Source organism: Lepisma saccharinum, chromosome 29 (genome assembly GCF_977018435.1).
Source record: "Lepisma saccharinum chromosome 29, izLepSacc3.1, whole genome shotgun sequence".
Lineage (NCBI taxonomy): Eukaryota > Metazoa > Arthropoda > Insecta > Zygentoma > Lepismatidae > Lepisma > Lepisma saccharinum.
In genome coordinates this window covers 49,995,682-50,109,837 of record NC_139257.1, presented here as the reverse complement: position 1 = coordinate 50,109,837, position 114,156 = coordinate 49,995,682, and the positions used below count along the sequence as shown (strand labels likewise).

Below are 114,156 nucleotides of genomic sequence, written 5' to 3'. Positions count from 1 at the left end.
TGATGATCTTAAGTTAAGAGATTATCTTGTAAAAAGATTTAAGGGATGGAAATCAGAGAACCGTGGAATTTATGAAAAACACAAACAAACAGAACAGCCTGTAATTGATGCTATTAATAATTTAGGTAAGAATATCAAAACTGTTACAGAGCAGAATCAAAATTTGATCACAGAGCTTGTACCTGTAGCTGCTAGGAACATATTAGATTATCCATTCACCCCACTTTCCAGTATTCATACACCTAGTCCTGTTGCTCCTAGAAGAATTGAAGCTACTCAGGATCCTATTGAATTGGGTCTTCTTGCACAAAAATATTTAACCACACCTAAAGACAATAAAGATGAGGTGTTTGGCTTATATGCTGACACAGAGCTTGATGGCAGCATCATACACAGAATTGGCAATTTCAGAGTAACTTTTATGGGGGATGATCTGATTGTTTATTCAGAATCTCGTCTCGGAGAAAGAGGTGCTTTTGTTAAGTACCCCGGAACACCTGGATTGTGGGAACTGATGACTAGGAAGAGGCCTGGCAGCTATACAGATCAAGATTATGAATATTACAAAGAAATATTAATAAAATCAGATGCTCTGTACCAGAACAATGATCCCACACAAAAAAGAGTCAAGTCTAGCAGTGGAGCAAAATACAATAATTTAATCAAGCCCATATGGTCACAGATCAAGACTGGCAGTGGAATCAAACAATACAACACCCTGCCTAAAGAATTTGTGTGGGTTGATGATGTCAGGAAACTTGTAGATAGGTTGCTGGTGATAGCCGGGGAGGAAAATGCTGGGAACCACAATTTTTACAATGAAAAGGTTGGAATTATGGACATGATAAGCACGAAATTGTCTAATTTTATAGTGAATGACACTAAGGGGATTGGATATCTTATAAAAATTATTAATACTCTACCACCTAAATTTTGGAATATTTCTGAGGGCCGGGGGTTGGTTAATGACATTATAAACAAGCTGCCATTTGAACTACACATTCCAGGCTATCAGTATTGTGGTCCAGGCACCAAATTGGAGCATAGATTAAACAGAGGTGATCCTGGTATAAATCCCCTAGATGCTGCTTGTAGAGACCATGACATAGCATACAACACAGATTCTGATCTTGACAAGAGACATGTTGCAGACAAGAAATTAGAAGAGGCTGCATTTAGCAGATTTGTAAGCAAAGATGCTTCTTTGAGTGAAAAAATAGCAGCATTGGGAACCACCATAGCTATGAACACCAAGCAAAAACTGGGGTGGGGGCTGTGAATATGTATATAATAAACCTACAATGAAGGCCAAGGGTGTTATGTATCAAATACCTTATGCAGGTCTTAAATCTCTTGGGCCTATTGATAGTCTTTTAACCAAAAAGCAGCGCAAGAAAAAAAGCTCTTGTATTGCCAAGGGTCATGGTATGAAATTGTTGCTTAGTACCCCCCAATTAAAAAAATTACAACAATCCAGGAAAAAATCACATGTGGGGGGTTTCATATTTACCATCCCTGCCATCTTAGCAGCACTCGGGGCTGTTGGGAGCTTGGCTGGGGGATCAGCTGCCATAGCAAAAACAGTAATAGATGCCAAGAAGAATAGGGCAGAATTAGATGAGCAGAAGCGCCATAATCTAGCTATGGAGAAACAAGGCAAAGGTGTTAAGAGAGCCATGAATAAGTTTAAAAAAAACAAGAGCCGCTTACAAACCAAGATATTGAAGCTTTAATCAAGCCACTGGGCATCAAACATTTTAGAGGTGTGTACATGTCTGATTCTTTACCGGAACAACCACTCAACAAAGAGTGTGGCATTGTTAATTTGGATAAGTACAAAAATCAGGGCACTCACTGGATTTGTTATCTTAAATATTTAAACAATGAGGCATTTGTGTTTGATTCATTTGGAGGTGTTCCACCTGAAAATTTAATAAAATATCTAAAATCAGCTAATCTTTATTACAATAATGCCCGTGTTCAAAACTTCAAAGATGTTAATTGTGGACATTTGTGTTTATCTGTTCTCAGATATATGTCTCAAATAAATAAACCATCAATTGAAAATTTTCAAAAAGCCTTGTGGTATTTGAAACATCATGGGGGTATTCCATCTCACCAGCCAAAATTCAATATTGAAACTCAAATTACATGATGATATAGTGTATCCCAAAACAATAGCTCTCAGAGCATTTTACGGCATGTACTTGATACCTAATATTACGCACCACAACAATACAATTGCAGTAGGGGATCAAAAAATTGTCATCACTCCAGGGCAGTATAATCTGTCCACTCTAAATGCTCAGTTACCCAGAGGTGTAGTATTAAGTCAAAATTCTGTCACTCACAGAGTAGAGATTGTATCTGCTACGGAGACAGTGCATCTGGGTACTATAGGAGAGCTGCTAGGCTTTGAGAACAACACAAAACTTGAACCGGCCATCAAACACACTGCTATCAATATACCTAAATTCTTAGCCATAGAGACTCTGAATATTCACTGTAATGTGGCCGAGGGTATGATCACCAAATCAAATGGCATAGGCACTCACAAACAAACCGGCATCATTGCAACATTCAAACCTAATTCATGGAGCCCATCATCTACAATCCATCCCCAACATTATATTTTCCTGTGTGTCATAATAGAATAGATAACATTGAATTGATGGTCACTAATGAAAAAGAAGAATTAGTTGATTTTGCTGGAGCCACAACAACTGCTATCATAGAGATTAACATTTAAATAAAAATACATACAATGGAAAATATTGAGAGTTATGAGCTACAATCATTCCCCCCAAACAGGAGGACATTTGCAAATTTAAATCAACCCAACACAGAGATCGAGGTTGATCTTGATGTAGGGGACGGCTTTATACACCCCCACAGAGCAGATCTATACATCAAATTTGATGTTGTAAAGCTCGATGGAACAGATTATCCGGCAAATTCAAATATAAGATTGGTAGACAATTTTGTGCCGCATCTCTTCTCTGAAATTGAGATCAGAAAGCATGGCGTTGTTATAAACAGAGTGGATTATCCCGGCATTACCTCCACAGCTTTGGCCACATTAAAATTATCCAAAACCGAGGCTTCTTACTACAGAATCGGTGGATTTGAAGCTGGTAAGAAAATATTATCTAAGAACCACACAGTGCTGTTCCCTATGTGCCTATTGCCAGGATTCTTCTCAGATTACAAAGAAATTATGTGGAAGGGTGGGTTAAGAATTACATTTAGAAGAGCTGCCAATGATAACAATGCTTTGATGAGGTACAGTACAATAAACTCTACCGGGGAAGCTTTGCCTAATACCCTACCTGATGAGGGCAAGTGCATTATTCAGACTATGGAGCTAAGAATCCCGGTTGTTGAATATGAGGCCAGCTATGCTCTTAAATACAAAGCAGATATAGTAAAAAATCCACAGATTCCTCTGCAATTTTATACATATCAATGTGTACAGAAGCCCGCATCTGGTACCTATTATGAGTTTGATGCCACAAATTCATTCTCCAGTATACAATATGACATGCCGGATTTTGTGGTGGTACTGTTTCAGACTGGAAGACACAACAATCAGGAAAAAAATTCAAGCAAATTTGATAACTGCAACATCAAGAACATATATCTTAAAAATGGCAGAAATGAGGTATTTCCTAGAGAAAATTACAATTTAGACATGTCCAAGGGTGATTTCCTCAAATTATATGAAGCATTTTCGGCTTTCAAAAGGGTCACTACTGGCAATACTGACATGTATTACACACCAGATGAATTCAAAACACAGAGACCCATGTTTGTAATCAACACTTCGAAAAGGAAACAAGTTGTGGTGAATGACAGGACAAACATTAAAATTATCTGTGAATTCCATGAGGCTTTACCCGATGACACCATTTGTAGTGTTATTCTCATAGGTGAAAAATCATATGTTTATGATGTAAGAAATGAGAGGGTCACAGAGCAATTCTAGAATAATTACATTATTTTAATATTAGATATATAAGTTGAGCCTGGTACCCAATTGAACTCAAACCGGAAGTAGACCGGAAGTGGACCGGAAGTAGACCGGAAGTGGACCGGAAGTGGACCGGAAGTAAATATGTGTGGGTGGGTGTGGGTGGGTGTAGGTGGGTATGTATGGGTATGGGTATCTGAGGGGGTTCATACTTTCTGAGGGGGGGTCATACTTTCTCATGGATTCCATGAGAGCTTTTTTACAAAAATCTTGGATTAGACGGGGTTCCACACTTGAGCAAAAAGCTCATATGCTCATGTTGAGCAAGTTTTAAGTGTAGCAAAACTGCTTGAAGGGGGTTCATACTTTCTGAGGGGGGGGTCATACTTTCTCATGGATTCCATGAGAGCTTTTTTACAAAAATCTTGGATTAGACGGGGTTCCACACTTGAGCAAAAAGCTCATATGCTCATGTTGAGCAAGTTTTAAGTGTAGCAAAACTGCTTGAGGGGGGTTCATACTTTCCGGCACTGTCTATAGCATAAATACCACTACTGACGTGTTAGTAGCTAAATGTACCCCGCACCAAACTTACTGCACATAGCAACGAGCACCGTCAAACCCGATCCTCCCAGATGACGTAATGCATACGTACTTCACATAGCAACGAGCACCCCCTGGTCTTACGGACGGGTTTTTCGTTTCATAGTTCTCTCTCAAGATTCATCTTAGATTCGCTGTTTCATAGACGTGTCTTGGCAACGTAAGAGCGATATTTGGTCTCTTAAGATCCTGTATTCGCCAAGAGAACGAAACAGGTCTCTGGAGATACAGAAAGTTCTCTTGAGAAAATAAAAATGGACATTGTAGCTAGAAACTATGATGAACAGGACGGAGATTTTGAAGATTTTCTCATTGCAACAGCTGTTTTGTCAAGTTTTTATGCCTCGGTTTTGCATCAGGTATGTAAATTGATCTACTCTCTACGTAATTATCTTAGTTCGAGGAAACAGAAAGCTTGTTAAATTTTTGTGCTGCCTTTCTTCCTTCTGTTTATTGATTCATAAAGAAAAGTATAGTCCTGTATTATAATAATATTGCTTCTGCATGAACATTATTTGATTCTGAAGTAGTGCATCGATTTGTCACTCACTTGTGTAGCAAAATAATGGAATAAAATAGGATTTCGGGGCCGTTAACCCACCGTACTCCTCGAGAATTGGGTTTTGTTTTATTTTTAATCGACAGATTTCGATGTTTACGTAATATTAAATTGGTTCCAACTCGCGGAAGACACAAATAACGGATATATTTCATCCCAAAGTATGGCCGGCGTAAGTAAAAACCTTCCATCCATGGGTACTTTTGCTGCCTTTTATTAGTAAAAAAAAAAAACGTTTATGTGCACACTAAAATAGCGAAAGAACACGTCAACTCCAAACCTAACACAGCTATCGAAAATTTTTAGCTGATGTTGTGGAATGTCGTGCTGGGTGCTATATTCAATTTCGATATTCTCATAATACATATACATGCATTTACGTTAATCAAATTCTACATATGCCTATAAGCAAATACTGAACAGGTTGTCTGATGACAATTTTACCATCCTACTCATGTGAGTAGGTTAGGCAGGTAAGGATAGGTGCTATGAACATCAACTAATTGTACGTATATTTTTAAGTATGTGGCAATTGTGGGTTAATTTGTGGTTAGACATTATTTTATGTGGCATGAATTTTCTTTAAAACTTTCCATGTTCTTGTTTTAAAATTGTGAGATCAGTCTTATATTTCACACCTCATGTTCATAGTCTTAAGGATATTTTGTTGTTATTTTTTCAGGTACTGGCAGGTTCCCGAAAGGAGTTCTTGACTTAGTGGCTACATGGGCAGGAGGTATTTATGATAATTTGATATTCCAAAAGACTAGATGCACTTCTTCATGGCAAGGGATATGCAGCTCAACCATACATCCCATTCCAAGACCGAACAACTGATCCTGACAGAGGTACAACTATGTCCATGCTCAGCAGAGGAATGTTGTGGAGAGGACCTTTGGGATATGAAAGTGGCATTTTTCATGTTTGGCCAGAAGATTTGGAAACAGTTCAAGACATTACTATTGCATGTGCAGTTCTCCATGAACTGCAGATAGATGAATGTGCATGGTAACAATGCTGAGCTAGCAAGGGAGCTTCTGTGAATGGACTGTTCATGTGGACAACGTGTACTTTGATCAAAGACTATTCACTCAGTTTTCAATGTTTTCCTTTTCCTCACCCTCACAATTTTCTGTGTCAGTGTGTGGAGAGAAAGTGAGTTCTAGTTGTAGGAATCATAGTTTTATGAGACGTCACCTGGGTATCTCTTCTACAGTATTGTGATTTTCAATGTGAACGTTGTTTTAGCAGTTTCCATAACATGAAGTTCCTATTCAACCATATTCATAGAATACGAAACGTTATCCTGGAAAACTGTATTTAAAACCATACATTCCATTACATGGTTTTTAGTGTCACCGAAAACATGTGTATCTTGTATACGTGAACGACAAATTAACTTGGTTAATTAAGAAATGTGATCAGTCAATGAGATTATTCTCAAAATATATTAGTGCTTTTACCTGTAAATTATTTTTGCTTTTTATTTATTATACAGTTTAGTGTTTTCCAAAGTGATGTAGTGTCGTCGCCCAGTTCAATACCCAGTGGAGGCACGCAGTGGTTCGGATCCCACTTTAAACTGTAGGCCAAGTCCCAATTAGCCTTACTGTGCATAAAGTGGACTTAAAACACCAAATCAATCAACAATCTCAAATTGATGTTCACGTCTAGGAATATTATACACCTTTGGTTCTTTTATGAATTTATAATGTGTGTGGTAATTCTTGAAGCCATGTGCATAAATGTGCACACATATGCACAAACAATCAATAAAAAATGTCAATGAATAAATTAAAGTAAAAGTCTGTGGTATCTTACACCAAAAATTATTCTCAACAGGAATAGCATGCTTTTCAACTATTCAGTATAACTTGGCATATTTAAGAGTTGACGTAAGTGCGTTCATCAAATTCACTTGATATCATTCATTAATTGGGAAAAGCCTAACAAGGGGGTATAAAAAAACTGAATACAACTCCAACTGGCGGTTGACCTTGATGGCTGTTTCTTGCACGTCCTCTCCCCCCAACCATTTTCGGGGGGTGTGGTCCGATGGGTATCAACAAACTCTGTTGCGAAGTAAAAGCTGAAGGGATCACATCGCTCTCCAGAAGCAACGTTGCCAAGCATACTTCTGAACCTGCTGATTTCTGGTGTTGACCGAGGAAACTCTCTCTCTCTCCCTTTACAGTATGTTTGGCAACATGTGGTGAACGCAGCGCTCATTTGTTTCGTCCCACGAACAACGTTCGGTACCTTGAGACTCGAAAATGTCCGATCTTAGTCAAAGAAAATTTAACTGATCGCTGTTTCCCAGCCGCCAGTTGGAGTTGCATTTAGTATAGTATTATTTTGCAGGAGGGCCAAAATTTGCAGATCCAGCACTGCAAGTGCCCCTCCTCCCAAAACAAGGTGTTCTGGAGGTGACATTGAAAAGAAACCATGTCTCCTAACCACAATAGCACTTCTTTTGGCCTCCAACGTGGCGCAGTGGTTCGAACAGTGCTATGACAGCAGGAGTCCCAGGTTCTAATCTCGCCCCGAGCATGGGCATTCTTTACGAGTGTTCCTTCAATTTCATCACATTGACAGTCATCCCCATCACCGCGATTAGCCAAAATTGTGGCACTTTGTTACGGAATGAATATTTATCTTGTGTTTAAAATACTGCAAATGGAGTGTCTGTTTTCTTTCCTTCTGAAAGAGTTACTGCTACAAGCCAGGGTTTCGGAGCGGAGCGGATCAACGCTCCGACTGTTGCCAACGCTCCGGAGCGAGGAGCGAGATTCTAAGAAATGGTTCGCTCCGCTCCGGAGCGGAGCGATGTCTTATCCCGCTCCGCTCCGGAGCGGAGCACCGGGAATCGGAAAATTTCTCGCTCCGCTCCGGAGCGAGGAGCGAAATTTTAGAAAATGGTTCACTCCGCTCCGGAGCGGAGCGCTACCATGACACGCTCCGCTCCGGATCGGAGCAGAGGAAGTTGGAAAATTTCTCGCTCCGCTCCGGAGCGAGGAGCGAAATTTTAGGAAACGGTTCACTCCGCTCCGGAGCGGAGCGATACCTTGTGACGCTCCGCTCCGGAGCGAGGAGCGATATTCTAAGAACTTGCCCACTCCGCTCCGGAGCGACTCCGGAGCGCTCCGAGGTTGGATAATACGAGTGTATACAGAAAACTAACGATCACAGGTTCCGAGTACATTAGTAATTTTGTTTGTGAAATTTGTACCGCATTTGAAAATCGCCCGTTATTGTTGTTATAAAACTGATTATTACTAAAGCTAACGCCACGGAAACAGTCCAGAAAAGATTACGTCACTCACCTACAGTGTTGCCAATAAGCAAGGAATAATCCTTACACAATACACCAAGGAAGGCACAATCAACCGCATACGTACTGTCCGTGACTGTACAACGCTCAATGTGTCAACTGTGAAGCGTAGAAGAAGTGTGGCAAACCTGGAGGGCCAGGGGTGTGGAGGAGGCAAGGGAAGCTTCGATCTTCACTGGACTGTTTTCGTGAAGAGAGCGATATTTTTTATTATTATTATTACATTTTCATTATCACTTTTACTACTCTACTACTACTTCTGGGGACAATATATTTCAATAGCAGGTGTGCCACCTGTGGTTTTATAAGTTGAGAGAATGGAACCACTCTCATTTCCTGCCACCAGGGATCGCGACTGAAACTCATTTCGGTTCAACTTCTGGTTCGGGCTAAGCACTTCGGCATATCGGCCCGACGTTACAGTCCACGCCGCGGGAGAAGTGAGTTATTCCGGAATATTGGTTCGAGTAACACTGGCGAAATTACTGCAGAGAATCCATTCGACCTTCTAAAAGGCCAGAGGAAAGGCGAAGCAACTTGTACGGAGGAAGATAAAGGCAGACAGGTGTTCATGCAAAACACTCGCTGGTGCATGATTGCCATATCTTACTTTCTTTTACCCTGGTTATGTATGATACTTTGAATGTAGCGAAAGGGAAAAGTTTAAAGTAATTGGAAATTCAGTTTGCTAATTTTAACTTTTCGATTGAAAATCGGAATCATGCTTATTAAGGTTACCGTCGGCCAATAAGGAAACGTTTTAATTTGAAATACAGAGTTTTCATATCTAACTTTTTAAAAATTCTGACACTAGAAAGTTGAAAACCGGCTTAACCAAAAATGTAAGTTGCCACATTTGGTTTACTTTTATGAAGGTATAAAGTCGAAAATCGGAATGCTGTTTGTATACAGCAGAACAGGGGAATTTAAATAGTATGAAATACAGGGTTGTCATATCGATTATTTTTCCCAAATTTAAAGGCAGGAAGTTGAAATAGGTATTTAATGGTTACATAAGTATACTACTGCAAAAATTACAAAATGTCTGGTTGCCATATCTAACATTTCAAGTTTGTAAGCAGTAACCTGGAAATAGGCATGGTGGTTATAAGAAAATAGCAAACATTTTGGAAGAACGACGAATGGAATGTTGCTATATTTAACTTTCTGAGTCTAGAAAGCCAGAAAACGTATACGTATAAGATTAATATTTTTTTGTAATAAGTACGTTGTACACAGCAAACCGAAAGGAAGTTTTTAGTAATGAACAATGTGTAGTCAGCAGATAAGTCGAAACAAGATGTATAAACCTTAATAACCGTGATAAACACAAAATGTAATATTATCTACTTGGATAGGGTCATGTCCTGAATTTTATGGTTTCATTTTGAAAACAGGGCTGCGAGCAATACGTGCCTTCCTCACTGATGGCATTTGATTTGATTTTTGTAACTTAGCTTTGAATTTTAGCTAATCGCGACGATGATAATGAGAGAATTGATAAATGTGTACTGAAAAAGAAAGTAGCGCCCTGTACCCCGATAACATAGTGGTAACAACGTCTCCTTGTAATGAAGGGGCACTGGGATCGATACCCGGTGGAGGGACATAGTGGCTCGAATCCCACTTTAGGTAGGATTTAAACTGTAGGTCTATTCTCGATAGCGTATTGTTGAGTCTTAAATCCACCAAAAGTCCATAACAAAAGGCATTGTTTCAACGTATGTTGAATGTATAATTGCAATGTATATTGTGATAAATTAATCCTTAAGCAAATATACATTTGTAATTCTGTTTAACAATAAGAGATGTCACTTTCCTTTAAATCTATTCACAAAATCATAAAAATACAACTTGGAAATTCATTTCCAAATGAACAACCTCTTATGCATATCTTTTACGTATGTGTGTGTGTGTGTGTGTTTTTTTTCTGAAATCTGGCAAAGTTCTAATAATGTATTCACTTCATAAATGTCTATTACATAACAGAAAGCATCATTGGGTATTCAATATCAGACGAATAATGAATTCCACGGGAATATTTCAGCGAGTTCGTAGATTTGAGTTCAGCTCTCAACGACAAATGGTGTTGGTTTGACCCGCGTTAATGTCATTGGTGTTTCCTTTGTGTTTGTTTCTCTATCACAGTATAATTCTTTTCCATAGTTTCGGGGTCCTATTTTTTTACCGATTTATCTAGGATTTGTTTAAAATTACGGATCATGAGAAATGTACGATTAAAGGCAAGGTAAAGTCCGGAAAAAACAAATTGAAACTTATACTTAGTTGAAAGGACAATTGGTTATTGTTGATTACAATTATAGAAATAACTTTATCGAAATACTTGGTTTTCTTTTACATACATATTTCTAATTCGTTTAGTGCACCATTCCATTCCTACTTGAATATGTAGACTATAAATAAAAACTCTGCATGGTTTCCTTCAATTCATTATTACAGTATAGATCTTCCATGATTCTCTTGGCTTATGATGCATAGAATTAACAATTACGGATTTTTTTCGTTCTTTTTTGTTCTTTTATATTGATTTAACAAATCTAGTCACCTTATTATTCTATTAAACGATACTGGTTGGAATGATTTCTCCATTCGCATGGACGTCCGGAAATGGAGGGGGCCACGCCACCCGGAAATTAAAGGTAATCAAGAAGTACATATTTCACGCATATAATTTCATTTCAGTCACAGTAATATATGTTAATTATTGCAAGGGCGTTGCAGGAACATGATAACTTCAAACTGTAGAATATTTTTAATGGGAATAATACTATTTTGGGGAAATTCTGCCTCATTCTGCCCCCCTCCCTTGGACAAATATCTTGCTTGTCCCTCCCTGGAAAAAATCCTGAAGACGTCCAAGTATCAGCGGAGTTAAAAATTTCATTAAATGTCCATACATCACCGTTGACAAGCACACATAATATGCATGTAATGATACAAGAGAACACAGCCTTTAAAGGCTTCTTTTTATGACAGTGAAGAGAAGAATAACACGCGCAAGTAATACTTTTAAAAGAGAACAATCTAGCCAGAATTGGTGTAGCATAATTCTAATACAACTGGCAACACTTGATCTGTCTGGCAAAGGCGATGTCTCTACCATGTACGGATAAGTCGAACGCAACGTACAGCGCAGCGAACGAAGTTCTCAACCCCGAAAGCACACACAAACAAGCTATGTACCAGTTTCACCCTCCTCCCCTCTTGAAACGGGCACAAGACCAATGAGCTAGCCGATTGCACTGAGTCACCTGCAAGGAACACGGAATACGGCACAAAACGAAGCTGTCTGTTGTATGGGGGAGGTGGGTCGGAAAAATCCGTAAAGCAGAAAAAATTGATTGCTCGAAATTATTCGTAACCCATTCAACACATAACATTCAAACTCTTATATCTAAGAGTCACAATCCAAAATTTGAAATACCCCACGGATCCCTGACGTCAGAGCGACCACAAACAAAAAAGCTTCGGTCAAAAGTCCCCGTGCACCTCCTCCTTCACCCGTTCGACTAGGGCCATAAGGAAGCATGATTCACTCTGTCCCTCCCCTCCAAGAGGGGGCGATCATACAGACAAACAATTAGAGTACGTGGAAACAGGACTGCAGGCTCTTTTTCATGTGGTCCCATTATAACCACTCCGTCACGGAAGTCGGCTTTAACGCGCCCATTCCATTATTCATAGTTGCATTACAGCATTCGTGTAAAAAAAACTCCTAAACGGATCGGAGCGTGCTGTCAAAAGCACCACGCTCCGGAGCGGAGTGCTGTTGCCTCACGCTCCGCTCCGGATCGGAGCGTGCGTCTAAAAAATCTGAACCACTCCGCTCCGGAGCGGAGTACTGCTGTATCACGCTCCGCTCCGGATCGGAGCGTACGTCTCAAAAAGCTGAACCACTCCGCTCCGGAGCGGAGTGCTGTTATATCACGCTCCGCTCCGGATCGGAGCGTGCGACTCAAAAAGTCGAACCACTCCGCTCCGGAGCGGAGCGTGTCTCTCAAGAAGTCGAACCACTCCGCTCCGGATCGGAGTGCTGTTGTATCACGCTCCGCTCCGGATCGGAGCGTGCGATTCAAAAAGTCGAACCACTCCGCTCCGGAGCGGAGCGTGTCTCTCAAGAAGTCGAACCACTCCGCTCCGGATCGGAGTGCTGTCGTACCACGCTCCGCTCCGGAGCGAGGAGCGGAGTAGAAATGACGCTTCGAAGTCGCTCCGGAGCGCTCCTTTAGTACGCTCCGCACTCCGCTCCGAAACCCTGCTACAAGCCTGTCTGGTTTAGATGTGGATTTCCTATTTGTTCGCACTAAGTGGGTTCGTTCACTGTGTTCTATTTTGGTCGTCGGAAGAGAAACTATATTTTTTTCTTTGGATGGATCCGAGTCACCGAAGGAGAGTTCCTCATTATGCTGCGAATTGTTGATCTCTGGATTGGCTAGCTGCCATCGCACCTTCGGTTCATGCTTAAGAAAGGGCAATAAACAGTGTTGCCAACCATTGGAATAAAAAAATCAAGTTTTGTTAAGGTTTAATATTAAGTACGAAGGCCTTCTTTCGCCATGTTTAATTTTAATTGATGGATTGAATTAAAATTGGGTGCGTCAGCACATTAGGCCATTTTACACCCTTCATTGTATAAGGGAAATATCCCCTTAGGGTGTAAGAAGCTCCTTGAAAAGGTTAGGTTGTAAAGGGACCTGTACAAGCCAAACATTAAAAAAAAACACAGTGGAAGAGACCAGTTCTTCATAAAAAACCTATACTACTTCATACACTGAAAGTTTTCACCTTCTCAACGTCTCTCCATTTTTTTCTGTCCTGGATACACTTCCACCATTTGTTGTTCATATCTTTCAGATCCTTAATAACATCATCAATCAATCTGTTTTTTGGTCTGCCTTTTGCTCTTGTCCCATCTGTATATCCCTATAACTAGCCTTTCCTGTGGCATTCTATGAACATGTCCAAGCAATCTTAGTCTTCGAGATTTAATAAAGTTTCTTATGGTGTGATTTTGAATTATTCAGTTTATTTCATTATTATTTCGGATGTTTCACATGCATACGTAACTGTAGGTCTTATGGTATAATAAAGCATGTTTGGCACACTATTTGTTTACTTTAAATACCTCCAAATTGGCATAAAAAGCTGTTTCCGGATGCAATTCTCTTTGATTTCTTCTTGTATTATTGTGTTATCTCCATTCACTATTGATCCATTCCACCTTTACCTCTCGCACATCTTAGGCATTTTGTTTTTTGTGCACAAAACCTCTCCACATTTGTTAAAACGGCCACTATCTTCCAAGAGGGATGACAAACAGTTGGGAAGAGTCTTCAAGCCAAGAAAAATATGCCGAACACTTGAAAATACAGCAAGTGACCATGGGTGAGACTGCTGTGTCCAATACGCAGTCGATTTAGAACTTCTCGACGGGAGGGATGAGGATTCTTTTGCAATTCGTGTCAGGAGCACTTTCAGTTTTTCTTTTTTAGGGGCCATAAGGAGTGTAAAGTTCTCTAGACAGATAGATGCAGAAAAGGATGACATTCATGGCAACAATTGCCTAGTATTGTGTGATGGATAAGAAAGTTGCAAACTTGTTGAACATCCCTGTCCGATGAACCATAGTCCGTGTCAGTGGCATAGTGCTGTTTCTGTGCACCCACCACCACCAGTGGGGCAACCACAAGGTGGGACAGGGAGGGGCATTGCCTCCACAACCATTTCTCGTTGAATACAACTTCTGGGGTTATGGAAACAGTAATGTTTATCGAGGAAACCCCACAGCCTCCAGGAACTTCGAAAACAAGAAACTCTTGCAGATGTGTCTGGATATTGATGGGAACCATTTCCAACAACTCCTGTTAAGTCGATGTTATGTATTATTGTGCTAGTGCATGACAGTTGTATACTTACTTTTCAAATGCACTGTAGGATAGAACACTTACACCCCATTATTATTTTCAACAACTTTTAATGATTACAATCCTCATTCATCAGGATCAGTGAGAGTATTGGTATCTGTTGAAAACTGTATTGACTCTACTACTTTTTATATTCTCTTAGTTTTAATTTACACATCTCTTAGTTAATATTTCATACATAAGATCGTTCTTGCATGCACTACATGATTGCATATTATGCTAACACTTACCTTAGTTTTGAATTCTGCTGGCAAATTCTTGATTTTCTATTTATTACAGTTTCTCCCCTTTAACCCCACATTGTGTGTCATGTCCTTTTTATTTGTAATAAAACATTTTTTAGTTAAGTTCCAACGATTGTACATTCCGAGTTGGTGTGCATTTGGTTAACATATGAATATGTGTGCATTATTTTAAAGTCAAAATTGTTTAATGTTATTTCATGCCATCACAGATCGATGTACGGACGTTGGGAGGGGGAGAAACTGGTCCACCGATCTCCTGCCCAGAAATTTTGCAGCCTTCATTTCAAGTTACAAAAAGGCAGAAAGCTTGTTACTTTTGTTAATAAAAATAAAATTCAATTAGACTGTTTCCGAACAGAATAAGTAAAAAATGTGTTAAATCAAAAAAAATTGAGTAAAGTACAGGAACCAGTTTATATTTTCATAATCTACCATTTTAAACAAGAGTTTCAAAATTCCAAAAATTAGTGTGCTGGTGCTGTTGCAAAAGAACTGGTTGACCATTGTGTTTAATTTTTGGAACCTTACCTTACCAACTGAACATATATTTCATTGATTGATTTGGTGTTTTAGGTCCACTTTATGCACAGTAATGCTAATCGGGACTGAACCTATAGTTTAAAGTGGGATCTGAACCAGTATGTGCCTCCACCGGACTATTATATTTGAGGATGACCAATCTCTCAGCACATTATGATAACGAATAGGTCACATAAACCACTTCAGTAATCCTTGATCCTGATGTACAGTCGGAGAAAGAATTACCTGGGCCACGGGACCTAGAATTTCGTAACGTCTTAAAGCCTGTTGTTTATGCAACCCAAATAACAAATTATTCGCTTAAGTTTGTCTGGTGGATCGTGAGTTCTCGGGAAGGATTGAGCATTGATAGCATGAGTCACATGACTCATGCCCCAGCAAGAACAAACAACAGCTGGGTGCTACGTGGCCTCAAGAAGAACATTTTAGCAACTGTTTTCTTAACAAGATCTGCCACACGCTAATTGTTTCTCTATCTGGTATTGAATTCGGAAGCCTTTGATTGCATGTCGAAGACGTTACCACTACGCCATCGGAGAGGTAATGGAACGCCTTGAGAAAGACACGAGTGAAACCATATTTAGCGTAAATTTTAAAAATAAGACAATATTTTGTGGTCACAGTTTCGAACCGTGGGAGAGGCATAGATTTTTTTGTCCCATCGTCCATTTCACGAGTTTACTCACAGACACATTTAACACGAGTGGTAGAAGAAAAGCGAAGTAAAATAACTGAAACAGAAATAAAAGAAAAAAGCGAAACAAATTTTATCCACAATATTCTGCAGTCACTTCAGTCGTATTCACGGAATGCTACCTTTAAAGAGAGGCGTGGTCTCTAACTTGTCTTTTCCCCTTCCTTTGTGCTCTCGATTCCCTCTGTCACGATTGGTCTAAAACTAATCAATGCGACGTTAATTAAACAATCGAAACAATGCACAATCAACTGATCAACATTCCAGTTTTTTTCGAATCGGAAAACAATTGAGATGCTGTAAAATGAAGCAAGATGCAGTAATAAACTGGGAATTTGGTACGGTATAGAATAAATCGGTGAAGATGTTCAATCTGATTGGATTTTTGTTATTTAGTGTTGCTATTCTTTCACTTTTTGCAAATAGCGACGATGAAGATGAGTAATGAGTGATGATATGATGACATTGACTAACGGACACTCACCAAGAACACCCATGGCAAAGCCGAGATTCGAACCAGGGACCCATGCTGTCGTAGCGCGCTGTGCTAACCACTCCGCCACGGAGGTTGGTTAGGAGTGGACATTATACCATATTTTGTGTGCGTAATTGGGATCAATCAATGGAATGACTAGACATATTATATTATTAATATATTCATATCATAATATCACGTCATATTATTCGACACGAAGTAACATCAGAGACATTCCATCTTCCATTATTGCCTTTCAACTATTTCTTCGACTTCAGGTTAATAACATCAATAAGATAAATTATGAAACAAATGATAATGAATGTGGGATATTGACAGTTATTTCGAATTACCTGACACAAGCAACATTAAGCAGACTCGGTGGGCAAGCTCATTAAGTGGTCAACCTTCGATCTCGTCACCAAAGTACCCGGATTTGAGTACCGTCCTTGTCACAGGTGTTTGAGTATTTCGTCATTAATTTCATGTAATGGTCACTCGTCCGCGACTAGGAAGAAAAGTGATGGTACGTAACAAAACTAATAAAAATAAACATGATCGAAGAGTACTTATTTCATCTCTCACGAAATCTCCTATAAAACCGGGATATATGAAATATATGTATCTTCACATACTTTTTTCGATTTCTATATTTAACTAGCCGAGACCGAGAACGGGAGACCAATTTTCAATTCGAGAAACCGAGAGACGGAGACACTGTAAAGTCTTGTTTCTTTCTTGACATCTGCCTAATTGAGTGCCAGTGGCGTATGCAAGGGGGGGTTACGGGGTTTAAACCCCCCTTGAGCTTTTGAAATAATATGAAAAATGCTGTGGAAAAAATAAAAATGACCAATTTATCACTGTCAAGGACCTGCGGCAGTACTACTACTACTAATAATAATAATATAATAATAATTTGAATTATTATTCCCATGCGGCACGGAGAAAAGCACAGCATTCCAAACACGCGTCTTTAAGAGTGAATGCCTTGAAAATAAACACGAATTCTTGAAAATAATATATAAGGGCAACTATGATTTTAAAGAGCAAAAAAGTTGTTTTGTATCTCGGCTGCAACAATGTTCAATGATCATGTATTTTTGTGTGTGAACAATGAGCATTAACTAAAGAAAGTTCTTGGTTCGTTGAACTTGGCTAATGTATAGACAATGGCTAGGCCGACAAGAATAACTCAGTCACCAGTCCGCCTTCCCGCGGCACGTTTCAATTTCTGAATTCGAACGACAATAAGCTTAACTATTGTAAAATGTTATGTTGGTAACAACAGTGAGACAATCCAAATTTGAATTATCGGGGATATTTATGCGGCGACAAAGCCGGAAAAATTCCAACCAATTCCGGGAATCGAATCCGGATCTCCCGCATGGTTGTCAGATGCCCTACTGACCAGACCCCCCGCAGCTTCTTGGATGAGTTCCGTACTTTGATTATTTCAATTTATTTTAATATATTTTCTTGTTTTTATGGATTTTCTTCACACTTAAAATGTCTCATCTCGTTGAGTAGACAATTATTTCGTAAGAAAGAAAAAATGCTCTAGAATTTGTTAAAAATCGAATTACTAGAAATTAATTTCGTTTTATTGCTTTCATAAATACTATATTTATGTAGATCTCTACTACTTAATAGTAGTAGTGGTATTAGTAGTATTATTAGTAGTAATTCAATTAATTAATTATAAGTATTATTATTTAATTATGAGAATTATTATTTAATTAAAGTATCATAAAACAATGGTAATGTGAATTTCGAACAAGTTTTATATATAACACCCCCTTGATGAAATCCTGCGTACGCTACTGTGTTGTTCTGTTCGTTATTGGCTTTGTATTGGCAATTGTCATTATTCTTCCCCTGTAGGTAAACCATAACGACGATTTATGATGAAATAAAGCAGATAAAACGGCAAGAACAAGAAAGTCATGTCTGCCCGGGACTTCAACCCAGAACCTTACGTAACGAGATTTGAAATTCTGGAGAAGACATCTGTGTTTCACTTGACTTTCTCTTTCCTCAACTTCTGTTATTTTATCATGCACGTATAATTAAAATGGATCTTAGAAAATACGTTGCGATCCATAATTGTGTTGGCTATAAATGTGAACTCCAACATGGAATAAATTATTCCCTTTTGTATGTGGTTGAACATTAAATTTTCTTACACTGTGACAATTTCTTTTTTATTTTTTCTGCACAGATAAGCTAATCTGGACTGGACCTTCAGTTTAAAATGGCATACGAACTACTACGTGCATCCACCGTGTATCGAACCCGGGATCCCTTGATTATAAGGTGACGACGTTATCATTACGCCATCGAGGAGGCCCGTGAGAAAATATTATTCACTCGATCTATACAATAATTTATTTAAACATTTACATTTTCGTTCTCTTCTTTTTTTTTGTTAACTACTCTTCTACGACTTTTTTTTTGTCTTTGAATTTCTTCTTGTTTCAGGAAAAAATAATACATGCAGGCTGTATACCCCCCCCCCCCCCCCCGTGCAAATAGATAGAAAGCTCACTCTCGAGAACTAATTTATAAATAACGTAACAATTAGGAAACAATTCGAACGTTAACTGATAATAACTGAAGATGAAACAATACTTACAGACGCTAACGAAATATCTATTCTTGTATAAGCTCACAGGCAACAGGTATCTGGTGAGTCATTCACTCTTGCTAACTACGAGCGAAGGTCACTGAACCAAAGGGTGGCAAACAGGCGTCTGCTCTACGAAACTAGGGTGAGCAGGCGAGGCCCGTGTTCCTGTTATCAATGACGTACGAAATAAGGAGGAACACAGCTTTCATATCAAACTAGACCTGTGTTTCGGTTCCGCCATTGCATGTAAAACGCTTTCTCGTCGTGGCCCTGAAGGCCTACGTTAAGCCTTCTCTGAAAGAAAGATATCTTACCATTGAGGGGAGGAAAAGTGTGTGTGTATATCGAGGTCCTTCAACTTTCGTATTCTTCTTCATTTCAGAACGCGTGCTGTATCGTCGATTTAATCCAATCTAGCCGTTCTAGGTTTTAGGTTCTGTTTCTGTTCGGTAATTTCACATTGTCTTCCTGTTTATGTTATTCGCGACGAAGCTTCTTATTTCAATAATCTGGACAATAACGGGATTGTGTTGGTTGGTTGATATGGTGTCTAAGTCCACTTTATGCACAGTAAGACTAATCGCGAATGCACCTACAGTTTGCCTACCTGCTGCTAGATATTTGCGTGCTAAGATGTAGGAAGTGATACATTTTCAGTGTGTGGAATTAAGATTTATTTCTGATACGAAGAATCTGAGAATGGAGTAGTGAGAAAAGTATCACCTCACATGTTTGAATTTTAGCGCCCCCCCTCCACACACACACACACACACACACACACACACACAGGATATCGGCCGTGGTTTTTATAATGAAATATAACATGGATGAATTGTGTCAAGAAAAACTGGAGCCTATTCACATCCCTACGGAACTTGGAAGAATGTCCACGTAGAAATTAGAAAGTTCTGTTCCGATAAAATCGGGACGTATAGTAAATGAAAAAGCAAAGTGCTACCTTGTGCTTTGAACCAAGCCATGAAGGCGTGTAGGGGGTGCGGAGTTAGGGTCCCACACTTTCTTGTTACGGCCGAAGGTGGTAATAATGTGATCAGCACCACGCCCCTGGCCGCCTTTACCTCCTCCCCCCCCCCCAAGCTTCCTACAGGTACCCATTTTATACGACGCTGGGTGGGCGCCGGAGCCACTTGAACAGGTGGACAAAATTCCAATTCTCCCCAGTCGGGGATCGAACTCAGATCTCTCGCATGGTAATCAAACTCCCTAACGACCGAGCTACTGCGGCACATATAGTATAGTAGCCTTATAAAATTAAGGCAAGAATTATTTTAGCGTTTCGTTCGACGGTTTTAGGGGAATGATTTTCGGACATAGGCTATAACTCTTGTCGGTTCTGCGACCTGGCTTGAGAAAAGGCGATTTTATGACGAACAACATTCCACCTGACAAGTCACGTGACTTTTCTACATTTCCTGTGTCTGTTGGCTATTGCATGAAAGACGAGTTGCTCCTTGAGACAGACTGAATCACCCGATCACCTAAAGGTGCAATGTGTGTTGCCTACCTTTCCGGCATTATTTACTGCCATTAAAGTCTTATGGGGAAGAACTTTTTTCCACCACTGTACATGTGAACTTTATATAGAGTCAAACAAAAGTTTTTTTTTTTAACCTTTTAAATAGGACTGACTCAGTTTGAACCAATACGATACTCTTTACCGATTTCCACTGATACTTGAAAATTGCAATAATTAATTTTTTTAAGATATTGATAATACTATTCCCAAATTATATGCATCATTTACTTAGGAATTTGCTTTCGAATATCAAGAATTACATCAGAATATTAAAATTGATGTTATGCAATTACAACAGAGTTTTATGCAAAATTGGTGCATAATTTCCAGGATACACAAAGTGTCATGTGGCTTTTTTGTGGACCCTGTGAAAAGACCAATATACCGAAAAAGTATCGGTAGATGAATGCCAACCGGTACTTTCCGATACAGTTACATCGGCATCGGTTCAGCCCTACTTTTAAATCATTGTGCAGTTTATTTAAAAATTATATCCAACAAAATTTTATTCAAAACACATTAAAATATGATTCTTCAGTAACACTGATATACCAATTAGAAGCCGCAAGTTCCTTCAATGGTTAAATTAAATAAGTACACACACACTATGCTTTCATAAATATATTTCAAAGTCAACAGAGAGCAGTGGCAAGCTCCGTGTATATCAAACAAACAAAAAAAAAAAAGTGGTCTGGAATTACAATGATCACACTTATAAAGGTCGTACAAAAGGAATTCATTACTTAAATTACTTTTCAAATTTATAGATACTGTAGAAAATTAATTGAAAACACATTTGCTAAAACCTTGAATACCTCTGACAAGATCTTCTAAAAAGTCCAAATAAATCACTGGAATGATAACAGAGGGGGGAAGTAACCTTCCACACATATGGTTATTGCCTTGTGTGTTCTTAAATCGATCAATGGTAGACTTCTTGAAACCTGATCCATAGACGAAATGAAATAAGATTGCCTGCTATACTGTTTCCATGGCTTAATCTTCGTAGATCCAATTTGAGGTTGCTGGCTGCCACGCTATCAACTCCTTAGAATCGAACCACAAGCCTATTTCTTTGTTCGCAGACTCCACTGAATCAGACCCGTGGATTACGTTCCTGCAAGATAAATATTTGTTAGCTTCTTCCACAGGTTAGAGGGATCAAACATTACAGTTTATGTGGTTATTTCAGGAACATAAGGCTTGCCTGAACCTTCGGCCGCCACCAGGGGAGATTTTTCCAAATTTTCCTCTCCTTTAAAAAATGGTAAATGTCTGTTATATCAGACACACATTTCTATCTGATATTTTCAGTTTCAAATGGTTCGTACTTACCAATTGTGTATTGCGGTATATAGTTGAAGGTGCCATTATGCTTTTTACACGCAAATAACGATTTTTCACATTACGAGTAATTCTTTTGGGTCCTTTCTTCCGTTGCGGAACATACAATATGGCATGCACAGCTGTGGATCATTGCACGTCGTGCTTGTGTTTTGTCGATTTGGAGTGGGTACGCAGTGTTTCAACCTTCTTAACCGAAAAATATCTACTTTCGTGTTCATTATGTCATCACAAACCATTGACTGATAGCCCCACTGACCATTTCCGGCATAGTTAGGTAAATTCATGTAAAAAAGGCATGTTTGGAAACACTGGCGAGACCGTGTGACTTTCGACACTCGCACCATCTGTAGGTACATAATGGAAACAATGGCATAATGTTGTCGCTTTGCACAAAATGCAAGTTTATTATATCAAAAGTGCTTATTTCTTGTTGTGCAGCATTCTACGGTGAGAAAATACCTCCATGAACTTTCAAAATGCTACAGAAACTCATTTCCGTAAGTAGTTTCTTCTGTAAAAATGAAGAAATGTGTCTCCAATATAACAGACACATACCCAAAAAACTGCTGTGATATTCCAAAATGTAAAAACTTACATCAGCTTTCTACAGCACTGCCATTAATTTTCTTGTGGTTTGCTTTCGCTGTTATCTAGATATTTTCAATAGTTTTGCGATTATGAATTATTGATAATATCTAGACCATAGCAAAAGCATGGTGTTCTAGAAGGAATTCTAAGGTGGTGTGATTTTTCAGATTTTTGAAAATCTCAGCAGTGTCTCAAAAGTAGAGGATCATTTTTAAAAATGTGCCCTTGTGGCAGCCAAGCTTTAATGTCAGAAGGCAGTTATTCTAACAATGAGAAAGTACAGTTCAAGGGTTTACTATAATTTTTCTCCCAAAAAACTTGAGCGAGAAAATCGGATTTGAGAAGATATGTCACGGAAAAAACTGACTTCTGTACAGATCCAACCCACAGAAGAACTAAGCCATGAAATTATGTAAAATGCAAAATAAACTTTGAGAGACAAAACTTAGTTTATTTAGGGCGGGTGTTTCAATGCAATTAAAGTAACTAGAGGTTATGGAAATTTTGAGTCTTTCCGTGTGTGGTTCTCTCCTCAACTTGAGGCTGAGTGGCAGTTAACTCGATCAATGCTTTTTCTGGAGGCCAGAAAAGTTGCAGGCACTTGCAAACAAACATGGCTGCCTCATTGAAAGATTCATCTGCAACAGACAATTTCTCAGTCACATTGAACAAGAAATAATTCAATAGGCCGAACGGGAAAGTCTGACAGAACCAGGTCTGGACTGTATGCTGGATGCTTGAGAATTTCCCAATGCCATGAATTTACTTTTTGCGTCACTGATGCAGCCACATGGGGACGAGCATTCTCATGGAGAATGACGACCTCCAGATGGATGTTTACGGCACAGAGCAGCTCGTAGACGATCCAATGTGACACAATATGTAGAAGCATTTACAGTTGCTCCCCAGCATAGCTGCCATTTTGAAACTACTGCCTCTTGGCGTGCAAGAGGTGCACACACCTGCCATCCTGTTGAAAGGTGCTGAAATACATGTACTTCCAAATGTATATTTCAGTTTGGCTGTAAAAAAATTACTCAATTACTTTTTGATATCCCCTCGTAGAATGGACAATTTTATTTTGTATATAGTTTTTTAAAAAATAGAATTTCATTCATTATTTTAATAGGAAATTCCATTTTATAGACCACTTTTTATCCCAAAATCAGCTTCGTTTTTACACTGAAATTTTGACCTTATTTACCAGAAATATGTAGGATAGAGATCTGGTATTTTACTAAATTTACCTTCACATGACAAAATTAATATAACCATTGTACTGTGTGTTCAGATGCATCTAACAACATTGTTCCACCACATCAGTAGGTTCTGCCATTGCTGGCGCTGATGAGAAATGGAACTTCAGAACGACCTGATTATCATCATAACAACATGCAATGTACATTTTTAAAAACTGCCACTGTCAATCTTGAAAAGAATAAAATCAAGTTCCTGTTCAAGTAGGAGTGGCTCATTCAGAGAGAATAGAGTACTGGCATTTTACTAAATTTACCTTCATGTGCCAAAAATTATCTATCCATTGTACTGTGTGTTCAGGTGCATCTAACAACATTGTTCCACCACATCAGTAGGTTCTGCCATTGCTGGCGCTGATGCGAGATGGAACTTCAGACAAAGCTGATATCATCACAACATGGTACAATGAACACTCAAAAACTGCCATTGTTCATCTTTTTTATCAATAAAATCAAGACCAAGCTCCTTCTGGTTTAAGAGGGAGTGGGAACAACTTCAGTAGCTTCCCAATTGTTCTCACGATGCTGGGTCAATGCCGAATCAAACCTGGGACCACGTGAGCGCTAACCACTTGGGTAAATGGAAATTTATTACTATTTGCCAAATAAATCCCCAATTATTTTACCACTCTTTGGCCAAATCAATTTTCTTTAGGGATGAGCCGATACCTAGAGGCATGCAAATTTAGTTTTTGACGAAAAAACGAAATAACATGCTGTAATGTTCATTTTTCATGTTTCTGAAAGGTCTGAGGTCATGAAATAATGCGAAATGAACTGCAAAATTGACTCAAACACGAAATTTACAGTTTATATACCGACGTGACACTTTCTGAAGTATCCTGCGAGTTATGAAATTCACGGAAAATGATTAATTCTGCTGTAAATATTTGAGAAGCAAAAATGGACCCCTTTATACAGGAATAATCTTAATATTCTGGAAATGATTTAATGTGCTATTAGAAGGGATATATTTATTTTGTGTAATAGTGCACATTTTAAATCAAATTTGGGATTATATTCACATTTTTAAAACCAAAATGTCATTTTATATAGCACTTTTGATGTGATTATTCACCGCTATAACACCAAAATTTTATTTTATTTACTGCTTTTGAACCCAAAATCAACTGTTTTTGTACTGAAATGTGCCTCTACCGATACCATTGGACATGTAACTGTATAAACACCAGAGATATCTGAAACAAAGTATTGTTCGAATTTATTTACAGATACCGGCCAACACTATTACGGAATATTGGTGCTTCACGGCTCTGCACAATGTCACGTGACACTTTTATGGAGTTAATTATCCTGAAAATTACTATTTTTATCTAGCACGAACTGAAAACCAATTTTTTATAACGTAAAATGAACTTCTAGAATACCTTAAAGGGAAAATCTTGACACATTGATGCAATACTTACACTAATTTCTTAACATTTTTTTATTATTATTATTACAATTTTCAAGCATCGGCTCAAAGTACATAGTCTAAGCTCTATACTGTGTTGTGTTCAGGTGCATCTAACAACATTGTTCCACCACGTCAGTAGGTTCTACCATTCCTGGTGCTGATGTGGGTTGGAACTTCAGACAAAGTTGATATCACAAGACTGTAAACTTTTTTTTTTTTTTATGAAAACTACTTTTGCTCATGTTGCAAACAAAATCCAAGTTCCTTCTAGTTCAAATAACTCGTGAACAAGTTGTTGAATTGAACGCTTAAAAGGAAATTGTCAGAGATCACATCCTTTTTCTCATAGTATGCAAAATTAGGTCCAAGAATTTCTATTTAGGAACGGTTCTAAATAACGCCATGCAAGCCTGACTGTCTACCAATCAGAGGGCATGTTTGTGAAAAAGGAAAGGGGCGGTGCAACATTCTCGTCTGCTTATTTAATCAACTATCCAACAAAGAATGATGTATATATTTTCAGCAGTGAGTAATGTGATAAACAAAAACCTTATTTACTCGTGTATAATGTGCACTTTTTTCAAAACTTTTGCCCCCAAAACTGGTGTCTATTATGCACGGAATAATTCGGACAAACACATGAAACCGTACAGGGTCATTCCATGATTTTGTGATACTTTTATTCATTTTTCATGTTTACGGAACCCTATCATGTAATATATCGTTGTAAAGCTTAAATTATGCAGTTTCTGAATATGGTAACAATATTCCATTTAAGATGGTGACTAATGTGCAATGCAGTTGAAATAAGCTAATCACAAAAAGAAGGAAAAGTGAAGGAATTAGCAAATCCACGTATAAACGTTTACAGGCAATTTCCCAATTTTCACTTTGTAATGTAATGTTTTGCAACACCAAGAAAAGCAGTGCTGTTGTGACTGAATTCGAGCATGCACCTCCCGTCACATGGTATGCATATCAGTGGTATTTGTTGGTCAAGAAATAATAGAAATAACTTCCTGAGCACTGCAAATCCATATAGGCATTTTCATCTTGCTTTCTACTAAAACAGAATAAATAAGATTGTTACAGAAGTTAAAGCTTTGGGATGCTAACACAGTGGATGGAGAGGGGGAGGTGCCATGGGTTGGTGACATTGTTTACACAAGAGTATATTCTCCTCTTGGTCTACATAGCAACAGCTTTACAAAGCCATTTCTTGAATCTGGATTGTACTGTGCATTATATAAGAGATAAAATTTTTACTTTTCCCATCAAAAACCAACGTACGCATTATACACTTGTAAATATGGTATATTCAATCAACAACCAACTGTAGAAGAAAACATTCAATGAAAAACAACCATCTGTGGAAATGAGATTTTCATAAAATTATTTCGTTGCGTTCATATTGTTTTTCTGGTGTGTCAGATTACATTTAGACTATTAATACCAACAAAATATATCAACATTACAATTCTTTGAGTTTCTAATATACCCTACATTAACCTTTGGAAAGAAAATTATCTTTGTTACAGCTAATACCTAGTCTGCCGTACAGACTGCCACATTTTGATAAAATATGAACTTGTCCATTTATTTTCATCATGTACATCTGCAATTTCAGACCATTTAAGATTTCCAATAGGAATGCTGTCCAACGACTTTCAATTCAATGACTTGTTCTCGTGTTTCATTTGTGTACAAACAGCTGTAAAGTAGGAATGGGAACAATTTCTTGGTTCGGCATTTTACAAAATTTATCATTTAAGCCAAATTAGTATGTCCATTGTACTGTGTGTTCAGGTGCATCTAACAACATTGTTCCACTACATCAGTAGGTTCTGCCATTGCTGGCGCTGATGAGAGATGGAACTTCAGACAAAGCTGGTATCATCACAACATTGTACAATGAACACTTTCAAAAACTGCCATTGTTCATCTTTTAAACAATAAAATCAAGACCAAGTGTCTTCTGGTTGAAGTAAGAGTCAGAAAACTGATTTTCTCAAATAGAGAGGATGGAGTACTGGCATATTCAGAAATTTATCATTATTTGCGAAAATAAATTCACAATTATTTTACCACTCTTTGGCCAAATGAATTTATAATACCGATGCTGTATCCATTGATATTTATTTATGATACCGGCTGATATTCTTCTGGGATTTTGAATGAGACACTAGACACACTATTATGGAGCCTAATTATCCTGAAAATTTTTATTTTCATCTTGCATGAACTTTGGGTGAGAAAACAAATTTTTGATAACGTGATATTTGATTTCATATTCTGATGTAATCTTCAAATTTTTTTAAAGGAAAAAATCTTTGTAAATTGATGCATATGTAGTGGAATAATTAGATGCCAATATTTTGAAAAACTTTATCGGTAGAGGCACATATTTTTGGTAAATAATATAAAATATCGGTGTTACAGCGGTGAAAAAATGGATGAAAAGTGGTATATAAAAAGACATTGGTTTTAAAATTGTGAATATAATCCTAAATTTGATTTAAAAACTACATTTATTCCACATAATTAACATTTCACTTCTAATAGCACATTTATGTAGTTATCAGAGTATGAAGTTTATTTCTGTGTAAAGGAGTCCATTTTTGCTTCTCCAATATTAACAGCAGAATTAATCACTTTTCCGGGAATTGTATAACTCTCAGGACAAATCAGACCTCAGAAGGTGTCGCATCTGTGAATAAACCCTGAATTTTGTGTTTAAGAGTTAATTTCGCATTATTTCGTGACAAAATATGGTCACAAAATGCATCTCACACCTTTCAAAAACAAAAAATTAACACCACAATGTGTTTTTTCAAATTTAGTTTTTTCGTCAAAAACTAAATATGCATGCCCCTATTTATCGGTAATGGCTCAAAGTAACATAGGCCGTATCTACTCCGACTACTCTCACAATTTGGTTGGGTGATATGTGGTGAAACTTCTGTCATGTTGGATGAAGAGTTGAGAAGCAGCATATTAGTCTGCCGTAGAGGCTGAAATGAGTAAATATCGCATTGTGCAGAAAGCATGGATAAGCACTTACGTGAGGGTTCTGTTCCTTCATCAATTTCATCTAATCGTCATTCATTCTATTCATCACAATTAACCCTCCGACTATTCAAAAGCATAGTATGACCTTGCCATGCTAAGTGCACAAATATGACACTATCATAAATGCAAAAAAGGCGATGAAATACAGGACAGTTATGAGAGAGGTGCTTTTTCTTCCCACTTTCAGTGACTGCAACGAGCGAATCTCGAGTCAAGCCTAAAGATATAATTTCAGAAAGATTTATTTGCTAATCAACTTGGCTCATAGCAGAGTACTTCTTCCAACAGATAAAGGAACTACAAACAGAAGACCTTTCGGCCTGAAACTTTCCCATTCGCATACTTTCCCCTCCGACACTGCGAAGTCTACCCATCCTCCCCCCCCCCCCTCTTGCATGGAGCACAATGTACACTTACTTTGTGCAGTGCCACCATATTGAAACGACAAAGTTGAGGATAAGTAGTAAAAAAAAAAGTAACGTGCTCCCTTGTGCTTTGCACCATGCCATGAAGGCATATAGGGGGTATGGAGTTAAGGCCCCACACTTTCTTGACCTCTGCTGAAGATGGGGGTGATATGATCAGCATCATGCCCCTGGCCACCTTTACCACCCGGAGTTTCAGGTAGCAACTTTGTAGGATGCTGGGTGGGTACCGAAGCTGCTCGAACAGGTGGGGAAAAAAAATCCTGGCTCTCCCCCCACTGGGATTAAACTGGGTCTCTTGCTGATGGTCCGACTGACCTACCATGGCTGAGGAAAATAAGTGTAGGGAAAAATGAGTTTGGAGAGATGAGTCGCAAGAGTTGGTCGCAAGAGTTGTTCCAAGTAGATACGGCCAAAATCTCAGCCTCAATTTTCATGTGTTGTGTTCAGATGCACCTAACAACATTGTTCCACCACGTCAGTAGGTTCCGCCATTGCTGGCGCTGATGTGCATTGGAACTTCAGATCAAGCTTATATCATCACAACAACGTACAATGAAAATTCTTATAAAACTTCCTATCGCTCATACTGCAAACAATAAAATCAAGTTTCTTCTGGTTAAAGTAGGAATGGGAACAATTTCTTTGTTAATTCAGAGAGGATAGAGTACTTAGGGTAGCTACGATTTTTTATTTATGAAATTCCCTCACATTTCAAGGTTTTCCAGCTTAAAAATGAATTTTTCCCAGACATGTTTATCATCGTGATTTTTACTTTTGAACCTTGTGTTTTTCAATTAAATATATAATCCGTTAATTATTATGAACATTCACAACTTTTTTTCAGCAAATTTCATTTTACATGCACAAAAACACCTGAAAATTCAAAGAATAAAATTTAAAATTACAATCAGCATCAAATATATTGGGTGCTACAATCACTTGCATCTAGACTTCATGCTAAGGTAACAGAGGTACATTATTTCACCATTCACAGATCTCCACAATATAAAAACAGAAAATATTCATAAACTATACACAATTTCATTTTCTAGCAAATTTATAGTGTAGGAAATGCTGTTTTTTTGCTTATGTTTGTAAGTACACAGGATCCAGAGAAATCTTTGCTGCATATAGGAATTCTATAGGAAATGCCAACAAGACTAAGATTTATAAAATGTGCTGTTGCAGTCTATGATTAATTATTCACGTACTGTTATTAAATGACAATTCGCGAAGGCGAAGCCAAACCCCTGTGGGTTGATTACATATTTAAATTACCTGAATATTAGCATAATTGAAACTCTGCAAATAACTTTCTGATAGAAAACTTTTATCACAAATTCACAAATGTTGCATCAAATTCTTGACTTATCTCTGTTACCACAGCAACAACAATGTTGCCAAACACATTAACGTAATACAACTTATCATAAAGAGAAAAATAAACTTTATAAAATCAGATATCTGGGCTGAAAGTTTCACTTTGATATGCATTAAAAAAGTGCAAATTTATTACACGATACGATAATTTTGCACAAGACTGAGAAGCATAAGAAAGACAAGTTTCTGAACTGAATATTTTTTTGGGGGTGGAATCACAAGAACAGAATCCAGAAGTGGAAGTGAACTGCTTGTTCATTTTGCAACTTTTTCTCTGCAACTCCAAAATGCATGTAAATTCCACGATCTGTAGAAGCATGCATATTTAGTTTTTGACAAAAACATGAAATTTGAAATAACACATTCTAATGTTAATATCTCTCGTTTCTGAAAGGTGTGAGCTGCATGTTCCTAACCTGTATTGTCACAAAATGATGCGAAATGAACTGCAAAATATGAAATAGACTCTTAAACACGAAATTTACCATTTATATACCAACCCAACACTTTCTGAAGTATCCTGTGAGTTATGGAATTTACGGAAAATTGATTAATTCTGCTGCAAACATTTGAGAAGCAAAAATGGACCCCTTTACACAGGAATAAACTTAATATTCTGGTAATTATTTAATGTGTTATTAGAAGGGATATGCTTATTTTGTGTAATAGTGCATTTTTAAAATCAAATCTGAGATTATATTCACATTTTTAAAACCAAAATGTCACTTTATATGCTCCTTTTTCATCGATATAACAGCAAAATTTAATTTTATTTACCACTTTTGAACCCGAAATTGGCTGTTTTTGTATCGAAATTTTGATTTTTTTTATACCAAAAATATGTGCCTCTAACGTTCTGCAAAATCCCCTGACATTTCCCTGCTTACCAGCAACCCTGGTACTGGCACATTAAAATTAAATGACTACTTCCCAATATGAATCTACAAATCTTTAATACAGCACTGGCATTTTACTAAATTTATCTTAATATGACAAAATTCAATATGTCCATTGTACTGTGTTCAGGTGCATCTAACAACATTGTTCCACCACATCAGTAGGTTCTGCCATTGCTGGCGCTGATGAGAGATGGAACTTCAGACAAAACTAATATCATCACAACGTACAATGTACATTTTCAAAAATAAAATCAACACCAAGTTCCTTATGGTTCAAGGAGTGGGAACAATTGACTGGTTCATTCTAAGAGAATGACATTAGGAAATTTATCAGTTTGCCAAAATAAATACACAATTACTTTACCAGTTTTTGGCCAAATCAATTTTCATATTGTGCTGTGTTCAGGTGCCAACTACATTGTTCCACATCAGTCGGTTCTGCCATTCTGGCACCGATTTGAGCTGGAACTTCAAACAAAACTGAATTCATGTAACTTGTAATAATTAGAGGCATGCATATTCAGTTTTTGACGAAAACACGAAATATGAAATAACACATTCTAAATGTTAATTTTTCATGTTTCTGAAAGGTGTGAGGGGCATTTTTCTACCGTTTTGTCAATAAATGATGCGAAATGAACTGCAAGATAGACTCTTAAACACGAAATTTACCGATAATATACAGACGCGACACTTTCTGAAGACAAGTATCCTGTGAGTTATGCAATTCACGGAAAATTGATTAATTCTGCTGTAAATATTTGAGAAGCTAAAATGGACTCCTTTATACAGGAATAAACTTAATGATTTAATGTGCTATTAGAAGGGATATGTATATTTTGTGCAATAGTGCAGTTTTTTAAATCAAATTTGGGATTATATTCACATTTTTTAAAACCAAAATGTCATTTTATATGGTGCTTTTCCACCGCTATAACAGCGAAATTTCATTTTATTTACTGCTTTTGAACCTGAAATTTACTTTTCTACCAAAATTTTGATTTTATATTTACCAAAAATGTGTGCCTCTAGTAATAATTTTATTTTTAGAAAAGTGCAAGTTGACGTTGCAAAAAATAAAGCCAAGAAAACTAAGTTCTTTTTAGTAGGAGTGGGAACATCAGAGTATACAGCATGGACATTTTAGAAAATTTAGTTATATTTGCAAATTTTGGTCATTCTTTCTAAATGAAGTTGACTGACCTCTGTGGCACAGAGGTTAGCAGTGTGCGCTAAGATTCTAGGTGTCTCAGGTTCAAAGCCCAGCCTAAAAATCTGTTATTCATGAGTATCGGTCATCATCATCATCCCCACTCATCGCTATGATTAGCCAAAAGTGGCAGAAAGTGATGCCAAATAACTAAAATCAAATGAAATAAAATCTAACATTTCACGGAGTTTCTCAAGAAGCCTAGTGTTAAAAATTCAAATAAAGGAAAACAATTTCAGGAAGAATACCAATATTTTGTCTATCTTAAAACCAGAATGTGGGATAAATGTTCTGCAACAGTTCAAACTTTTCCCCATGGAATACAGAGGATAACTTTACCTTTAAAAATAAAAAGTGGAGTGACCATTGGCTAAGAATTTGACGAGAGATGCTGAATAACGACACGAAGAAGTCTAGTTGGCTGGCAGTTGTAACTTAATTCTGGAATGGAGCAGAACCTCCAAGAACATAAGATGAATTTAAATAAAATTTAAAAATAGTTTTGAACATTATGGTAAAAAGAAACAAAAAGTTACAATATTTTAAAGAATTGTTTTATATGAATTATGGGGCAAGATAAACTGGATAAAATTTAGCCTTATGGAATTATTCCAGACATGGAACATTTACTGACCTGGCTAATTACTACTTCCTGTGAACACTACATCAAAAGCATTCATTTTAATTAGGGCTGAGCCAATACCGATGTATCGGTATCAGCTGATACCAGTAGCATCGGTATCGGAAAGTATCAGTTGGAATTATTTTGCAGATACTTTTCCATCATTTTTATCTTTCACGGATTCCTCAGAAATGCCATGTGACATTGTGACAATTTCACGGAGTGTAATTATCCTGGTAATCATGTAAAATTCCAGTTTCTTTTAAGTCTGTACCAGTTGTGTAAAAAAACTTAAAATATCATGTAATTTAATATTATGTAATCCTCAAATATTTTATAGCAAAAATCTTGTGAAATTGATGCATGTAATTATAATTAGAGTGGATGTACTAAGATTAAAATAGCTATATTTTGAACAACTTAATTTTTACTTTTCAAGCATTGATATCTGTATCTATGGGAATCGGTGAGAGCATCGGTACCACGTGAAAGTGGTATCTCCTCAGCCCTAACTTTAATTATTGTAAAATTTCAGACAGATTCGGGTGACAAAATACAAGTCTTCTTTACTGATGAAAGAAACCATGCATTGTACTGTGTTCAGGTTCAACATCTACACTGATTCCAACACATCAGCTAATGCTAACGTGAGGCAGATCTTCGGACAGAGCTGATATCATCACAACACAGTTCATCAAATTGCATGCTATTATCTTGCATACCATAATTAGGTTCTCACATGAAATCTAGTACAGAATGATTTCAACAATATGGAACAATACCTCAAGAAAAATTTACTTTGTGCTTCAGAAAAGTATACTTTTCGTATCATATCTCAAACTAAAGAAATTAATTTGCACATTAATGGTGTTCATAGCTGAAATCAGGGTGGTCTGCTGTAATTACTTAATTTATTCTGCCTTTAAAAACTATTGCTTTGTTTTCCATTTCATAAACATAACCCTCTGTTCATATACGTGCGAGCGTGGGATATAATTGTAATTTTCTCAGGACAAACTAATGATATCACCAGGGCTCGAAAAATCCCGGTCGCCAGGTGGACTAAAAATTTCAGCTTTGCGACTGATCTTTTGCTGTAATATTGCCATTTTTTAAGTTTCAGTGTACGAAACTTTGAAGATTCTAAGTTCAAATTGCAGTACAGTGTAAGATAGCAAATGATTTTTTTATCAAAGTTGTGAACATTCTATAGAATCAGTAACAATTTTACTCTTTGTCCCCCCCCCCCCATTTCCCACTTTCTCACATAGTTTAGCGATGTTTTGAATACGGTGATGTTCAGCTTATAGACTGATTTGCTTCATTTTACTTTGCTTTTTGTGCAACTTTTGGCTAATTCCCAAAGATGGTGATGAATGATATGATGAAATTTATGAATGGACACTCACAAACATTTAAGCCCAGTGCAGGATTCGAAACCGGGACCCCTGGCGTCGTAGTGCAATGTGCTAACCACTCTGCCACAGAGGCTGGCTCAGCTTCTTATAGTATTTTTCAAGCACTGGATATCACTAATGATATGGTCTTGTGTAGCCGTAATTTGGAATGTGTATGGCCAGATGAGATGATACCACTTATATGTTGAGACAGTACTCTCAGTTTTTGCGGACATGCCATGTTTATGACAGTCCATGAGCGCCCAATTGCTTGTATACCAACCACGTAACTATCTTCTGCAACATTTTTTTTTTCTGTGCTTACTCAACTCTGTCACAGTTTTCATTCTTCGGCAATTATTACTTTGACTCAATCACTTCTTTTTCTGGCCAAATTAACTTTGGAATATTCGTAACGAATGAAGAACAGCAGTTCCGAGCATATTATCATAACAGGCAATCAGTAACATTGAAATACAAGAATACAATTTTATTATTATAGAATAAATAAGAAAAAATTTAAGTGATACATATTAGTAGAGGCACATATTTTTGGTAAATAAAAGCAAAATTTCGGAACAAAAAAAAACTTAATTGTGTGTTCAAAAGCTGTAAAAATAAAATTTTGGTGTTATAGCAGTGAAAAAACTGACATTTTGCTTTTAAAGTTGTGAATATAATCCAAAATTTGATTTAAATACTGCACAAATTACAAAATAAAACATAACCCTTCTAATAGCACATTTATGTAGTTACCAGAGTATTAAGTTTATCCTGTGTAAAGGGGTCCATTCTTGCTTCTCAAATATTTACAGCAGAATTAATCATTTTCCCGCGAATTATATAACTCACAGGAAAATTCAAACTTCAGAAAGTGTCTCGTCGGTAAATAAACTATAAATTTGAAATACATCTACAAACACAAGTCACACATGTTACAGGATATACTAACCTACGAAAAATTGTTAATTGCATAATCAATTCAAGATATCTTGCAATAATCTTCAGTGTGGTAGGTGGTTTGTTCTGCAAAGGACACTAACGAAGTAAACTAAACAAGACAGATAATTTTGTTTTATTTTCCATTGCTTTGTTTTCATTCTCACAGCTATACTGTGAAAACCTTTCCTCAGGGCACCAATAAATATGTTTAAATTCAATGGGATTTAGATTAAAAATTGCAACTTAACCTCTAATTTCATAATTGGGAAAAGAGAGACGCGGTAGTATATAAATACGGAGAAACTAGTACTCACTTTTATCCGCGAAGCTGTTTTTTCTTCTTTTTCGATTAATTTCAGTGCCCACTCAACCTTCTAGTAAACAAGCTAAATAGCATCCACCCCAGGCTCAACTTCACCGTAGAACAAGAAAAACTTTGTAAAATCAACTTCCTGGACATCATCAGCCGTGCACTTAACAAATTCACAACCACCGTCTACAGAAAACCGGATGAAGGCAACCAGTACATACATGCTCTCTCTAGCCATCCCCCTAAGCAAAAAGCCAATGTGTGGCTCAACTTTTATCGAAGAGCCTTCTCCTACTGTGGCAAGGAAGGATCTACGAGAGGAGATAGCCACCATCACTGAAATAGCCCTGAAACATGGCTACACTGAATCACAACTTTCTACTTGGTGCAGTAAAGCGAAATACAGGTCAGACACCCTAACCTACCACAATCAACCCAGCCGCAATCAACCCCCAGCGACCAATTTAAATGGTTTGCCTTCCCCTACCATCCCACCACTTCCAACTGCATAGCCAAAGCCCTTCTCCTATTTGGCATCAAAGTAGTGCACAAACCCAATTCCAAAATAGCTGATAAACTGAACAAACACAAATGGTACGTCCTCTCCCCGCTTGATAACCCAGGTGTATATGATGCAGAGTGTGAATGCAAGGCTCATTACATCGGCAGGTCCATCAGATCTGTCAATGAAAGAATCCAACAACACCTAACAGATGCAAAAAAAGCCCAACGCACTACTAGTCTTGCTAAACATATCAAATACAATAGCCATAAAATTCAAAAGGTTCCAGTCAAACACACTGCCCACACGCTCGTAGACACCAAAATCAAGGAAACGAACGCCATAATGCACTTCCCGCATGAACTAAACATCGATAGCGGGCAAGCGCACCACACTTGGATTCCCCTACTACAGCAGTTATCGCCTGGAAATAGCAGACGACACACCAAGACGCACAGTGCACCTAGCGGCAGCCAGAGAACTACGAACAAAAGACACACGCCAAGCAACAGTGGAGCAAGTTCCAACGAGGATGGTGGCAGTGGCCACTGAAATTAATCGAAAAAGAAGAAAAATCAGCTTCGCGGATAAAAGTGAGTACTAGTTTCTCCGTATTTAACCTCTAACGAGAAAAATTCATACAGAATTCCCTGGACCAATTCATTATAAAGATTGGTGACATGCTAACAAAGCAAACATCGCAATTCACGATTGAAATTACCACCTGAGCTTTCCAATATGGCCACTCTAAGTAGGAAAAATCTTTGTTTACATTCAGCAGTAGTACAAAATAGCAGCATGTTGTCATGACTGGTATGGTAGAAAACGTTTAAATTACGCATTATTTTTAAATATTGCGAATGCGATGTGAATTCCAGGTATTCTAACAAACGTGAAGCTGTACTGAAAACGAAGCATTTAATTATGATAGGCAAAAATAACACTGAAAATGCAGACAAAACTATGTATACGCACTGCTTGTCCAAAGCAGTGCTGTATCATCTGCACGTCATGTTGTAACTGGGGTTCTCGGAAATTATTTGAAAATAAAGGAATTGAAATTGACCTGTACTTGAAAAGCTGGGACAGGAGAAAATTGCGAACATATCGTTGCAGTTCTTTCTCGAAAGAGAAAGGCTGGATTCATAATAATATTCACGATTTCATGACCAGGCTATACTCACTGAAAAAGGACATCGTACTGAATGGAACAGTAACATTAGCATGTCCACTTTTTTTTCTGGTTACATTTGACATTAATTCATTCTCAAACTATTTTCATCTTCTCTCACCTGTTCCAAATTTCACACATACGTGATGCCAGTAATACATGGATGCATTGGGTAAGATGCTTCATGATTGGTAATATGTATGTATTTATCTCTCGAAAAACTAAAGCAAGCAGATTTGTGCATTCTTTGTAATTTCCTTGCTGAATTACAGTGTTATATCCCCCATACCAATTTTCTGTCAATTACGTTTTCCCTGATTTATTAACAAGTTCATTCCACGGGGTGGAAACACATGAAAACTTTTAATTTGTTCTGACCCATAAAACGACTTAGAGCAAAAACAACCTGGACAGTAGACCTTACTCTCTCGCATATTCCCCATGCTTTAAACGACTTCAACACAACATATCCTACTTAGAGTACTTCCTGAAAATCCCACCAGATGGCATATCTGTTAATTTTAATCGCGAATAGGAAGCAGAAGAAAATCTCTAGATCACCATAACTTTTCAGCAATTTTGCAAAGCCAAAGTCAAGGAACATTTCCACAACTCGGCAATGCTGTCAGTACAACAATGATATCACTGCATTGGGAAATGTAAAAAGAATGCCCTAACCATGATTGAAGATGCCCATTAAAATAAATTAAGTGTTTCTATAGTGGAACCACGAGCAAAACAACTTGCGCAGACCCGCGAGTCCTGTGCACCGTACCCCCACGAGTAGGGGAGGGGGAGAGTTGACCATGCTTCCTTATGGCCCGAGGTGGAGGGAAGAAGGGAAAGCTGCACGGGGACTTGTCCCTCCCAAGGTTTTTTTTCCTTGTGGTCGATCTATATCACTACTTGGCATTACTTACCTTCCAATTTGAATGCAGAGGTCCCCTCTAATTGTTCCTGGGTTGGAGTCCTTGGGGTCAGTTGCACCTAACATTTGTCGTCCCGTCTTCACAACATTCAAGCCTTCCCAAACCTAAAAAAGTGTACAAGGCATTGTTCAAATGAACCATGTAGGAATCTGATGTCAAAAAGTACACATGTGTTTCATATCAACATAATAGTACAGTTATTTCCCTGTAGCTTACGGTAAACTGCAGGAAAATAATTATACAATGCAAGCAATGCGTACATACAAGAAAAACTATAATAGTACAGGGTGTATGGAAAGTCTCTTTACACTTTAATAATATAAAGCTACATTATCCTGTTGTATATCATCTTATCGGACAATGAGCAACATTTACCGAGCTATGCCTGGCACCACTGACTACATTGTTGCCTCCTGGTGGCAGAAAAAACCCGCAAACATTCTGAACGAGTAGTGATAGCAGACAAGTGCTTTCACCGTGCAAGTGTTTCGTGGCTTGCGAGTGGGTGTATGAACATGGAATCACCAGGAAAACACTGAAGGATATAATGAACACCTGAGGTTCCTATCGCAAACCATTACAGTCATGGCTGACATTACTGGGATGGGAGAAGACATCATTTGCTATGGGAAGTGTTCTTGATGCTCCTCAGAGTGAGAGACCAAACACTGAGGCAAAAACTTGTGCCGCTGTGGAGGCATCGATTGAACGATCACCAATGAAATCAACATGCAAAATTCGAGATCATAAGAAAAAGGACTTAAAAGTGAAATAATCACAATTTTATAGCCTGTGTAAATGAACTTTCCGCCCACCCTGTACGAGGGTAGTTTTCACAAGTAAGGGCTAACTGGTAAATGCATGCATATTTAGTTTTTGATGAAACGTGTTAATTTTTCATGTTTCTGAAAGGTGTGAACGCAACATTACCCTGCAAGTTATGCAATTCACGGAAAATTGATTAATTCTGATGTAAACAGCTGATAAGCAAAAATTAACCTCTTTATACAGGAATAAACTTATTTCCATATTTAATCAAACAATGACGAAGGCAACTTTTATTGCATAAAAAATACACTATAAACGTAATGTTTTTACCTTCTAACAGGGCTAGACGCTACCTGCTGTTAACATATTCGTCTGCTAGTGGCAAGATTATGGACAGACACCACGAGGAGAATAGTTTCAAGGGTATAATGCACAAAGAGATGGCTTCTGATGAAGGTCTTCAATGTTTTCATAATTGTAATATGTAAAATTGTTCTTATTTTCGACATAAATGAATGCAAATAGACATTTTGTTATATTTACTGGATCCTCAGTAAAGTTTAACATGTAGTGTGAAAAGCATAGATTGGAAGATAATTGTTATCAGCTGTTGCTCCCTACTACTCAACTCTGTATCCAGAAAATATAAAATGAACCCAACCTAGAAACTGTCCTTTGCTCCAGAGTTTAGCTTTCCTGGAGGGGGACAATTTAACAACCAACGGCAATTTTTCATTTCATTCCCTTTTGTTAAATATTGCCATTCATGAAAACTAAGCAACAATTAGATAAGACACCATGAGACAATTGTTACACTGATGAATAAAAATAATGAAGGCCTAACTCAAGGAATTGAAGTTGTTATACTGCATTTTGTATATCCTGTCATGTTTCCCGCGCTTGGCAATCATCATTTCTAGCACCGAGTGAACTCAGCATTGGGGGAAGCTGAGGTGAGGTTGTGCATAAGACATCACCATGCTTATAAAACAAGCTTCTTGCAGGCAAAAGCAAAACACATGGGAGCTAGACCGCAACGTGGCTACAGCATGTCTTCTCGCATCCATTCGCTCCTCGCTGGCCAGCAAACTTTTTTCTAAATATTCATTGGCACCGAAAATGCTGAGGGATTGCTACTATGGGAAACTTGACAGGTTTAACAAACATGGTATAACTGTGGACATCTATTTCCATAACCTTTCACCACATCATGTGGCTTCCTCAGAGATTGACATGACCAGTCAAGGTTTAAAACATGGCGAAGGGTAAGTTAAGAGATAAAATAGGATAAAGACAATGCAGTGTCCTGTCACTCCTTCCACTCCACATCTGACTGCCACCCTTCCAAATGTTTTAAACCTTAAGTTGTCTTATTCATCCCCTGAGGAAGTAACATGATGTGCTGAAAGCTTGAGAGCAAAGTACATGTCAAAAGCTAATCTTTATTACTTCGATCTATTTTCCTGTCTTACACTTTTCTACAAATGGGAATTACATTATTATTATTATTGTTATCTTTTTGGTAGTCTACGGTTGCAAGAAGCATAAAAACAGTTTTTTTTATTTTCTTGTGACCTTCAGGAGAACACACACTCCCTTCATAATTTATTTTTAGTTTCATTAAAGATACAATTATAACAATGTTACAATGATTGGTTACAAATCTTTAAAAGATTAAAAAGGACTGTATGCTTGTCACAACAGTAGACTACCAAAATAACTTGCACAATCTTTCACTGTTTTACTTTCAATGGAGTATTTGAGGTTTGTGTTCGGTCAAGGTCCCAAAAGCATTAGTGGGTTCTGCCAACATCAGAACTGCCATCATGACATTATAAAAAAAAGTTGTTTCAGGATACACAGCCACTAAAAAATTATTTTAATACTTTTTATTGCACTCCATACATGCATCAAGTCTTCCCACAACACGATATCAAAAGTAAAAATGTTTAAGAATAGCACCCACTTCCCACAAAAACACCTGAGCGAATTTACAATATAGATATATTCTCCAATTTTGTTAATATTTCGCATACTCACTAATTTAGGCCCTGCAACCACGAATCAACTAAAAATTTGGGGCTCACGTCTAGAAATCTGATCTCAACCAAAAATGTAGAATTGCTCATTATTTATCGCAAGATCTATCGTTTCACAACGAAATACACACATTCCGGATATACTACAACCACAAATTTTAACTATGTTTGCCTAACCCAACTGCAACTAACCTAACCTTCCTGTGAATGGTGCGTGACCTATGCATGCATGGTTCTACACTTTCGTAGAATGTAACTGGTGAAGATACGTTTTTTAAATCAAAAGAACTGAATCAGTTTTCAAACTTACCTCTAATTAAAATCCGCATTCCACATGCTCTTATCAATACATGCATGGTCTCTGTACAATTTTAAAGCGTGACCGCATGGACACATGTAACTACCCTCCTTCAGCAGAACACCAAATTCCATCAATTTGTTAACCAAACCACGAACATCCTCTTCTACATTCCACTTATACAGGGTGTCATTTTAATGGCACCCATGGACCACAGATTTGTATAAAGGACATCAAAACAAACAACTTTTCTCAGTAACATTTTTCTCGTTGGTGCGTCGATTCGACGCTATAGCCGTTCAAAAAAGACCGTTTTGCCGCCTGGATGCTGGCAACCCAACACAACATTTGATCGTATCTGTGACGTCATTTCCTGCGGCGAGTATGCGATAGGGTTGCAAGGAACACACAAATTATCTTAAAAATGACAAACTACCAACCACATTATTAGCTGTAAAACGAAACTAGAAACGCCTCCAGTAGACTGAACATTATAGCCTACCAGCCAGAAGATCAGCAGTTATCTCAGTGGAAGGGGGAAGTGAACCAATGATATGAGAAATTGTCAAGAACTTATTCAAAATGAAGTGTCAATATCGGATCTTGTCTCAGCCTACACGTCAAATATCAACAACAATAAATTTTATTGGACTTACAGCTTACATGTGGCTGTTTACGCCCAGCTACATGTCAAATATTTGAAAATCTCTTTGCAAGATTGATATCTACAGGTTTGTGTCCAGATGCCTTGTGGTACTTTTGTGCTGATAACGGAAGTATCCAAGGTTCACGTTGTTACATTACGGCTAAAACACGTACCACCACAGTAACAGTCTAATGATCAATGAGTAGCGAATATACTGCCCTGTTCACAGTTGCAAACTATCACATGTGTATCCGGTGCATAGATAAACACAGTCCTCTGAGAGCTTGCTTTACTACTACGTACTTATATCCCTGTATTTTCAAACATTTTTGTCACTTGCCTCATAATGCCCTGAATATACATTATATTATGTGTTGCTTACCTTTCGAATTTTGAGTTCATTTCTATTTTGTCATCTGTTCAGTGTGTCACAGACAACTAGTATCAGAAGGACGAAGTGGATAGACTAAATTGTAGATGCCAACTTGGTAACTACATTTGCAAATATTTGACTTGCAAGCTGAGACAAAATTCGATATGACCACTTACACTTGAATTCTACTTTCTTTCTACCATTTTTCGTATCGTTTGCTTACTTCCTGTTAGGTTACAGAACTTGTTTTCTCGTTTTGTTTTACGGTACATAATGTGGCTGATTTAAGCTATGTCATTTTTCACAGAATATGTGTGTTCCTGGCAACCCTGGAACGCATCACTTCACCACGGGATATGAAGTTACAAATGCAATCAAATGTTGTGTGTAGTTGCCAGCATCCAGGTGGCAAAACGGGCTTTTTGAACGACTATAGCACCGAAACGATGCACCAACAAGAAAAATGTTACTGAGAATAGTTGTTTGTTTTGATGTCCTCTATACGTTTCTGTGGTTCATGGGCGCCATTAAAATGACACCATGCATAACTGTAGAACATTAACAATATTTTAATTCCTCCCCGCCATTCTTCCAAGACCAATGCTGTGAACCAAAGAGAATCGCTCTGAACAGCGTCTAGACAGTGGCATGGACGTTGATCGTCATTTCTTCAGATCAAACATGGTTCCTACGTTTCTTTATGGGGAATCATAGCGATAATTAACAACGTTGTTTTACAAGTTCTACAACTCAATGTGCAATTTAAACATGTTACCCCCAAATATTATGTGCATATACGTAAGTACGACTGCATATTTAGTGAGTATAACAACTAGTAAACTAATTACACCATATCTTTATATTGTAAATTCTTACCAAAACACCTTGGATTACCATTGAGATCTTCATCATTTAGAACAAAAAGGAATGTACTCTTACCATTGGTACAACTGGTCCTGAAGCCATGTATTTAACCAAGCCTGGGAAGAACGGCAGTGCAGACAGATCAGCATAATGCTTCTTTAGAAGAGCTTCATCTGCCTACAATTACAATGTAAAGAAAAATGTATAGTATTGGATATAAATCACACATTATTACAAGCTACAAATCTCAAACATTCTAAGCATAAAAGTTAAAAAAAAAACATGGTCCAGTTTTTCAGAAAAACTTTGGAAAATTCAAGACTATAGACGAAAGAATTTCCTTAACATTTTTGCTAGCATAAATGCTACAAAAATGCTTCCAAACATCATATAGCAGATAGCACTTTACACGAAAGCATTTCATGGAACATTTCGGTTACATTGTATGATACATACAGCACGATAGGAACATAAGAGTTACACCATATATGGCGATTTCACGGTGTTTACAATTGAAAAACTAAAATAGTCTTCCATACATGTACACTAAACATTGTACAGTATATATTTAATCAAGTGCCATGCTTCTCTACTTAAAACCATTTAATACAAAGAATAATTCCTCTCTGTTGAAAAATTATAGTTTTAAAAATGTGAACTGATATGTTGTTTACATCTCACGCGGCCGCCATTACAATTGCGCTTGTGATCTAGAGGTCGCTTCTAATTGGTTATGCTATGAAAAATGCTACGGCATCCGAAATGCAGTAAGATTTCTCGCTTTACACGGTAACATTTTGGTCATGGCTTAAATGTTAAGAAAAATGCTTTCGTCTAAAGCGGGCTTCACCTAACCACTTCCTTCACATGTAAAATGATACATTAATCTTACACTGATTTAAATGTAAACTGACGAGTCTCATTAACCACATTCCCAGATTATAAAAGACCGAACTAGACCTATTGTGCACATGAATGAACTCTGCTATCAATTTTAGCTAATTAAGAAAATTACGTGTTTAGTCACGTCGGCCTAAACCATCACTCGATCCATTGATTGGGATATTTTCAAATTTTCCTGAACTTCCTTATCAAATGTATTTTTCGCTTTTTTTACCTGAATGTCCATCCATGTGGCAACACTGGACTTCGAAAATCGAACCTGTAAAGTGCATCTCAAAGATACCGGTAACCACGAGGCAAATCATCGAAACAACACTAAATATCATTCCCCTATGGGCAGGAACAATCCAATTTTATTACGATCGTAAAAAAATTCTTGGGGGGTAGCATTTCTCACATTTTACTTCCCTGGAGCGGCACTTTCAGTCAGCTACCCACATTGTTTCTGCAAAATGTAATGGTTGAATTAAAGCTGAAAAAAATGGTAAAATTAATTATTTCGCACCGAAGCACAAAATAAAAGTGAAGATGATGAGAAAGCGTGTGCACCTGTACAATATACCAAGCACCACGTTGGCTTTTTCACGCATGGCACTTAAGACTAAACTTACCCACATGAATTTCATTGCTACCAACTTGAAACCCTTCTGCTCGAAGCGCTTGATAATTTTGCCAAGTAGACCACGTTGAACGCCATCGGGTTTCACCATGAGGAAAGTACGTTCTCTAGCTTGAGCCATGGCTTTCGAAAACAACGAAAATACAGCTAAAATAGTACAAACAACCATACGCTTCAACGTAAACCGGAAAGGACGTAAAGAGATTCCACGCGCTTGATATACCCACGTACTCTCGTGACCATAATCTTCCGGGTTCATTTTTAGTAGTTCTCAAGAAAAGAAAAATGAAAAATTGTTACTTTAAATTGAATTTTATGTATAAAACATTAATTTTAATAGTTTGAATACAACATATGTTATTAATTACTATAACATTAGAATTTTGACAGTTCCAATTACCATTTGAAATACATTGGGGATGAGACTTTTACATATGGCAACCATCGTGTGAAGTGTATAGAATATTTTTTTGTGTTACAATACAGTGTAATATATGTTAATTAGGTCCATCATATTAATTTAGATAGAAAGATCAATTTCTGATAAGATTTTAGAGGTGAGTGAAGGGCTTTACATAATCATAATTTTAGTAATAGGTATGGCAATAAAGTATCACAAAATTTCATCTGATTGCAGAGTTACATTTTCTTCCCCTTTTCATTCATGTATTAATATTCACTATAAATGTGTGCCAATAATGCAGGCAAATAGAAGTTATTTTTAAGATACATGTTCTCGTTTATAAATCTGTATTAATCTTTTTTGTTCTTGGAAGTAAACCAATGAATAACAACTTACATATAGACACACAGGGCATTCAATGTTAATTATTTATTGAAAAATATTTTAAAGTAAACAATCCAGTTTTGTTTGTTATTTTCCTATCCTAGAGGTCACTTGTGAGTTACAGTATTCAGGAAGTTTGTAGGAGTAGAATTCATAGTATCAGGTTGCAATTGCATTTTTGGCAGCATAGGTTCCATGCTGAAAATTGCAAAAAAAACAAGACAACAACAACATAAAGGGTGAGGCCGGTGACGCTAAAAAAACACAAGGAATAGGCTTACATTTTTTTAAAACAAATTGAAGCAAGTGAATCATTATTATAGTGAAAATTCTCACCAGGCCCGTAAGGTAAACAGATGCGAAGTGACTGGCAAGTGCTATTAATGAGGTCATTTATTTATTCGGAGTGACTATTTTCACCAGGTGGTGAAGCTAGCTTTTGAGCTATTTTCACCAGATTTCAAACTGCATGTGCATGATCTACAACATGGCCTGGCCTGGCCTGTTACACTGATGTGTGTATGCTTTAGGTGTTGACGCGTGAAGTTTACATCGCTGTGCATTTATTTTGTGAAGGAGACAAGTACTTTTTTCCTGCATGCCATGGAGTTGGAAAAATACTACAACGTGTTCTGATATGGACTAGTGGTGCTAGCATGTGACATTACATAAGTAAGAAGGCATATTACATTGCTAAATGCTTTCGTTGTTAGTTTAGGCAGGTCAGGTTTAGGACTATTAGTATTAAAATTACTTCTGTAGATACTCCTAAACACATGAACACGTAATTTCTGGTCTTCAGCATTTTATACTCTTCTCATTACGTGGTGACAGTAGTAGTCAAACCATTTTTAATTGAAAATAACTTCTTAACAGTAAGTTCAGCAACATTGCCAATGAGTATAATAATATACGTATGTTATGATTCAGGTAATTACTTTTCCTGGTGAAAAAAGCCACATATGCTGTTCCTAGCAGCTGGTGAAAATAGGCCCTACATGCTATTCTCACCACCTGGTGAAAATAGCCCTGTATACTATTATCAACACCTGGGGAAAATTGTCGCAGCCTTATTTATTAGTGTGAATTGCTTCTGATAGAAACTTGACTCCTAAGTACATTTTTTTTTCCACGTTTCCCTGGCACAGCCATATTTTTAGATGAAATTTTGCAGTCAACTAATTACATACGTTGATTAAGGAAGTAAGTGAACTATTCAAATTCTTCATCAAACATTTGCAACTTTATATTGGTATTATCCATATCACCAAAAATTTCATAACATTCCATTCCTACTAAATAACAAAAGATGAAGTGAAACATAGTACAAAAAAAACATGCACAAAGACACTTTTAAAATGTATTCATATCAAGCAAAAATTAACCAATACTTACATAACATAATTGAAAAAGTATAGGCTATTAAAGAACTAAATAATTCAGATTGACGAATCAGTTCTAAACGAAGATCATCTGTCCATTCATCAGATAGTTCAAAACCTATCATTTGAGACAAATTCGCATTGAATCAAGAATTTTTTAATGTGTACTTCAAGGTTGTTTGATTTATATCAGAGTGATTTAAAGAAAACGATTTGTCACTTTAAAATAAAGAAATAATTTATAAAATGACATATATAAGCAATTTGAAAATGTCAGAATCGTTTTGGTGAAAGTACTCTTTTGACTTTGTCAAGTTTGTTGGTTCAGTTATCAGCTGTAATTTATCTTCAACATCATGTGAAGAGGTTGTGTTTGGCTATTTAAGACACAACTGATTTTGTTTCAAACGGCCAGTGCTTGGAGACAAGTCAGTTCAAAGTAATCAGCATGGTAGGATGCTCTTGTGCAGTGTTTGCCATCTGATATTCCTGTTAACAATTACGCTGGGCGTGACAAATAACGTAAACCTATCTTCATATTTGAGTCGTGAGTTTTTGTTTTGATTACAAGGTGATGACATCATCGATATTTTTATTTTGTCAACAAGCCTAGACGTAATAGAACTAGTTATTATATTTGGTACTTGTTTACTATCCGTCGGACAGATTTCTTCATTTCTACAGAAGAAACTACTTACCGTGATAAGTTCCTGTAGTATTGTCTAACATCGGGAAGGTGTTTTGTGTGAAATTCAGGTAATTTTTCCATATCCTGGAAATGGATTTCTTCAAATTTAAAAGTTTGGGTGCAGGTTACTTCGGCCAATTTCTAACATGCCTTTAACAGCGAGTCCATACAAAAAGCAGGGAAGCGGAGCAGAGGCGGGGCCGCGTTGGGGGCGGTAGGTCAATTACCTCGGGGGCGGAGCCTGGAATCTGTGGGAAATGTTCTGCGAAGCAGATAGGTAAGTATGAATGTCAAAAATTGACGAAACTCATTAGTTTTAGGTGTCCGACAGATAGTAAACTTTTACCTTATATTTTATGATATTCCAGAATTTATTTATCAATATTTTATTTCTAGGGGTTTTAATTTTAAGTACTACAAAGGTATTTACAAGGAAAATTCTTGAGATCCAGGCAACCTTCAGATTACAATGCTAAAATGATACCACTGTGCTAATTTGTCAGAATAACACGTACCAATAATGTGCTTTTTGTCGTGTTTAGGTTTGAACTAGGAATGAAAATATACCAACTTAAACTTACTTTTTAGTTGTGAAACTTCCCTTCTTCGATGTTTTTGTTTAATGCAAGGCACTAATTGTATAAAATAGTTTTGCAAACATCAAATCTGTATATCTATAATGCTAAAGCATGGTCTCTCATTGCACATAAGAAAACTTGAATTTATTTCTGAAAATCAGCAATTTTAAATATCTTGAAGCAAAAAAAGCTGTAAAGAAATTTAGTAATTACTACCCATGAATAAACACATTTCATGATGTAAACATTTGTGTGCTCGATATCAAGTTTTCACCTTGTGTTCTTTTTTGATTTAGGAGGAATACTGAGCCAAAGGATGGGATATCGCTTGAATATCGATATCGAGTATAGAAAATACAACAATAACGATATCTACAATACCAATACATCTAAATCCTTCAATTTGAAGTTTTAATTGAATTTTGATGTTATCTAGGACAATTATAGAATAGTGTTGTTCTTGGTGGTCCTATAATGTGATGGATTCTGTACAGATTGTAAGGTGATGGGGAGACCAAGCCGGGGCGAATGTGAATTCTGTACTGTTTGCCGTTTGTGCTGTGTGCTGTTGCTAAGGTTTTTACTGGAAGAAAAGCTACTTAAATATGTACTGCGGTACCTCAGTCGTTAGAGCATCTGACTACCATGTGAGAGACCCAGGTTCGAACCTGGCAGGATTTTGTCCACCTGTTCAAACGGCTCCGGCGCCCACCCAGCATTGTATAAAGTGGATACCTGGAGGAAACTCCGGGGAGTAAAGGTGGCCATGGTGTGGTGCCGATCACATCATCCCCACCTTCGGCCGTGATCAAGAAAGTGTGGGCCCTAACTCTACATACCCCTATACGCCTTAATGGTGTGGTGCAAAAGCACAGGGGAGCCCTTTATTTTTTTTCTTTACCATGCCAAAAGACATTCACACAATTAAAAAAAAAAGGTAAAGTGCTCCCCTGTACTTAGCACCACACCATGAAGGCGTATAGGGGGTGTGGGGGTAACGCCCCACACTTTCTTGATCCGTTTGTGAGTGGGGGTGATGTGATCAGCATCATGTCCCTGACCGCCTTTACACCCAGGGTTTCCCCCAGGTACCCATGTTATTCTACGCTGGGTGGACACCGGGGCCGCTTCCAATGTTACAAAAGTTCCCGGATTTGAACCGGCCGGAGATCGAACCCTGGACTTTTAGCATGGTACTCAGATGCATTACCGACTGAGCCACTGCGGCCAATTTAATGAGCTAATTTGTAGTGACGTTCTTACGCACATGTTTAAATACATGAATTGTCCTAAACTTTGTCTAAAATTGGTTTGGTCTGGAAAACCTGTAAAGTTAGGGAATTTTGTTTTAAAGAATTGTAAACACCCTGTTGTGTATAGTTCCATTTTTTTTTTAAGACAGGATGACAAAAAAAGTGGCCAAGTTCATTGCTGGCATCATTATTTTCTGTTTTCTTCCTTTAGGTGTAAAAATGCTTCGCAGCAAGAGCAGCAAATTCAAATCGTGCAAGAGGAAGCATGAGGATAATAATGTTGGTCACAAACGCCAGAAGAAATCTTTGAAGCACCCAGAGGAAATTTCTACAAAATCCAAACCCTATGTATTAGGACTAAATGCCCGAGATGAGGAAGAAAGGTAACAATTAAAAATCGTTAGTTTTTAATATTCCTAAGGGTAGTGTTGCTGTTGAGTTATTTCATTAGAACAAGTCATGGCACGTGAAAGCTGCGGCTAGTAATCATAATCGTCCTCAGTGGCTGTACACTGTGGGAAGTCTAAATTCTGAAGACAGAAGAATAGTAGATAAATTGTCATTTGTCCAAAATTGAGAGTGATATGTAGGGCTAGGAAGCTGATCGAAAAATCATTTTTTTTTCTGAGCCTTGAAAACACTGAAAAACCTAATCAGTCCATATCCCTTCAGTTAAAACTAGAAGACATTATTTTTATTGGAACGACTTGAGATGACCGGACCCCTCTCCGATTTTCTTCATATTTGGCATACTCACTAATTGAGGCCTCCTAATCACGAATCTGAAGTTAAAATTTGTCGGAAACTTCTAGAAATTGCAAAATAAGTGAAAATAAGGTGTTAGTTTTCGGAATGGAAACTGTCGATTTTCGCAATTTTTTTTTTTGTTTCGCTACCAAATATATATATATTCCTGATACTACCACGACACCAAATTTTAACTATGTTTGCCAAACCTAACCTAACCTTGCCGTGAATGGTTTGTTGCGCTATCTGTGCATTTTTTCTAATTTTAAGAAACTATTTTAACTGTTTGCCTAACCTAACAGAACCTAACCTAACCTTGCCGTGAATGGTTCGTGGGGCTATCGGTGCATTTTTTCTAATTTTAAGAAACTATTCTAACTATGTTTGCCTAACCTAACACAACCTAACCTTGCCGTGAATGGTTTGTTGCGCTATCTGTGCATTTTTTCTAATTTTAAGAAACTATTTTAACTGTTTGCCTAACCTAACAGAACCTAACCTAACCTTGCCGTGAATGGTTCGTGGGGCTATCGGTGCATTTTTTCTAATTTTAAGAAACTATTTTAACTGTTTGCCTAACCTAACCTTGCCGTTAATGGTTCTTGGGGCTATCTGTCAATTGTCTAATTTTAAGAAACTATTTTAACTATGTTTGCCTAACCTAACCTTGCCGTGCTTGGTTCGTGGCGCTATTTATGAATGGTTCGTAGGGTATCTGTCCATTTTTCTAATTTTAAAAAAACAAATTTAACTATGTTTGCGAAACCTAACCTAACCTTGCCGTGAATGGTTCGTGGGGCTATCTGTGCATTTTTATAATTTTAAGAAACAATTTTAACTGTTTGCCTAACCTAGCCATGCACCAATGGTTCGTGGGGCTAGCGCCAATGGTTTGTGAGGCTAGCGTCAATGGTTCGCAATTTCTAGATGTGACCGACAAATTTTAACTTCAGATTCGTGATTAGGAGGCCTCAATTAGTGAGTATGCCAAATATGAAGAAAATTGGAGAGGGGTCCAGTCTAGGGATGGCCAAACGGATCCGGATCCGAAAAATCCGGATCCGTTTGGATCCGGATCCGGATCCGAAAATCCCGGATCCGGATCCGAGAAATTCGGATCCGAAAATTCCGGATCTGGATCCTGATCCGAAAGTTCCGGATCTGGATCCGTATCCGAGAGTTCCGGATCCACGGATCCGGATCCGAAATTTCCGGATCTGGATCCGGATCCGAGAGCTCCGGATCCAGATCCGGGTCTGAAAGTTTCGGATCTGGATCCGGATCCGAAAATCCGGATCCGGATCCAAGAGTTTCGTATCTCAATCCCATTATAATATTACCACACCTTAGTCCTACAAGAATTTTTTTCAAGTGTTGTTCCTAAAATACTTTGCTACGCATCGGCTAACACACTCGTACACAAATGTCCGAAGTGATTTTGTAAATGCCATTGAAACGAATATGTATTCATTCGAATGTATTGGAAATGAAAACACACATAAATGTGAGACATTCCATTCCAGGATGAAACCTTTAACACATATAACAAGATAGAAATGTTATAGAAAAATTATACAATTGTTCTACAGTTACAGTTTTACAAATTAAAATAAAACATTATAATATATGTAGTGTTAAATAATTACAAAGTGTAAGACTAACAAGGGAGGTTATCTAAAGGTCCCCCTCCGATTTCCATGAAACTTGGCAGTATAGTGGGGCCCAAAGGAAGAATTACGTGTTTTTTTGTTTCAGCTAAAAAACGGTTTTAGGGGGCAAAACCCCCTCAAATGTCAAGATGAGGACAAATTGAAGTGAGGATCTGACCCCTGTGTCTTTCCGATTTCCATGAAACTTGGCAGGTGTATACTGTATAGTGGGGCCCAATGGAAGAAATACGTGTTTTTTTGTTTCAGATAAAAAACGGTTTTAGGGGCAAAACCCCCTCAAATGTCAAGATGAGGACAAATTGAAGTGAGGATCTGACCCCTGTGTCCCTCCCATTTCCATGAAACTTGGCAGGTGTATAGTGGGGCCCAATGGAAGAAATACGTGTTTTTTTGTTTCAGATAAAAAAACGGTTTTAGGGGGCAAAACCCCCTCAAATGTCAAGATGAGGAAAAATTGAAGTGAGGATCTGACCCTGTGTCCCCCTCCGATTTCCATGATACTTGGCAGGTGTGTGTATAAACGGGCCCAAATGAAGAAATACGTGTTTTTTTTTGTTTCAGCTAAAAAACGGTTTTAGGGGGCAAAACCCCCTCAAATGTCAAGATGAGGACAAATTGAAGTGAGGATCTGACCCCTGTGTCTTTCCGATTTCCATGAAACTTGGCAGGTGTATACTGTATAGTGGGGCCCAATGGAAGAAATACGTGTTTTTTTGTTTCAGATAAAAAACGGTTTTAGGGGGCAAAACCCCCTCAAATGTCAAGATGAGGACAAATTGAAGTGAGGATCTGACCCCTGTGTCCCTCCCATTTCCATAAAACTTGGCAGGTGTATAGTGGGGCCCAATGGAAGAAATAAGTGCTTTTTTTGTTTCAGCTAAAAAACGGTTTTAGGGGGCACAACCCCCTCAAATGTCAAGATGAGGACAAATTGAAGTGAGGATCGGACCCCTGTGTCCCCCTCCGATTTCCATGATACTTGGTAGGTGTGTGTATAAACGGGCCCAAATGAAGAAATACGTGTTTTTTTTGTTTCGGTTAAAAAACGATTTTAGGGGGCAACCCCCCTCAAATGTCAATATGAGGACAAATTTAAGTGGGCATTTGATTTGTGTGTCCCCCTCCGATTTCCATGAAACTTGGCAGGTGTATAGTGGGGCCCAAAGGAAGAAATACATGTTTTTTTTTTTGTTTCAGCTAAAAAACGGTTTTACAGGGCGAAACCCACTGAATTGTCAAGATGAGGACAAATTGAAGTGGGGATCTGACCCCTGTGTCCCCCTCAGATTTCCATGAAACTTGGCAGAAGAAATACGTGTTTTTTTGTTTCGGAAAAAAATTTGTTCTAGAGGGCAACCTCCTCTCAAATGTCAAGATGAGGACAAATTGAAGTGGGGATCTGACCCCTGAGTTCCCCTCCGATTTCCATGAAACGTGGCAGGTGTATAGAGGGGCCCGAAGGAAGAATTACGTGTTTTTTTGTTTGAGCTAAAAACTGTTTCAGGGGGCAAAATCCCCTCAAATGTCAAGATGAGGACAAATTGAAGTAAGGATCTGACCCCTGTGTTCCCCTCCGATTTTCATGAAACTTCGCAGGTGTATAGAGGGGCCCAAAGGAAGAAATACGTGTTTTTTTGTTTCGGCTAAAATACTGTTTTAGGGGGCAAAACCCGCCTCAAATGTCAAGATTAGGACAAATTGCCGTGGGAATCATCTGACCCCTGTGTCCCCCTCCGATTCCCATGAAATTTGACAGGTGTATAGAGAGGCCGTATGCCCCCTGTTTCTTCCTATGCCATATTTACGTGGTTTCGGTTTCGGGGACTTCAATTTCTCCTCATCTTGACATTTGAGGGGGGGGCTCTATACACCTGCCAAGTTTCATGGAAATCGGAGGGGGAGACTTAGACCTCCCTAGTAAGTAAGTGTATTAATTAATTACAAACCGCGCACGCGAGCACACACACTATATATATATATATGTGTGTGTATGTATATTATATATATATGTATATTAGCAGGTAACAATATGTTATAAGTACATTCTTACTTTCCAAAGAAGCGCATGTGGGATGGCAAAACGGATCCGGATCCGAAAATTCCGGATCCGGATCCAAAAGTACCGGATCCGGATCCGAAAGTACCTGATCCGGATCTGAAAGTACCGGATCCGAAAGTTTTGGATCCGGATCCGAAAATTCTGGATCCGGATCCGAAAGTTCTGAATCCGGATCCGGATCCGGATCTGAATCTGAAAATTCCGGATCCGAAAAATTTTAGGATCCGGATCCTAAGGATCCGGATTTCGGATCCGCCAGGATCCGGATCTGGCCACCCCTACTCAAGTCATACCTTTTTATTTTGAATTTTTTTTACATTTTCGCCCTCTTTGGCTTTTATGTCATTTTTCAGTATTTTTTTTACATTTTCTTAATTTTTGCATTTGGTAGTATAACTTACACATTTAAATTTCCTGACATTGTGATTTCAGCAAGTTCGCCATTTAATTGAAAGCACCGTCAATGGAAAACCAAAATATTATTTTCAGCTGAAATATTTCTGTTCTTTAAGTAATTATTTGTTATTTTTAAGTAATGTTTTACCATTTGAGGTCATTTTTTAGGTCATCAAGTTTTCCAAGTCCCTAGTGCTGTGTATTACATTCCCACAATCCCACTTTCCATCTCTGTGCCAATACTTTTTTAAAAAAATAAAATTAAAAAATGGCATGTAAGATTGAATTTTTTCTCCTTGAAATCTAACTCCCTGATTAAGAAGGAAAGTATTTGGCTTTGATTGTACCAAATGTAGAATTAGAAAAAAGCTGAAAATATATGAATATGGAAACATGAATGCAATTTCCCTATACATACATGTTGGAGATTTATCTCTAAAAAAACTAACCACAATATATCTTTTTTGTATATATTTTTATAGTTGCTCATTCTGCTATTCATTTGTTTTTGTATAACTTCAATTATTTATTTTGTGTATATCTAATGCTTTAAGCTTTAAGAAACCTGCACTCCCATTGGTCAGTTCATATTGAGTGCGGTGCCTAAATTAGTTGCCGCCATCTGTGCGCGGTAGCTTACTTCCGCCAGTGTTCGTGGAGAAGTCACTCCGGCAGCAGCCGAAAGTCACCGCGTGGCGGACATTCATCAAAAAATGTAAGCCTTGTGGCTACGTTTCATTCATGGTATATCAGTGAAGTGCAGTGATATGTAGTTCAGTATCACAGGAACATTACAGTGCTGATATCATTCAGTCAAGAATTAGTAATGTGTTATTGTAACATCCATCGGCTTTCAACTTCATTTAAACAGTTTATCTAGGGAGGAGTGCAGGAGAGTGAAATTACGTGTTGTGTGTACATATTATATTATAATATAATGCTATAGTTATTAGTAACTGCCTGTATTTTCTTTACACCTCAAGAAGATCGCTGTGAATTCAGCTCTATGGTGATACAATCCATTCCAGAGAGATAATCAAGGTGCTACCGGGCAGCATCGTGTTCATTTTTGTCTTCTACGGTCAGAATATGCAATCAATACAGTTGAACCTAAGTTACAAGGTGTGGCTAGAAAAAACCGGACTGTTGCTACAAAATCTTTTATTGGTTATTTTGTACAATATGAACATTATCCCCTTCAAAGTACTCCCCTGCACTATCGATACACCGCTCCATACGAGTCCTCCATTGCTGGAAACAGTGCTGGAAATCATTTTCCGAAACCAAGTTCATGACCTCCATCACTTTTGTTTTCACACGTTCTACGGTCTTAAATCTGCTTCCTTTCAGTGCTGATTTGGCCTTTGGGAATAAAAAAAGTTGCATGGATCGAGACCCGCGAATAGGGTGGATGTTCTAACACTGGGATCCCATAATTGGCCAATAAAGCCTTGACTGACAATGCCGTGTTACAGAAAAATTGTCCTGATGAAGAATCCATGACTTGCTTTTCCACAAATCAGGTCATCGTCTTCTTACTCGCCCACGAAGGGTCGTCAGCATCGTAATGAAATATTGTTGGTTGACAGTTTGACCTTCGGGTACACAATTCGAATCAATTCACCGACATTTGCAATGTTCGATTCTGTTTTTGACGTGCAAGACCGTCCAGGATGCTTGTTGTTCGCAATCACTTCTCGTCCCTCTCTAAACCTTTGAAACCACTCAAATACTTGAGTGCGTGATAAACACACATCTCCTTCTACAAACCATAAGTTTCTGTGGCGGATTTTCCGAATTTGATAAGAAACTTCAGATTGATACACTGTTCCACTTTCACACTTAATTTCTTTTCCAACGGAGCACAGATGTACGGTTCACTTCGTCCACAAACTACAGAAGAACTGAGCGCCTCGCACCCTGGGCAATCACACAGCCGGTAGGCAAGATATCGCGTTATACACCCATGCACCGCTTATCCTTGATGTGCTTGCCGTTTGTCGACAGCAACATCAAGCCACACCTCGTATACTAATGTCAAGGTGGGAGAGAAAATAATATGTATAACTGATAACTACTTACAAATCAGATTTTGATATCATCTCATATCATTATTAAAATAGTAATTGTATCTATTTTGAGGAACAAGATATATGTAATACTGTATTACTAATACAGGTTATTTCTGTCAGAAAGGGTAAGTTAACGAATCTAAAAGTGTTGATTCTGAAATAAATTGCATTAGCATCCACTCCCCGTATAAATTTGTGTATAAGTGGAATTATGTGCTTTTTAAAATGGCAAGTGTTTCATGTTGCATTTCAGACGATTGGAGGAGCTTGTTTTTGGAGATCCATCAGCCATGCTGAGGAATTTACAGAGCTGTTCTACCCACCGAGATACAACAGCGGGAGATTCAGGTGTCGAAGACGATGGAAGTGGACACTCAAACGAAGACGATGATGACAATGATAATCTGCCCACTCCTGACTCGGCTATGTCACCAGACCATGACAAGAATGACGAGGATCACCAGCCTGCGTGGGTTGACGATGATGATGTCAATGTGATGTAAGATCTTTTTATAATTATTGGTGGCACACATCATACATACATGTCGGCCCCTGTGGTGGACTGATTAGCACATTGTGCTATGTGCTATGATGCCATTTGACCCGGGATAATAATCCTGGCTTGGGCATGAATGTTTGTGAGTGTCCATTCATCAGTTTCATCACTCATCCCCATCTACGCAAATTAGTCAAAAGTGGCACAAGAAGCGAGGTAAAATAAAGCAAATCAATCAATCAGCCTTGTGTAGCTCCATTCTGATACTCTGTTATAGAATTGGTACACTTTGTCCAGCTTTCGAGGTGATCAAGTGTATTTGTACACCCGAAGTAAATGTTTGGAAAATGAAACTCCATGCAGTGTTGCTTACTAGCAATTTTTTTGACTGTGTGCAGGGAATCATTAAGAGGGGAACAAATGAGTATTTTAGAATAAAATCCTTAGGAAAATATTTGAACCTAAAAAGGATAAGGAGACAGGTGAGTGGAGAAGGTTACAAAATTTGGAACTGTATAATTTGTATTCATGTCCAGATATTATTAGAATAATTAAATCAAGAAGACTTAGGTGGGCAGGCCATGTGGCACTAATGGGAGAGGAAAGAGGAGTTTACAGGATTCTTGTTGGGAAACCTGATGGTAAGAGATCTGGAGGAAGGCCAAGACGAAGATGGAGGGATAATGTTGAGACGGACCTAAAGAAAATAGGTAAGGATGTAAAAGATTGGATTGATCCAGGATAGGGACAGATGGAAGTCTTGTGTTGCTGCAGCCATTAACCTTCAGGTTTAAGAAGGCTAGAGAGTTAGTTTGGGGATCACATGCAGTTCTTCAGCCAAAGTAGAGATTGTTCATGGTAAATCTCATGCACTGTAGAAGTCAAAGCAGCAAATGTTCCATGCGAGTTAATATAAGGTGTAGAATGTTCTTGAACAATAAAACTTCCTGTGCAATATTTGAGATAAGAAAAGAAACTTTTAATTAATACACTTGGTTCAATACTACCGTATTTACTCATGTATAATGTGCACTTTTTTCCAAAATTTTTGCCCCCAAAAACCGTGGCATGTATTATGCACGGAATAATTCAGACAGCCAACATGAAACTATACAGGGTCGTTCCATGATTTTGGGACACTTGCACTGATTTCTCATGTTTACGGAACCCTATCGTGTTATACCGTGCGTCCATTTCGAGAGATTCAGCCGAGAGATTGGGAGAAGCGTGGCGGGCGGCGCTGACGGAGATGCCGACATTTGCGGCCTGTAATGCCCGCTTATTTTTATGGACATATGCAGACATTTATATAAATATTGCAAAACGAGCACTAACCTGTGTTATAAGAGTTATACAAAATTATATCCACCAAGTGCCAAGTGTGTAGACTTTCGGGGAGAATACGTTGAATAGCCTGAAACTTTCGTGCCTGTAGCTAAAGTCCTTCTGGGTCGAGCCGAGAACTTATCAGCCCCCCTCGTAACGTGAACCTTGCTGCTGGCATTCCAATCCTCTCACTGACACAACACACATACACACTGCAATAACACAAACAAGTAACGGCAAGTAACCAATAATAACACTCTTGCGCACAGTACGAAATTAACACGCTCTTGGTTTACATCTGCTCGCCACTATATTCACAGCTCTTGTCGCGAAGGAACAAAAAACTCGAGCTCAGAGATTTCGGATTGCAAGGAAGCTCACGAACACCATTGACTTTTAACGGTTTCGTCTACAGCGAAATCTTGATACAGTGTTGCACATTCGAAACCTCCAAACGATCCCCATCGACACAAAACTCTTTCAAGGATATAAACTTAAGCAGGACGTTACTGGTCAAAACTATGATTAAAATGTTTTATTATCTGTGGCTCTTTACATTGTTTTTTTAAAGCTATTTTTTTGTGTATATAAGGGCAGAACTTGGATGAATTACAGATGATAAATTATAACACAGGTTAGTGCTCGTTTTGCAATATTTATATAAATGTCTGCATATGTCCATAAAAATAAGCGGGCATTACAGGCCGCAAATGTTGGCATCTCCGCCAGCGCTGCCCGCCACGCTTCTCCCGATCTCTCGGCTGAAGATCGAAATGGACGCACTGTATATCGTTGTAAAGCTTGAATCCTGCAGTTTCTGAATATAGAAGCAGTATTCCATACAAGATAACGACACTAATATGAAATGTGGGTGAAATAAGTTCATCAAAACCTGAAGAAACGTTCTGATTTTTATGGTACTTTGGATACATAAGGAAATAGATGATAAAAATGAAAATGTATTACTGGCCAAAAAATATGACATACATGGAGTGTGTAAATTCCTTAATGGAAGAAATCTTGTGCTGCTAAGCGCTATTTGGAAGGTCCTGAATGTGCCTCGTATAAATGTTACATTAGTCATGGAAAGAAAAAGTATATATTTTGAAAAAGAAGGAATGAGCAATTGAATAGGTATGAAGTCATTCACTCTTGATCAGTGTAGCAACTGCTTTACGACCTACAACTAAGAAAGCCATTTCTTGAAGTTCTGCACATTATGTATGAGATATAATTTTTTGTCACTTTTACCCATCAAAAACCATGGTGCACATTATACACGCACGCGCACTATACATGCATAAATACGATATTAAGATAATGTCATACCAGTCCATCAGTGTAGCATTATTTCTGTTTATTTTTGCATTCACGTAAAAAGCTTCCAACACCATGTTCTATCTTACCTGTCAGTATCCAGGAACTAGGCCTCCCCAGTGGCATAGAGGTAACGTCGTCACCTTGAAAGCAAGGAGTACCAGGTTTGATTCTCAGTGTGAGCACATTGGACAGTAGTTTGGGTCCCACTTTAAACTGAAAGTCCAGTCCCAGTTACCCTCTATAAACATGTAGTGGACTTAACGCAAACTTTGATTAACAAAAACCACAGCATACATATAAGTAAAACTTAAAAATCTGACATTTTGCCAAGATTTAAAAACAGATGAGGGAAATAGCTGGAACAGGAGAAGGTTGGCAAGGTATTTTACTCGACGGTTTTACGTAAATTACGTGTAATGTACTTCATGTACGAAACTATTTTTTTACGTCAATGTAAAAAACTAATCATCTTACATATTTCAGTACAAATTCATTATTTTGTGAAGATTTTTTACCCAGCCACCTCATGCTCTCACCCTCACAAACAGATTTTTGAAATTGTGGTTGCAAGTGGCTAGAAGCACTGTACCCTTATAAGCTGCTAAAATTTTCCACCATATTGTTAATTTAAACTCATCCAGGTCACTTGAGTAATACAGGGTGTCTACCAGTCAAGGAAAAGTCGAGAATTTTTGCCTATTTTTACACTACATTGAATCTACATTGTTATGTACCTGTACTGGTATTTGATAAAATTGAATATTTGAAAATCTAAGATTGTATGGAGTTGTGGTTAAGGTTTGTTCCTTAAGAATACGTTCTTGTATGTGTGAAGTTTTGTAAAAATATTTAATAAAGTAAAGTGGCCATTCCCCATCCAGGATGAAGTATGAAGCATCAATTTTTACATACATTATTAATTAAAACAAGTCTAAAGCTTCTTGTTAAAAAATACAGCTTCGGTTTTCATCTTAACTGACCTTGGGGTGTGGGTTTTTTATTGATATCTATTTTCTAAATTTCCAACTAGACCTCAGTAGGGGCGCTTAAAAATATGTTAGGAGATAGGAGGGAAAAGGCCAGGGAAAAGTCAAGAATTTTGGAATTATTTTGGTACAAGGTAACCAAAAAAGTTCTTGCCGTTCTAGAGCAGTGATAAACAAAGAGCAATACAGTGGATGGTACGTACCTTTAGGTATCGAAGTAATCTCCATCAGCATCCAACACCTCTTGCCAACGTTCCTGCAGCTGCACAATACCCCGGTGATAATTCTCTGCGGGCTTGGATGCAAAGAAGTCCATGAGTGCGTTCCTCAGGTGTCCCTCATTTGCAAAGGATCTTCCACGGAGATGGTTGTCGAGGGAATGAAACAGGTATAGATCGACCACAAGGAAAAAAACCTTGGGACGAGAAGTCCCCGCGCAACTTTCCCTTCTTCCCTCCACCTCGGCCCATAAGGAAGCATGGTCAACTCTCCCCCTCCCCTACTCGTGGGGGTACGGTGCACATGACTCGCGGGTCTGCGCAGGTTGTTTTGCTCGTGGTTCCACTATAATCTGTTTGTGCAAGGTCCGGTGAATATGGTGGATGGCACATTGTCTCCCAGCCAAGTTGCTGAAGGGTCTCCCGGGTTCTCTTTGCCACATGTGCTTTGGCATTGTCGTGCAGGAACAGCACACCCTTGCGATTCACCAATGCCGGCTCCTTATGCCGCAATGCTTGGTGCACCCTTTGCAACTGCTGAGAGTAGAGGTCAGCAGTGATGGTCTGACTAGGTGGAAGGAGCTCGTAATGCACCACTTGCCGACAATTCCACCATACAGAGAGCATAACCTTTCGTGGGTGCAGAGGTGGTCTTGAGGTGTGAGGAACAGGGTCACGTGGCGACAACCAATGTCTGGTATGCTTCGGGAGTGTCATAGAGGACCCACTTTTCGTCAACAGTGAGCAAGTGATCAAATATGGGTGTGTTCAGGTGCCGAGTGAGCAAGGACAAACAGTCTGTCACTCGCAGTTCCTTGTTGCCTGCCGACAATGTGTGGGGGTACACACTTGCTTAACTTGTATGACTTCCCTATCCCATGCAGGTGCAGTCTGACTGTTTCAGTGGAAACATGGAACCTTTCTGCAAGTTCATCACACGTTAGACCACTGTCCTCCTCGATGGCTGCTTTCAGGGCCTCGTCATCCAACACATGTGGTCGTCATACAACAAACACACGCGAGCAAGCTGCTTTAATACCTCCATTTCTCTTCGACACTGGACAAGCTATGACTGCTATGTGTGCGCAACGTGCCTGTATTCATAACAGTCGATGGTCAGACTAACTCCCGATCGCTTGGCAGGTACGTGCGTGATTTCGTTTCCTCTCTGTGAGCACATGATTAATGGGACATCAAAAACGGCAAGAACTTTTTTGGTTACCTTGTACACACCCAGTAAAAGCACTAATGTTAGAACTTGGCATAGACCAAATATTGCCATTCAGTTTCTTTGGAAGACAATTTCACGTAACCACAATTTTGTTGCTCCTTCTTTTGGGATGGATGTAATACGTGAGTGTACATATTGCAGCATCAAACCTCGTCGGGCCAGGGGACCTGCGCCAAGCACTTCAAACGAAGACTATTCAAAATCTCTCAAGAAAAAATTTGAAGCTATAATGGGAACTCCAAAATGGGCAGAAATTGGATCCAAAAGCAAAGCTGATTCAGATGATGATGATGATGAGTCAGATAGTGAATTATTACAGGTAATATTTAATTTTACGTGAGTATTACATTATAAAAAATAGTAAAAGGTGTAGAGTTGTGACGTATTGGAGTTTTGAAGAATCCTTTATTGTATTTTGTAGGGCTAAGCTTTTATTTCCATCTCACCAGGGAAGTGAATAAACAAAATATTTGATTTTGGCCTACCGAGAACCCACATATGTTTCATTCGAGACATGGTGTCATTGATCTTCTTCTTCTTTTTTGGGGGATATGTCACATCTGAAAATTACCTGCAAGCTCTCAATACCTTTTTCATAGCAGAACTGCAGTGCTAACATATTCCAATACGAAGACAGTGGTTTCAACATGATGGAGCCATATCATACAAGACTGAACAATCATTTCCAACACCGTGTCATTTCGAATCAATATCCTTAAATATTCCACTGTGGCATGTTGTGGCCTCCCACAAGTCCAGACTTAAATCCATGCGAATTTTACTTGTGGGGATACCTAAAACAAGATATTCTTTATAATCTGTCCCGTGGACTGTGCATGAACTGCAATATGAAGTCAGAAGGATAACCGCAATCATTTCGATTGAAACGTTGAAATGTGTGTTGAACAGAATGTGTGTTTGCCTTTGTCGTGTCACCGAACTGTATGGTGGCCATAAACTTTGAACCTTCCTCTTTTCAACGGTACCGTCTGTAAGTTTGTATCTATCGTAGTACTTTTTTTAATTGGAGATTTAAATCCGGGCAAATCAGCTGAAACACCCTGTAGGATTTAAAGTTGTTTAGAAATCAATCCTATTTAGCTGACTAAAATATAATCTGAAATATGAGTTTGTGTGGATGGCGTATATATACGCCCTCCGCATTGTGCTGCTGTAATGCGGAAGGCATATATATATGCTTTATGTTTGTTTCAACTATATTCAATTTATTTTCCTGTAGTTTACGGTTATTACAAGCATAAGAAAACAGTTTTTTCTTTGTGACGTTTCAGGAGAACACACGCTCCTTTCATCAGACATTTATTTTCATTTTGACTAAAGATACAGTTATAACAATGGTTAGTAATTTTTAAACAAAAAGAATCTGTTATATAATGGATGTTGTCAATGGTACATTGTTGTAATATAGCAACTTAACTGTGAAAAAAGCAGTCTAATTTTTTTTTTTTTTTTTTTTTTTTTTTTTTTTTTTTTTTTTTAAATTATGAATGCCAAATATCATCAGGTAATTCAAATTCATCATTGTTTTCACAAAGTCTCTTGATGTTTTCTGTTACATTAAATTTTAAAGATGGTGGCTTACTCCATTTGTGAAAAAGAAAACTCCACACTGGATCTATGTTACCATTTTCATTATTTAATTTATTCCAGTGTTCTTCTGCAATGAACGAGGCTTCCCAGACATTCAACTCTGTGTTTCCCGTTAATCTTTTTAAAACCCTTCTCTTTTTAATCAAATGCTTCTCTTCGATGATATGAGTTGACAAACCTGTTCTTGGGTTTAGATTTATAATGTCCAAATCATGTTCGTGCCATCAAGTTGCTATATTACAACAATGTACCATTGACAACATCCATTATATAACAGATTCTTTTTGTTTAAAAATTACTAACCATTGTTATAACTGTATCTTTAGTCAAAATGAAAATAAATGTCTGATGAAAGGAGCGTGTGTTCTCCTGAAACGTCACAAAGAAAAAACTGTTTTCTTATGCTTGTAATAACCGTAAACTACAGGAAAATAATTGTATCATGCAAGCAATGCGTACATACAAGAAAAACTATATTCAATTTACTGTGGCGTATCTAGTCACACAGATGTTTGGTGAGAGAGTTCTAGCTGTAGTAGAAACAAAAAATAGTAGCAAGAGATGAAAATGCCAAAAAGAAGAAGACGAGAAAATTTAGTTAGGTGCCAGTAAAGTGGTCTGCTCTCGTGTGGTGTAGTTCGTGATTCAATATTGCTAGTTTCAGATGTCAACAACAATTCCAACTCAATGTCCTTGTCACGCAAACTTCATTTTTTGCCATTTCGGCTTACAATTAGTCACGAACTACACGAGAGCAGAAAACTTTACTGGCACCTAACTAAATTTTCTCGTCGTCTTTTTGGCTTTTTCTTCTCTTGCTACTATTTTTTGTTTCTACTACAGCTAGAACTCTCTCACCAAACATCTGTGTGACTATATACGCCACAGTAAATCGAATATAGTTGAAACAAACATAAAGCGTAAATATACGCCATCCACACTTAAAAAAACGTACATTTTCCAGTAGTGACTTGTTAGACAAATTCCACACTTAAGGGGTTAAGCTTTCCCGGTGACAAAACAGAACAAAAGGAGTAGCAGCTATGAACTAGTTTTATTTTAATACACTTATCTTTCACTATGTATGCATAAAACCTGTTTTCTTTCAAGCACTGTGGAGGTTTCCTGGTGAAAGGATCATCTACATTGACCAAAGGAACCCTGGCATATAAGAAACTAAGAGACATTAATCAGGAAACCTACTCAGAGGGAGCTATTATCAAAGCAGCAGAGTTTCATAGTAAATCATCCGTAGGTTTAGTGGCAGGAATGTCAGGTGTTGCTTCTATATTCCAGGTGAGTAAAGTGAATTTTTTTTAGTACATGGCAATGGGTAACAAATTTAGTATATTTTTAGTTCGCAATAAAAACAAAGATTAATTATTTTTACATTTGTGAATTAAATTTCAGAAAGTACGAAGGAGAATCAAATGAAAACCCCACTATTTTAATGCAGGGATAATGTTTGATTGTACATTATTTTTCTATATAGTCCCCTCCCAGTTCAATGCACTTACGCCATCAGATAGGTTGTGCTTTGATACCGCGTGAGAAAAATTCTTTCGGTTGACTGTGTAGCCACTCTTGTGCCGCCGATTGAACGTGTTCATCAGACTTGAACCTCTGCCCACCAAGGTGCTCCTTTAATGGACCAAAGATGTGTAAATCAGATGGTGCCAAATCTGGTGAGTATGGCGGATGTGGTAGGCACTTGAAGCGTAGGTCATCGATGGTTTTCATGGTTGCATGAGCAGAATGAGGACAGGCATTATCGTGTTGAAGCAAAACACCTGCACCCAGCAATCCCCTTTGCTTTGTTCGTATCGCTGGCCTCAAGTGGTTCTTGAGAAGGTTGGTGTAGGTGCCACTAGTCACTGTCGTACGTGTGGGCATGTAGTGTTCCAAAATAGGACCTTTGTTATCCCAGAATAAAGTCAACATGACTTTCCCTGCAGAGGACTGGCTGCGAAACTTCTTTGGTTTCGGCGAAGACGAATGTTGCCATTGTTTGCTTGCATGTTTCGTCTCCGGTTGAAAATGGTGCACCCAACTTTCATCCCCGGTGACAATGTGAGCTAGAAAATCCTCACCCTCCTCTTTATAACGCCTCAGCAGCTCTTGACATGCGTCAACCCGACGGACTTTCAGTTCCTGCATCAGCTGTCGAGGAACCCTCCTGGCGGACACTTTCCTGTAGCGGAGTTCGTCATGCACTATGTGTTGTACTGAACCGAAGCTCATATTCAGCAAGGAAGCCATTTCAGCCAGGGTGACACGCCGGTTTTCCTGAATAAGCTGATCTGCTGCGGCTATGGACTCCTCTGTCACAACTCGCTGAGCCTGACCCGGACGGGGAGCATCAGTCAATAAAATCGTACCTTCTGCGAATTTCTTGCACCAATCGTAGACTTGCAGCTGTGACAGACAGGCGTCCCCATACTTCGTCTGCATTCTCCGATGAATATCAACCGGTTTCACACCTTCACTCCATAAAAATCGAATAACTCCACGCTGTTCCTGCTTGGTGCAACTGCGTAGTGGTGCTGCCATCTTGAATCAGCTGTTACTCACATCCAACCCTATCTACCAGCACTGCTTCGTACTACCAGCTCGGAAAGACGTCAAGGACTGTGTCTGCAAATTTCCAAACACCTAGAAATAAAAAAAGATTTTTAATGGCATTTTTGCGGTTTTCATTTGATTGTCCCTCGTATTAATTGGTTGTTCAGTAATGCAAGAAATAGAAAAGAAAATATGCACATTAAGAGCAGACCTGACCATATGCATGTAATGAATTAATACCAGAAAGTGCTTTGTGGTAACCAGATTTTTAATGTTCAATTAAGGTATTTTTCTTTGTATTATATCAGTATGAAACATTTGGGAATTTTTCTACAGCCTTTCAGATTTTTCCATCACTTGCATGCTGATATATATTTCTCAAGAGAACCACTTTTGATGCTGAAAATAACTATGTTGCTAATAAAATCAGACCATTTTTATATCACCAAAATCACATTACATGTAGGCATGATGGTGGAAAAATAAGTTAAAGTATGAAAATTTTGCCTCATGTATGAGTTTTATAATGTGTAGATTTAATAGTGTAGAATGCTAAACCTGTTCAGTGTGGCATTAAGAAATCCTTAGCAATACTTAATTACCTTTGAAAGTGTTACCCTTATCCCTATTGAAATTCCTTAACATTATCGCAAGTTACCTTTTTTCATTCAGAGTCCCGTGACAGCATTGTATTCCAATAGTGGACCGAATGATGACTGAGAAACTGGACTCACGGTGCTTGCTTGTGTGCCAAGCAACAACGTAAAATGTTCCAACGAGGAAGGTGGCAGTGGCCACCAAAATTAATAGCAAAATGAAACAGCTTCGCGGAAACCATGAGTACCAAGTTTTTCTGTCATTATTAACTGCCGCATCTCTCATTCTCATAATATGAAGGGACTGAAGTTCAAAAAATCTGATATGCGACTCAAACACATGTACATCTATAACTTCCTTGCCGTGAAAGATAATGTAGTGCAACTGCCATTTTGTAATATTTTTTATGGGTGTAAACATGGCCTACTTTTTATTATTCAAAGACCATTTGGATCTTATATAATATTTTAGGGATGGGACCGATAAATCGGTACTCTATCAGTATCGGCCAATATAGGCATATTGGTTTATCTGTAAAATTACAATATCGATAAATATCTGATAAAAGTCTGCCATTTCGTTGTAATTTTTATGGATAATCTCCATCCGCTACTTTCTAAAAAAGTAAATGTCTAAATATGCAATTTATTTTGCACTGCAGTTACCATGAAACACATTTATTAAGGAGGTCAATGAACCTTTCAGGTTCTTCAAGGACCATTTCTAATTTTATATCGGATCGGTAGAATATCGGTAAATTTTATATTGGTACTTTATCGGTATCGGCCAAAATTGCATATCGGCCCATCCCTAATTGGTACTTTATCAGTATTTGCCAAAATTTCATACCGGCCCAACGTTAATATACAGGATGTGAAAATGTCCCAATATGTTTGAGGATCGAACAAGATACCAGACTCCATTAAAGTATCATGTGATATCATTGAATAAATCTAAATTGATCATTTTCATTCCTGATTCATCATAATCAGTACAGATTTTTTTTTTAAATAATGGTAAATATCATCATCCTTCGCCTTTTCCTGCCTCTGGCTGGGTGGGCATAGAAGTCAAGCCTCTCCATTTTTTTCCTGGTCTTCCACCACTCCTTTCTTTCCACGTGTTCCAAACTTGTCCTCTTCTCCTAACACTCTCCACTATCTGATCTTTCCACAGACATATTGGTCTCCCCCTTTCGCCTTACTCCCACTCATTGTGCGTTGTAAGCTCTTACTGGAAGTCTTTCTGCATCCATCCTCTTCATGTGTCGGAACCATCTCATCTGTGCCTGATCTATTCTGTCCTGAAGATTCGCCACACCCACTGTCTGTCGGATCTCCTCATTCCTTATTCTATCCCTTCTAGTCTTCCCCAATACACTCCTTAAAAATGTCATCTCCACTGCCTGCATCTTTCTTCTGTCTCTTTGTCATTGTCCAAGTCTCTGCTCCATACATAATTATTGGCACATAGTATGTGTTATATATTACCTTCTCGCATTTCATAGGTACAGCTCTGTTCCATATTAATTTTCGAACGCTTTGATATAGTCCACCACCCATTTGTAATAATATTGTTGTAAAATATTAACCTTGCCTTTTTTATTTCAGGTCGATGGTAAGGATAATACAAAACTACATTCAGTACAGTTCGAAAGGTTTCCTATTACATGTGCCCACTTCACGCGAGATGGTGAGCAGTTCATTGTTGGCTCTCAACACCATAAGCACTTTTTCTCGTACGATATGATAGCAGGGAAAACTGTTCGAATACCACCGCTTGATATCTACGAGCAACCTAAATTTAAGGTGAGTTGCTTAAATATTGGAACGTGCAAAAGAGGTTTGTATTAGAGCAGAACTCCCACACGTGTAATAATTAGACATGCATTATTTGTGGTAAATAGAAAAAGCAAAATTTTGGTACAAGAGCTCACCACAGTTTGGGTAAATAAAACACCATGTTGATAAAATGCTTTTAGGAATTTTAAAAATGTTACATTTATTTCTTAAATTCCATATTTACTCATGTAACAATACACATTTTTTTTTAATAGAAATATGATAGAAATTGAAGGTCTGTGGCTTATGCAGGTGTACAGCTTTGTGTAGGAATGCATCCAGCTGTACTCATGTCCAAAGAACTTGCATGGGAATGGAATGAAATGTGACACCCATTTAAAGTCCCAGCTGTAACAATATTGGTACTCTATCGGTATCGGCCAATATAGGCATATCGGTGTATAGGTATATTAGGGATGGGCCGATATGCAATTTTGGCCGATACCGATAAAGTACAGATATAAAATTTACTGATACCGATAACCGATATTCTACCAATCCGATATAAAATATTTATTCATGATTGGGAAAAGAGAGATGCGGTAGTATATAAATACGGAGAAACTAGTACTCACTTTTATCCGCGAAGCTGTTTTTTCTTCTTTTTCGATTAATTTCGGTGCAGCAAGTTCCAACGAGGATGGTGGCAATGGCCACTGAAATTAATCGAAAAAGAAGAAAAAACAGCTTCGCGGATAAAAGTGAGTACAGTCAACTCTCGATTCTACGACCCCCTCGAAGTAACGACCCTTTTCCCGGGAACCGTGAAAAATTTCGAAAAAAGTTGAAAAATTTCGAAAAAAAAGTTGAAAAATTGAAGGAAATCGGCCGAAAAATGCGTTTTTTTCCCCCAATCATTCCCTTCACCAGCGCTCTACCGCTCACAATTGGGTCTGAACTAAAAATATGTACCACCACACCATGCTTGAGTGATATCCAATAGCACTTGACCTCTGCCCCCCCCCCCCCTCCCTCAAGTGCACCAATGTTACCCCGCAACCGACAGCCGCTACCCAACGCGCCAGGCTTGTTTTGCCACGCTTTCTCTTGGATACGCGAGAAGAGAAGATCGAATGTGCTTGGATGTTATTTTAAATCGACCTTGACTTGTTTCCTTGTCCTAAGAGCTGCTGAAAACTCGCAGGTGAGGGGGGAAGGGGCAGCCCGAAATGACTGCTGGACTTGCAGTCTTTGGCAATGTGTATGGTAGGTCAAGCTCTTTCATCGATAAATACACCACCTTGAGAGATAAGATCGCAGGAATGTTCCAAAATACAGATGCCTGGCACCTGGTAGTCTGGCCCATCTGTCCAGCTCTGACCTAGATTTCAGTAGGTTCCCGTGAGTGAGCAACTCTCGACCTTGTAGCCGACAACTTCCGGTAACCGCTTTCATTCAAAACGTGTTCTTTGTTCCCTGCAACACTTCATAAAAAAGCGAAACTGTTAGAGATAATCAAAGCCCCTTTTCCCAGCTTATTCTCCGCCACTGGTGTGCACGGCAATGTTGATAACTGCAGAATTCAGGTCTTTTTTTATGCTGTTGTCTGCATAGGAAATATTACCCGTATTATTGTCTGTTGCATGGTAAAACGTAAAGCAAGGGACATTTCCTTCTTCACACACTCCTGTTAAAAGTTCCGTCTTCGACAGTTGGGTTATCTTTAAAATGCTGGGACTTTTCTCTTCCGCCACCTGTTGCTCGAACTTCCAGCCGGTCTCCTTTGTTTTTACGATGCAGCTGGCGCCAGTGTTTTGTCTAGCGTCTTCAAAGCTCTTGCTTGCCGATAACAGCAATGACTCATCCAGCGCGAAGGAAAAAGTTATTGTTTTGAATCTCGCAAAGCTGTTTTCATTTGACGATAACGAAATTCGATCTCCAGAAAGGAAAACAAGAGTTAAAACAAACTTCATGTTCTGCGCCTTCTGATAAGCAAAACTGTAAATTTAATTCACATCCGATTTTCTTCAGAACCATTCATGTGAAGAAAAAAAAAGTGCTCAATGTAGGAATGGTCGCTGAGATCGATTAATAAGACATTATTCAAGGGGAAAACTTTTGGAGGAGTGGGTGTTTGACATCGGGAATACTCCTAAATCCAACATTAAATCATCGATTAACGTGAGAGTAAATAACGATCTACCATTTTGATATGTCGAAGTGCGCAGTTTCATAAAGCTTGTTCATTTTATGCTGATGGGCTAATGGGGACTAAATATACAGTTTAAAGTGAAATTCAATTCCAAACCTAAATGACTTTCGACTGGGACGCTGTTTAATGACGTGTCCTAGAATACGCATTGGGTGAAGACAGATTGCAAGTTGCACGTTTCCTTTTTCACACTGGATTACAATGCAAGTCAAGGAAGGAGTTTGGACTGCTCCCTTCAATGGGGAAGGGGGGAGGGTGAATGAAGTTGGTTGAAGCAAAGAAAACGTGTTTTTTTTTTGTGATGTATTTTACACAGCCGAAACAGAACGAAAATTACAGCCCCGCTTTTTTTTTTTTTCTGGTGCCTATGAAGGCTGTGTTGTTTCTCCCGAGAGATCTAATCTTACCAGTTAATCTTGTAACAGACAATGCTCCACTAGACACGTATAAAATCCAACATTCATTCTGCCCCATTATCTCCCGACTTTTGCTGGCGCCAGTGTAACTGGTGTCAAGATTCTTCGAGTTTCGCTTGCAATAAGCGAGAGATTGTTTTCCTTTCCATAGGTCTCTGTGCAAACGGCTTTCTCATGAACTATAATTGTAAGAATTTCCTGGAAAAGCAACGACTGTGCACAATTGAAAGAAAGTAACATTATTTTTTTGTGAAAACGTTTTCATGTTCTATTTTCCTTCTCGCAACACGCGTCCTGTGCATAACAGGTTGTATAACTACCAGGATAAATGGTGTTACCATCTCCTATGCATCTTTGTGTCCGTTTGATCTCCATTTAAGCAGAAAATTGGGGCAAATTCCAATAACGACCCTTTTCCCGGGAACTGTGAAAGGTCGTTGAATCGAGAGTTGACTGTACTAGTTTCTCCGTATTTATAAAATATTTATTGATATATCGGATCGGTAAAATAATCGGTAATTTTACCAATACACCGATAGGCCTATATCGGCCGATATCGATAGAGTACCGATTAATTGGTCCCATCCCTAAGGTATATCGATAAATCTGATATTGTAGTGCAAAATTCTGCCATTTTGTTGTAATTTTTATGGATAATCTCCATGCCCTAATTTCTAAGAAAGTAAATCTCTAAAGATGCAACTTCTCTTTCACTGCAATCACCTTGAAACATACATTTATTAAGGAGGTGAATGAACCTTTCAGGTTCTTCAAGGGCCATTTCTAATTTTATATCGGATCGGTAGAATATCGGTTATCAGTATCGGTAAGTTTTATGTCGTTACTTTATTGGTATCAGCCCATCCCTAATAGTTACTAAGCTTGTGGAGTAATTCTATGTTATAGATATACAACTCTTTATTTCACACCAATTTTAATGAAAAAATGTTCAAAGATAAGAGATAAAAAATTGTGTATGCAATTTGTGATTAACATGGTGTCCTTTGCATGCTGTATGTCTTAATGGTACATTTTAATTCTAGTTTTTGGACTCTTAACCACTGTTATTTTTTAAAGAGAATTAATTACCTACATTTCGGAGGCTGAATCTGCCTCCGTCTTCAGGGTAGCGTGTAGTCTGTTAGGTCACATAAATGGTTGCCTAGGAGGATTATTCTTGGTGGCCTAGGCTCCACGGCGTCTGTTGGTCACAAGTACCTCTATATACAAAAAATTGCCAGGTAAGATAATCCTCCTAGGCAACCATTTATGTGACCTAACGACTACACGCTACCCTGAAGACGGAGGCAGATTCAGCCTCCGAAACGTATATAAATCTCTCTAAAAAATAACAGTTGTTAAAAGTCGAAAAAACTAGAATGAATATATCACCACTGATTACCTACAAAGAAGTTACTTGTTAAATACTGAGTAGTAGTATACGCGGTAGTATATAAATACAGAGGAACTAGTACTCAATTTATCCACGAAACTGTTTTTTCTTCTTCGTTTTATTAATTTCAGTGGTCGCTGCCACCATCCTTGTTGGAACTTGCTGTTCTCTCTTAGAGAGAGAGGGGGTGAGAGAGTCTTTTTTCTTTCTTTCTTTGTGAGTACAGCAAGTTCCAACGAGGATGGTGGCAGTGGCCACTGAAATTAATAGAACGAAGAAGAAAAAACAGTTTCGTGGATAAAGTGAGTACTAGTTTCTCTGTATTTATATACTACCGCGTCTCTCTTCCCAATTATGAAAGGTACTTTTTATTTATGAAGTAAATGAAAGAAAAATAAACTAAGTATGGTAATTCATAATACCACGAAAAGGAAAAAGCAATCAACAATACAGTAGAATGGGGATGCAAATAAACTTTATCCCCCAGATCCCATGGCATCGGAATGTCCAAATTTTAATTTTATGAGGCAGGGATACAGATTAATCGGTACTCTATCGGTATCGGTCGATATAGACATATCGGTTTATCAGTAAAATGTCCAATTATTTTACCGATCCATTATATCTATAAGTAGAGGCACATATTTTTGGTAAAAGAAATATAAAAATTTTGGGTTCAAAAGCAGTAAATAAAATAAAATTTCAGTGTTAAAGTGGTGAAAAATTGGTTAAAATTGTGAATATTAAATTTCATTTAAAACTGCACTTATTACATAAAATAAACATATCCTTTCTAATAGCACATGTATGTGCTTACAAGAGTGTTAAGTTTGTTCCTGTATAAAGGAGTCAATTTTTGCTTCTCAGGCATTTACTGCAGAATTAATCAATTTTCTGTGAATTGCATAACACTGAGGATAATTCAAACTTCAGATACTGTCGCATCGGTAAGGAAACTCTAAATTTCGTGTTTAAGTCTATCGCATTATTTAGTCACAAATCAAGGTAGGAAAATGCACCTCACACCTTTCAGAAACTTGAAAAAATTAACATTACAATTTCACATTTCGTGTTTTCATATCGAACGAAATATGCATGCCTCCACTTATAATTTAGTGCAAAATTCTGCCATTTTGTTATAATTTTTATGCATAATCTTAATGCCATACTTTTTTGAAAAGTCATTGTCTAAATATGCAACTTTATTATTAAGGACGACATTGAACTAGTCAGATTCTTCAAGCACTGTTTGGAATTTTATACCGGATCGGTAGAGGCACATATTTTTGGTAAATAAAAAACCAAAATTTCGGTACAAAAACGGAGTCAATTTCGGGTTCAAAAGCGGTAAATAAAATGAAATATCGGTGTTATAGCGGTGAAAAATTGGATGAAAAGTGGTATATAAAGACATTTTGGTTTTAAAATTGTGAATATAATCCTAAACTTGATTTAAAAACTACACTTATTCCACAGAATTAACATTTCACTTCTAATAGCACATTTATGTAGTTATAAGAGTATTAAGTTTATTTCTGTGTAAAGGAGTCCATTTTTGCTTCTCCAATATTAACAGCAGAATTAATCAATTTTCCGGGAATTGCATAACTCACAGGGTACTTCAGACTTCAGAAAGTGTCGCGTCGGTATATAAATGGTAAATTTCGTGTTTAAGAGTTAATTTCGCTTTTTGCAGTTCATTTCGCATTATTTCGTGACAAAACATGGTCACAAAATGCATCTCACACCTTTCAAAAACATGAAAAATTAACACTACAATGTGTTTTTTCAAATTTCGTTTTTTCGTCAAAAACGAAATATGCATGCCCCTACGGATCGGTAGAATATCAGGTATCGGTAACTGTAAATTTTATATCGGTACTTTATCAGTATCGGACAAAATTTCATATCTGCCCATCCCTGCTATTTTTGTTTAGAGTAATAGTACGTATGGCAACAGTATTTCAAGCTACAGTGAGCGACCATATGCTTTTGAGGAATCTTGTGTGGTTGATTGGATTACAAATACTTCCGAAATCAAGACCAGTGTATTAATTTGTTGTCAGTAGCATGGACTGCATGTAATTCAGCAGACTAATAATAAAGTATTAGTAAAGTTAGATTTTTCTCGTTGCAATAATTTGAAATCAGATGCCCAAAAGCTATGGGTAACTCAACCCAACTTCTTAAAGAGAGAAATCAAAAGTGTCTCGTTAGCAGGGGCACTACCAGAGTCATTTGCGTGGACAAAATGCCATTAGTATGAAGCATGAAATTTTCAATAATTGAATAAAACATTATATAGTGGAAATTCAGTTCTACTGCCTATGTAGCATCAAAATATTACACATCTAGAATCAGCAAGAAACATTTCATAGCTTTTTGATCTTCAGAACAAAATTTTTAAAAAAAATAAGAAAAAAATTGGCCCCTAACCATGTACAATTGAACCCCTGAATCAATATTTCCCACTCTTGGAAGTTTTTTAACTCGTTCCCTCAACGGAGCTATATATAGACTCTAAAATTGGAGCGTCTATATACAGTATGCCCCAAAATATACAGTACTGAAATGAAAAGATGAACAAAAGTACATCTCAAAGCTGCTTATTATGAATTATACGTTACTGAGGATAACATTAGCGTGTTTTTTTACCACGGTATGCATAATTTAAGTGTTCAAAGTGTGAACCGCCTTGCTGTAGACAGTGTTCATATCGTTCACGCAGATTCTCAAACATATCCTGAAACAAAGGTTGCTCACGTAATGCAGGCACAGTTTTTGGTGGATCTTCACAGTTGAACACACTCTCCTTTAACATTCCCCACAAGTAGGCATCAGGGTGGTGTGAGATTGGGGGAATGGGACGGTTATGGGAAGTCAGTACCACGTGAAATGATTTGTCCTGGATAGTTTTCCTGCAGCATGGCTAGCAGGAAACAATAGACAGCATAACTGTGTTACTTGGTGCCGTCTTATTAAACTCCTCTCGGAATTGTTCTGCCACCTTTTTCAAACTCGGTCCACCTGCACGACTGCTTCCTTATGAGCGGAAATAATGCTCAACTATGAATACTATTTCCTCCGTCAGGGCCTCCCCCATGGTGCAGTGGTAGTGTCATTGCCTTGTAATCAAGGGGTCCCGGGTTCGATACCCGGTGGAGGCACAAGTGGTTCGGATTCCACTTTAAACTGTAGGTCCAGTCCCGATTAGCCTTACTGCGCATAAAGTGGACTTAAAACATCAAACCAAACTGTATTTCCTCCGTCGAGAGACCCATTTCCAACAACAACTGCACAACACAACTTCCTTTTCACTACTGCGAACACGTGCAGGTGGAGCTATGCCCTGTCGACAAACACAACCATGTGTTCGAGATGCGCGAGTTTCAGTACTGTATATTTTGGCACGTACCGTATATAGACTGTATTTCAAAATTAACGGTTCTTGTATTGCGGCAAATCATTTTTATAGACACCACTTTTTCGTGCTATTATTAGTCTATGTGGGCTATTGGCAATCAAATAATCCATTGTTGATGCTTTCTCAGTTCCTGAAAAATATTTTTTGCAAAATGGAATTAGAGCTGCAGAGGTCTAGGTGGTTGGGTGTCTGACTGCCGTGTGGGAGACAGACCCAGGTTCGATTCCTGGGGTGGATGTTCTGAGGTCGGAATTTTACCGGCCTAGTCCCTGCATAAAATGTGTCTGGGGTTCACCCAGCCTCAAATCAATGTGTATGTGGGGGCAACCCTGGAGCATAAAGGTGGCTGAAGTGTGGTGCTGATCACATCACCTCCAAAATGGCCGAGATAGAGAATATGTGGTGGGGGTGTGTGGTGCTACCCCGACATCCCCTAAATGTGCCTTCATGGCATGATGCTGTTTGCAAGGGGGACTTTACCTTTGAGCTTACCTAATATGGAATGTTTCTTTGCGGCAAGTCTTTTTATAGTTAGTTACTTGAATTATTTATGACGAAACAAATTTGCGGTTACATCTATATATAAATTATTTTCTTTTTGGCTGCACTTCTCTTCAAGGTCATCGCAGGGAAAGGGGTTAATCTTGGTTTCCTGAAAACTGTGGGTGTAAAACACACCCATGCACATGCAGCTATACCTTCATACATACATTAATACCTTTTCATGCCAATGTAATGGATTTTTAAAAGCAGTTCTGTAGGATGAGTACCTGGTTAAGGAGAGAAAGGTGATTGGAGCATGCTAGTGCTTACATCACCACAGATATTATATGTAATTCATGTTTATTTCATTGTAGGTATTCGAAATGTCACCAGATGGACATTTGATAGCTGTAATTGGAAAGTTCGGCAATATTCATCTACTAACTAATAGAAGCAAGGAATGTATAGGAACAATGAAGGCTAATGGAGAAGTGAAGGCCGTAGCATTTAACCCTGATGGAAGCAGGTTATTGTCGCATGGAGGTATGCCTAATTTGGGATTTTATTACAGGCACATATTTTTGGTAAATGAAGAGGCCAAATTTCTGTGCAAAAACTGTCAATTTCGGGATGAAAAGTGATATATAAAATAACATTTTTGTTTTAAAATTCTGAACATAATCATAAATTTGATTTAAAAACTGCACTTATTACACAAAATAAGCATATCCCTTCTAATAGCACATTTGTGTTTGTACCAGAGTATTAAGTTTATTCCTGTTAAAAGATGTCCATTTTTGCTTCTCAAATATTTACTTCAGAAAGTGTCACATCGGTAAATAAACTCTAAATGTTGTGTTTAGGAGACTATTTTGCAGTTCATTTCGCATCATTTTGTGACAAAACAGGGTAGGAAGATGCACATCACACCTTTCAAAAACATAAGAAATTTACATTACAATGTGTTATTTCACATTTCATGTTTTCGTCAAAAATCGAAACATGCATGCCTCTAGATATTATTGACAAAACAATTCCTGTTATGCTGTGTGTTTGTTGCTTATGTGTGTGTGGTAGAAAAATACAGGGTGTCCGGTCGTCATTGCACCTGAAAAGTTTCACCTGGCACATGAATCTTCAATTCCAGTTCTAAAAGGATTTGTTTTCGACAATTCATGTTCACTTATGGAAATTTCCGTTACCTTTTTTTAAAAAAATAAAATAAATTATACAGTATATATTTTTTGTTTTCTGTATCACGGTGGCTCAGTCGGTAACGCGTCTGACTACCATGCTAAAGGTCCCGGGTTCGATCCCCGTCCGGTTCAAATTCGGGAACTTTTCTAACGATGGAAGCGGCTCCGGCACCCACCCAGCATCGAATAACATGGGTACCTGGGGGAAACCCTGGGGGGTAAAGGCGGTCAGGGGCATGATGCTGATCACATCACCCCCACTCACGACCGGATCAAGAAAGTGTGGGGCGTTACCCCCACACCCCCTATATGCCTTCATGGCATGGTGCTATGCACAGGGGAACACTTTACCTTTACCTTTATCACATATATCAATAAATCAGAAAAATAAAATTGACATTATAAATTTTTGCACTGTTGCTATCTGAATTTTAATATCTGCAGCAAAATATAAGGTAAGACAGTCAAATGGGAAGATTTAAAAAATTCACAAAGAATAGAGAGAACAAATATTAGTTAATTTTTGAACATGGATGTACTGGCAAATGCCTCTGCGACATAAAAAGTCTGTAAAACTTTTAAAAATATATAAAAACCTAAAAAAGGTTTGATTTAGGCGCACAAACCTAAAATAGGTTCTAACAAGCAAAATAGTTTTTTTAGGCACTATAAAACTTCACCAGTTGTTGAGGTTTTTAATGAAACGCTGAGATATCTTATTATTTCTTACATGCCTGTAAAGGGGAAAAAAATAGGTTTAAAACCTAAAATCCGACGTCTACTCATTACAAGTTAAATCATCCACCCCAATGCCTCAGATTTGGATAATATTTGGTACATGGTATTGATTTTTATAATGAAGGAGTCATTTTTATTTAATTATAATTGTTGTTTTTTTTTATTATTGAGCAATTTTCACACCGAAAGTACTCCTGAGGGGCATTGGTGCATGTACATTACAAAATACAACATATTGACATAGCACATAATATACAGGGTGTACCGGGATAAAGCAGCAATACTTTGGTAACTGGTAGTATTGTAACCCTGAAATAGCAAGATTACAAAATCTTAGAGTTGATTGTATAGTCCTGCCTTCAGCTCTAAACGGTGGCGAGTTTGCAAACTTAATTGTCAGACCTCGCACATATATATCTATCCTTAGATAAACTGTTCATATATTGGTATCCTTGGATATCTGTAATAATATTGTGTTGGTATAGATTAAACCCTTATATTTTTCTTTTCGCTTATTGCAGATGCAGGTGAAGTATGCATTTGGGACATTAATTCACGGAGTTGCCTGCACAAATTCATTGATGATGGCTGCATTTTGGGCACGAGCATCGCTGTCTCTCCAAACGAACAATACCTTGCATGTGGTTCTCGTTCTGGAGCAGTGAATATTTATGATGCCTCTTCTGTCATGTCCACCACAACTCCTAGGCCAATGAAGATTGTATTAAACTTAGTTACTGGTATTTCGTCTCTTAAATTTAACCCTTCGTCCGAGATCTTGGCCATGGCATCATACGAGAAGGAGAATGCAGTGAAGCTTGTAAGTATTAGTGCACTCATCTATATTATGGGTAACTTCATTCTGTAATTCTTGGTCCTCCCCGATGCCATAGCAGGGTGTCTGCCAGTCAAGAATGTCAAGAAAAAGTCAAGAAATTATGCTTGTGGTCAAGAATTTTGTATCAGTGACTGTGCCCAGTTTTCATTCAGTTTTTGTCGAACTTTTTCAACATTACTGCCAGTTTGACTGGTGGAGGGATGACCCTCACTGGGATCGTCCGCCACATCTTCCTGACCATTGCAATGCCAAATGAAAACATTGGATTGTCATTGCCGTAAGCAGTTTTCAGCATTTCAACGGTTTCTGAAGGGGTTTTACTGAGTTTTACACAAAACTTAATCGCAACTCGTTGTTCTGTTTTCAAATGCATGACGAGCGTACAAAACACTGCACTAGTATAAAAGCTGTAACTCGCTCAATATTCACGGAATCAGACACCAATTTCACTACATGTGACACTACGAAATACTTGTACCAAGTGGCACATTGCAGCATTTATCTTGTTACAATGTACCCAGTCTTAAAACTTTGTAGACACACTGTGTACGGTATGTGGAGTATATTTCACCCTCGAAATACCGAGCAAGACAACACCCACGCAATGCACCCCAATGATTTTTTATTTGTTTCATATTTAAAAATGACTGTTTTTCAAATAACATACAGAGAGTACTTTTATAATGTATTTCCCAAGTTACAAGTATAAATAATAAGTAATAACAGTGATGGCGATTAGGTGGGGCGAGGGTGGGCAGATGCCACCCCCCCCCCCACTTTTCACCACTTTTGCCCATTGCACTATGCTAAACCATATACAGGGTTAGCCAAAGTATCGGGACAGGCTAGTAACAACGAGACCCGTGGACGGAGGAAAATCACATGTTGCAAGTGGGTATTGGTGCGGAAACTGCATTGAATGGGGGTGTGGATATCATGGCAGCCATCTTGGATTCCACCATATTGGATATCACTAGAGGCACATATTTTTGGTAAATAAAAAGGCAAAATTTCGGTACAAAAACTGAGTCAATTTCGGGTTCAAAAGCGGTAAATAAAATAAAATATCGGTGTTATAGCGGTGAAAAAATGGATGAAAAGTGGTATATAAAAAGACATATTGGTTTTAAAATTGTGAAAATAATCCTAAATTTGATTTAAAAACTACACTTATTCCACAGAATTAACATTTCACTTCTAATAGCACATTTATGTAGTTATCAGAGTATTAAGTTTATTTCTGTATAAAGGAGTCCATTCTTGCTTCTCCAATATTAACAGCAGAATTAATCAATTTTCCGGGAATTGCATAACTCTCAGGATAATTCAGACCTCGGAAGGTGTCACGGCGGTTAATAAATCCTGAATTTCGTGTTTAAGAGTTAATTTCGCTTTTTGCAGTTCATTTCGCATTATTTCGTGACAAAATATGGTCACAAAATGCACCTCACACCTTTCAAAAACATGAAAAATTAACACTACAATGTGTTTTTTCAAATTTCGTTTTTTCGTCAAAAACGAAATATGCATGCCCCTAGATATCACACAATATTTTCAAATGGAAAGGGGTATGTATGACACATCAGTTTAGGCTAGAATCGTCCCACAAACGACAATCCAAACTCATTTTGGACTTATCGCCATTTGTGGAAGAGATAGGGTGTGCTACTTTTGACTGCAAAAAATGAGATTTGTCTGAAAGAGACGCGTGGACGGAGGACAATGACATGTTGCAAGTGAATATTGGTGCGGAAACTGCAAGGAATGGTGGTGTGGCCATCATGGTAGCCATCTTGGATTCCGCCATATTAGATATCACACAATATTTTCAAATGGAAGTGCACGTTGTAGCATATCCCGAGAAAGTCCTCGGGTTTTCTCGCAATTTTTACGATCGGTTGACATAGTATTGTCAGACAATCGACGGGAAGCAGTGTCAGCACTTGCTTTGAGGCATTCTGTAAGACAATGTCATGTTTTCCTGGTCATGCTCTCTGTTTACTTGCAGTGTTCAGTTACCCACAAGAATACAGTAAACAATTCAGACAAATCTCATTTTTTGCAGTCAAAAGTAGCACACCCTATCTCTTCCATGAATGGCGATAAATCCAAAATGAGTTTGGATTGTCGTTTGTGGGACGATTCTAGCCTAAATTGATGTGTCATACATACCCCTTTCCATTTGAAAATATTGTGTGATATCCAACATGGCGGAATCCAAGATGGCTGCCATGATATCCACACCCCCATTCAATGCAGTTTCCTCACCAATACTCAGTTGCAACATGTGATTTTCCTCCGTCCACGGGTCCCGTTATTACTGGCCTGTCCCGATACTTTTGACTAACCCTGTATACACAAAGGGAAATAAACTTTCTTTGCCCCCTGGTTTTGGAATCCAATCGCCACCACTGTGTAATAATATGTAATAAACAGAGTCATTTATATTCATGTTCTATACATAGCTTTCCTGATTTTGAATGATACAATAGAAACAAACAGAGAGAGTATACAACACATTAAATCAAAATGTAGTTGACAAACAACTTTTCTAATGCCCAAAACACTGCATTTACTTTTATTATTGGAATTAAAGGCCTGCACAAGACCTGGAGCAGACCCATTCGCGAGACATCGCTCCTGAAATGCCATGCAATCTGCGCAACACCCTCGCTTGAGCAGCTTGTATGCCCACCTGCACAGATCGTTCCTGGCAGGCATTGTAGACCCGGCGGGTACCCGCAATCTTACGATACCTAGTAGGTTTCAGTTCGTTCTTTCCATCAACTGCAGACTCCTCCCTCTACATGACGTAGTTGCTTCGAGTAGAAACTGCACCGGGCCCACACCGTTCTGCAGTGTTGCCAACTGCAATAGATTTTCACTACTTAAAAAAGGGAACTCGAAGCTTCGTAAGCCACATCACCAATGAAATGAGATTTACGAATGTTGCTACCCCCCCCCCACACACACACATTCAAATAGGTTTTCCGTGGCACAGGATCTATAAGTATATGTCGTAAACAACCAATATACGTATATATAGTGATATAGGACAGGACTGAAACATGTCACGTTCGACGCTGAGGTCGCGAGTCGAACAACACACTGTTCTACTGCGAACACCAGGGCCGTAGCCAGCCAGGGCCATTGCCGTTACCCTCGTTTGGGGGGTAGGGCCAAGTACTTGGATAAACGTGCCAACAAGAACAATCACAATAATAGTAATAAAGTAGCATGAAAGGCATTATAATCCTCATAAATCACGCAAAAAGGGGATAGAAGTCGGTTCTCACGAGCATTTGTGTTGAAACAGAGGGATTAGAAATATTTTTTTTTTCAACACGTCAATTTCACATTAGCTAATAATGGAAAACAAGCACACAAACTGTTTTTGAAAGAAAGAAAGTGCATGATAAATGCATTCCGAATGTACAGACATATGGCATGTAAAATTTCCATCTACAATATTTTCTTTTCACATGGAGCGACGTATTACATAATCAATTCATCCAACTCGTAACAAACCAACATTAATAGCAAATAATATCACGGGCCACCATAGCATTCTCTGTTTTAAAACTTTTCTCACTTAGATCGTTCGGCGCTCAGGGCCGACTCCCGCTACCCCTTTGCTACGGCATTGAACTTGATGAGACTGGATAATATTTTATAATATATTTCTACTTTAATAAAATTTGAAATCAAGGGGTTGCAATTACCCCTCCATTCCCCCTCTGCAGGTGCCCTTGGCCGTCTGGAAGGAAAATGCAAGAAAAATATGAAAATTAATTCCATCTTGAGTACCCTTTAGCCCTGCTACTCTTAAATTCTGCTAGTCTGTTTTTTCTTGTACTTTAATGTTTGACACCCACCCTTGCCCCTCCGCTAGACTTAATTTCCGTCCAAGGTTGTGAGCAATGCACCCTACCCCCTCTGGTTGCGCCACTGCGTGCCTGGTTAAGGCACCATGCAATGAAAAGCAATTAGTTTTCAGTGAGGAGATTTTTGTTTGCTCGATCATTCATTTAAATAAATGAAGCTGTAATACTGCGTGCATTTCCTGGCAATAAGATAAAAACTGCTTACGCTGAACTGAAATCGCTAAGTATATAAATTCTCCTTGGAGGAGAGAGCTCCTCCTAGGACCTCGTAGGATTTATGAGCTACGTAAGTAGGCAACACTGGCTGAAGCTGTCCACGTGGTGATGAAACACCTGGAGCGACACGCTGCCGGAGGGCTGTTTCCTTCCAGCAGGTTTTGCAGGCGCCCGGGTCTTGTTGAATGCCCAGTTATCTTGTAAGCGCAGAGCACCTGGAAGACGAAGAACCCGGGTAAAGATGCAAGTCGACTCGTTGCCGTGGGCAGTCTAGCAGGTATACCTGTCCTCACGGGCAAGCGGGCAGTGGGTAGGTAAAATGCAGACTATGCTGGCCTCTAATTGGAATACCAATGGGGTACATTTTGGACCCCAGACACAAAAAACATTTTTCGAGAAAGGTCACCTTGTCATTTACATTAAACCAAAAAAATTAAGTTATAAAAAAATCCCAGTTTCCGAACTAAAAACCAGATAAAATGACAATAAATGTCTGATGAAGGGAGCGTGTGTTCTCCTGAAACGTCACAATGCAAGCAATGCGTACATCAAGAAAAACAGATAAAATAGAGCTACAAATATATGCGTGGGGTTCAAAATGTACACCTTTTGTATTTCGAGGGCTAATATTATATCAAATGATGGTCGAATGAAACTGATCATTTTTAATTATTGTTTTGTAGGTTCATTTTCCTTCGATGACAACATTTTCCAATTTCCCTGGGTTCCAGTCTAACCTAATGAGGGTTCAATGCTTGGATTTCTCAGTCAACAGTGGATACTTCTGCCTTGGAAACAATAAAGGAGCAGCGAATCTTTTCAGGTAATCTCTTTGTATGTGATAAGAGCAAATTGTGTTCCTTGGTAATTTTTAACTGAAATATGTTTTGAAGATTTGTACAATATTTATGTTGATTTATTTCTCCTCTGGGTACTTTTTTTACTGACCAGTAATAACTAGTGACATGTTGTGTACAATGACAAACTTGTTTCGCCAAGTACTTATTGTCCATTAACCTTTTCACTGCTACAGACTTTCTCAATTGTAATACCATGCTGTGCTAACTACTTTTTACATTTTAACAGTTTAATTTGAAATCAATTTTAATGATTTTAGTGTGTTTCAACAAACAAAAACTGCTAGAAAGTTGCACATATTATTATTTATCACCAAAAAAATTACACACATACAGAAGGTTGGTTCGTTTATATCCAACCATGTTTGACGGGTACTCACCTTAAGAGATACTGCGCCGCCACCACCGATCACGTTCTATTGGGCCCCCAGCATTGTGGACTATTGCCCAGCATCGCAGTTTCCATTGCTGCAAGCTTTCCATAGACCATCCAGGGTGCGACGCCAAGGGTCCCGGGTTCGAATCCTGGTCGGGCTTGGTTGTTTGTGAATGTCCATTCATCAATTTCATCCTTTCATCACTCATCCTCATCTTCGCAAATTAGCCACGAGGCACAAAACGCGAAGTAAAATAAACTAAATCAATCAATCAATCAATCAAACCATCCAGGGTGCGCGGGCGGCGATGTTGAAGACGTCGTTTCAACAGTCCAAATTCGCAAAAATCCATTGGACTGGCATCTGGGCTTTTCACAGGAATGTCTTCAAACGGAATGACACGATTTCCTAATTCCTTTGCCATTTCCTGATAAAAACGCAGTGATGTTCTGGCGGTATGACTTGAAGCCTTGTCCATATTGATCATCACCTGGTTCGCGTCCATTCCATACAATTGTGGATGTCTCTCCGATAGATAGGTGTCAGAATGGAGTCTTGGAAGTATCTGGCATTCACCTTCACATTTTTGTCCACCTTGCGTATCAATAACTTACCCTCATATCCGAATCCCGTCACAACCATAAAGTCACGAGGGAAACTTTCCCTGCACTGACGAACAATGTTGCTGTGCTCCTTGCCGTCAATGTCACGGTAAGTGATCACCCAATGTGACCACCAGCAGTGAGATGGACATATGATTCATCCATTGTGACAACTTTCTTCCATTTGGAACCCGCCATATGACGTTGAGTCGGGGGATTTTCTTGGCACGCCAATCGACGGATCCCTTTAGCACTACGGGTGACCCTTTGCTTGCAGCCCTTCTCCTGGTGGTTTTCGTGGGTGAATGTTTCGCAAGGAGAGCCTGTTGTGTGTAACGGGCCACAATAGCTTTCGCAGTAGTCACCCTGAATGTTAACCCATTCTCCCGACACTGTTTCACAATGCGTACATATGAAAACTTAGCATGGAAAAGGGCCATTACGTAACCCTCCCAATACCGGTTGATTTTCGGTGCCATTTGAAAACATTCAGTACCAACACTCACGCACCTACAAGGTCAGACACAACACTGCTTCCACCAGCAGACCCATAGTTCCAGCATGATACGCCAGGTGGCAGCACCGAATCGACAATGGTCGGATATAAAGCGAACAACCTCTGTAATACACATAGGTAACTATATAAACTTGTATATATTTTTTAAGAACTTTTTTGTATATGAAATCACTGTATTATTATAAATGTATGTATAAGAAACTGTATCAAAAAGAAAGCACTGTTAAAATTTGTTGGGAAACAAGTTAACATTTATCTATCTAATATACACATAACAATACATACATAATGTTAGTAGTTTTTCAAAGTGTGGTATTTTTCAAAGCACGGTACTACACAAAGTGTGACATTACATTTTTGGCACATATAACGAGACTCTTTTCTCTTCTTGGATTCTGTAGTTGAATTGGCTCACACATGACATTTTCTGTGGTTCTTTCTTCTTTGCTGAAGCTGGAACTAATGTCAAAAAATGTCTTTCAGTAAGGTGAAGTGGGGAATCATCAGAAAGCCTGTCGTGACCATGTTTTTCCTTTTCGCCTTGTAAATCATTGTCTGACTCATCACTTTCGTCATTTGTAATAAATTCGGCAATTTCAGCATCGGTAAGAGCACTCGTACTTGGCCGACTAGAAGCTATTGCAAAGAATTTTGCACCTTAAAATAACTTCCCTACTTATTATATAAAATAAACATTTCCCTTCTAATGGTACATTTATGTAGTTATCAGAGTATTAACTTTATTCCTGTGTAAAGGAGCCCAGTTTTGATTCTCAAATATTCACAGCAAAATTAATCAATTTTCCATGATTTGCATAAGTAACATGATAATGCGGACTTCAGAAAGTGTTGCATTAGTAAATGAACTCTAAATTTCATGTTTATTTCACATTTTGCTGTTCATTGCGCATCATTTCATGACAAAACATGATAGGAAAATGCACCTCGCACCTTTTAAAAACATGAAAAATGAACATTATAACAAGTTATCTCACATTTTGTGTTTTTGTCAAAATCGAAAAAGGCATGCCCCTAATTATCAGTAGTGTGTTGTTATGTAGTTTATTGGTTAAATTTTTTAAAACATTACAATGTTTTTATTGTAAAAAAAATAACTTGAACGTAATGTTTCCACCCTCTAACAGGGTCTTCTTCAGAGGAAGATTTGCAATAAAATTAAATTTAAAAAAAATATATATTTATTGTGAATCTTCGTCTGAAAGAGACCCTGTTAGAGGGTGGAAACATTAAGTTTTAGTTATATTTTTTATACAATAAATTTTGCCTTTGTCAACATCTTAATGTTTTATTAATATGGAAACAAGTCTTAACAGTGTTACCATAAAAATTTATCCATTCATTACTAAACTTTAGAAACACTACACGTGTATTATCCCAACATCATTCCAACAATTTGCTCTTTTTGTTATTGTTGAAGATAAAATGCAGTTGTGTGTGGCATATTGTTAAGGTGCGGTGTAAAAAAGCGCATGTTAAATGTTGAAATATTTGATGAAATGTTAATTTTCAATCTCTCTCTTTCCAGATTAAGTCACTATGGAAACTACTAACTTACATCATGTAAGTTTATGGAGATCCAAAGCACAAACATTAATAAGAACGAAGATCGATAGTGAAGTGTATACTTCAGTATTCAAGGCAAAGACTTTTTAATGTATTATTTCATGTGAACTTGTTGATGTTGCCTTACGTGATATGTTTTACAATTATTTTGATATCTACAAGTTTTGTATGTGTTACCACGATGTGACTGGTAGGCAAATGCAACATACCTAAATAAAAGTGTATGTGTATAACAATTATGTATATGTATATATATGTACATTATATTTTGATGAGAACTGGAATAATCATTTTTGCATAATAAACCAGTTTAATTACTGAGTTTGAATTTCTTGGAATGAGACAGTCATCCAAAAAGTGACAAGGGGAGGGATGCAGAAAGGGACAAGAAATATTGTAGGGATGCAGTTGCATTATTTGCACACAGTGCATACGAGTGTATGCAGAGCCTGCCCTAGGGGTAACAACTTGGGCAATTGCCCAAAACCCCATGTTAGATAAAAATACAAATTGTTTGTATGTTTTTTTACGAGTGTACAGGATGCTGGTGCTCCAGTTAAGTAACTATTCTGATGTAGCCTGCAGGACATACTTATGCATAGGAAATAATATTCAAAACAAAGTAGACTACAACATGAAAATTGTGTTCATGTGTGGAAAGTAAAGTTAGTTAATGTGTATTGTTTCTTTACTAATAGAATGAAATTATGATGAGAAACCATTTAAATTCACTACAGCGTCAAAATTCAAGAATTTTTTTTAAAAAATCAGAAATTTGTTATTGGTAGGGGCATGCATATTTCGTTTTTGACGAAAAAACGAAATTTGAAAAAACACATTGTAGTGTTAATTTTTCATGTTTTTGAAAGATGTGAGGTGCATTTTGTGACCATATTTTGTCACGAAATAATGCGAAATGAACTGCAAAAAGCGAAATTAACTCTTAAACACGAAATTTAGGGTTTATTCACCGATGTGGCACCTTCCGAGGTCTGAATTATCCTGAGAGTTATGCAATTCCTGGAAAATTGATTAATTCTGCTGTTAATATTGGAGAAACAAAAATTGACTCCTTTACACATAAATAAACTTAATACTCAGATAACTACGTAAATGGGCTATCAGAAGTGAAATGTTAATTCTGTGGAATAAGTGTAGTTTTTAAATCAAATTTAGGATTATACTCACAATTTTAAAACCAAAATGTTTTTATATATACCACTTTTGATCCAATTTTTCACCGCTATAACACCGATATTTTATTTTATTTACCGCTTTTGAACCCGAAATTGACTCAGTTTTTATACCGAAATTTTGCTTTTTTATTTACCAAAAATATGTGCCTCTAGTTATTGGATATGATTAAATATTGCCACTTTCACACTTAAAGTAACAGTTTGATATTGAACATGCCCAGTTCTGTAATTACAGTAAATGCTACAGTTGGGAGCTGAGAAGTCTGCGAGGCTGAGGAATGCGAAACTGACCTGCCTGTTGTCGCCGTGTGCAGCCAGCTCGTCTTCCTTTCAGGGTGGCAGCGGCATAAATAAAAAAGGCATGGTACGGAAACGCATTGCAAATGAATGGAACATATTACATAGTAACAAGTGAAAGCAATACTAATAATGGAATAAAACTTCACAAATCAAAGCAATCTGCTTCCAACGTGACTAAGAAAGTAAGGGTGTGTGCGTGCTTTTTGTGCATTTCCTAGCGCCTTGTTAATGCTTCTTTCCTGGACATGGATCAATTAATTTTAACTTATGCAGGGTAGTACAATTTCTCTCTCGTTTGTATTTACATTTTGGTATGTAGCATCGCTTATCTGCAACTTTCGGATTATGGAACATGAAGTTGTAATGTCTCGGCCCCAGTGATTTATCCACCAACTACGCCCTAACACCCCACACAATTTTTATAAAAGGACAAATTTATGGTCATTTTGGCTCTAAGTATACCTTTTCACACCCATAAACACAAACTTACACCCCTCAAATAAAAATAAAATCTGAATAAACCTTTGCTGAACCCCCGAGCCGGCTTTCCCGCTTTTCGTTGCATGTTAATTATATTGATAGTTAACCTTCAGCGACCCAGTTTACTAGATATAGTCTGCTCTATACATATACATTTACTTATACACACACGCCAGAACATTCATTCGATTTTTGAAACAAATTTATTTCCGAAAACACGGAAGAAGTGTGAATTCCTATGCCGTTGCTGGTCTTTGAGATGTCCTGTGGAGGTTCACGAATGGTTCCGAACGCCAGACTGCACCTCACACTGTAAGTCCCGATTCCATTATCAGATTCTCACACTTTCCTACAGGGACTTCTGCAGGTCTGGCAACACTGAAAAATTGAACATCAAGTCGAAGCTTCCCCCCCACACTTCCTCCCCGTTCACCCCCGAACCTCACCCCGCACTGGCAGTCTTCTCAGCTCCCAACTGTACATGTCCCGTAAGTCTGGAACCATAGGAGAAGAACAAAAGTTAATGTTAGGAACTTATTATTGTACAACACAGTTGAAGAATGTGTTCAAAGTCCCCACCTTCCTTCTTAGTCAGTGCCATGGTTTACCTGTAACAAAAAAAGGGTAATATGAAAAATACCTATGGGTAGAGGCATGCATATTTCGGTTTTGACGATTACACAAAATGTGATATAACACATTGTAATGTTAATTTTTCATGTTTCTGAAAGGTGTGAGGTACGTTTTTCTACCCTGTTTTGTCACGAAATGATGCGAAATGAACTCCAAAATGCGAAATAGACTCTTAAACACGAAATTTACCGTTTATATACCTACATGACACTTTCTCAAGTTTGAAGTTATGCAATTCATGGAAAATTGATTAATTCTGCTGTAAATATTTGAGAAGTAAAATTCGACACCTTTATACAGGAATAAACTTAATATTCTGGTAATGATTTAATGTGCTGTTAGAAGGGATATGTTTATTTTGTGTAATAAATACAGTTTTTAAATCAAATTTTGGATTATATTCACATTTTCAAATCCAAAATGTCATTTTATATACCGCTATAACAGCGAAATTTCATTTTATTTACCGCTTTTGAACCCAAAATTTACTCTGTTTTTATACCGAAATTTTGCTTTTTTATTTACCAAAAATATGTGCCTCTACCTATGGGACACCCTGTATAATGAAACAATAATTATGAAACTTTTATTAACCTCTCATAATTTACAGTTTTAACCTTTAACATGCTCTGCTTATTGCTCTTAGATAGTAATATGAAATACAGGGTAATTCAAAATGAATGGTACAACTTTACACAGTTACTATGACGTTACAATTTATGATAGAAAATCAGTCAATATAAAGAAAAACTCAGGAAGTTTTATTCCCACTTAATGGGCTTATTCTGCTTATTCGCCAGTGTTGCAAAATGGCTAATGACCAGTAGAAGGTGCATTGTGTGATGAAGCTATCAAGAACTGATTCAATCACAATGGTGCAAAGACATTTCCACATGCGTTTCGGTAGTAATGCATATGTTTCACCCTTCAGAAAGATTTGCCAATGTTACAACTGCGAATTGTGCCTTCGAAACCATTGACGACTACTTGCTGTCTCGTGCATAGCAAGTACTAGTTTTTCATTTGGACCTTTTCCATGTTGAATCTTTATAATGTGAGTCATGTGAGTAAAACTTCCAGAGTTCTTCTTTATATTGAGGCCTTGTCTGATTTTCTTTCATAAATAGTAATGTCATAATAACTGTGTAAAGTTCTACCATTGATTTTGAATTACCCTGTATATAAAAATTAAACGTAAGGATGTTTATATTCATATTGTATAGGACACCTGTACTTCAGACTAAGGAACAAAAACTCGATAAATTTTGATTATAGGCCCCGTGAATATTGCACATCCCAGGCCCCACACCCACCTAGGGTCAGCCTTATGTGTATGTAGGATCTCTTGTCAATTAATTGATTGAGTTTGTGTTTTAAGTCCAGTTTATGCACAGTAAGGCTAATTGGGACTGGTCCTACAGTTTAGAGTGGGATCTAAACCATTATGTGCTTCCACCGGGTATCAAACCTGGGACCCCGTGATTACAAGGCGACTACGTTATCACTACGCCATCGGGGAGGCACTGATCTCTTTTGTCTAGCTAATGCAGCCTGCAAAGTGTATTAATATAGGCTTACAATTATGTAATTATTTCTCTTGTAATCTATGATTATTACAAGCATAAAATGCAGTTTTTTTGTTGTGACATTTCAGGAGAGAACACGCTCCCTTCGCATTTATTTTTACTCTGATTAAAGATACAGTTATACAAATCTTTAACACATTGAATCCCAGGGTATTTAAATTGGCAATAACTCAGAAACCCGGGCATTTTATGTGATTTTCAGCAATGTGAAACAATTTATTTTTTGGTTTTACTATACATGTGTTATACATCAAAATAAAGGCAATTTCTTTGCCTACATAAAGAAACAATTAGAATCTGTGTATTCTTGCGTGTGCTACAAATGTTCAATATACTGCTTGTTTTTCATATAATGAAAATGTCTGTAAACAGTGGCAGCGATTGGGTTCCAAATCTAGGGGGGCAAGAGCAATTTAATTTTCTTTGGTACATAAGGTATAGCATAGAAAGGGGACAAAGTGGCAAAAAGGGGGCAACCCCCCGACCTCCCTTCCCTAATCACCCCCACTAACCCTTAGTATGAAACACAGGTGGTGTGCAAGTAAATAAGTGTTCCATTTCTTTCGATATTTCAAGTAAACACATTCTTCAAGTGCATGGGTGCCCATAAAAGTTTTCTCGGGGGGGGGGGGGGGGCTCATCGTAACTCCAAATATTCAAGTGATATTGCCCTTACTATGCACGTGCATGGGGCACTTGTCATATTCAGGATGCTGCTACATGGGATTCAATGTGTTAAGAAAGAATCAGTTATACAATGGATCCTGTCAGTGTTACATTGTTGGAATCTAGCAACTTAACTGTGAAACAAGCGGTTTGTTTTATTGTTATTTAAGATGAAAATTTTTTATCCAATTTTTTAAAAATTATAAATGCCGAATATCATCAGGCAATTCAAAATCATCATCCCTTTTACAGAGATTATTGATGTTTTCAGATACATTGAATTTTAAAGATGGTGAAAAAGAAAACTCCATAGTAAGTCTATGCTTCCATTTCATTATTTAATTTCTTCCAGTGTTGTTCTGCAATGAACGAAGCTTCCCAGACATTCAAATCTATGTTTCCCGTCACTCTTTTGAAAACCCTTCTCATTTTAATCATATGCTTCTCCTCAATGATGTGAGCTGACAAACCAGTTTGTGCATTTAAATTTATAATGTCTAAATCGTGTTCGTACCATCGTATTGCCATTTTCCTTGATGTTTGTCCTACATAATCCTTTGAACATGAGCAACTTATTATATATTCTAGAAGAGAAAAATTATTACAATGCAAGCAATGTAATGTCTAAAAAAAATCAAGATAAATTATTTATTCATGTATGGTGTTTTGCAGGGTGGGAGTTGACTGCCTAAATTTAATTCTTGATTACGAGTTTATGTCCATGATGATTCATTTTAATAAAGCCATTTGTTCTTTTTATTCGTGGGAACTGCCCTAAGTTGCATTGTTTCTAATGGCCTACAGGTGGAAAGTGGTCAAAAAAATAGTTTTCCCCATTTATAATTTCATAATTCATCATCTCTCTTGAGATGAATCTACTGGTAACACGATTAATCCTTGTTTCCATGACAGAAGAAAACTGCATATGGTAACCAAGGCAGTCTATATTTCAGTAAAAGAAAAATTAAATTTCAACTTGCTGTCAGGATCTTCCTCAGACTAAAAAAAAGGTAAAGTGTTCCCCTGTGCATAGCACCACGCCATGAAGGCGTATAGGGGGTGTGGGGGTAACGCCCCACACTTTCTTGATCCGGTCGTGAGTGGGGGTGATGTGATCAGCATCACGCCCCTGACCGCCTTTACCCCCCAGGGTTTCCCCCAGGTACCCATGTTATTCGACGCTGGGTGGGCGCCGGGGCCGCTTTCACCGTTAGAAAAGTTCCCGGATTTGAACCGGCCGGGGATCGAACCAGACTTGAAAAAATAATTTAATAGTCGCGTGTAATGTTTTTTTCTGAAACTACTGACATAAATATTTAAGCTACAAGATGATTCGAAGAGTTTAATTTTCTTGCAAAATACATATGACGGAAGAAAATAATTTTCTTAAGTATTAGAAACAATGAAAGTCACTTAGCGAAGTGCTATTCTCTGGTTCGCATGTGCTTTAGAGCATGCATCAACTGCGGTACGTCCAAGAGTTGACATTCCTCCTCAATAGCAAGGACAACCAAATGAGAAGCCTGGTATCCACATTCTGTTGTGAGCAAGACTTTTAACGCATTTCAAGCACGAAAACTTTTTTTTTTTTTTTTTCACATGCTGCATTGAAACCTGGTAGTTTGTGAACCTTGTGAAATACTGATTTATACTTTTCTTAGAAATTGTTAGCACTTAGAGTGCTGACCTGTAAGTCTCTTTCCGTCCCAAGAATGCTGACCATTTTCACTACTTTTTAAAAAATCATATCTCAAAAACTAAAAATGTAAAATATGTGTATCATACACTGTTGAAAAGTTTGATTCTTCCTCTTTATTTTGATGTATGATATGTTACATTATAACCAAATGGCAACCTTGGATGTTTCATCATAAATGATATGAAATGTACTAAAAATAAAAAGTTGACAAGATATATGACATGCAGTGGCGACGATTGGGTCCCAAAACTAGGGGGGCAAAGACAGTATATTGCCTTTTGTAGATAAGATTTAACATAGTGCAGGGGCAAAAGTGGCGAAAATTGGGGGGCAACTGCCCCCTCGCTTCCCCCCCCCCCCAATCACCAGCACTAGGAAAGGGAAGCAAGCATATCGCTATCAGACAACGATGCGAACAGAACCGTTATGAGCATTTTCCCACCATCTAGTCCAGTATGAGGAAGTACGATGTCCAAACATTACTCAGAATTGCAAATGACCGTTGATATAAATTTTGAATTCAACTCTGTATATATACGTGATCCGCACACTAGAGAAGTTCGGGAACTCCATATATATACGTGATTAGCACTCTTTAAGTGTTAAGTGCACTACTTTTGTTCCACCTTCTTTGTAACTCTGAAGAGGTTTGGATAAGGTATGGGTTTAAGCTTTCAGGACAATGAATCAAAGGAATAATAATTTGCTCACTTATAGCATTAGCTCCGTCATATGTGCTGTATAATTACATACATGTATGGAGTTTTTGGGGAGAAGTTCTTTGATATATGCAAAGAGCGAATCTGCATCTAATTTGTTTTGATTTGATTTTTCTTACTGAACGTTGCTTCCTCTCTCTTGACTAATCTCAACGATGACCATGACTGATGATATCAAATTGATGAACTCTTGCAAAGAACACCTATGCCGAGATGAGGATTGAAACCTGAATTTAATGATTCAAGAGCAGTAACATAAAAAGCATTCTTTTAGCTGCCTGTGATACACACAACTGACACCTGTTCCTTCCTCGCAATTGTTTCATCTGTCACTTCCTGACTTATTTTACTGAGAATAAGTGTGGACAGTACACAGATTAATTTGTTTTGAATCAAATTATGAAAAACACTTTGCATTTAGAGCTCCAAGTTCAATAAATTTACTGTATTACTGTATTTTGAAATTTACTTCAATTTCCAAGAATTTCCACTTTTAAGGCTTACCTCCGTGTCATCACCACATCAAAAATCCAACTCCTGAATAGCAAGATACCGCAGTACATCCACAACAGCTAACATATAGTGTCAGTGTTCTTCAACCAATTTTAATTGGCATTGCCACTGACGATCCACTATTAGAATAAATTGCCCATATAAGAATTTCCCTTTCCTAAAAAAAAATCCTCAATTTACAACGATGTGTAGGTCACCTTGACTTCGTCACATGGTCTCGAATGGAATGGGATTGCTACACTACTTTCTGGCTCGTGGTTGCTGGTGGTAACACACGAGCTGCTGTTCAAATGAAGTCCCTCATGATAAAAGCCACAAGTCCCAATGAAGAGAACTGCAGGTGCTGGTGAAGTGAAGAAAATGGCAAGGGAAGCACCGTGGGAACATTTGATGTTTTAATTTGATATTTTTAATAAAAATTAATTGCAGTGCATATTTATTTGGGGTGCATATGTGAATATGCATAAGCTGCTACTGCTTCCAAGACCGACATGCTGATCCCTCATTGGACTTTGACCATGTGCTTGTTAGACATCTCGTAGTTTTTAATATGTTGTGGTTGTAGAATTTTGATTTTTTTGAATGCTGCTGTCTCTACTGAATTTTCATTTTACACCCATTGCTATTGCATCCTGAACAACTGATTAATCTCCAAGTCTCATTATACAAAGGCTGTGTCCAAATGGTGTATAAAACAGGCTTGAAGTACAGTCTTGTCAGAAGTGACGTCACCTACAGTCCGGCAGCATTAACTTGAGAGAAATGGCTGCTCTGTGAGTGATGCAACTGCGCTCAGATTGGCTAGAGCGGTGGACTTTCCGCTGTAACGGGCCAATGGAAACTCTAATGCTCGGGCACGCGAAATGTTACCAACTGTTGAAAGGACTCGCGTGCAGTGACTGGTGAAGCAAGCGAAGCGGCAGTGCATAGAGCCTCGGTGTTTTCAAATTACGGATTAAGGGTAAAGAATAAACTGTTTATCCATTTATTGTGTAAGATAGAATACTTCTAATTTTCTTAGCATGTCCTCTTAATACAGTGATATTTCCGTTACACAATGTACAATTTTTCAAATCTCCCATCTCTCGTTGTCAGCTGATTGCCCGTGATTTGCATGAGAGGCAAGCCTTCACTGTAGGTTGGTACTCCTGCAGCGGCGCCGGCAGCCATTTGTCTCAAGTTTATTCTGCCCGACTGTAGTGCAGTTCGAAAGTACCAAATAAATCAGCATTCAACCGAGTTCACAGCATACATGACTCGACAATGCACTCTTTACTTCACTTGTTTGCTTGTTATTCACTTGTTTGTTACTGAATGAGTTAATGTAGTTATATAAAATTGTATTTAAGAGCGTTTTTGAACTTTGTGTGTAAAATTTATATTAATAATGTATCTTATGTACTTATAATGTATGCTGGGCATAAACAGCCACCTGTAAAGCTGTAAGTCCAATAAAATTTTGTTGAGTTGTTATTCACTTGTTTGAAATCATTGGAGACAAGTCATGTTGGTTTTTGTTCATCTCTTGTGTGGTATGTAAATATAAGAACTTTGAAATGCATGTGTTTTTGATGGTGAAAAACAAGAGTTTATAATGGGGCAAAGCAATGTGTTCTTAGTTTTATCTACTGACCATATTGGACACTGCAGATGAAGTGTAATTTGAAACCATGGCATCAACTTTTATGGGTCCATGGGTTTCGACCCTACCCAATAATTATCGTATTATTATAGGATACTAATATTATATGCATATTTGTTATCGTGATTCATGGTGGATTGCTTATTGAAATCAATAAATAGCAGATTCCAAAAAATAAGTAATTGATGGATCTTTGGTGTGCATTTTTGTCATGATACATGGAATAGATTTTTTGTGAACTTCTAAATTAAGTAAGTCTTGAAGCTTTCCTGGCAATGAATGATGAATTATCTCGGGCTCTCAAACAGGTCAATTCTGGTAGAATTTCCACTCTCATCTTCAGGGTAGAAAGATTGGAAACTATTCCAGAACTGGCCTGGTGAGAGAGAATTTATACTTCTAAATTAAGTGTTTGAGCCCACCCAGTGTGTCTCAAAAGTTGGTGCTCCTGATTCGAAAGATTTTCCAGTCCAAATCTTCAAGACTGAACTGCACGACCATTTTCGAAGTATGTTCCCTTCAAGTACAGTCTTCCACTTTTTTGGCTGTGTGTTTTGGTGGACTCAATACTTAAATTCCTTGAATATTTACTCAAGTTCTATGTGTTGACTCCCAAAAATAGTTCACATCAACTCCTTCTTGACTGAGCATCGAAACAACATTTTGAATCAGCGATTGTGATTCACACCAAGAAGAAAATCCATTTTCAGTGCAATGTCAATGGTGTTATAAGGAGAAATGGAAATTATACACAATCTTCACTGTAGATGCAATATGGAAATACATAGCAAATCAATGCAAAGTAGATTTTTAAAACCGTTAGTGAAGGAAGAGAAGTATGAATGAAGTGGAAATTTGATTTTAAAAACCCTTAGAATAAACGTGGATAAATAAAGCACAGGCAGAAGAAAATAGCACAATATAATTACTCCTCACAAAATATTTGGAATATTGTTATATTATGCATTAGGTGATAGACACACCTTGGAATGCAACCAACAACACATGGTATCTGTCTGTCTGCTGGACATTCTTGTGTTTACACAGACATATGCCACAGTGCCTATCACCTATAAAGGTAAAGTATTCCCCTGTGCATAGCACCACGCCATGAAGGCGTATAGGGGGTGTGGGGGTAACGCCCCACACTTTCTTGATCCGGTCGTGAATGGGGGTGATGTGATCAGCATCACGCCCCTGACCGCCTTTACCCCCCAGGGTTTCCCCCAGGTACCCATGTTATTCGACGCTGGGTAGGCGTCGGGGCCGCTTCCACCGTTAGAAAAGTTCCCGGATTTGAACCGGCCGGGGATCGAACCCGGGACCTTGAGCATGGTAGTCAGACGCGTTACCGACTGAGCCACCGCGGCCACCTATCACCTATTGCTAGGCTTACCATACGTCCAGGATTAGCCTGGACAGTCCTGGTTTTTTAGTGCTGTCCGTGGTTTTGAGAATCTGAACATGAAAATAGCTACCGGTAATGAATATTCACCACCAGACTTTATGAGAAGGTAATTCAAAAAAAACATATATATATATGAAAAACCAACAGGTTCAAGTTTTGAAGTAGTACCAGATACTATTGAAGAGAAGTGGCAAGCAATTTTTCAGGTGTTTCAAAAGACTGATATTTCATGTACGAACATTTCTAGAATGGTTGAGTGTGCTATGTCTTTGTTTGGAACATTTGCTCCAGTTGAGAGTATTTTCAATTACGGGGAATATTTGGTCTGCAGAAAGAGGTAGACTACTACAGGGAGGTTATTTCAGTCGTTCACCGCCAGCGGTTCGGCCGTTCGGCGGTCTCTTCATGCAACAGGTCCCGGCAAATTGCGTTCAGGAAGTCCGTAACAGAAACCGCTTGTTTTGTAATGTTTCCACTGTTAAACATCTGCTGAATGTTAAAATTAATTCAGAACTTTCATGTTGTGAATTTTATGATGTTATTAAAACAAGCAAGCCATTTCTGAAAAAAGTCATGTCTAGTGAAAAGTGCAAGTGAGTCAACTAAGAGATAATGCTACCTAGAACAGAGAGGCTTCCTAAACATCAGAAAATGTATTATTCAATTAAACATTTGATAATTAATCGATAGATTTTAGAAAATAATGTTAATATTTTTTTCTTGTTCAATTTATGGTTTAATGCTGCAATAAAATGTTAAGGCTTTTAAGTAATTTCAATATATTTTTGTAAAAAAAACTGAAATTAAACAGTAACGAGTTGATTGCGAATATGTCCTGGGTTGGGCCCAAAAAAATATGGTAAGCCTACCTATTGCTTAATAACAATATTCCAAAGTTTTAGTGAGGAGTACATTTAGCTTCATTCAGAAAGCTTTTTCAGCAGTTTACACTCCAAGGGCTTTATACAGAATTTTCCATTTGGAGGATGTAAGGGGAAATTTCAAGCCCAAATGACCATAAATTGGGCCTTCGTGACAAATTTGAGAGGGCTGTTGGGGAAATTTTGGGTAGCTGTACAGTGGGATCCACTAGTATTGCACGGCAAATTGTTCACGACTATTTTCATTAATTTTTCTCTTACATCCTATATGTTTTAAAGTGATGGATTTTATGTATGCTGGTGCAGAAGTTGTCAAGAGCTTGTTTTGAGATTTCTTTTCATTTTTGAAGCTCTTATTGGGTCAAATAAAGCGCACGAACATGGTGATGGACAATTTGCACGATAATACTCATGGATCCCACTGTACAGTAGGATCCATGAATATTATCGTGCAAATTGTCCATGACTATTTTCATTAAGTTTTCTCTTATATTCTGTGTGTTTTTAAGCAATGGATTTTTATGTATGCTGATGCAGAAGTTGTGAACAGCTTGTTTTGAGTTTCTTTTAATTCTTTAAGTTCTTATTGGGTCATATAAAGTGCATGAACATGGTGGTGGACAATTTGCACGGTAATACTCATGGATCCCACTGTACGTGTGGATAAATCACTGGACACTCCCGCATTGAAAACTTTCTGCTTGCGCTCAGTCCCGTAGCTAGAATTGATCTCCAGAGGGTGCTCACGGGTTATCAGGGGGGCGGGGTCTTTGTAAACCAAGTCCATTTTTTAAAAAAATTAACGGTCGTATCCCAAATGTGCAACACCGTACTTGAAGCGAGCATCCTCCGAGTATGGTCTTAGAGTACGGTGTTGAAGTCGTGGACTGGAAGTGAAAGTCTTTCGAATTGCACTTCGACTGCAGCGCCAAATACGATCAGTAGATAAAACCGAGTACTCGTTGTTTTTCCCCACGTTTTACTCACTTGTCTTTCACCTTAGAAATCACGTTGCATTTTCAAATGTTCGTACACATGCATTTCCACGCATTAGAAGCACTTTAACCAACAACTTGCTGGCCCATAACGTATATTTAACCTGTGTTGCTGGCTTTCTACCTCCGCGATTCAAAACAAATGAGCAACGAGTGTGGAAGTGACCTAGTCACCCAGCATCTGTGCAGCGGCGTACTTGCGTGCTTCTGTTCTTGGCGCTTTCGAACTGTACTAGGTGACGTCACTCCATACATGGGCGTCCGGAAAGGGGGGGGCGTGCCCCCCCTGGAAAATGAAAGTTAACCAAAAATTATGTATTTCACACATATAATTTCATTTTAGCCACAATAATATGTGTTAATTATTGCATGAACATCATAAATCCAAATTTAAGCAATGTTTTTTTTAGGAAACAACACTATTTTTGGAGAAAATGTGCCTTGTTTGCCCCCCTGGAAAAATTCCTGCGGACGTCCATGACTCCATACTACTTTAGATTATACAGATATTTATATCACACACAAAAAAATACACAATATTCAATCACAGTGCCTACCTACAGTATATTCCACCCCAGGCCAAAGTAATTAAACTCCCCTTTGTTTGAAAACTTGGGAGCTGTTGACCTTTGATGCAGATGCCGAAGGAATTTACGTGATGACATCAAAGTCACAGATTTCTGTCTAAACAGGAGGTCGCAACAGGGATAGTGAAGGTACAGATAAAGAAGCTCCACTATGAAAGAACTTTCTGAAGTCTAGGGAATATTCTAAAAACTTGCAGCTACTTCTGCTCATAAACAAAATAAGCGAATGTAATAGATGGCGTTCGTATTTTGTGGATTTATCGTTAAAGTTGTGAGTTGTCTACATTTTCACTCTTTACTGCAAACAAATTATACAAAATCGTTTACCTAATGTCAAGGACGGCTGACGGCAGTTCCAGGGGGGGAACTGCCTGGCTACGGGCATGGTTGCGCTTGCGCAATTTTCTCATTGACCATGCCTAGGTTGTCATTAGCACTTAGGGTCACCCTCAGGGTGGCGGCGATTAGGATCCAAAACTGCGGGAGCAAGGACAGTTTAGTTTCCCTTCGTAGATATAGATATAAAGTTTAGCACAGTGCGGGGCAAAAGTCGAAAAAAGTGGGGGGGAACTGCCCCCACGCCCCCTTAATCGCCGCCACTGTTTCCTGTTATTGGTACTTCGAAAGCGAAGGGTTTTAAAAACGTACAATATAAACTGTCGAAACATACATTATCGGTTATTCTATTTACGAAACTATGTCGATAATACTTACAAAGTTGCCGCTAGATGGTAGCACGAAAGCAATTTTTATACTTTTAGTGTATTTATCCCAGAATGTAAAGTATTTAAGAATTAAGACCTGTTCATTAAAGTATTATTATATATTTATATAAACTGCATATCAATTGTTATACTTTACACCATAATTAACTAGTAAATTAGCTAAATATTCTATTTCTCACAGTACTTCTTTTGAGATACATGTTTAAGAATCCGGACGACTAAAATATTTATGTCGCGATTAACCTAATAATCGATTTCATCTAATCATCCTTCTTTTTGAAGTTCCCACCATAAGAGTGTGGGAGCATAAAATAATTAAGAGCAAATGGTGTGAATACATTATCTATGCAACATACTTGATTTACATTAATAATGTATGGAGACGGAGAGAGAAGAGTGATAGTGGTGAATTAAATCGGCCTGTACTTTACATTACTCAACAAGTACAGAAGATATAAATTTTGTTATGATTCTTGGTAGTGATGGATGATGGATGGAGTAAGAATCGATAGAAAGTGTAATTGTAGTAAGGAATGAGACAAATCAAAATTATTAAATTCCATATTGTGTAATGTGTTTACATTAACCCTTGAAAAGTTACATATAATAGTTGTGAACATGAAAATATTCTAAAGATGCAGACCTAGGATATTTCGATTGATTTGTCCGTCTGCCTGTGGCAATATAATAATAAAAAGTCAACAATTGATAACATTTTAATTAGCGGGCAGATTATTTACAGATACTCTTTGTTTTCTGACTTTTTGGTCCTTCACGGGGTCCGCAAAAGTGGCGCGGGGAGTCTAATTACCCTAGAAATTATGCAAATTTCAAACTTTCATTTTATTTTGCGTAAAAAACTGGATTTTGTAATTGCATAACATGTAACTTAATATTCTGATGTAATTATTGAATATTTTAAAGCAAAATTCATGGTGCTTATAGTTGAATACTTACACACTAATATTGACCAATATTTTAAATACATTTTTAATTATTCCAATTGTTAAGTGTCGGTATCCGTATCGGTCAAGAGCGCCCGTAGGGGGCAGGGTCTTAGAAACTTTATTGTAATTATTGATAGTATTACTGGTATTATTGTTGCTATTACTTTTGGTTATTATTACTACTACTAAAAATCACATACATTTGTAATTTCCATATTCTGTATATCCATATACAATTTGCATAACTGTATACTGACAGAAAGCTGGTTTATCAGTGTAAAATAGACTGTAAGCTTAAATGTAACCCTATTCCAAATATTAATAATAATAGTTGCTTTAACTTATGGCCTGTAAGTCACAGAATACAACATTTTTGTTATAAAATATCGCTACAATTTCACCATTCGGATAACATTAACTCTTTCCAGAAATCTCAGGGGGGCAAGTGCCCCCCCCTGGCCCATCCCTTTTTCCGGTTACGGAAAATGGGGGTTCGCAATAAGTATAGCGGCACGATCAGTGTGTTAAGTGCCCTGTACATTGAAATATATTATTGTTACATTAATATCTACTTTTTCTAAATATGCAGTAAATGTTTAAAATGTTTAAAAGGTCAATCTTATCTATCTACTGAGAAAGATTTGTTATCTAATTTAATTACTTTTACTTGTGTGAGAAATGTCTTTTATGAGCTATGTGAAGGTGAAAATTTACAAAACCAAATATTTTTAACAAACAGCTTTCAGCGGAATTAACTAACCGTGGCGGAGCGGTTAGCACACTGCGCTACGACGCCAGGGGTCCCGGGTTCGAATCCCGGCCTTGGAATGGGAGTTCTTTATGAGCATCACTTTAATAGCATCACTCTTCCTCATTGTCGCGATTAGCCAAAAATGGAAGAAAAGCTATGTAAAATATACCAATCAAAGCAAGCAAACTATTTTATAATGCCAGTTGTTTATATGAGAATCAGATCGATCTTTGTCAACGCGGTACGATGCGTTAAGTGCCCTGTACATTGAAATTTATTATTGTTATATTTATATGAACGTTTTCTAATTATGCAGTATCGATGAAATGTTTAAAAGGTCAAACGTATCTATCTATTGAGATTTCTTATCCAATTTTATTCCTTTTACAGGTATGGAAAATTTCGCAGTGCATTTTAGGTGAGCTATTTGAGGATGAAAATTTACCAAACCAAATATATTTAACAAGATGACAGCTTTCAACGGAATTATTGCCATTTTGATGTTTTAAAATGGTGTCCGGCTAACATTGCCTTGTGCATCACTTTCATTCCGACGCTGTATTTATCTTGTTTTATATGTTTTGTTAACAGATCGAGCATATAATTGACTTTGAAGCAGCCAGCCTCAAGTGCGCATGCGCGTGGATAACCTTGACGTCAATTGGAAATCCCGGAAACATTTCATCTTTGATAACAAAGGCTCTACGATTGTGGGCAAGTACGACTGAAGAATGAAGAGTAGTGAAGGTCAATGAGTGACATGTTTCTCTCACTCACTACACAGAATCAGAGGTTCGCTGTGTGATCACCTTATCAGTGTTCTAGATAGATAGCTGCTTAATCTTTACCAGTGACGTGCACTGAGGAGTAGCTAGTCTAGCAGAGATAGATCAATCAAAATCACATCTCTAATTATTTTCAAATCACAATATTTATTGTCTTGTTAAAGCCACAGTTCATATGCAACACTTTCTTCACGCGCTTCTTGTCCCTCGGTGCGATCCGCGCGGGCAAAGCTGGTCTAGCTCGCTCTTCCTCCGCCTCACCAGTTCCAGGTAGAAACGACTGCCCAAAGGGAAAGGGAAGATTTCTGCCCCTACCTCCCTTGACCCGTCGCCCCCCGCTGCAATGGTTGAAAGTCCGTGCTTTCAGGTCCTCCAGTCTATCTCCTATAGGACAGATAGGGTTTCCCTTCGATTTCTTTGTAAATCCTCTAAAGAACTTAGGGGAAAATTATCTGCAGTACTTATGTTCTCTGTATTTACACCACAAATTTTTACACGTTGTACAATATGTATGTATAGTATGGGATGTAGTTTTATTATTTATGAAATGGAAACGTATTATGTGCAGACAATAATATTACGCTTTATTTTTTTCTAAATATGGAATATATATAATGATTAAATAACAAATATTTGCTCAGGCTCCCTCTCGCTCTCGTTTTAGTAGTGTTTTATTGAAATATACTCCAATAAAAAAGTGGGTAAACTAAACAGTCGTAAATACGAACGTATTTATTTGGGCAAGAGAACGCACGTTCATATTGTTGTTGTTGGTTTGGTTAATTTTACTTCGCTTCTCTGCCACATTTGGTTATCGCGAAAATGAGGATGAGTGATGATGTGATGAAATTGATGAAGGGACCTCACAAAGAACAATCCAGGCCGGGATTCGAACTCGTGATGAGCGCACATTCTTGTTCCTATGTGTTGTACTCTGCATTGAATAATCAAATAATTTGGTATGAAAAATGTATCCCAGAACTCAAAAAGCCAAATGAATATTATTGAAGAAACTACATAAAAGTGTGTTTTGTTACCGGATTATCTCCTCTAATATGCTGAATTTTTGCCACTTCCCATCACTTTTTCTAGCTGTATAGATTTAATCGCAATAAGTAGCTAATGAGCTTAAGGAAGTCATGAGGGACAATCCTAAACAGAGAACTCAAGACTCCTAATTTCACATTGTCCTGCAGATGCAATGGGAGTATTTATTATTATTATTAAAAAAAGGCCTTGCTCTTCCATCACTTTACCTACCTTCTGCCATGACGATGAACGTTGATTAAATTAAACAGGTGAAGGGTGGATGCAAAGCAACACTCATGCACAGGCCAGGGCTCGAGCCCGGATCCTTCAGTAACGAGATCGTGGATGGAGAAATTATGGAAATCGAGCAATGCAAAATATTTGGAAAAAAACCGTTAATCATATACAAAGATGATTTTTCAAAAATCCAATTGAAAATTATCACTGAGGAAAAATGCAGTTTGCTTTACCAATACCCATGTATTTCCACCCATCTTTGTTATCGGCCGACCTCCGTGGGTGAGTGCAAGTGGTCCCGGCACATATTGGTTCGGATCTCACTAGAAACTGTAGGTTCAGTTCCGATTAGCCTTTCTGTGCATAAAGTGGACTTAAAACACCAAATCGACAAACAAAGCAACCAACCGTGGGGGAGTGGTTATCACAGCGCGCAACGACACCAGGAGTTCCGGGTTCGAACCCTGACCTGGGTATAGATGTCATTTGTTTTTGTCCCTTCATTAATTTTATCGGGTCATCTTCGCAATCAACGAAATGTGACAAAAAAGCGACGCTAAGTAACAAAAATCAAATCAAATCATTGATTGATTGCCTGATTAGGTATTTTTTACTCCGCTTTTCCGCCACTTTTAGCCATTCGCGAAGATGATGCGATAAAATTGATGAAGGGACACACACACAAAGAACACCTAGGGCCAAGCCGAGATTCGAACCCGGGATCTCTGGCTTAGTAGTCAAATCAAATAATTTTTCATTTTCGAAAGGGGATGGGAGTTTGTGTACTTTTTTTAGTACTCATTCATCATTTTGCAATCTTTTCCTGTTTTTGACGATTTTTTAGGAATACCGGACCCTAAAAGGGGGAGGTGTATAACCTACACCAACCCCCCTGGGCACGCCACTGATTGCTACCCCAAGGGTCGACGTCACCGCGCGTCACTGATCTATACAAACGATCTACATGCATACAGAAAAAGGAAAATGTATGTTGTTTGTAACTCGAAAGACTTCTGCAGGTGCAGGGAATTCCGTTCCAGGATGAGCTCGTTTCCGAGTTTATAAATTCTCCCCTGTCTCTTTCTTCTCTCTTTCTGATCTTTCATTTTCTCTTGTTTTTCTTTCCCTCTTTTCATTCTTTGTTCCCTAATCTTTTTCTCTTTTTCTTTATATCTCCTTCATTCTTTCTATTCTCTTTCTTTTTGTATCTTTCTCTCTGCCTCATACTTCTATATCTCTAAACCAGTGATGTCACGATAGTCTACATTCTACACGTAGACTATGTTATACACGTAGATTACGCAATCTATGTATACAACATGGCGAAAGGTGATAACTTAGCAAAGAGCGCCGTGGAATTAAAAGAAAATTATACGCGTATCAGTTGCTGATGTGTGTGGAGAACTTTTCATACTCTTTCTTTCAAATTCGAACAATTTCTCACCTAGGAAGAAACCTAATATAGGAAATATTCTAGTGCTTTATGGGTAAAAGACCACTCTTGCCTCACGACTGCCATCTGTTGTTGTTTTTTGCAAACTATTTATCTTCTTCCATAGTTGATAATAGAAAAGAAGAGAAATTTTGTTGCAAATAGGGTTCTTTTCATTTCGTTAGGAACCAATATAGTTGAAAATGTCACTTTTCTTTCATGGAACCATTGAAAATTAATTTTAATGCACTTTAGATTGTCTACGTAGTCTATGTAAACTACAACCCAATGTAATCTACGCGTAGATTACGTGTAGACAACGCATGTAGACGTAAACTTATAGTCTACGGCACATCACTGCTCTAAACTTTCATTTTCTCTGCTTCTTTCTATCTATCTCTCTCTCTCTCTCTCGCTCGCTCTCTCTCTCTCTCTCGCTCGCTCTCTCTCTCTCTCTCGCTCGCTCTCTCTCTCTCTCGCTCGCTCTCGCTCTCGCTCTCTCTCTCTCTCTCTCTCTCTCTCTCTCTCCAGGCCCGTAGCCAGGAATTATTAGTAGGGGGGGCAAAGTCAATTCTTCAGGGGGCAAATTTTTAATATATTATTTCGCATTGGCAGATATAGTGGGGAACATAGGAGGACGCGTTCCCCCCCCCCCACACACACAAAGCAACTACTAACCGGAAAGGGATGATATTGTGAAACTCCAACGAACAAAAGAAAAAAAGTCTAACAACAAATATGAATAAAATTTAAGATAAATAGGCTAATTCGGACTGTATCTACTTGAAATTTAAATGTGCTGCCACCGAAAATCGAATCTGAGGGTCTCTTAGGACTACCACGGATCCTATTTGCTTCAAAGGGGAGACTCTTACATCACTACAGAAAATGTTGGCTTACTGGTTACTTTAACCAATTTGCAAAATATTGTGTGAATTGTATTATTTTATTGTTGAAAACACATTTCTTTGACACCCGACAAACAAATGGGAACCCCTTGATTGATCAATGACTTCTTGGATTACGATGTCATTTCATACTAAGGAATTTTGTATCCTCTTTACATTATGAAAAATATGTTCCTTAATGACTATAATATGAAATCAACTATACAGTGTATAAGGGGCCTCCTTCACCTTACTCCATCCTTGCTGCATGAGGTCTCACGGATGCCTGTCACCACCAAAGCGTACAAACCCCAAATATCAGGGTTTTTTAAAATACTGATACTGCTTTCTGTGAAAAATAGAATGCCTTAAGATGAGTAAAATTAGGAAAATCCACTCCACAGCTGAAGAGTTGACAGAATGTTTTGGCAAAAAATTAGGTTATAAAAAAGTCAAAGTTTCCTGTATATAGCACCGTGCCATGAAGACACATTTAGGGGATGTGGGGATAGATCCACACACATTCTCGACCTCGGCCAAATTGAAGGTGATGTGATCAGCACCATGCTCCGGCAGCCTTTACAACCCAGGGTTACCCCCAGGTACCCATTGATTTGAGGCTGGATGAGGCCCAGAGCTGTTTTATGCGGGACAAGACAGGAAAAATTCCGATCTTAGTTCACCCACCCCAGGAATTGAACCCCGGTCTCCCACGTGGCACACAAACGCCATACCGACTTTTTTTATTTTTTAAAGGAATACCCCTAAGCGGTAGTATGCCCTGTTATTCACTTTTTCTCAGGTTGTCATTTTTTACATTTTTGGACAAACACAAACATCCATGTCCACACCGGGATTCGAATCCAGGACCTCTGGCAACGCAGCGTCATTTTCTTGAACCTATATACGCAGGGCAATTTTCACAGTGTGTAGAGGACATCAAGGCGAACAACTTTTCTTATATTTGCTCGTCCAGTTCTTGTTTCGATGCTACAATACAAGCCATCGAAAAATGGCATCATCTGCCATTCTTAATGTATGCAATCCCAATTAGCTTCACGGTTGCAAATGGCATTTATTTTTACTGCCGCTAAATATTCTAAAAGCAATAGAATACTATGGAAATGATAGCATGCCAACAGGAAGTCAACACTTACCCTTTCCTTTATAAAATACATTTATCATATTACACACCCATGTTGCTTATCATATTTGCCCCCCAAAAACACCATTTGCATTTGAAATCATCGCATTAATGTAAATTACTATGAAAAATCAAATTACACGTGTTAAATATATTATTTTAGGTTGACATTCATTTTTCTAAGGGGGGAGGGGTGGCTTTGCCCCCCCCCCCTTCCATGTTCCTACATTATTATACTTTCACCTAGAAATTTAGTGTAGAGGAATCTTATCACCCATATTAGACGACATTAGACTCTTAAAGAAAATCAAGTATTTTCAAGCGATTAAAGTTCAAAGCACTATGGGGGAAGAGGGTGCAGTGGCGCAACCACAGGGGGCAATGGGCATTGCCCCTCCCCAACCTTGAACAGAAATCAATTCTAGGGGGACAAACATTGAGGTTAAAGAAAGCAAGACTAGGAGAATCTAAGAGTAACAGGACAAAATGATACTCAAGATACTCTTTCTTGCATTATTTCTTCCAGGTGGCCAAGACCACCTGCAGGGGGACACAAAGGGGCAATTGCCCCCTCGATATCAAATTTTATAGAGATAAAAATACAATTTGTAAAGTTTTCTTGATCGCTTCGCTCGCAATGTCTGCTTTTATTGCAGTTTTGTTAAGTTCAGAGCCGTAGCTAGTGGGCGGCGGGAGTTGGCCTTGGGTGCCGAACGATCTAAATGAAAAAAAATGTAAAAGAGAATGCCATGGCGCCCCATGGAATTTTTAGTGCCATATTAAATCAATATTGTTTTCAGTTTGCAAAAATTTGGATGTAAAAGATTTCTTGCTCGCTTCGTTCGCAATTTCATTATTTTCTCTAATGCATTGTAAATTACCAGTGAAAGAAGTTATAACTAAGTACTTCACACTCTTACTGCTAAACTATTTTGTCTTAAATGTATGAACACAATTATTTGAAGGAAAAGGAGGGCAGCATCTTTCACAGATAATTTATTTATTCGTTATGATTCCTCTATGTTACTGCATTATATATACCCACCAATGCAACGAAACTAAACAGAGAATAAAATGAGGATTTTCTTTCCCGACTGAACTTTCATCAAGGCTTTTGCTCCCTTAATCAGAAGGTCTGCTCACGCCTATGCCAGTGTCTGTGCAAGAATCTCGATCAGTAAAGAAGAGGATGATGTTCGCCTATACTGTAAGGGGAGTTGTGGAGCACGTGGTGCTATTAACACAGAAGACCGTCACCGCGAAGTGGTACACCGAGGAGGGCTGCCCAAGTAGTTCAAGCTCTCAAAAATACTCGTCCACGTTCGAAGGCAGACGCTTAATTGGCATCGAGTATTTTGCACCTACGGGACTGAAAGTGCTGGAGCATCCTCCCTACGGTGCAGACCTCGCCATGTGACTCTGCACTGTTTCCTCACGTCAATAACAGGCTAAAAGGAATAGGTTTTCATATTAAGAGAACCTTCTAAGGGCATGGGATGACGAGTGTACCCACTTCCCTCAGGAATTATAGAGGAGTTGGTTCGACGAATGGTTTTGAAGGTTGAAGAAGTGGTGAAAAGTATTTTCAAAGATTTGAAAATGAGAGGTGTATTGCAAAACTTTCGTAGAACCTTTTCTATTTACACTCCAAAAGATACCTGGTGTAACCGACATCACACCACAAATTTTATTGCTTTCTAACAGAAATAATAAATGCGAAACACTCACATTTTCGTCATGTTTGATAACTGACCCAGTAATCTGTCCTACACATTACGTATCTTTAATAACATAAGGTCACTCAGAATGTCTGAAAATCGTGAAATCATTTTCCGAAATCTGAATATGGAAAGATTTTTTTTTCCCAATTCTGGTACGACATTATGGAATCCAACACACGTTCCTTAATAAATCACCAAATCCATAAGTGTCTTTGTTAAGTTCCTAGAGCAATATAGGATATAATTGTAAAGAACAGTGAGAATTCCAGATAGTAATGTGTTCTATATTTTTCACAGGGGGGGCAAGGCAAGGTCTCAGGGGGGGCAGTTGCCCTCCTTGCCCCCCCTCTAGCTACGGGCCTGTCTCTCTCTCTGCAGTGCTTCTTTCTTTCTATATCTTTCTGTTGTTCTATTTTTCTTCATGCTTCACTTACTTCATCTGTTTAATTTTTCTCTCTGGCTCAATTCGCGATTAAAATTACCACCTGAGCGCTAGTGTCGCTTCCAATACGGCCGCTCTAAGTAGGATAAATCTTTGTTTACATTCAGCAGTAGTACAAAATAGCAGCGTGTTGTCATGACTGGTATGGTAGAAAACGTTTAAATTACGCATTATTTTTAAATATTGCGAATGCGATGTGAATTCCAGGTATTCTAACAAACGTGAAGCTCTACTGAAAACGAAGCATTTAATTATGATAGGCAAAAATAACACGGAAAATGCAGACAAAACTATGTATACGCACTGGTTGTCCAAAGCAGTGCTGTATCATCTGCACGTTATGTTGTAACTGGGGTTCTTGGAAATTATTTGAAAATAAAGGAATTGAAATTGACCTGTACTTGAAAACCTGGGACAGAAGAAAATTGCGAACATATCGTTGCAGTTCTTTCTCGAAAGAGAAAGGCTGGTTTGATAATAATATTCACGATTTCATGACCAGGCTATACTCACTAAAAAAGGACATTGTACTGAATGAAACAGTAACATTAGCATGTCCACCTTTTTTTGTGGTTACATTTGACATTAATTCATTCTCAAACTATTTTCATCTTCTCTCTTAATCGACTTGCACCTGTTCCAAATTTCACACATACGTAACACCGGTAATACATTGACGCATTGGGTAAGACGCTTCATGATTTTTCGAGAGAAAAAAAAAGCTTTATTTATAAAGTACACTTTAAAACTTTACTTTCATGGTAATATATATTTATCTCTCGAAAAATAAAGTAAGAAGACTCGTGCATTCTTCGTAATTTCCTTGCCGAATTACAGTGTTATATCCCCCACACCAATCTTCTGTCAATTACGTTTTCCCTGATTTATTAACAAATTTCATTTTGTTGATTCCACGGGATGGAAACACATGACAACTTTTAATTTGTTCTGACCCATAAAACGATTTAGAGCAAAAAAAACCTGAACAGTAGACGTTACTCTCTCTCTCATATTCCCCATACTTTAAACGACTTCAACACAACGTATCCTACTTAGAGTACTTCCTGGAAATCCCACCAGATGGCATATCGGTTAATTTTAATCGCGAATACCTTTGTCTCTTTCTAGGATTTCCTCCCTATTCTCTCTCTTTAATTCTTTATCTCTATTTTTCTTCTTTTCCTCCTCTTTCTAGCATTTTCTCCATATTTCTATCTCATTCATTATTTCTCTCTGTACCCTTGTTATGCAGGTTATTTGTGTTGGTTGAGATTTTGTCACGGTGAAGCTTCGCCACTATCTTGATAACACGATATGGGTGTTATGTCATCTAATCACTCAGGGTCATTAAATTTGCTCTCGATTTCTGTGCGTGAGTAAAATCTCTACTGTTATCTCTAACGCTCAAAGTAGAAATAATACAATAAAGGAATTGAGAACAAGTGGCTCAGGTCAAATTAACGTATACCAGGAGAGTAGTTTGTGAATTTAACTTCTGGAGTCTCACTTTCTCCGGTAGGGGCAGAGGAGGCTGCGCCCCCCTTTCCCAATGATACATTTGTTTTTATTGTTCCAAGTATCCATTCGTAGTTCTTTTGTTTTATTGTCTCAAGATAGAATAACATAAAATTTTCCATCCACTGATAAAATTCAGGTATGTAACGAGGTATTTGAATCCAAGGAACTGGTAGTTCCATTCCCGAAAGAAATTTCGTTTTCTTCAAAATACTGTAAATAATTTTCAGGATATCCAATTTATGTAAGATGACATGTTTTATATAATTTAATCATAATTATTGTACTAACTAAAGAATAACTGTGTACTGAGCAAGATGGGTGTTGAGATGTTGCTGGACGATTAGTGTTATAAATTGGAGAATAACAACAAACCGTACTACAGTATTTCTATTATTGTTATTAATTATTATTATTATTTAATTCGTGCACGAGTACGAGCGAGCGAAAATGGTCCCATGCAGTACTCAAATCAGATCATTCGTAATAACTAAGCGTTTACAATGAAATATCATTTTAATGTGACAATAGTCGTAGACACAAGTATCTAAAATATCCGTCTTGGCAGTTTCAGTCCACAAGCATCTATTTCAATTTCATATATCACTGTATTGGTAAGGATAGACTAAACGACATTTTAATATGGAGATAATGACTGTCTTTACTTAAGTTTCAATTTCACCCCGTCTTTCATTTCACGATCCATATTTGAGGGACCAGTAGTGGGATCCATGAGTATTACCTTGCAAATTGTCCATGACTATATTCATTAATTTATCTCTTGCATCCTGTGTGGTTTTAAGTGATGGGTTTTTGTGTATGCTGGTGCAGACGTTGTCAACAGCTTGTTTTGAGTTTTCTTTTAATTCTTGAAGCTTCTATTGGGTCAAATAAAGTGCACGAACATGGTGATGGACAATTTGCAGGGTAAAACTCATGGATCCCACTGTACCACAGACGGTTGTTTATCGCGTACTACTTGGCTTCGAGCGTATACCGCTCAAGTATCTGAGCTATGTTCGCTGAGCAAGATTTTTCCTCGTTGAGCAGACAGATCATTTACTTGACGTTGTGTACTCATTGATCAAAATATCAGTGACTTTGAATAATCTGTGATCAATGTCGAGTAGACAAGATTTCAGTGTTTGAAAAGCTGTTAATTATGGAAATAGTTGATGTGACTAAAACTGTCTAAATTTTCATTTTCACACCCTCGCACAACTTTCCAAAACTACGGTGTATATTTAATATTTATTATTTGGAAGAAACAACACTTTGATTCTAATTGTATTTAAGAAATTAAAATTAATTTTGAGTTCATTATCATATTCAGCTTCATAATATTCCGAGTTCAATCAAAATATTTGTTCTAAAAAGAAAAAAAATGTTACCACGTTAGGTCTCGTTATGGATTCGCGTACTTAGCATTAATTAAAGTAGATTGTATTGTTCAAATCTTGTGTCGAAGTCACGTTCTTCGTTCTTTGAAGCAGACGAGATATTCAGTGAACGTGGTCTTCATATAAAACAATGAACTTCTCTCACTTCAAACCAATATTTCAACATTTTCAAAGATCATTTATTTATCTTGAGTGCAAATAATGTTGTCAGACATCGCCACAATAACATTATCCCAAATCGCACATATCTCCACGAACGCCGCCATCTTGCAAGATCTTGTGCAGACGAAACGAGTCAACTTTTCCTTAACTTGCTCCGGCTGCAAGATGGCTGTAAGCCGTCTGAATGCCCGGACACGAATTTTTTTTCCAGTCAACTTGTGAATGCAGGTTGATTTCTTGCTCTCTGATTGGCTGTTGGAAAGTTACGGTGCTCTGATTGTGAGAATATCTTATTTCCTATTTTCAGCGCAAATTTGCTGCTTTCTAATCTAATCTAACCTAACCTAACCTAACCTAACGTACAGTGCAAATAAGATATTCTCACAATCAGAGCACCGTAACTTTCCAACTAAGACGTGACGTCAACTTCCGCCCGCCGAACGCTAAAAGTGCAAGATCTTCAAGCCGACTTGAAGTTCTCTGGCCCGCCGAACGGGGCTATTCTGTGACTCAAACCTGTGGCGAGCAAGGATCACGTTTTCTCAGCGATCAAGTGAGCAATGCCGTCAAGTAGCTGAGCGGTCACGTTGCTCGCTGAGCGCTCAGATATTTGACGCGCCCCAGGGCCTTATTCGCTCAAGGGAAGAAGCTCTCAATTCCGTACGCTATCTA

At 38.0% G+C, this 114,156-nt stretch overlaps 2 protein-coding genes across 2 annotated transcripts; one reads left to right on the top strand and one right to left on the bottom strand.

Annotated features, from left to right (window-relative positions):
* Positions 1-21,134: 21,134 nt before the first annotated feature.
* Positions 21,135-44,717, bottom strand: awd (nucleoside diphosphate kinase). Its single transcript, XM_083114336.1, has 4 exons — positions 44,498-44,717; positions 43,059-43,160; positions 37,987-38,099; positions 21,135-21,645 (listed from the first exon to the last, which is right to left on the bottom strand). Exons 1-4 carry the CDS (start codon positions 44,672-44,674, stop codon positions 21,525-21,527), a joined length of 513 nt encoding a protein of 170 aa, XP_082970462.1. The 5' UTR covers positions 44,675-44,717; the 3' UTR covers positions 21,135-21,524.
* A 208-nt stretch (positions 44,718-44,925) lies between these two features.
* On the top strand, positions 44,926-87,336 carry wcd (U3 small nucleolar RNA-associated protein 18 homolog wicked). Its single transcript, XM_083114504.1, has 10 exons — positions 44,926-45,062; positions 49,405-49,576; positions 56,391-56,636; positions 61,856-62,033; positions 64,436-64,621; positions 68,095-68,292; positions 76,568-76,736; positions 78,649-78,947; positions 83,749-83,888; positions 86,965-87,336. The coding sequence occupies exons 2-10, from the start codon at positions 49,413-49,415 to the stop codon at positions 86,987-86,989; spliced, it is 1,605 nt and encodes a 534-aa protein (XP_082970630.1). The 5' UTR covers positions 44,926-45,062; positions 49,405-49,412; the 3' UTR covers positions 86,990-87,336.
* Positions 87,337-114,156: the final 26,820 nt, after the last annotated feature.

Excerpts from the sequence above, each read along its gene's own strand:
- awd (XM_083114336.1), bottom strand. The coding sequence starts at position 44,674 with ATGGTTGTTTGTACTATTTTAGCTGTATTTTCGTTGTTTTCGAAAGCC. Across the intron at positions 38,100-43,058 it reads CAGGACCAGTTGTACCAATG|GTTTGGGAAGGCTTGAATGT; the intron begins GTAAGAGTACAT and ends ACACTTTTTTAG. Across the intron at positions 21,646-37,986 it reads CTCTGCATTCAAATTGGAAG|GAACGTAATCCACGGGTCTG; the intron begins GTAAGTAATGCC and ends TTTATCTTGCAG.
- wcd (XM_083114504.1), top strand. The coding sequence starts at position 49,413 with ATGCTTCGCAGCAAGAGCAGCAAATTCAAATCGTGCAAGAGGAAGCAT. Across the intron at positions 62,034-64,435 it reads CAGATAGTGAATTATTACAG|CACTGTGGAGGTTTCCTGGT; the intron begins GTAATATTTAAT and ends TTTTCTTTCAAG. Across the intron at positions 68,293-76,567 it reads ACGAGCAACCTAAATTTAAG|GTATTCGAAATGTCACCAGA; the intron begins GTGAGTTGCTTA and ends ATTTCATTGTAG.